Source organism: Delphinapterus leucas, chromosome 12, assembly GCF_059928025.1.
Source record: "Delphinapterus leucas isolate spDelLeu-1000000601 "Yukka" chromosome 12, BTC_Dleu_Yukka2, whole genome shotgun sequence".
In the NCBI taxonomy this organism is placed as follows: domain Eukaryota; kingdom Metazoa; phylum Chordata; class Mammalia; order Artiodactyla; family Monodontidae; genus Delphinapterus; species Delphinapterus leucas.
The window spans coordinates 11,477,735-11,621,913 of NC_143140.1; the positions used below are offsets into that span (position 1 = coordinate 11,477,735).

General features: G+C 36.0%; 1 pseudogene; it reads right to left on the reverse strand.

Moving 5' to 3' along the window:
• Window positions 1–11,221: 11,221 nt before the first annotated feature.
• On the reverse strand, window positions 11,222–104,474 carry LOC111183291 (ras-related C3 botulinum toxin substrate 1 pseudogene; annotated as a pseudogene).
• Between the last annotated feature and the right edge of the window lie 39,705 nt (window positions 104,475–144,179).

Consider the following 144,179-nt stretch of genomic DNA (forward strand, 5'->3'; position numbering starts at 1 on the left):
CTGGCTATTGTAAATAGAGCTGCAATGTACATTGTGGTACATGACTCTTTTTGAATTATGGTTTTCTAAAGGTATATTCCCAGTACTAGGATTTCTGGGTCATTTAGTAGTTCTATTTTTTTTTTTTTTTTTTTTTTGCGGTACATGGGCCTCTCACTGTTGTGGCCTCTCCTGTTGCAGAGCACACGCTCCAGATGCGCAGGCTCAGCGGCCATGGCTTACGGGCTCAGCCACTCTGTGGCATGTGGGATCTTCCCAGACAGGGGCACGAACCCGCGTCCCTTGCATCGGCAGGCGGACTCTCAACCACTGCGCCACCAGGGAAGCCCTGGTAGTTCTATTTTTAGTTTTCTAAGGAACCCCCATATTGTTCTCCATAGGGGCTGTATCAATTTACATTCCCACCAACAGTGTATGAGGGTACCATTTCCTCCACACCCGCCAACATTTATTGTTCGTAAATTTTTTGATGATGGCCATTCTGACTGGTGTGAGATAATATCACATTGTAGTTTTTATTTGCATTTCTTTAATGATTAATGATGTTGAGCATTTTTTCATGTGTTCGTTGGCAATCTGTATATCTTCTTTGGAGAAATGTTTTGTTTATGTCTTCTGTCCATTGTTGGATTGGGTTGTTTTTTTTTTTGATATTGAGCTGCATGTGCTGCTTATAAATTTTGGAGATAAATCCTTTGTCAGTTGTTTCATTTGTAAATATTTTCTCCCATTTTGAGGGTTGTTTTTTCATCTTGTTTATGGTTTCCTTTGTTGTGCAAAAGATTTGAAGTTTCATTAGGTCCCATTTGTTTATTTTTGTTTTTATTATTTCTATTTCTCTAGGAGGTGGGTCAAAAAGAATCTTGCTGTGATTTATGTCATAGAGTGTTCTGACTAAGTTTTCCTCTAATAGTTTGATAGTGTCTGGCCTTACATTTAGGTCTTTAATCCATTTGGAGTTTATTTTTGTGTATGGTGTTAGGGAATGTTCGAACTTCATTCTTTTACATGTAGCTTTCCAGTTTTCCCAGCACCACTTATTGAAGAGACTGTCTTTTCTTCATAGTATATTCTTGCCTCCTTGATAAAAGATAAGGTGACCATATGTGAATGTCTTTAACTCTGGACTTTCTATCCCGTTCCATTGATCTATATTTCTGTTTTTGTGCCAGTACCATATTCTCTTGATTACTGTTACTTTGTAGTATAGTCTGAAGTCTGGGAGACAGATTACTCCACTTCCGTTTTTCTTGCTCAAGATTGCTTTGGCTCTTCAGGGTATTTTATGTTTCCATAAAAATTGTGTATTTTTGTTCTAGTTCTGTGAAACATGCCAGTGGTATTTTGATAGGGATTACGCTGAATATTTAGATTGCTTTGGGTAGTAGAGTCATTTTCACAACTTTGATTCTTCCAATCCAAGAACATGGTATATCTGTCCATCTATTTGCATCATCTTTAATTTCTTTCATCAGTGTCTTATAATTTTCTGAATACAGGTCTTTTGTCTCCTTAGGTAAGTTTATTCCTAGGTATATTATTCTTTTTGTTGCAATGGTAAATGGGAGGGTTTTCTTAATTTCACTTTCAGATTTCTCATCATTAGTGTATAGAATGCAAGATATTTCTGTGCATTAATTTTGTATCCTGCTACTTTAGCAAATTCATTGATTACCTCTAGTAGTTTTATGGTAGCATCTTTAGGATTCTTTATGTATAGTATCATGTCATCTGCAAACAGTGACAGCTTTACTTCTTCTTTTCTGATTTGGATTCCTTTTATTTCTTTTTCTTCTCTGGTTGCTGTGCCTAAACTTCCAAAACTATGTTGAATAATAGTGGTGAGAGTGGGCAACCTTGTTTTGTTCCTGATCTTGGAGGAAATGGTTTCAGTTTTTCACCATTGAGTACGATGTTGGCTGTGGGTTTGTCATATATTGCCTTTATTATGTTGAGGTAAGTTCCCTCTATGCCTACTTTCCAGAGGGTTTTTAGCATAAATGGGTGTTGAATTTTGTTGAAAGCTTTCTCTGCATCTACTGAGAAGATCATATGGTTTTTCTCCTTCGATTTGTTAATATAGTGTATCACACTGATTGATTTGTGCATGTTGAAGAATCCTTGCATTCCTGGGATAAATCCAAACTGATAATGGTGTATGATGCTTTTAATGTGCTGTTGGATTCTGTTTGCTAGTATTTTGTTGAGGATTTTTGCATGTATGTTCATCAGGGATATTGGCCTGTAGTTTTCTTTCTTTGTGACAATTTTTTCTGGTTTTGGTATCAAGGTGATGATGGCCTCGTAGAATGAGTTTGGAAGTGTTCATCCCTCTGCTATATTTTGGAAGAGTTTGAGAAGGATAATTGTTAGTTCTTCTCTAAATGTTTGATAGAATTCACCTGTGAAGCCATCTGGTCCTGGGCTTTTGCTTGTTGGAAGATTTTTAATCACAGCTTCAATTTCAGTGCTTCTGATTGGTCTGTTCATATTTTCTACTTTTTCCTGGTTCAGTCTTGGAAGGTTGTACATTTCTAAGAATTTGTCCGTTTCTTCCAGATTGTCCATTTTATTGGCATATAGTTGCTTGTCGTAATCTCTCATGGTCCTTTGTATTTCTGCAGTGTCAGTTGTTACTTCTCCTTTTTCATTTCTAATTCTATTGATTTGAGTCTTCTCCCTTTTTTTTCTTGATCAGTCTGACTAATGGTTTATCAATTATGTTTATCTCTCAAATAACCAGCTTTTATTTTATTGATCTTTGCTACTGTTTCCTTCATTTCTTTTTCATTTATTTCTGATCTAATCTTTATGATTTCTTTTCTTTTGCTAACTGTGGATTTTTTTTGTTCTTCTTTCTCTAATTGCTTTAGATGTAAGATTAGTTTGTTTATTTGAGATATTGCTTGTTTCTTAAGGTAGATGTATTGCTATAAACTTCCCTCTTAGAACTGCTTTTGCTACATCCCATAGGTTTTGGGTCATCATGTTTCCATTGTCATTTGTTGCTAGGTATTTTTTTATTTCCTCTTTGATGTCTTCAATGATCTCTTGGTTATTAAGTGGTGAATTGTTTTGCCTCCATTTATTTGTCGTTTTTACAGATTTTTTCCTGTAATTGGTATCTCGTCTCATAATGTTGTCGTCCAAAAAGATATTTGATATGATTTCAATTTTCTTAAGTTTACCAAGGCTTGATCTGTGACCCAAGATATGATCTATCCTGGAGAATGTTCCATGGCACTTGAGCAGAAAGTGTATTCTTTTGTTTTTGTATGGAATGTCCTTTAAATATCAATTAAATACATCTTGTTTAATGTATCATTTAAAGGTTGTGTTTCTTTATTTATTGTCATTTTGGATGATCTGTCCATTGGTGAAAGTGGGGTGTTAAACTCCCCTACTCTGATTGTGTTACTCTTGATTTCCCCCTTTCTGGCTGTTATTATTTGCCTTATGTATTGAGATGCTCCTATGTTGGGTGCATAAATATTTACAATTGTTATATCTTCTTCTTGGATCGATCCCTTGATCATTATGTAGTGTTTTTTTTTTTTGTCTCTTTTAATAGCCTTTGTTTTAAAGTCTACTTTGTGTGATATGAGTATTGCTATTACAGATTTCTTTTGATTTCCATTTGCAGAGAATATCTTTTTCTATCCCCTCACTTTCATTCTGTATGTGTCCCTAGGTTTGAAGTGGTTCTCTTGTAGACAGCACATATACGGGTCTCGGTTTTGTATCCATTCAGCCAGTCCATGTCTTTTGGTTAGAGCATTTACATTTAAGGTAATTATCAATATGTAAATTCGTATTACCATTTTCTTAATTGTTTTGGGTTTGTTATTGTAGGTCTTTTCCTTCTCTTGTGTTTCCTGACTAGAGAAGACCCTTTAGCATTTTTTGTAATGCTGGTTTGGTGGTGTTGAATTCTCTTAGCTTTTCCTTGTCTGGAAAGGTTTTAATTTCTCCATCCAATCTGAATGAGACCATTGATGGATAGAATAATCTTGGTTGTAGGTTTTTCCCTTTCATTGCTTTAAATATGTCCTGCCACTCCCTTCTGGCTTGCAGAGTTTCTGCTGAAAGAGCAGCTGTTAACCTTATGGGGTTTCCCTTGTATGTTTTTTGTTGCTTTTCCCTTGGTGCTTTTAATACTTTTTCTTTGTACTTAATTTTTGATAGTTTGATTAATATGTGTCTTGGCGTGTTTCACCTTGTATTTATCCTGTATGGGACTCTCTGTGCTTCCTGGACTTGATTAACTATTTCCTTACCCATATTAGGGAAGTTTTCAACTATAATCTCTTCAAATATTTTCTCAGTCCCTTTCTTTTTCTCTTCTGCTTTTGGGACCCCTGTAATTCGAATGTTGGTTCATTAAATATTGTCCCAGAAGTCTCTGAGACTATCTGCAATTCTTTTCATTCTTTTTTCTTTATTCTGCTCTGCAGTAGTTATTTCCACTATTTTGTCTTCCAGCTCACTTATCCATTCTTCTGCATCAGTTATTCTGTGATTTATCCCTTCTAGAGAATTTTTAATTGCACTTATTGTGTTGTTCATCTCTGTTTGTTTGCTCTTTAGGTCTTCTAGGTCCTTTGTAAAGTTTCTTGTATTTTTTCCATTCTATTTCCAAGCTGTTGGATCATCTTTACTATCATTATTCTGAATTCTTTTTCAGGTAGACTGCCTATTTCTTCTTCATTTATTAGGTATGGTGTTTTTACCTTGCTCCTTCATTTGCTGTGTGTTTCTTTTTCTTTTCATTTTGCTTAACTTACTGTGTTTGGGGTCTTCTTTTTGCAGGCTGCACGTTTGTAGTTCTCCTTGTTTTTGGTGTCTGCCTACAATGGCTAAGGTTGGTTCAGTGAGTTGTGTAGGCTTCCTGGTGGACGGCACTAGTGTCTGTGTTCTGGTGGATGAGGCTAGATCTTGTTTTTCTGGTGAGCAGGTCCACATCTGGTGGTGTTTTTTGGGGTGTCTATGACCTTACTATAATTTTAGACAGTCTCTCTGCTAATGGGTGAGGTTGTGTTCCTGTTTTGCAAGTTGTTTGGCATAGGGAGTCCAGCACTGTAGCTTGCTGGTCATTGAGTGGAGTGGGGTCTAGTCGTTGAGGTGGAGATCACTGTGAAATTTTTGCTATTTGATATTACATGGTGCTGGGAGATCTCTGGTGGACCAACGTCCTGATCTTGGCTCTCCCACCACAGAGGCACAGCCCTGATGCCTGGCTGGAGCTCCAACAGCCTTTCATCCACACAGCTGAGAATAAAATGGAGAAAGAATGAAAGAAAGAAAGAAAGAAAGAGAGAAAGAAAGAAAGAAAAAGGTAAAATAAAATAAAGTAAGGGGCTTCCCTGGTGGCGCAGTGGTTGAGAGTCCTCCTGCTGATGCAGGGGACATGGATTCATGCCCCAGTCCAGGAAGATCCCACATGCCACGGAGTGGCTAGGCCTGTGAGCCATGGCCACCAATCCTGCGTTTCCAGAGCCTGTGCTCCACAACAGGAGAGATCACAACAGAGAGAGGCCCACGTACCACAAAAAAATAGATAAAGAAAATAAAGTAAGAAAGTTATTAAAATAAAAAACAAAAAATAATTATTAAAAAAAATTTCTTAAGTAATTAAAAGAAAGAAAGAAGAGACAACAAAACCAAAAAACAAATCCACCAATGGTAACAAGCACTGAAAACTATACTAAAAACAAACAAAAACACACTCAAAGAATGGACAGACAGAACCCTAAGCCAAATGGTGAAAGCAAAGCTATACAGACAAAATCACTCACAGAAGCTTATGAATACACATTCACAAAAAGAGAAAAAGGGGAAAAAAAAATATATATCATTGCTCCCAAAGTCCACCTCTTCAATTTGGGATGATTCATTGTCTATTCAGATATTCCACTGATGCAGGGTACATCAAGCTGACTGTGGAGATTTAATCCGGTGCTCCTGAGGCTGCTGTGAGAGATTTCCCTTTCTCTTCTTTTTTCGCACAGCTCCTTCAAGTCAGCTTTGGATTTGGACCCGCCTCTGCCTGTAGGTGTCCTGAGGGCATCTGTTCTTCACTCAGAAAGGACGGGAATAAAGGAGCAGCTGCTTTGGGAGTTTAGGCTCACTCAGGCCAGGTGGAGGGAGGTGTATGGAATGCAGGTCAAGCCCGTGACGGCAGAGGCTGGTGTGAAGTTGCACCAGCCTGAGGCATGCTGTGTGTTCTACTGGGGAAGTTGTCCCTGGATCATGGGACCCTGGCAGTGGCAGGCTGCACAGGCTCCCAGGAGGGGAGGGTTGGATAGTGACCTGTGCTTGCACACAGGCTTCTTGGTGGTGATAGCAGCAGCCTTAGTGTCTCATGCCTGTCTCTGGGGTCTGTGCTGATAGCCACAGCTCACACCCATCTCTGGAGCTCCTTTAAGCAGAGCTCTTAATCCCCTCTCCAGCACACCATGAAACAAAGAGGCAAGAAAATGTATCTTGCCTCTTCGGCAGTTCCAAACTTTATCCTGGACTCCCTCCTGGCTAACCGTGGTGCACTAGTCCCCTTCAGACTGTGTTCATGCAGCCATCCAGAGTCCTCTCCCTGGGATCTGACCTCCAAAGTCCGAGCCTCAGCTCCCATCTCCACTCATCCTGGCGTGTGAGCAGACAAGCCTCTCAGGCTGGTGAGTGCTGGTCGGCACCAATCCTCCATGTGTGAATCTCTCCACTTTGCTCTCTGCACCCCTCTTTCTGTGCTCTCCACCATGGCTTCAAAGCTTCCCCCTTCTGCCACCCACAGTCTCTGCCCATGAAGGGGCTTTGTAGTGTGTGGAAACCTTTCCTCCTTCACAGCTCCCTTCCACTTGTGCAGATTCCATCCATATTCTTACATCTCTGTTTTTTCTTTTTTATTTTGCCCTACCCAGGTACGTGGGGAGTTTCTTGCATTTTGGGAGGTCTGAGGTATTCTGCCAGTGTTCAGTAGGCGTCCTGTAGGAGTTGTTCCACATGTAGCTCTATTTTTGATGTATTTGTGGGGAGGAAGATGATCTCCACGTCTTACTCTTCCACTATCTTGAAGCTCATTGAAACACAGGTTTTAAATGACACATTAAACAAGATGTACTTAATTGGTATTTATAGGATATTCCATTGAAAACCAAAAGAATACACTTTCTTCTCAAGTGTTCATGGAACATTTTCCAGGATAGATCATATTTTGGGTCACAAATCAAGTCTTGGTAAATTTAAGAAAATTGATATCATTACAAGTATCTTTTCCAACCACAATGCTATGAGAGTAGATGTCAATTACAGGAAAAACACTGTAAAAAATACAAACACATGGAGGTTAAACAATACACTACTAAATAACCAAGAAATCACCTGAGAAATAAAAAAAAAATACCTAGAAACAAATGGCAATGAAAACACAATGACCCAAAACTATGGGATGCAGCAAAAGCAGTTCTAAGAGGAATGTTTATAGCAATACAATCCTATCTCAAGAAAAAAGAAACATCTCAAATAAACAACCTAACCTTATACCTAAAGCAATTAGAGAAAGAACAAAAAAATCCTAAAGTTACAGCAAGGAAATAAATCATAAATATCAGATCAGAAATAAATGAAAAACAAAAATGAAAGAAAGAACAGCAAAAATCAAAAAAACTAAAAACTGGTTCTTCTAGAAGATAAACAAAATTAATAAACCATTAGCCATAAATGAAAAAAGGGAGAAGGTTCAAATCAACAAAATTAGAAATGTAACAGAAGTAACAACTGACACTGCCGGAATACAAGCTATCATGAGAGACTACTACAAGCTACTACATGCCAGTAAAATGGACAACCTGGTAGAAATGGACAAATTCTTAGAAAAACACAACCTTCTGAGACTGAACCAGAAAGAAACATAAAATATAAATAGACCAATCACAAGCAATGAAATTGAAACTATGATTAAAAATCTTCCAACACACAAAAACCCAGGACCAGATGGCTTCACAGGCGAATTCTATCAAACATTTAGAGAAGAGCTAACACCCATCCTTCTCAAACTCTTCCAAAATATAGCAGAGGGAAGAACACTCCAAAACTCATTCTATGAGGCCACCATCACCCTGACACCAAAACCAGACAAAGTTGTCACAAAAAAGGAAAACTGCCAGCCAATATCACTGATGAACATAGATGTAGAAATCCTCAAGAAAATACTAGCAAACAGAATCCAACAGCACATTAAAAGGATCATACACCATGACCAAGTGGGATTTATCCTAGGGGTGCAAGGATTCTTCAACATATGCAAATCAATCAATGTGACACAACATATTAACAAACTGCAGGATAAAAAAACATGGGATCATCACAATAGATGCAGAAAAAGCTTTCAAAAAAATTTAACACCAATTTGTGAAAAAACTCTCCACAAAGTAAACATAGAGGCAACCTACCTCAATATAATAAAGGCCATATATGACAAACCCACAGCAAGCATCATAATGGTGAAAAACTGAAAAAATTTCTTCTTATTCAGGAACAAGGTAAGGTTGTCCACTCTAACCACTGTTATTCAACATAGTTTTGGAACTTTTAGCCACAGCAATCAGAGATGAAAAAGAAATAAAAGGAATCTAAATCTGTAAAGAAGAAGTAAAAGAGTTAGTGTTTGCAGATGATATGAGTCTATACATAGAGAATCCTAAAGATGTTGCCAGAAATCTAGTAGAGCTAATCAATGAATTTGGTAAAGTAGCAGGAAACAAAATTAATGCACAGAAATCTCTGGCATTCCTATATGCTAATGAGGAAAAATCTGAAAAAGAAATTAAAGAAACACTCCCATTTACCACTGCAACAAAAATAATAAAATACCTAGGAAGAAACCTACCTAAGGAGAAAAAATACCTGTATGCAGAAAATCATAAGACACTGATGAAAGAAATTAAAGATGATACAAATAGATGGAGAGATGTACCATGTTCTTGGATTGGAAGAATCCACATTGTGAAAATGACTATACTACACAAAGCAATCTATAGATCCTGTGCAATCCCTATCAAACTACCACTGGCATTTTGCACAGAACTAGAACAAAAAAAATTCACAATCTGTATGGAAACACAAAATATCCTGAATAGCCAAAGCAATCTTGAGAAAGAAAAATGGAACTGGAGGAATCAGGCTCCCTGACTTCAGACTATACTACAAAGGTACAGTAATCAAGGCAGTATGGTATTGGGACAAGAACAGAAATATAGATCAGTGGAACAGGATAGAAAACCCAGAGATAAACCCATTCACATATGGTCACCTTAACTTTGATTAAGGAGGCAAAAATATACAATGGGGAAAAGACAGCCTGTTCAATAAGTGGTGCTTGGAAAATTGGGCAGCTACATGTAAAAGAATGAAATTAGAACACTCCTTAACACCATAAACAAAAATAAACTTAAAATGGATTAAAGACCTAAATGTAAATCCAGACATTATCAAACTCTTAGAGAAAAATATAGGTAGAACTCTCTATGATATAAATCACAGCAAGATCCTTTTTGACCCACCTCCTAGAGAAATGGAAATAAAAACAAAAATAAGCAAATGGGACCTAATGAAACTTAAAAGTTTTCGCACAACAAAGGAAACCATAAACAAGACAAAAAGACAACCCCCAGAATGAGAGAAACTATTTTCAAATGAAGCAACTGACAAAGGATTAATCTCCAAAGTATACAAGCAGCTCATGCAGCTCAATGTCAAACAAACAAACAACTCAATCCAAAAATGGGAAGAGGACCTACATAGACATTTCTCCAAAGAAGATATACAGATTGCTAACAAACTCATGAATGGATGATCAACATCACTAATCATTAGAGAAATGCAAATCGAAACTACAATGAGGTATCTCCTCACAGCAGTTGGAATGGCCATCATCAAAATATCTACAAAAATAAATGCTAGAAAGTGTTTGGAGGAAAGGGAACCCTCTTGCACTGTTTGTGAGTGTAAATTGATGCAGTCACTACAGAGAAAAGTATGGAAGTTCCTTAAAAAACTAAATATAGAACTACCATATGATCCAGCAATACCACTACTGTGTACAAACCTTGAGAAAACCATAATTCAAAAAGTGTCATGTACCACAATGTTCATTGTAGCACTATTTACAGTAGCCAGGACATGGAAACAAAGTATGTGTCCATCGACAGATGAATGGATAAAGAAGATGTGGCACATATATACAATGGAATATTACTCAGCCATCAAATGAAATGAAATTGAGTTGTTTGTTGTGAGATGGATGGATCTAGAGTCTGTCATACAAAGTGCAGGGAGTCAGAAAGAGAAAAACAAATACCGTATGCTAACACATATATATGGGATCTTAAAAAAAACATAGTTCTGAAGAACCTAGGCACAGGACAGGAATAAAGACGCAGATGTAGAAAATTGACTTGAGGGCATGGGGAGTTGGAAGGGTAAGCTGGGATGAAGTGAGTGAGTAGCATTGACATTTACGCACTACCAAATGTAAAATAGATAGCTAGTGGGAAGCAGCCACATAGCACATGGAGATCAGCTCAGTGCTTTGTGATCACCTAGAGGGGCAGGATAGGGAGTGTGGGAGGGAGACTTCAGAAGGAGGGGATATGGGGCATGTGTATACATAGAGCTGAGTTGTTTCACTTTATTTTACAGCAGAAACTAACCCAACATTGTAAAGCAATTGTACTGCAATAAAGATGTTAAAAAAAGTGCAACACCCCACAAAAAAAAGTTTAGCATAAAACAAAATTTAACTCGGTGCATATGTGTAATATGTGTGAATTCTATGATACATATCTATACTTACTCTGTGTACCTGTGCTGATTTTACTTGTACTCTCTCTACCTCATACTTTCTTTCCACCATTTTCATAATCCCATTTATATTTATTCACAAGACACCAGTGAGGAAAATTTGTAGGATTATATTTCTTTTTTTCCCCCTTCTAATGATAATTTTATAATATCCAGTCAATATAGGCAACCTCTGATATATTGGTGGTTTGGTTCTAGACCACTACAATAAAGCAAATATCACAATAAGGTGAGTCATCCAATTTTTTTGTTTCCCAGTGTATATAAATGTTATATTTACCTTATCCTGTAGTCTATTAAGTGTACAATAGCTTTATGGCTCAAAAATATAGACACCTTAATTCAGGAATTTTTATTGCTAAAAATTTTAACCATCATCTAAGCCTTTGGCAAGTTGTGATTGTTTTGCTGGTGGAATGTGTTGCTTCAGTGTTGATGGCTGCTGACTGACCAGGGTGGTGAACCTTGCTGAAGGTTGGGGCGGCTGCAGCAATTCCTTAAAATAGGAAAATGATGAAGTTTGCCTCATGTATTGACTCTCTTTTATGAACGATTTCTCTCTAGCATGTAATGCTGTTTGATAACATTTTATCAGCAGTAAAACTTCTTTCAGAGCTGGAGTCAGTCTTCTGAAAACCTGCCACTGCTTTATCAACTAAGTTTATGCAATATTCTGAATCCTTTGCTGTCATTTCAACAATCTTCATAGCATCTTTACTACAAGCAGATTTCATCTCAAGAAACCAGCTTCTTTTCTCATCCATAGGAAGCAACTCCTCATCCATTCAAGTTTATCATGAGATTGCAGCAATTCAGTCCCATCTGCAGGCTCCACTTCTAATTCTAGTTCTCTTGCTATTTCCACCACATCTGCAGTTACTTTCCCCACTGAAGTCTTGAATCCCTCAAAGTCATCCATGGGGGTTGAAATCAACTTCTTCCAAACTCCTGTTAATGTTGATATTTGGACCCCTTCCCATGAATCACAAATGGTCTAAATGTCATCTAGAATGGTGAATCCTTTCCAGAGGTGTAATGTAGCCTTACAAAATATATTTCTTAAGTAATAAGACTTGAAATTATTCCTTGATCTATCCATAGGCTACAAAATGGATATTGTGTTAGCAGGCAAAAAAAACCATGAATCTTGTTGTCCATCTCCATCAGAGCTCTTGGGTGACCAGGTGCATTGTCAATGAGCAGTAAGATTTTGAAAGGAAACTTTTTTCTGAGCAGGTAGGTCTCAACAGTGAGCTTAAAATATACAATAGACCATGTTGTAGAAAGATGTGCTGTCATCCAGGCTTTGTTATTCCATTTATAAAGCACAGACAGAGTCAATTTAGCATAATTCTCAAGGCCCTAGGATTTTCAGAATAGTGAATGAGCACTGGCTTCAACTTGAAGTCACCAGCTTCATTAGCTCCTAACAAGAGAGCCAGCCCATCTTTGAAGATTTGAAGCCTGATACTGACTTCTCCTCTCTAGCTATGAAAGTCCTAAATGGCATCATCTTCCAGCATAAGCTTGTTTTTTCACATTGAAAATCTGTTGTTCAGTGTAGCCACCTTCATGAACTATCTTAGCTAGATCTTCTGGATAACTTGCTGCAGCTTCTACATCAGCACTCGCTGCTTCACCTTGCACTTTGAAGTTGCAGAGATGGCTTCTTTCCTTAAACGTCAAGAACCAACCTCTGTTAGCCTCAAATTTTCCTTTTGCAAGTTACTCACCTCTCTCAGCCTTCATAGAATTGAAGAGAGTTAGGGCCTTCCTCTGGATTAGGCTTTGGCTTAAGGGAAAATTTTGGCTGGTTTGATCTTCTCTCCAGACCACTAAAACCTTCTGCATATCAGCAATAAGGATGTTTTGCATTCTTATCATGTGTCTGTTCCCAGGAGTAGCACTTTTAATAGAATTCAAGGAATTTTCCTTTTCATTCACCAGTTGGCTAACTGTTGATACAAGAGGTCTAGCTTTGGGCTTTTCACAGCTTTTGACAAGCCTTCCTCACTAAGCTTAACCTTTTCTAGCTTTTGATTTAAAAGGACAGCCATGAAATTCTTCCTTTCTCTTGAACACTTAGAGGCCATAGTAGGGTTACTAATTGGCCTAATTTCAGTGTTGTTGTGTCTCGGAATGTGGAGGCCTGAGGAGAGGGAGAGAGATGGGGGCACAGCCAGTGGATGATGCACAACATTTATCTATTAAGTTCTGACATCTTATACGGGCACAGTTCATGGCGCTCCAAAACAATTACAATAGCAACATCAAAGATCACTGATCACAGATTACCATAACAAATACAATAATGAAAAAGCTTGAACAATTGTGAAAATTACCAAAGTGTGAGACAGAGACACAAAATGAGCAAATGCTGTTGGAAAAATGGTGCTGATAGGCTTGCTCCACTCAGTGTTGCCACAAACCTTCAGTTTGTAAAAAAGCACATATCTAGGAAGTGCAGTAAAGCAAGTGCAGTGAAAGAAGGTCTGCCTGTTTGCTAGTCAGAAGGAACAGTGCTGCAAGGTGAGGGTGAAGAGAAATGCACAGGAAGATTATGACAAAGCTCCATGGTGTTGGAAAGGAATCTGGATTGTGTTCAGAATGTGATATGAGGTCCTTTGAGACCTTTGAATCAAGTGAGTCACATGCTCCAAATTATCTCTAAGAAGATTTCTGTGTTAAATTTTTGGTATTATCAGCTAAGGCAATAAATTAGAAGTGTTAGGTTAAACTGTATGATGCGAGCATATATTTTATGAAAGCAAGCTTCCCAGGGTCATTTGTTCTTAGGGCATGTTTTGCAAAGGCAGCACTGGATTGGGAATCAAGACATCTATTATACATAGAATGGATAAACAACAAGGTCCTACTGTTGCACAGGGAACTATATATTCAATATGCTGTGATAAACCATAATGGAAAACAATAGGAAAAAGAATGTATATATATATATATATATATATATATATATATATGTGTGTGTGTGTGTGTTTCAGGTATGCCTATTTATATATTTAAATCAAAGACATGTAGAGATATCTGTGTATTCTGAGAAAGGCTTGAAAAAGACTGTTATAAATGCTACTCTTGAGGTAAAGAAAGCTAGGAGGTAAATGTGGGGAAGGATTGCTGAATTACCTAAGGCATCATCTGGAGATTAGTGCAACAATCTTAGAGAGAATTTGACTTAATTGGGAGCCAACATCATGCATTTTATCCAAGACTGAGCATGAAAATGAGTAACAAGGCCAGCGTTCAGCAAAGCATGGGAGGTGAAATTAAAGAATTGGAGATTTTATACAGGAAAGAGAGAATGTTGCCATGAAATCTCTTTTACAAAGTGTCTGGCATCTGAAATGAAGTAGGTAAATGCTCCTTGTAAAAGCCAGACTGGCCTTAAAAAAATTTACCCATGAAACATGAATTGTGATAACTCAATATTTTCAGTAATTCTAATAAATTACAATAGATGAACTTAAGATTTTTTAAAAGAAACCACTTTTCCTTCTTTAAAGTTAATGATTTCTAAAATATTCAGGTGTTGAAAGTCTTGTTTGTTTTCTTCACTGATATTTACCATCTTCCATCTTCCCTAAAGTTTATGTATTGTTAATGTTTGATTGGCAGAAAAATATTTCTCACAGTTTTTTGTCTTAATCTGTTGACTGGAAAAACAAACCTTACTGCCATCTTGGATATATGTTTGAATTCTTTTTTTAACTAACACAACATAAACTAGCATAAGCCAATGTCATAAGGTACATAAATGTAGCTCAGATACAATGCTCAGTCTCTTTGTTTTTCACTAATCACATGCTTATAATAGCAGAGACAGTGCTTCCTAATGTACATAAAAGGCTTTAAAACTATTTTCATTATCCTCATCTTTATCATCATGCGCTATTTTCAAACTTGAAGATTTATCTATTGACTGTGTTTTGCACTTGTTGAAATGCAAAAAGTTTTGAGAGGTAATTTTTTTCTAGGAAAAATTAAAATACTCTTTGTTTATTGACCCACACTGTTACATCTTGTCTCCTCTATGGCAAAAAGAGAGGTGTCTGACCTCCCTCTGGAACAAATTAAACCAATTTACCCCTATAGAACTTATTCCCAGTTTACAAGCTCATTAGAAATGTGCTCTAAGCAAATTAAGGGGATGGCAACTCCTTACTTTTGTGCCTATTTTACACATGGCACTAAATTAGATGTTTGAAAACCTTTAGTGAGTTTCATCTGGTGCACTCAAAAAATTATATCAGAGGTAGATTAGCGGAATGATTGTTACCTTTAATGACTTCCTACTGGAGCCCATATAGTACAGTGGAAAGAATACAGGAATTACAAAACCTAAGTTTTGCTTCTCACTCCACTATTTTTGAGATATATGTGACTAGAAAAGTGTTCAGTAAAAAAGTGTTCATTAAAAAAAAATAATGTATTAGGTAGCTGTTACTTGATAGGTACCATGCTTAGTACTGGAGATACAAGGATGAGCAAGAGACCCCAGCCCCTTACCCCTAGATCCCCTCACTACCTCCAGGGAGGGGCTCAAGTAAACAACATATCATAAACCAGGGCACAAAGTGTGTAATATGAATACACAGAACTTGTAACTCAGTACCGTACCTATTTTATTAACCATTTTATCTCCAACACTGTGGCTGGCATTTATAAGGCATTTAATAAGTAATTTTGGATAAATGAATCAGAAAATGTATCTCACACTTATATCTCATCAGAATTAATGAATGAGTGATAACTTCTGCTTGAAGGAAATCTGATGATAAATCAGGTAAAGAAGAGAAGGCTTTCTAGGAAAAAAAACAATATGGGCAAATTCATGGAAACCTGAGACATGAACATGTGTTGGGTATTAGGGAAAGAATAAAATCATGTTACAAGACCATATAATCCTCAGCAACAAATGGTAGAATGGAGCTGGAAAACGAAAGTTAGAACCAGATGGTGAATAATTTTATATTTCACAGTAAGTACATCTTATTTCATTAGAGCTTAAAATACATGCTATTTTAACTTATTCCTGTCTTCACCTCAAGACGAGAGTAACTTGAAGTGCTTTGCATGGGTTAGGTTATGGGTATAAAGTGAGAGATTTTATTTAAATACAAAGACATTATTTTCTTTGAATATTAGAGAATAAAATAACTGGGGTCTTAAATATACAAAAGAGGGGCAAAAATTGCATAGGAGTATAGGATCAGAGTTTTATTGCACTATTCTCTTTTTACTTGATAAATATAAAATAGTTTATATTTATTATTATGAGACCATGTTGCCTCATCTTTATTGTTTTCATTTTTGCTATAATTATGTGTTTGTATGATTGAAAGAAAGGACAAGTATAATGTTTCCCCCAATAATGCACTGTGTCAAGGTTTAATTTGTTAATTCACGTTTCTGATTATTCTAATTTCTGGTTATAGTGTATCAGCGTTTTGCGGTGAACCACTTCAGTCTTTGGTGGCATGGGTTCTTATTTACCCATATATATATATATATATATATATATATATGTATATCATATATACATATATGATATGTATGTCATATATATATGATATATCATGTAAGGCATTGGATAGAGATATTGTCTTTAGGCGAAACAAAATAAAAGTTGAAATGTAAATATTTTGAAATGGATTTCAGAGTATAGAAAGTTAATCTAGTTGATTTTGAACCCCACTAACTTTTATGGTCCTCAGTTATGTAGATTAGGCTAAAGTTTCAAGACAATTGTTCACTGATATCCTCTTGTTCCCTGTGGAGCAGATGTCTGTGCCATACAAAACACTAATACTCAACAGCAAGACTGTCAAATTTGTGATGACATCATAGCATGACGATTTTAAGATACCACTCATGATATGCAATATTTATTACTATTGCAGACCTCATAGTGTAGTGCTTGAAATTATATGTTTCAATCAATCCCAACGGGATTTGACATCTAGATAGGTTGTTTAGTATCTAAGTGAGTTGGGGTCAGTTTTTTTTTTACTATATCTAAGTCTCATGTTCTCTTTCTGCAATGTTAAGATAGCAATGCCTACTCAAAGCATATTATATATTAAATAACACACGTGCAAAAGTTTTATGGCACACAGTAAGTGCTTAGTAAAGCATGGCTATTAGAACACTACAGTGTTAAACTGTTATAATCTCCTAAGAGATTTCCATTTATCAAAATGCATTTTATGGTAACCATTTGTAAAATGTAATTTTTATTGAAGACTCCTAGGACTTCAGATAGTGTTATACTCCTTGTATGTATTTCAAAGAGAGGTTGATTATACACATATATTTTTTCAACACCCGTTAGAGAAGCTATTATAAATATAGATGGTTATGCATCCCCCAAATCACAAAAAATTCTGTGAGAGAAGAGTCCTATAGTTAGTAATTTTATTAAATGACATATAAAATCTCACCCTGCAGAATAACATGTTTTGATGATCTCAGAATTCTTACTATAAATAAACTTTTTTAAGCCAAAATTTCTCAAAATTATTTGTCCAATAAACTTTCTCCCCTATTCTATGTTGTGTGTGTGTGTGTTTGTGTGTGTGTGTGTGAAAAGAGTTATAGTTATTATCCTATTATGGAAATGCTAAAAACATATCCTGCTTTCTTACTCCACACCTACCAGGTTTTCTCATGACATCAGAATACAATCCAAAGTCTCCCCCATGGTTTACAGAGAACCACATGATCGAGCTCCTGGTCTCTCTTTATCTTCTCCTTGATTTTCTTCAAGTTCACTCCACTACAACCACATAGAATGCTTCTGCCTCAAAGCTTTTCCCTCACTGTTATCAATGTCTAAACTGCATTTTCCTCAGATGATTGCAGTTTTATTCAGATCTCTCCTCAGGATTCATTTTATCATCGTATTTATAATAACGCTCATGTGAAGTTCCCTTGTCTTCTGCCTCATTTATTTTTCTTTATAATATTCATCACACACTACCTGGAAATACATCCAATATCTATTTCATTATTTTCTGCCTCCTACCAAAATCAGAAATACAACTTTCATGAGAACAATCACTCACAGCTACCTTGTTCATTGTTATATTCATCAGTATCTAAAATGTGACTAACACATAGTAGAACTGAAACATTTATGAAATATTTGACACTCAGCTGGTCAAAATTTATAATTTAATGAAAAGTTACACCTCAAACAACTAAATACATGGTTTAAAGGGATTTAAATGAAATCAGTTTGGAGTTACCTATACTTTAACTTCTCTATGAATTAAGTGAGATACAGATAACTTAGTACTCATAATATTAAATTTGAGGTGGTTAAAATCTAGCTTTTTATAACTCACCTAATGAGAGAGATGAAACTGAGTAAAGGGAGGGAATTTATGTCTTGGTTCATTCCTAATAGAGCAAAATGTCAGAAAAATGATGCAAAGAGTACTAGAGACACTACACATCACAAACGCATTTTTGTTTAAAGGGTTCAAAGAGGATTTTGATATTAATAAGTGGAAATTAAATCTAAATTATTTGTATTTGTATCTCTTCTCTTACTGACAGTATTTGTTTTGGTAATTAGTACAACTACCCAGCTCTAAATTGCTCTTATTCCCATCCCAGATAACTCTCTTATTAAGAAAAGCAAAGTTACAGAACATAACATACTCTAAACTCTTGTTGAAACAAATCAGATTTTTTTTTCCTTTCCCACATATTACACTACCTTTGATGTAACTGCTGTTAAGTTGAAGTTTCAAATGCTAGCTCTACACATCGGATGAATCTAGGAATTTAAACAGTTATAGCAAAATGACATGTTCTTATAAAATCCAGAATATGCAATCTGTTACCCTCTATTCACTCAAAGTATAAGTTTTACAACTGTGTTATTGCCACCAACTGAAGTTGATTTAAGAGACATGATTTTTTTTTTAAGGCATGACTTCCATAATAATTGATGCAAGAGAGACCCCTAGCAGTGTCTACACATGCTGAGCTCTTAAATCAAGGATACTGGCTCCATTCCCAACTAAAGGTTGTATCTACATTGATTAATCTTTTTTGCCACTAAGGAAAGGAAATATTACACAAGGGGAACTCACCCTGACTTTTCCAAATTTTCATGAAATGATATAATGTTTGTAAAAATATAGGAGTCGTGCTTCACTTATTCACCCCACACTGCCCAGCCAACCCAAATGGAAGGAGTCTTAGGTAGCAATAAAGCACAGTGTGGATGTTAAGATGAAATAATAGTTGGCTGGGAACCACAATCCTGAAAACCAAAATCCCTCACCATTTGCCTACTCCTGCCACAGATTCACAAAAGTGATATGCAGAGAAAGTGTACAAGACAAAAATCCCCCTGTTTTTTAGAATTAAACATGATATACTAATCTTGATAACAAACCTTGAGTAGTCACTGCATGCAAATGGCAAAGATAGGTTGAATGGTCTCTGGATGTCCTGAATCTGGACTCTAGATTGACACAAGAAAGACAGAGAAAACAACGCCAAGAAAAAATATATCAAGGAGAAAGAAAGCACTGAGGTACACATCAGACCCAGTCAGATGTATACCCAGAACTACCCCAGGGTGAGGTTTCTTCCCAAATAGTAAAGAGCAGCCTGGGACCTTCTTACCATACTGTCCAAGGGGATGGTGCAGAGGTATGACAAAAAGAGATGGGAAAATTACAGATTTCTATAGAATGGGTGGCCCAGTGTTTCCCATTCACCGGAACTGGCCTATATTTCCAACAAAGGACAAAAGGTAGAAGAAACCTTACATTCTCCCTAGAAAATAAATCACCCCTTTTGTTCCTTATTTTTAACCCACTGGGCTTAAAAGTTAAACTGTGTTCAATCAGGAACACAGGTTTATCTGTAAAGGAAGGAGCTCATCTGAGTCGACTGTCAGAAGGGTCTTACCCAAAACTTCCTGGGTTGTTTTTTCTCTGCTCTCATTGACCTAAAACACATCCTCACCCAGAACAATAGCATATGCATTTCAGCCACAGAGACCTCTGAAATGGAACATGGGAGGAGACAATAATTGAATTTACTTCAGTAACACACAAGTTATAGAATGAATTTTTATCTTCTATCTTCCGTCTTGATTTATGCCAAGGTATATGTCTATCCCTTCTCCTTCTGTAAGGGTTACACACATACATGTGTATAGAGGTAATATATGCCATGCAGCAGAAGGATGTGCTTCAGATTTGTCTCTACCCCATAAAATCTGACACTGGGAACCTCTCACATTTTCAAGTGAATTTATTGATTCTACAGCAAAATCAGAGCACAGCCCCTTTCCCTCCCCCACCACTGAGTTACCCCAGCTCCAGTTTTCTCATGTGATCCTCTTAGAGGCAAGAAGAGACCTAAGAATATAACAACATCAGCTCTCCATGAAAAAAAAAAATTAGAACAATAAAACAAAATTTCAAAATTATATGTGATAACAGCTGCTTATAATCCAAGCTCCAATTTCTTCTTAAAATAGAATTTTCCAGCAAATCAATGTATCTAGAACTAATAATTCAATTTAAAATCATACAAGAGAATTTGCCAAGTATCAAGCTCTATTAATAATTTTAAGAAATAAGGCATCAGAACTAAGAAGGGAGAGATCTGGGTTGTCCCAAGTGGCTCCCTGGATCCTTGCTTTCCACATCAGATAGCTTACCACCAACAGCACAAAGAGTTAAGTTATGAAACATCTATATCCTACAACACAGAGAGTTGTACATCTTATGTGACATTCTGCAATAAATTGTTTGCTTACTTAAACAATCCTAATCCACGGACATTAAGATCCTTGCATAGATAATGACCAGTATCACTAATCTACTTATCCTTTCAATTATCATGTTTACAGTTGATTACATACTCACCTGCCTTATTTTTCCCTCTAATGTTCCCTCATCCACCAATCATGGAGGAAATAGAACACAAGCCAGCTGTTATAACTTTTTCCTGACTGGTCTACCATCTGACCTTAATCAATATCCCCTTATCACAGGTTTAAAAGATATTCTACAATATTTTTGGCAATAATTTATCCAAAAGGATATGTCTACTAATTTCCAGATGGCCATCAGGATCTGAGCCAAGCAATGGGAATAGGTGTTCTCTTTATTAAGCATGGCATTTATGATCATATCACTCCACAGATCATCTGATATTCTTTGACCAGCTCATTTATTCTTTTTCTACCACCACTATTCACAGTTATTTGATCCTATTTATATGTGTTGATGGAGACACTTATTTTCATCCGTAATTTTCTATGGCCAAGTTCACATTACCCAATTGATCAATTTCCATAGATACTTAATAAAATGGGAGCTTCAAATAAGCTGCTATTAAGTTTCCCCAAATATTTTCTTATCCTATGGTTAATCATTGACACAGTCACTTTTTATTTAATTCTGTCAGTGTACTTAAAAACCCTTGATTCACTGTATAACAGAGGCAGAGAGATTAATGTTGGACAAATCACAGTTTAGTTAAAAGTGCAATGCTATTTCTGCCCAATAGTCAGGACATTTTCTCATGCATCATACATTCCCGGTGGCCAGAAAGTTCATTATTCAAGAAATTTAGGATTTCAACTGGTTTGTGAACATAACATATATCACATATCATACTACAAATTTTCGTAGATGCTGGCTTTCCAAAGTTATATACAGTGTACAAGATGAGGAAGTTCTACTTCACCCTATATAGTTTTATCTATGTGTCAATGTGTTAAACTAATAATGACATTAAACTGGTGTGTCTCTCCAGTCATCAAAATGGTAGTTATCTACACATATAGCATTCCAGCATCTTAGGAAGAAATATTCCACCAAGGTGTTGGATGGAGAGTAGTATTGTTACTCTCCTAACACAGGTCTGTCCAATACCATCTAACCCACTGCACTAGATCAGTAGACTTACCATCCAGAAGCATCTGCTTACAAAAGTTTACAGCTACTTGGGAATCTGTCCTCAACCCAAGTAATCCTTTTCATTCAATAGTATCTAAAATTAGTAACATGCCCCCTGATCATTAAACCTAAGAACCCATGCCAGTAATGATTCAACAGACATCTGCTGGCATTTATCTCTACTTTTAGAGATAATGTGTGTTTAACAGAATGAATTCAACATTCAACAGTCGCCTGAATTCAGTCTCTGAATTTAGCTACATGGACAGTCTTTTGGGTAATCAGTGCCCTTATTTGCTTTAATTTGGCACGTGAATATAAATCTTTCAGGTAGCAAAAGAAACATAACTAGTCTTTAATTTTTCTTTTACTCTCATCTCTCCCTTTTTTTCTTCAAAGGTTTAACCCTGCCTTATCTAATACACTTACCGCATGTGGCAATTTAGCACTAGAAATGGAACTATTCCAAACAGAGATACACTGTAAGAGTAAAGTATGCTCCTGATTGCAAAGTGTTGGTACAATAGATTAATGTAAGATAGGTTATTAATAATTTTTATGTTGATCACATGGCAGAATAATAGTTTGACTATAATGGGTTGAATAAATCATATTATCAAAATTAATTTCACTTTTAAACATTTTTTTAAATGTGGCTACTAGAACATTTCAGTTTACAAATATGACTTGTACTTGTGGCTCACATAATATTTCTATTGGATAGTGCTGGTCTAGATTTTACCAGAGCTGCTACCAACAGCAAATAAATATAATTTTGGACTATATTTCCTTCTGCCTTGTATGTGTTATCAATCTACTTAGCCTGTTCACCCCAGTAGATGTCTATTTGCTCCAAATTTCTTTGGTAAGACTTGTCTCCAATAGTTTGCCTTAAATCTTTCACTAGTCTATACTGAGAATGAGTAGTAACCCTCAAGTGTTTTATTCTCACCGTATTTTTCCATGCCTTCATTTTTCTTGCTAAAATATTTAGTTTCTTTGGACTAAAGGGCAATCCTGAACAGAGCAGCCAGTCTGAGTGGACACAAATACATCAGATTGTCCAATCAGATTACCACAAATCACGGATTTTATGCAGTATCAAGCTTTGCTCAAGAGACAAAGGTGAAGAAGGCAGAGGTCTCAGACTCCTCCTGACGTGTGACATCCAAGGTTCTTTTATTTTACTTTGGACATGTGTCGTCTGGCCTAGAGTAATAGCTGAGGTTTCTAATGTGCTTTATTAGTCATCTCATACAGAAGGGGGTATTTAATTTATGAAATATCACCCTTTAGGTCCCAATGATATATAGTTTATGCAATATTCTCCAAAGAGCTATGTTTTGTTAAGTCTATATATTCTAATTGTGTTTACCATGTGCAATCCTAAACCAAAGACTTGATATTAAGAGTATTCCATAAGCAAGAACTATTCTCATCACAAAGATCCAGTTACTATGTTTAGAAAGAGTTTAGACTGTGTCACCACCTTTTGTTCTTTCTCTGAAGGGAATTTCTCTGGCAATTAGGGAACGAAGGATTATAGGCCAGCTGTTTTAATTTTTTTTCCTCCACGAGAACTAGCTATAAATAATGAATAAAACTAATATTATTTATGAATGATGATAGGGATTATAAGAGCAAAAAAACAAGGTTACTTGCTTAAGGTCTGCTACCCGGTGGTATCCATAGTTCAGCATATTTAAACCCATATTTATCTTAGACCCAGTTTCTGCTAATATGCTAATAGTCTCTCCAGGATAAAGAAATCTACCATCTATTCAAACCACCTTCCTTCTATGAGATTGGAATCTGAAACACAACTGCACAATTACAGAATTTGGAATATACTTGCTGTCTAGTCTCATTATTTTTCCCTTCCTTAGTTTTCATGCACACATATGTACACACACACAAACACACACACACACACATATATATATATGTGTATACATATATATATATATGTGTATACATATATATATATATGTTAGAGCCATTAAGACATATATATAGTAGAATATGTACATATATCAGATGTATATGTATTTTTTTAATTTCCTTTTTTTTTATTCTGTACCTTTGTCCTTGTTTTTGCAACCCCAGGTTAAACTAAACATGAGCTTTGCCTTGAGGCTATTTCCAATTTTGCAAGTTACTCACATTTATAACAGTAAACTCTCCATGCAAACTTCATTTCCCCCAATTCCAATTACCTACTATTTCTCAGTATTTCTCTACCCCAGCAGTGTCTCAAACTGTCTTTTTCATCCTGTACTGAAATTTATGTTCCTTAGGCCTTTAAATCCTCCCTCCATGGAGACTTATCCTCGGTACCGACAGTGGCCTAAGCCTAAGCCTTGTAATCATCTTTAAATGATCTGAAAGTAGTTGCTAGTCTTGCTGATGTTTCTAAGCCTGTTCTCTCAGGTTCTCAATACATGCCCGGTCAAATGATCCTTGTCTGATTAATGAAAAAGAGAAAGCACAGGATCATCTACCAAAGCAAATGACCCCAATGCTGGAGGAGCCATTAAGTGCACACAGAACTGATGGGTGGAGGGTAAATGAGAGCAAATCGGTTCAGAGTGATTGCTGCACAGGGCTGGACATCTTGACCTCTGAACTGGGAATGTTCTTGTAACCTAGTAGTTTATTAAGAGTAATCAGATGAGTAGTGAGTCCCTGAGACCTGCTCAAGTTCTCTAAGGGCAAAGGAAGAGGCTCCCACTCAACAAGCTTTTAAATGGGAAATGGGAGATCACATCAAAAGGAGTTTGTCCAACAAGCTGGTTTTAATGCTAACGGTATATATATATATATATATATGTGTGTGTGTGTGTGTGTGTTTCCTGAAAGAGACCTTATTAATGTACAATAAAGCAAAACAATACAATAAAACAAGTATTCTGTGTATCAATCATCTGTATATACTGGTTTAAATGTTGCCCTCATGCTAACAAAAATCTTTAGAAAGTCTTATAGACATACGTAATGAGAATACCATTTCCCTCTTCCTGCCCAGTGAGAACACATTACATATAATTGGTTGTCGGTTGACATATTTACCAAGCATATTTTTTAGTTTAGTGTTAATTAGTCCATTTCATAGAAGGAGAAAGTGAAGCATAATGTGAATAAACTGTTTATCTATAATACTTCAAAAGTAATAGGCATAAACTCAAGAAACCCAAATTTTAGGCCATAATCCTAATGAGTAGATAAAGATGAAGCAGCATGAGCCTGGAACCCCTGGGCATCCAGCACATTGGCTGTATGCTAATTTCACTCTCAGAGCCATTTCCAGAAGCTAAAATGTAGCTGGACTGGGAAATATTTGTGCTGTGCTCCCACAAGCCTGGTATATCCAAGATTTCTAGACATCTGGAGACAGAAGAATCAGACCCAGGAGGAATTTCTGCAAATCCCAGTAAATGGTAAGTCCTGTTTTATAATGTAAAGGTTATCAAAACAGGTAGCTAATCTCTAGTGTCCCTTTTCTGCCTTCATGCTATTCATTTTACAAAAGCCCACACAAGTGTTAGAGAATATAATATATGTGATCCCTAAACACATTATTATTTTTTATTAACAATTGATATTTGTATAGAGTGCCAAACTATATGCTTTACAAAACACATCTGTGCTTGACTATCCCAGTAAAATTTTTCCATAGGGCATAGTTTATTCTTCACATTTCCTATAGAAGGAGCTAGACAGAGAGGAGTTTTTTGACTTGGGACAAAATACTTTCATTCATATAATAAATAGTTACTGCTCAATCCTTAAATACAAAAAAAAAAAAAAAAGGAAAAGGAGATCCAAGACAAAAAAATAGACTTTCCTTCTCATCAAGTAGTCACAATAAATATCCAAACACCTACTATAAAAGACTAATGTAAGTGCCAAAGGGAGAGCCCAACAAAACAGAATGGAACTCAGAGGATAATGTGGGGACCTAGGAAAGGCTTCTTAGGGAAGGAGACTTCAAGAGAATGCAGAATTTTACAGAGAAGCAGAGAATAAGGAAAGTCAAAACACTTCATGCAGAGAGTCTCACTCTCCACTCTCAAAAGCAGTAAGCTCAACTTATGTACCTAGAAGGACAGATATTCTGATGCCATGAGAATTTAGATCTCCTGGATTAACTCCTGTCTTTTTCTACAAGTTCAAGCTGTTTCTGGGCCTATGGATATTTTCTCCAAACTGGGAGCTATCAAGAGTTGAAAAAGAATTAAGCTCAGTCCCCTGGAGTTCAATTAGGGTCCCCCAGGGTGTGCTTGGAAGAGAGTCTTGGAAAAGTCTCAACACTGAGATTCAATCGGGAGGCACACCACTGGGCCTGGAGGATTACACCCCAGTGTCACCTGTCAATCAATTTTCATCTCCTAGGAGCTGACTGCAGAGGTAGAAAGTAATTGGGTGCCCATAGGGGGCCATCTTTGGAAACTGCAGTGTTGATAAGCACGTAAATACTTGATAGTAATAAGGAGAAAAGACAGTCAGACCACAGGGAAAACCAGAACTGAGAATCCCTGAGTAGGATGAAAAACTCTACTATCCATATGTGTACTGTATGAAAACTGTTGATATTTACTTTTCAATTCTAGTTTTACTTTTTATTTTACAAAAAATGATCTGAAGCAATATGAGAAATAGTTACAATTACTTAAATCTCAGATGAGATACATGTATATTTGTTATGTTGCTCTCTGTACTTTTATATACGACTGAAATATTTCATAATAGAAAACTAAAGAAGAAAGATACTCAAAATATAAGTAAACTCTAAAACTTGTTTTCAAAAAAAAATATTCTTCTCCCTCCCCATATCTCTTTAGCCTTGCCAACATATACTTTACAGAATCATCACTGCATAAGAAAATAAATTTAGAAATTTTGCTCTTTAGAATAAATATTTCAATTGGCATTTTTTTCTATTTGTGAAAGTCATTTCCTATTGTTTTTAAAGCTTTGACTTTTTTATGATTTTTATAAAAATCATGAAAAAAGAAAAACTGTACAACTGCCTATCTCTTTTTCAGAATTAAGTTCAATTCAAAGCTAACCTTGACTCTATTTTGTGCAAGAAATAGAATATACTTTGGCAAAATAGTAAGAGTTGAAACAGTTCAGTCTTTTTTTATTTCTGCAATATTATAAAATGTGCTAATAGAACTGAAATTGAGCATTTCATGGTGCTGGTCTTTTCCATCAAAAGAAATAAATTTTACTTTTTTGTACAGTGAACTGGTGTTTTCCTTCTTTTTTTTTTTTTTTTTTGTCCTTCTCACTTTCTTCAACATTCACGTAAATAATATTAATTTTTATCATGTTTTTGTTTGATCACTTGGATGTAATTTAGGAGTGGCTTAAGATTTTATCTGAAAATGTACCCTTTATCTTAGAGCCATGAAATGTAAAATTAAATATATATATATATATATATATATATATGTTGGATTCAATTCAAATGACTATATAATTGAAATATTGATGAGAATGGAATAGTTTACTATTCAATATAGTCTCTTTTTAAAGCCAAATTTTTCATTATTTTAATTTTGAAATCAAATGATTCTTTAGCCATAGGGAAATATATTTTTCTTCAACAAATAAGTAATAATTTTTGCCACAAATTCAATTTCCTTCTACTAGTCTAAGCATTAATATAAACAAGATGAATCAAATTTTCCTAGAACAAAACAATTTTTCTATGTGGTTAATTTCTTACAATACATCAGGTAGGAATTTCATTTAGTTGACATTCAAGAGATACTCAGAAACAGAGGTTTAACTGTATTAAAATAGGAGTTATTTCTCATAAACAAAAAAAAACTAAAAGTAGCAGACTCTTTAAGCTCTGCCTGTTCATGGTCTGACTTTCATTCTCATTATCTCAAGAAGGCTGCCAGATATCTGGACATCATATCTTTGTTTCAAGCTAGATGAAAAAGAATAAAGGTTTAAAAGATGTGTGTAAGACGCAACATTACCTTTTAAAAAGCCACCCCAGAATCCCATCCAACTGCTTCTATTTACATCTCATGATTCAGAATTGTTTCACTTAACTGTAGATAATCATAAGGAAAACTGGGAAATGTATTCTTTTTAGCTAAGCACATTGCCATCCTTAATGCAATCAGGTTATATTAGTAAGTAAGAAGAGGTGAATGTGTATTGGATAGATAATTAATCTATGTTTTTCTTTTTTTTCCTACATGTATTATAACTGTCCTTAAATTTCTAATTCAGGGCTGATTTATACAATGTGAGAAGAATGCTACGCCAAAAGGACACTCAGAAAGAATAAAATTAAGTACTTATGTAATATCTTATGAGCTGTATTGTGGGAGCAAAATCATTAAGACCTTGAAATTTGGGTCAGACTAACCTGGGCCTTATTTCTAACATTATCACTTATAAACTGTGTAATCTTGACAGGTTTTGTAACATGTCATCTCAATTTCTTCCTCTGCAATACATGATAATTTGGTTACCATATAAGGTTTTATAAGCATTCTATAAGTTAAACCATGGAAGATGCCAGCACAGTGCCTGGCATAGAAAAAGCACTAAATACAGCATAGCTATTCTATAACAATATGATTAAGAAATTTCAAATTATACCTGAGTTATGTGAAAATATAGGAATGGTACCCTCCTGGAAAGATAAATTCCTAGGAAATTTACAGAAATATTCGCATATTATTTTTCTTCTATAATTCCACAAGTTCTGTGGATTTGTATAAGACATTCTGTTAAAATGATAAAGTGTTCTTTATCTAATAGTTGTAAATTGCATCTGTGTGAAATATTTTTTTAACTGGGAATTTTAGCTACTTTGAATATTAACAATGAGTTTAAAAATGAAGTGAAGGTTTGAGTACTTTAATACCTTCTGATCTACTTTAAATTGGGACAAAATAAAAATATAATTCACAGTTTCTCTCTCCTTGCAATAGAAGCAGGTTGCAACATGTATATATGATACAACCAATTTTTGTTTAACACTTAAATGGAGCATAAGTACTGAAGGACACCCACACATGCCCTTATGGAGTATGCAAGATGTAAAGAATGTGTCCAGAATACGCAAGGGAGAGGGATTCTGCAATCTCTTCTTACCAAATCCCTTCTTGACCCTGGAACACCTTTCTGTCATCACTTTTAAAAGGCCACAGGAAAGTTTCCATTTCAATATTGTCATGGGCTCACAGTATCTAAGGAGATTCCATTCTACCAAGGGTAAGAGTGGACTACAGAAATATATTTTCCTTGTTTTGTTTTCATATATTGAACTCAGCATTACTGAAAATGAGACATTCAGGAATGAAAATTAGGGGTCTGCCCTTGTCACTGACCTTGGGCAAATAACTAAAAAGTATCTGTATCTCAAGACCTCACATGTGGGAATAACAGTGTGTCAAATTTCTGACTCAGAAAGTTACTGTGGCCATAAAGAAGAAAATTAAAATATTTTTTATTTGGACATCCCATAGCATTCAGTGTCACTTTGAGTGCCATTAGTGTTTGAATGTCATTAGCAAGACAAGAATTATAATTATAAACAAAAGAAAAAAAAAGCCAAGTGGTGTGGGGTGGTGACAGGGAGAATGAGTAGTTTTTTGCACAGAAAAATACAGAATCGTTCCATGTGATATAAAAAATAGAAAATTCGAAGTTTTTATGCCTATAATATGCGTTTCAAGTTCTAATTTTCATAGCATATTAACACGTATATGTGTTGTTTTCATTTTAAGCACTTTTCCTGGTGAAAAAAACTCATTCCAGAAGTTAAGAACTTGACTTTTCCTTTCTGTAAATCAAAGTTGCATATATTTATGTTATCATAAAAAAGGTATTAAACTGGTAAATGGGTTTTACTGGAGTTTTTTACACATCATTGAAGAACAAGACCAGTATTTCAGGGCATTTATTTGCAAAAGCACACTTGCAGAGACTTTCTGTTGAATGTGATAAATTTCAGATGCACGAACTTTACAGTGGAAGCCCTGATACTTCTGCCTGTTCGTGAAACAAACATTTTTTATAAATGTCACAGTTATTTCTACGGTAAACACTGTTCTTTATTCCTTTACTGACAAAATAATTCTTATCTATCCCAAAACAGAGAGATTCTTAAAGTTACTTTAGAATCTGCCATGTCCTTGTTTCCTTATAAGCCATAGTTGGATAAGCTGTGTTTTAAAATTATGTGTTTGTAAATTTGTTTACATTTCATTAAGCCAGTAATTGATCCTCCCTCTTAAACGGTGTCAGTGCTTTCCCTTTTCAGGCGATAGAGCCTTTCTGCTCGTCTGTTGATCCTAAAATGTTATCACAGCTCTCACCTCAACATTGCTGCCCCTTTCTTTTACTTTACATTCTATTTTAAATTTTAAAAATCCTAATTTTACCTTTCATAATCCTAAATGGTCCTGCCCCCTCCTTGGAAAGATCTGCCTTCTCTCTCTCTATCAGGCTGTTGGGTTCTAACTCATCATCACCCGTCCACCCTTCCTGTGCTGTGGAGCTTCACTCTTATGGATCCTGGAGTCAGCTGCTACCCCAACAGGAGGTTTCTGACTTTACCAGGAGAGATTGTCTCCAGATGCATCTGTCTTAGGAGACTTCTAACCCTCGTACCTAACTGTTCAGTAGGATGGCAGTTGTTTATGTACTTAGACTAGACTATGATTTTGTATCTTTCTGTTTCTTAAATAATTTTCAAAAACAGTGCTATCCTCTGAATGGGGTAAATTCATCTATTTTGAATGATTTGTATAGTTAATTGCAAAATAATTTCAGGGTTTCCCTGGTGGCTCAGTGGTTAAGAATCCGCCTGCCACTGCAGGGGACACGGGTTCGAGCCCTGGTCTGGGAAGATCCCATATGCTGTGGAGCAACAAAGCCCATGTGCCACAACTACTGATCCTGTGCTCTAGAGCCTGCGAGCCACAACTACTGAGCCCACAAGCCACAACTACTGAAGCCTGCACACCTAGAGCCCCTGTTCCACAACAAGAGAAGCCATCGCAGTGAGAAGTCCGCACACCACAACAAAGAGTAACCCCCGCTCGCCACAACTAGAGAAAGACCCGCGTGCAACAATGGAGACCCAACGCAGCCAGAAACAATAAATAAATAAAATAAAATAATAAAATAAATAAATAGAAAAATAATTTCAAATCAATTGAAAGAAAAACTTAACGACAAACACTGGCATTAAAAGAGTTAATTAGTGTAGCTATATCATATATTATGGGCAAAGGATCCTTGAGGATATGGACTACTTCTTCTCATGGGAGAGATAAATATAGATGAACTATGACAAACCTGATTAATCTTAAGCAGTTACACATTGATCATAATAAGGAAATATTCACTGTGAAACAGTGGCTATAGGTGATAACACTGTATTGTATAACTGAAATTTGCTAAGAGAGCACAACTTAAATGTTCTCACGAAAAACAAACAAACAACAAAAAAAACCAGATAAATATATGAGATGAGTGATGTGTTAATTAACTGGATGGGAAGAATCTTTTCATAATATATACATACATTGAATCACCACGATGCACACTTTTTTTTTAATGGGCCTGTGGATGTGGCAGTTTGATGTCAGTCTTGGGAGTGGACATTGTGAACAAAGCTCGAATCTGGAGGAATCCTTGGGTAAGCCAAAGCGAAGCCCTCTTCTCGCTTAACCCTTATTATGTGCTCACTTTGTGACAGTGGGTTTCCCATGTGCAGAATTCAAAAGTATATGTCCAAGAATCAATTATTTTGGAGGAGACGGAACATTAAAACATCACACAAATATTGGCCCCAAAAGTCTGGTGACCTGCATGATAGTCAGAGAGGATGGTGGGACGACACTCAGGTGTTCAGGACCCAGTCCTACAAAGCCCTGGTTTTCAGACATGACTTCACATTGGAACTAGCAGAGGTGCATTTAAAAATACTGGTATCCAACCCCCATGCCGGTTCATGTAAAGCCGAATCTGTGCAGAATCTATTTTAAGTTCTTTTCTTAAATTTTGAAGTGTAGTTAATTTACAATGTTTTGTTATGATGTACACTTTAAATATTCTACCAATTTATTTATCAGGTATACACAAAAAAAGCTGAAAAAATCTTTAGACATTTAAAATTCTCAATTAATTTGCCTTTTAAAATTAAACTACTTCTACCTGTTTCAAATAACTTACAACTTTTCCCAAAGTTCATTTCATAGTATATTTTATTTCTCTACCTGTGGCTTAGAAGTTAGAAAAGGCTGGAGGTATGATTATGCATATGCAAAACAACCCAAAGATAAAAATGGAGCTTTGTTTATACAAAAACAAGCCAAAGATCAAAATATTAATGTATCAGGAGAAAAAAACATGTCAGAGCTAACCGAGGTCATCAAATGTAAAACATGATAAAATCAAGAATTGCTTATTACCTGTCAAATAATAAATCTCTGTAAGAAAAGCTTCAGTTCAATTGTAAAGAATATTGAAAGATTCCAGGGAATCAGTAAAAAGACTGTCAGAGAGCCAAAGCCCAGCACAGGACAATCACTGCCTCTAAATTGTAGTAACATTTAAAATAAGAGATATAAATATTTCAGCCAGATCCTTATTCTTATGGCTGTGTGCATGTTAAAGGGCATTGAATAACAATTTAGTTTCAATCATTTACATGCATCTCAAAAATTATTCAAAAAAACTATGCATGCCAGAAAAAAAAGAGATTTCTACTACTCTAATCTTAATTGAAATATCATATTTATGGGAAGAGTATAAAAGTTTATTTCAGAGAAAATTTTAAATTGTTTAAAATGGTCCAGGAGATAAGACACAGGACAGCTGTGACAGTCTCACATCTGGCTTTGAAGGTTCTCTTGATATTAACATCAACTTCTTCCAAAAGTTCAATCTTAGAATAAATTTAAATGAACATGGATCGTGATCTTAGTTCATAGTGAGAGAAGGCCATGACCTCAGAAATTAATATGACCTAACTCTAAGGCAAGGGACTGACAGAGCAGGTGCAGTAGGGACAGACAGACATGCTTTGTGCCTAAAGCTTTAGGGTGTCCAGATACCTAAGATCTTTTTCTCAGTGTAAATGTGGGAAGCCTGGGGGTATAGAAAGCCTGCATGACAAAGGGGATCTTTCTACAGCAAGTTTGTTCTATCCTGGCCTTGCCCACAAGAGGCAGCACAGTGTAACATTTTGCACCTCAATACGTGGTCAGCAAGCAGCAGTTGGATCATAACCGAGCTCACTAAAAATGCACAGTGTCAGCCTCCAACCCTGACCTAGTCAATTAGGATCCCCTTGTCAACAACATCTGGGGTGATGTGTTTCAGGAACACTGGGATAGTGATTAGAGCATGCTTTGTGGAGCCCAGCTAGCTGGATTCAAGCAGCTTTTCTACCTGCTTGATTGACAGGTGACCTAGCCAGTTACTTAACATTTCTGTGCTTTGTTTTCCTTGTCTAAAAATTGGAGAAAATAGGACCGGTCTCTGGGATCAGTGTGTAGACTAAAGGAGTTAATTCATGCAATGCTCTTAGCTCGGACCTGGGGTGGAATAAATGTATGAAAGTCTTTGTTGTTACTATTCTTATCCCTGTTCAAATTGTGAGTGCATGTTCCTTTACTTTAGGAAGACTAGAAGAGGAATTGGAGTAACGAGGGTTTGGAGGATGTTATGAGGTGAAAATGAATGAGCAGGAGTCTGTACTCACTTCCTGCTTTGTGATTTGGAGCACTGATGTGTAATTTCTTATATCACTGACTCAGATGAACAACATCCTCCCACCTTTACCAAACGTCTCAATCATCCTTTATTCTTATCAATTAAGATGATGAAACCACATTAGGTTAAATTTTGAAGAAAAAAAAAAGAAACATCCATAATTGTATAACAGTAGCCATTATTTTATTTTATTGTTGTACTTACAGTCAGGAACAAATTTAAAAGTAATTTTCTTAATGCCATGAGTAAATGTTGAGACTACTCATTTACCAACTGAAAGCCATGCTCACCCACATCAGAATATATCATTGCCAAAATAATGGGTGTTACTTCTGAATGGTCCAAAGTCCATTGGATGCAGTGAATGTATTTTCACAACTTTGAGTTCACAGGATGTTTAGTTGTAGATGAAAAAGCAAAGATACTAATGAAAAGCTTTAATTACATGTTAGGGTATTTGAATTCTCATAGCTCTGCTTGTGCTGTTTGGTTATTTTGGATACTATTCTCTGAATTCTAACATATTGAGTCATTCGCCTAGTAAATAGTTTTAAAAAGCAGTACAAACATTTCCAGAAATATCGTATATGATTTTAGTTCTGAGTATTTGAAACTAATTTTACACACAGGGTATTAAAGAATATACACACTTTGATTTGTCTACTTGAGTCCTACATTAATTGAGCTCAGTGTCCTTGGGACATATTTATCAGCTTTAATAGAGCAGAGTAATGGAGTAATATGTTGAATATAGATTCGGTGTTTCATACTCTCTATTTTTTGTTTTTGATTTCATTTTGTTTTGTTTTGGCTTTATTTTATTTTTCTGGTACCAACAAAAAATATCCTTTACTTCCAAATGTACTTCACATAAGTTTCAATTATATACACAAATATTTACATCTTATTTCACTGTAATTCACTTATAATTTTATCCAAAATTTTATGGTTCACTCTAATAAAGAAAATGCTTTCATTTCCACTAATAATGAATAAAAAATAAGAAGAGTCATCCCCATGTGGATTTTCATAAGTACAACTTGTTCAGAAAAAAGGTATCAATAAATGTGACTATAGTGAACCAAAGCTCTTTGAAAAATAGTGCAAATCATTTGACAAATGAAAAAGACGGCTGGAGTCACCCATCCTTACAAAAGTTTAGATTGGGTTGAATTCTGTAGTAAAATAAATTCAAATATTGTTTGCACTCATAAATGCAAAAATGATGAAAATGTAGAGAAAGAAATAAAAAAAAAACTGTGGTAAGAGCATTCTTGAACAATTTGGCCTGATTCCGTTTTAATAGGCTACTTAGAACAAATGTGCATTAAAACAACAAAACAGTAAGTGTAAGAAGTGTGAAGATTAAAATGGAAAAGTTTAAAAATGATTGAAATATGACTTTTTTCAAGAAATATAAAAAGGAAACACTGTAACTACTGAATGTGTCAAAAAATATGACTAAAAATATGAATGCAGTTGCATATCATGTGATGTGAATCCAGCCTTCAGAGAAAATCACCAACATGTTTGACTTTGGGACAATGAAGAGGGAAGTGTTTTGAATTATTTGTGGATTCACAGAGAGAGCCTTTTTTTCCTCCTTTCATTGAACAGAGATATAAGTTAAAATGAAATCTGAGGAGGACCACTCAGAAATATATGTAGACAATGTCATTGTGAAGATTCTTTATTGATGACACTTTAGTATAAGATGACTATGTCTCCATGTTACTAGGACCATTTTTAGAGACAGCCATTGACTATAATATTTGTTAAAACATGCTTTCCATGTTGCTTATATATAGATATCTAAAGAAAGAACATCTTTAAGATAAAAAACTGAACTGTGAAGGCAAATAATTTGTTAAAACTGAAAATGAGTATTCGGTGATGTTAATGATCACTGCATGTTTTTATATAATATACTGTCACCTTCTCTCAAATTAAGGGAATTACACATGTAAACAAGCTACCCAAAAAATGCATTATAACTGCCTTTAAGATAAAAATAGTTTGTATTAAAGTTGAATTGCCTACAGTTCTCATTAATGTCTGTATTGAGCTGTAAAGCTTGGTTTTTAACTCTATTTTCAGCCAGCTGCCTGGCTAGCTCAGTTGGTAAAGCATGAGACTCTTAAATCTATTTTCTATGAGCTTAAAGCCTTAGGAAATTCGATATATTCATAAATAAATTTATGCAAAGGTAAAAACGTGTTCAACAGCTAAATTTTTACATGCATAATCATTTTGTACTGACTTCATATGTAATTATATATTTTAAAAATAATTATTCTTATTTGTTTTAAAATTATATAATTATGACTAGTTAATAACATGATTTAATAATATAAGATTTAAAAAAATAGGATGTATTTGTATTACCACCTCTGAAATTGCACTTATTTATAGATTCTATATGTAGGAGCTCAGGAATTAATTCACAAATTGGTTAGAACATAAAACGGGTACTTAAGGTTATTAATAATACTTTTACTACTTTAGCCATTTTAAAACCTGAATTCAATTGATTATGTACAGATCTAGTCAGAAGATCGAGTTAGATTTCTCACATTGGCTGGCACTGCAGTTTAGTATATTAAAGAGAAATATTACACTACAGTAACAGCCAGTAGCTAACATTTTAGTAAAGTCCCAAAGGAAGTTAAAGAAGCATACAAGCAAGTGTGTAGGAACAGAGCATCTCAGGTAAAAGAAATAGCATGTTTCAAAGGTCCTGAGGAAGGAGCTTGCCCCTCCCATTGCAGGATGGCACGGCTGTGTGGAGGGAGATCATCAAGTGGACTTGACCCCTGTTTGACCCTAGAGCTGGACACGGGCAGTTTGGAGGCTCCCCACCCACTCCTCTGTCCTTGGAATGTGCATTCCACTTGCCTTCCCTGCTCTCAGAACCTCCCAAGGATGCAGCCTTAAGAGGATAATGTGTAGCTGAGACCATCTAGACCATGTGGGAACTGACCCCTGTTGAGGTCCCTATGTAAACTTCTAAGATTCTGGCAGCCTCGTATGCAAGTTCCCTTGCTTATTAAACCTGTCACTTACCAACCTGGAGTGGCCTGCCTCTTTCTTGGTCTCCCGTTGTCCTTCGCATACTGAGGACTGCTTTGGATTTCACCCAGGGACTTAGGAGGAGGTTTGTGAACCAACAGGCTGGAGTGGAGGGGGTAAAGAAATGGATGGAAAGGAATGAGGCCAGAGATGTGACAAGGGACTCCATCACTCTGAGGACTTTGGCTCCTACCTGTGTGATATGGGAGGCCACGTGTTAGACTTGCACTCTTGTTTCATCCCTGAGGGGAGAATAAATTAGATTACAGGGGCATAAGAATGGAGGCGGAAAGACCAAGTCATTAGACAAGATTGCAATAATGCAAGACATGGCCACTGCTGGTCCTGAGTGTAAGGGTTAGACGTGGTAAGACAAGGTCAGATTCTGGATATGGTTTAAAAGTAATGCCAAGAAAATGTACTAAAGGACTGGGTGTGTCGAGTTCATTATGTTTATGAAACAATGCTTTTAATACTGCAGATCGACTCATTTGAGGTCTACCTTTCCTGACATGGATTCTCATGCAAACTGGCTTTTGCTGCTCTTCTGCTAAAGTGACATGATCGTTACGATTCAATAACTGAGAAAAGCAGCTGCAGTTTCATGTGACAGCTGCCTTCCAAATAAGAAATGTGAAGATTATCCACAGCAGGGTTATAACAATAAGCAGAAGAAAATTAGACAAAGTAAATTGAAAACTTGTACGTATGGAGGATAACTTTAAAACATTATTGTTAACAAGGCGCCTAATTTTCTATACTTTCTCTTCCTTTAGCCATTCTAGTTAATATTACTGTGAATTCTATTCTAGCCTTCCACTAGAATCCCTCCATGTTCCTTCTGGGAAAGACATAAAGATATTTATTTCTTGAATTTACAAACTTAATGAGCTTCCTCTTTTTTATGGATTATACCTGCTTTTACCTATTAGACAAATCTATTTTAAAATCTCTCTCCCATCATTTTCTCTCATAAAATGGTCCATTGAAAAACCTTTATTCATTCATACTTGAAGATATCGTTTTACTATCGAGTTTGTTTGATATTTAATAAATTTTATACAATATGTTAAAATTTATGCAATATTTCCTAATGGCCCTAATTGAACTAGATATTGCTAAGGTTCCTTCTACATTTATTTAATGACTTCATGGCATCAAGTGCCTAAATTTTAATTCTCTATCACCACTTGATTAAAATCAAAGGCAGGGCAGAATTGAATAGATAATAATAATATCTGTTGAATACATCTGGTCAGATTACGGAATACCAGGCTTTAGCAAGTCACTCTGTCACAGAGAACATTTCTGAGTCTTCTAAAGCTAAATGTTGATCCACTCAGAAATGCAACACTGTCTTGTGTCCTGACCGTCTCATGGACACCCACTGGCCCTTCTTCATTCCAGTAGTCCTTGTACCCATCACATCTCTTAGCCCTGTGCTCATTTAGCTATCTTGTGTGCTCCTCATACGTCATTCCTGAATTCCCTTTGTCTTGTGTGCACCTGCCTTAGAGCAGCTGTTCAATGAATGTTTGTTAAATCAGGAGGGCAGCAGGGCACCCTGCAGTGCACGCAGGGAGGATCAACTCACGTATTGACAATTTTCCCATCTTACCTCTGTCCAGCTTTGGACGTTCCTAGCGTTCAGCTGCCTCTTGTGATTTTCCTCTTACTAATGCTTAATTCTAAACAATCTGGAGTACTTTGTGGGGTCACATGATCGGCATAGCCTCTTGGGGGATCCAGAAAAGAAAGCAATTAGGGCACCCATGTGTATGCAATGCATATTCAATATTTTTTTTTAATGTGTGAAAAAGGAATTTTACTGTTTATCATTGAAAGCTCATTCCAACACCTAAATAATCTGAACCCCTGAAGAGAACATTTGGCACTTTGAAAGGCGTGCAAATCCTAAAACACATACAAAGATTTTATACAAAGAAAGACCTAAGAAAGGCAGGCAATCTCCTTTGGGGCCAGAACGTCTCTTGAAAACAAGCATCTGGTCAGTCTCTACAGGTGGATTTACTTCTGAAACACAACTTTAAATAATTAAGGTTACCAAGGAAAATATATTCAAAAGCAAAAATCCATTCTATCTTATAGTTGCTTGTGTCATAATAATCAGGTCAGCATTTCAAGTGTGTGCGTGTGAGACAGACAGACAGACTGAGAGAGAGAGAGAGAGACAGAGAGAGAGGAGAGAGAGAGAGAAATCACTGAAGACCTTGTCAAAAGAATTTGAGAGCCACATTTCAAATTCTACCTTCTCTTGTCATCAAACTTGATGGGATAATAGTGACAGGATTTATTTATTTGTCTTTTAATGTTCATGTTTATTTGAGTCTCTTTAATTAGACATCCTCTCTGCTTTTGCACTTTTTAGTCAATACAGCATCAGTAGGACTCGAGTCAGTAAACGATATGCTGAGATGTCTCCATGCCTGAGAGAACTGTAACCTGCTTCCTGGTAACGGGGCTAATTTACATTCCTCAGCGATCGATATAAGTCAGAAAAGGGAGCGAGATAATGGAAAGTGGAAATGAGAATAATGCAGAAAACTGAAGAGAAAGGGAAAAAAATAATCTGAAGGAGTTGGAGGGGGAAGAATCACAGATTTAAGGCGAAACAATGGATGAACATACAGGCCTCTATGCCTGTATCTGAGTGTCTGGGTCATTTTTCAATCTACTATATCGACTGGCAAAGTAGGTACATCATAAAGGAGAAATTTAGGGAAGAGTCAGAGACAAAAATAATTAGTTCACACAATGTTACTGAATCTGGAATTGGAATTCTGGGTGAGTAAGCAACATTATGTCTACATTGACGTTGCTAATCCTGAAAATGTGTGGTTCTAATTTGTGGTTTTGAAATCATAACGAATCACTTCTTTTAAAGGGGTACTGTGTTTTTAAATCACCTAGATCAATAAAAGACATTTAGAAATATATAATCCCTTGATCCTGATTTTACTTGGCTTCTACAGATTCTGGAATCAGCATTCTGTTAGGACCAGAACACTTCCTTTTAAAAGGGAACAAATGTACATGATTATCTATGGGTCGGCTCACTTTCCCCTCACTCTGTTAACAATATGATCAGCTAAGACATGAATTTACCATAATTCTACCATTTTGATTTCTTATTTTAGGGAAACATTTCCTAATAGCAGATGGAAAGACCTTGTGCAGAATTACTGTGGGGGAAAAACATCTAGTTTTCTGTCCTTTCTGGACTGTACAAAAGTATTTGAAAACATACAGGGCTTCAATACTATCATAGGAAGCTCAAATTGCTTTGATTTAAAATGTCATCATCAAGAAAAAGTCAAAATTCATAATCCATGGGGCCAATGCACATACAGGCTAATCACATTCAGTACTTTTGAGGTCAGGATTCATATCTGAGTCTGAATCAATATTCATATTCCTTCTTGGCTCTTGGTAGATGCAAAATGTTTTCTGCAAAAGGAAGAGCTTCTATTACTTTTATTAAATAGTAGTTTGTTGGCTGTACTTTCCTTGGATTTAAAAAAGTTAGGGTAGGAATGGCTATGCTTATAGTTTTCATAGTTTTCAAGAAGTGCTTTTGAGAAATGATATTTTAACTTTTGGGGATTCTATGACTTAAAAGTAATAGTATTTTGACTCATTTCTAGCTGCTTCTTCCTTAGAGATCTAAAAGTGCTGAAGTATACTATCTCAACAATCTTCATAACCATCCCATCAGGTCCGAATAGATTTCTATTTGATAAATCTTCAAAAAACCTGCTTCAGATAAAACATCCTTATTGTTCTCCAAAGTATCAAAGAATTCAATCCTCAACCCATTTCCTTTATGAGAATGAGAGCACATGAATCACTTTTTCTAAATCTAAGTTCAGAAATAGAGCTTCTTCCTTAGCTTACATGGATGTTTTTTTCCCTCCCAAGGAATAATCATCACAGGATCCTAAGGCAGCCAGGGTAAATTATACAGGGGACAGTCCAGCCAGTTTCACCGTAGTCTCCACCAACTCACTCATCAGTTGTCTTAACCTCTTTAAAAAGCACACTGTTTTGGGCTTCCCTGGTGGCGCAGTGTTTGAGAGTCCGCTTGCCGATGCAGCGGACATGGGCTCGTGCCCCAATCCGGGAAGATCCCACATGCCGCGGAGAGGCTGGGCCCGTGAGCCATGGCCGCTGAGCCTGCGTATCTGGAGCCTGTGCTCCACAACGGGAGAGGCCACAATACTGAGAGGCCTGCGTACCGCAAAGAAAAACAAGTACACTGTTTTGCCAGTAAAAGGAGAGAATACAGAGAAGGGGAGCAGTGTCAGAGAATGATTTTTCTTTCACCCTCTGAGGCTAAACATAATTTTCAGCTGAGATAATTTTAGAAACATTAACATTTCAATGCATAAAAAAAAGTAATTCCAAGAAGCCTATTAGAAAACTCATTCTCTTTCTATTGTGCATCAGGCAATAAAGTATATTAGTTTAATTGTTTATGAAAAGCCTCTCCAGTTGTGTCTTGTTGGAAAGCATGCACTTATTTACATATTATTTATGTTGCCTTAATATTCACAGCTGTCACCTCAGTCACCCCGTGGCATATAAAATAGCTGGTCCTTGTAAGACACACTCGGCTTAGCCACTGCTGTCTCCAAGTTCACGTAAAGAAAATAAGACGACCCCACAAATAAGTGAAAGCCAGTGAGTTGAGTGACAAATCTGTATTTCACAAACTAGCACAGTTCAAATGCCACTTTGAAAACAGACTTACTTTTCAAAACATAAAGTGAAAATTTACTTTTCATTCTTTCTTTAAAAAACCCTTAAGTAGGGGCTTCCCTGGTGGCGCAGTGGTTGAGAGTCCGCCTGCCGATGCAGAGGACACAGGTTCATGTCCCGGTCCAGAAGGATCCCACATGCTGCGGAACGGCTAGGCCCGTGAGCCATGGCCGCTGGGCCTGTGCCTCCGGAGCCTGTGCTCCGCAACGGGAGAGGCCACAACAGTGAGAGGCCTGCGTACCGCAAAAAAAACCCCAAAACACCAAAACAAAACAAACAAAAAAACCTTAAGTATAACAAAAAAAATGGTAGATTATATAATTATTGTGAACTTGTAGCAAAAAATGTTGGATTCTTTAGATTTTGCTGTTATATTTTAAATTCCAGGGAGAACAAATACTGTGCCCCTCCCTCCAATGTTGTTTTTAGTCTCTTAGTAAAAATTTGATTATTCATCAGCCAAATGGTCTTACCTGTCAAAGAATCTTGTGTCCTCATTTGTTCTTCCTCTTACTTTACCCCTCAGGAAAGGTTTATAGCAAAAAGAAAAAAGTCAGGCCTTTGAGAGTTATTCTATCCTATTGCTTATGGCTGAATTTTCGTCATATTTAGTTTTTGTTCCTGTGGCTTAAACTTCTACTCCCTGCCCTCGTTTTCCAATTTCCATCCACTCCCATAATAACAGATCTTTGTTGTTCAAAGTAAGACAGTATCTTTTTGATCGATTCATTAAAGCAATCGTTTTATTTCTGACATCAGCAATCCATATTTGGACCTCAGGATATGTCCTTTACCCCATAGAAATTGTGCTCACAACCCTAAAGTAAATCATTTGGAAGAACATACCTGGGAATTATACCAGATATGCTTTTCAGCACATATATTTTCTTTTGAGTTTACTTATGTAATGCAAGAGCAGAAACAAATTGAGTGAGCCTCCTTAACAGAGACTCTGAAAGCTCTGTCTTGCTATCATTGAAGACAAGAGCTGTCAGGAAGCAAACTCCAAAAAGATGCATGCTGCTTTCTGCTCCGTGATGTAAGTAAAACAATCTTTGACAGAGGGACCGATATCAAACCACAGAACAGCCAGCACAGAGTGGGGAAGCAATTAATTTCTCAGATGCTAATTCAATGTCACAAAGAAGGAAGGAAAACAATAAAGCTACAGCAGTCTTGTAAACATTATGTAGACCATGAATTAATAAGGAGTAACAAAAAGGACAAGAAGAAATATGCTTTCAGTTCACCTCATGCTAAATTTGATTGGAAAGAGCATAGCACTGCAAAATTGCTTTTGTTTTTATTATTTTTTTTATCTTCACAATGGAAGGAAAATTTGGTATTTCTACCTTACCATTCGAGTCAATCATTCATCTTCTCAGCCAATATGCTGAGATAAAAAGTTTATTGCAGGAATAGAGATTGTTTGAGATTCATATTTCCTTATAAGATCAATCAGTAGCTATTTGAATGCTTCTATTTCAACAATATGAAAAAAGAGGGAAGTTAAATCACAAAGTAAGTCCACTGTGATGTACCCCAGAAGGCAGTGATTTGGGTATAGAGAGAATCATTGTTCAAGTAAGACCACCTTCACAGCACAGACAAGCACCATGTGGCTGGTTTGAAATTTGCCACCTCTTTCCTCCCAAGTTCCTGTGACCACCCACATTTTAGGGGGTTATCCAGGTAACTTCACATTTTGGCTTGATTTTAAAGCCGGAAGCAACTTATGTGCTCCATTTTCATATTCCAAAGTAGAGGTTTAAATTGTCTTAAGGGAAGAGCAGTTCAGTCTAAAAAGAAGAGGTCATCAAGTCCTTTGGAATCAAATCACCTGCTCAGCCTCTCCAAGTGTTTCCAGGTTTCAATCCAGCTGCTGTACTAGCTTCCATTGCTTCCAAGACCACTAAGAGAGAAGTTAGAGTTAAGCTTGTGAGGATAATTAGAATTATTGCCTCCAGAATTAATAAACCAAACTTTGCTGTCTCCTGAGTCAGCAGAGGTTGAAGACAGATAAAGGACCATTTGAAAGAGGGCAAAATATGCTGTCCAAGCAAATATTCTAGTTGCTGAAAGCAGGGAAAGTCTCTTCAGCTCACACAAATTGAATTTACATCCCAACATTGATCAGTTCTTTCTTCTCTTTCCCAAGTTATTACTAATGTTTCCTGTAAAAATAGGTTGAGGCACCTGAGATTCAAGCTGTTCCATACGTATGTCTCATGAACATAATAACAATTAAGGGAATAGCAGAGGCAGGAATGTGTATTCATTCTTTAGGGCCATAATCAGCTTACAATTTATCATTCGATTAGTCTTTCTGAGATCTATATGCTGTGATAACATTCATTTAAAAAACTAGTTAAATCAAACTGGAAGCCAATCAGATCATTCAGAGAGCCGCAAAATATCCTGAAATTTTGTACTTAACTTACCCAATAATTTCTCTAGTAATTTTGTACAGATGCTGGGAGCTTCCTATTGGAATACAGGAGGTGACTAATGAATTTGCTACAGGTACCATTCTCAATGCCTCTTTGGCTAATGAAGTAAAAATGTCATGGTTTATGTACTCTAGGCTATGGGTGTGAGGAGATAGTACACTATTAAATCATTTCAAATCTGAAAAACAATTTTCTGCAGAATGTTCCTAAATACATGTAGTGTGTTAATGTTTAGGTTGTCTTAACACTCTCTTCAATTATACAATTGCATAGTCAAGCTGGGATTGGCTTCAAAGTTCTAAGGCTGTTTTCTGAAGCATGCAAATAAAAACCTATAAGAATCTCTAATTGGAGTGAAAGACTTAATGAGAGCTAATATTGACTATCATAAGGAAGGAAATTTATTTTCATATCCTTTATCTAAACCATAAGTTCATAAAGTGGAAGAAAATACAAAACCTACCATAATATAATGTGTTGATGTCTAACTGTTTCAGTTGTCTTAACAGGACAGATCACATAGGGCTGACAGTTAATTTTAACATTATCTAGAAGAACATAACATTATTACTTGATCTTGTTTTAGTGTCCTATTAGTGCACACCTTAGGCAACTAAAATGCATCAGTCCTAGCTTCATGCATCATCACACAGCAAAGGTGTTTATTAGCAGACCGTTAAAATACCCACGTCATGTTTATCTTAAGAATTTATTTGCAATATATGTGTGCTTGGCTCTGACAAGTAGTCACTCTGAAAAGAGCCATTAATCAAGTGATCATAAATGATCAGAATGCTGCTAGAAGAAATATAATAGGTGAAAGCATGTTTCATCAAATGTTATATCTGCTCTTGATCTATTTATTTCTTCTAATACCTCTAGGCTCATTATTTTGACTGTATGTCTCCATAATCAACTTGAATTTAATGAACATCCTAGATACTTATTCCTACCAATAGCTGATGCTTAATTAATGTCTTTTAAAATACCTTATTGCTATAGTTATAAGTTAATAATTTTGCTTTTTATTCTTTGATAACTTTATAGTATAAAACGATGTTATTCTAATACAAATGGCTATTATATGAATTAGAATGACATCATAGATTAAATAACCTAACACTGTTAAAACATACAGAAAGTTTAAAATGATATGATTTATGATTAGCCTTTGTCTATTGTTAAATATATTGACTCAATACCATTTATAAAAGGATACCTTAATTTTCTTTCATTGATGAATGTTTTTCTTTCTTTTTCTCTCTATTTTCAAATAACTCCTTTGTATAAAAATGTGGAATTTATATCACAATTCAAGGAAGGACTCTTGGTGGTATTGATGGATAATAGTTGTATATGTATTGTATATTGATTTTAGCATATGCAAAATATCAACTAAATAGCAGTTATTTTGGTAATATGGTATATAATGGAGTGTCCTCCCTAAGAATTAATTCAATTTAAAAGTAAGTAAACTAATATAATGTCACTCTTTAACCATCTAAATGTCTCTGTTTTCCAGACTATATATTCATTTCCCTTATTAATGTTGAGCCTAAAATGTTGAAATAATGCATCCATGTAAATATATTATTTTTTGAAACTCTCACCATGAAACAAAATATATGAAGCCAAGAGGATACATTCACACTATAGTTACTTTCTTAATTAAACATGCATAATTTAATCATTTATTTATTTAATATTTTATTAAAAAAGCATATTTTGAGAATGTTCTAGGAACTGTGCTTAGGGCACTGAAGTAATAAATAAAACATTTTTTACACGATTAATTTAAATAATTTGAGGAGACTGTAGACAGAAATACATCATTATAATACAGTAAAAATAAGTGAAGAATAGAGATACATAAAAAATACAAAATAAGCATAGAAACTCCAATACTTAAGTCTGTACCAAATGTTAGTCTGGGTCCTCTGAGAAGCAAATACTGAGACAGTGCAAGAGATTTAGTGGGGGAAATGCTAGGGAAGGGAAATGATAAGGGACACAGAAAAGGCTGAGACGTCTTCAGAATGTCATTTTGCTCCTCCCAGGAGAAGACCTGAATGGTGCGCTTCCATTGCTACCAGGGGACACAACTTACCACACTCGAGTTCAGGATCATCTACCCCATGCTTCTCCAGGACCTCCCTCCCTGAGAGGAAACTAGAAGAGGGATGCTGGTGGGATGAACCACAGTCCCACATGCATTCAATCTCAAACCAAACTCCTTCTCTCCTTCCTCCACAATCCTTTCCACATGACCCTCACACTCAGGTATCAAGGACTAGAAGTTCCTCATGGCAAACTTTCATTTCTGAGAGGTCAAAACCCTTGGTTATCATAACCTTATCAGGTCAGGGTTGCTGTGTGTGTCTGTTCACAGGTGCAACAAGGAGAGCAAATAGCGGAAGATACCCAAGGGGATCACCTAGGTTCCAAACATGTTTATCGCCATCCTGTTGTGAAATTCAGTCCTGTCTTCTCCTAAAGATCAGAATCGACAAGGTTGTTATAGGACAACTCCTCTTCTTGCCTCTGGGCGCCTAGAAACAAAGGTTCCAAAGTGCCCTGGCAGCATAGTCATGCAAGGTAAAATGTGACTTACTGTGTCCTCTGGCAAGAGTGTAACTGTGGGACCAGGACTTCAGGGATGGGAGCACAAATCCTGCAGTGAGTCATTGAAAGTGACTACAGTGTTATCACCTCTACTTCTCCCTTGATTACCAGATCCACATATCCTTCCTCCTGAGGACACTGGATCATCCAGAAGTCTCTCAATTCATGTGTATACTGCATACTGAAGGGTGGTGTTCATCCTTTCAGAGTGTTGCTTCTCAACTGGCACTTCAGCTGTCCTATAAAAGGCTTTCCTATAATTCCATAAGACTGGCTGCTTCAGCATGATGGGGTGTACAACATAACCAGTGGATCCCATGATTGTCATTTCTCTCCTGAAATTCCTTCACTGTGAAGTTAGCCCCCGGTCCAATGTTATGATGTGTGGAGCCTATGCCTGTGGACCATGCCCTCTGGATATCAGTTATGGCTGAAGTTCAGTAGGAAAGGCAGTTCTATACCTAGAATAGGTATCTATCCTTAGGAGGACAAACTGAGGACCCTTCCAGGATAGAAAGAGTTCAGTATAGTTGACTCACCACCAAATGTCTGATTGGTCTTCTTTTTAGCAGATCTTAGTATTGATCTCTGTTGCAGTGAAGCTGTATCAACCTTGGTAAGTGAGAGTTCATGCTGTTGGGCTGATACTAGGCTTCATCTCTGACACTTTGACTTCTCTGCTTATGCACCAGTTTTGGGGTGATTAATGGTGAAAATTGACTAATGTCAACTGATCCAGCCTTTTTGTCTATTTGCCTGTTTAATGTGTCCTTCATGGTGAATACTTCTGGAGAGGCATTAACATGCAGAACAAAAATCTTCATGTTTTATATATATTCATGTTTATGCCTCTCCCTCAGACCTCTTTGTTGTTGAACTTTCAGCCTTTTTTTTTTTCTTACAAACCCCTAACTAGATGGCCAGCCCATTAGCCAACACCTAAGAATATATGTCTATATTGTTGCCTCAGACTGATTTTTCTTCCACACAGAATGGATGACCTGTGCCCCAGAAAGCAGGTCTATTTGGGAAGAATTTTCCTCTCCACTCACTTTTCAAGGCCACCCCTGAACATTGCTATGATGCAACCATCACATTCACTTTGGTTTGCACTGGAACCATATCCAAGCTCAGACGTTTTTCTCCTCCTACAGCTGTCCATGTGGGATCTCCTCTATGGCCAAGGTGTGAACTTAGGGAACGGTGTTGATGCATCAGTTGTGGAGCTTGCCATAAGCTGCATACTATATATGTTTACTTCCACTGACATTTCCCATGCCTTGTGGTTTGCCAGATTATATGGTCTAAGCAACAGAGCATCTCGTACTTCTGCCTATAACTTCTGCAAAGCCCTTTCTCCTTCAGATGTCACTAAAAGATGACCAACTTCCGTGATACCCACTATATGGGCTGGAGCAATATTCCTAGGTGTGAAATATATTGGCTCCAGAATCCAAAGGATTGACTGGTTCATGGAATCCAAAGCACAGATTCTATGCTTCTGTCTACGTGATAGGAGCCTAAACTAAATCTGTGTCAGTTAGAATTCTCCAGAGAAAAAGAACCAATAAGGTATGAGATGTATTAAAAGGAATTTGTTACCATGATTATGGAGACTGAGAAATCCTTTAATCTGCCATCTGCAAGCTGGAGGCTCAGGGAAACAAGTGGCGTAGTTCAAAGGTCAGAGAGCCAGGGAGCCAGTGGTGTAGATGACAATCCATGTCTGGAGGCCTGAGAACCAGGACCTCTAAGGGAAGATGATTGATGTCCCAGCTCAAGCAGTCAGGTAGAGCACTAATTGAAACTTCTTCTGTCTTTTTATTCTTTTCAGGCCTTCAACAGATCATGGATGTCCACTCACATCGGAAAGGACGATCTGTTTTACCCAGTTCACCATTTCAAATGCTAATGTCTTTCAGACACTTACAAACACACTCAGGAATAATGTCTAAACAGGTATCTGGATATCCCTTGTCCTAGTCAACTTGACACATAAAATTTACCATTGGAGTCACCATTTCCTCCAGATTTCAAAGAGTCACCACCCTAGCAGTACATTTGTCCCATCCTCTGGGGACTTTTCCAGAATGTCAAATATCACATGCTAAGAAAGTACCCCCAAATCAATAAATTCTGACATCCAGTTTTATATTCAGGTCCCCTTGATCAAGCTATCTCAACATCCAATCCCAGTGATAGTCTCCTGTCTACTGCTTGTACATGCTACCAAATTCTTACAACCATTCCATTGTATAATATCTTTTAATATCCCCAGTCATGTTGCACAGAGATTTAACCCTGGTTTTCTGCCTAATGATCAAGAAAGGAGTTTTGACTAGCTCTTGAAGTGATGGGGGAGACACCAGTTTCTTGCTGAGCTTCTGTAGTATCTTTCATACAGCAGACATACCAACCCTTACCAGGAAAACCTGGGTTCACCTCTGCAAGCCCAGAAGATTCGTGAGGGTCTGCAAACCAACATGCTCAGAGGCATCCAACTACATGACTCGTTCCAAGTTTTCGGGCCCCAGGTTGTTCATTCTACGCCATTGGCCTTTGCATTTCCTGAACATTCAAACATCCCTTTAGCTTCACAAATCTATTACATTTTTACCACGCTGCTCAGCCTTAACTCTTCTCTTGCAAGAGACAAGTTTTGCTTTGTAAGCTGCCAAAAGACAACTTCTTACTCCTACAAGTTGCCATTAATTGCCTGTTAATGGCCCTCAGTTTTCATTATCCCCCACCAGGTGGTTAATATAACTTAGTAATCAGCTAACTCCACTATCTTTGTAGGCTTTGTTGATACTATTTCCTTTCCAATGCCCAAATGATCACATCTACAAAAGCATTTCTCCCTGCAAGAACATTTTCCAAGGTACCACTAATAAAATGTATAGCCACTGGGACCTTAATTTAGGCAAGAGATTCTTCTGCCCCGCCTACCAAGCAGGATGGTGTTCTCTTTGCTCATTGAGTGATAGTTGAGCTGGTCTCATTTTGTCACTTGTGTTAGTCTGGGTCCTCCCCAAAGCTGATGCCAAGACAGGATTAGATGTGCAGGGTCTCTATTGGGGGAAATTTTCCTCTAGTGATGGAAAATGGAGAGGAATCTAGAGGAACTGAGCAAGCCATTAAACTCTGATACAAGTCTGATCACTGTCAAGGGGAGAGGAAAGGAAGAAAGAAGACTCATAGTCTGTAGTGCAGTTCTAAAATTGTTTTGGCAAGGCTGAGTCTTCAAGCCAAAGTGGCCCCTCAGAGGAGCCCCAAGACTTACCGAAGTTGACCTAACTTAGTATGCTTTCTAACTCTGTTACTGGCTGGGAGCAACCACTGAGAAGCATAACCTCAACAGGAATGTGGTGTGGTGATGGATTTCAGATTGGAGCAGCTGGGGCTGTCCAGCTGCTCCAGTCTGTAGATTGGAGCTCCAATCTGCTCCATTATGCGCCCCCACAAGGAGATCTGAGAGGTGTATGTTCATGGTTGACTCACATTTCTACCACTTACGTAGAGACATTGTTTAATAATGACACAGAATATATTTCTTTTTGTTTAATAAAGTTTTCTGAAACTGTATTTGTCTACGGACACAGCCATTGTTAAGTCTGTTGAGTTACTGAACATGACTAAAGTAGATAGCACTTATAGTGGCACTGATTATGGAATAATATGGGATGCATAATGAGGGGAGGAAAAACCAATGATAAAAATTTGATTCCTGAGCTTAGAGATGAAAGTGGAAGATCTGTACATAAATGAAGCACCAAATAATGTGAATGGAGAGTACATTTTGCTAATAAAGTCACTGACCTTTCTAAGTGCAGTGTTTCTCCTTCATTCATCAGATTATGAGCTCCAAGATAAAAGTTTAAAAAGAGCAAAACCATTATGCATATTATAGTAACAGGTTACCTAACATCTAACTTGAGTCATCTCTAGCTATCTTAGTAAACAAAGTAAGTCATAGCTCACTAGAAAGTTTATATTTTCCAAAATTAGCCCTATTTTAATCTGAGAAAAAATTTAGTATTTCAATGCTATAACCAAAGAGTTTCTGTGTGATTCATGTTGATAAAAAAATAAAGTTTGCGTTAAACTTATTTCATCTGCAAATAGGAGACAGAGTGTGTCTTGCATGAAATCCATTTTCAACTATATGTCCTATCAAACCCTGCCAAACACTAACATTTTGCCCACATAGAATTTTTTTTGGAATGAATGCTAAAGAGCCAATGAGTCCATCTGGCATGTTGGGAAAAAAATAAAAATAAATAGATGCCTCTATACTAGATATTGAATAAATAAGCACATATTTGGTTAAGAACTCAGGTATCTCTTAAAATATGTCAAAATTGACTTTCACAAATTAATGCCAACTTCATTTCAGTTACCTGAATTTTAGTGAAAATTGCTGTTTCTATGACAATAATATATTCTAGTAGTGGTATTAAGAGGATGTGGCTTTGTTCTACATCTAGGCTCAATATATCTGCTGTTTTGTAAGGACGATAACTTTGCTCCCTCATAAACTGTTTAAATAATGAATGAGATATATATCATTCATGTGATTTGTTTGTTTATTTCAACAGTCTGCCGCAGAAAGCCTATGACCACAGAGAACCTAGGAATGGATAAATACAGGTCATTACTGTCACAGGGAAAATGAAATCTGGATGTTGTATATTAAGCGTCTGTATGATATTTTGATGCCATGCATATAAAACCTCAGTGGTCATTTGAGATCACTACTACAGGGTCACTACCAGGAAGGTCACCTCTCTCTACTGCTATTGATAAGTATAAAATGTATTGTATGTTTACTACAAGTTTGTCTTTACCATTGTAGAAGGAAATGAACTGGGTTACATTACAATAATGTACAGTCAGAAAATACAAAATTTAAAGCAAACACTAAATTTTTCTAGTTCTCAGATACAACTCTATAATAATAGCAGGACTGATTGTGTTTCCTTAGCAGAAAAAATGTTTCTGTGTCTTAAATTATTCTACAACTGTAGCATGAAAAATATTCAAAGGTGAAGTAAAAGTTCAATTGTAAGATTAAAAAATATCAATATGAGATTTTTGTGGATTAAATTAGAATTATAGCTATATCAATCAATGTATATGTAAATAAATATAAGTATGATTATATATACATGTCCACATAATTTTGTTTTTAAAAATTACATTTTTACAGTAAAATTCCCCCTGGCCTGAAAACTGACAGACAGGCTTTCAGTTTATATGAAAAATGCATTTTTAAATTATATATAAAAAATAAAACATTCATTGGAAAAGAATTGAAAATATTTTATAAATTTGTAATTTTAGACTGCTTTCTTCTAATTCATTTTGAGGGTGATTCAACATCTTAACATCTTGGTTCAGAATGTGGTTTCTCTGTAGGCAAGTTTGAAAGGAGTGTAAAGACAATTATTCAGGGAATGAAAATAAACTTGTTAAAAATGAAAGTGGTTTTATTATTTCAAATTATCCAGAGTGGATACATAAATTAGTTGAATTACTTAGGAAATTGTTCAACACTTCACTTTGCATGTGTAGATACAACCTGAATAATATCATAATAAGGATATTTAAATGTCATACCATGCAAATATATGTGCCTGCCTACAGAGAAACTTTAAGGGGAATAAAATTACACAATAGTATTTAAAAAAATGAGTGAGTCAAGTGAAAATAAAATAGTATATATGTCTTCAATTTTAATACACCTTGTTAGTTACAAATTAATTTATCAAAGTTTAAACTTTTTTGTAGCCCAAAATATAACAAAATGAATACACCCAAGTAATGACAAATGAATATGTTTTATTTATTTATTTTTTTTAAATTTTTGGCTGTGTTGGGTCTTCGTTTCTGTGCAAGGGCTTTCTCTAGTTGCGGCAAGCTGGGGCCACTCTACATCACGGTGCACAGGCCTCTCACTATCGCGGCCTCTCTTGTTGCAGAGCACAGGCTCCAGACGTGCAGGCTCAATAGTTGTGCCTCACGGGCCCATTTGCTCTGTGGCATGTGGGATCCTCCCAGACCAGGGCTCGAATCCATGTCCCCTGATTTGGCAGGCAGACTCTCAACCACTGCACCACCAGGGAAGCCCCTGAATATGTTTTTAACATTATAGAAAATTGCAAGACTAACAGGCTCCATCTATGTATTAGAGTTTTGTTCTAAATGTAATTTTAGAATTTACTTTTTGTGACTTTAAAAGCATTTCCTTATACCCACATTTTAAAAAGAAGATTCACCATTTTTCCCAGTCAACTCTATTTCCCTTCAGGCTGCAGACCCACCATTGCCATCTCTTCTTAAATTATGGGGGTATACAAGGGAGAAAAGACAAGCACTGTGTTTGAGTACCTCCTCTGTGTGTTACTCATTTGTAAAATTAAAGAAGGCTGTGTTTCCTTTATTTGTGAATATTAGATTATGTATGGAGAAGTAGTTTTAAACTATATTGTCCTTTAAAAATAATATTAAGAGAACAATAAAAATATTATTAAGAGTATATTATTAATAATAAGATTATTAAGAGAACAATACAGAACACAACCTCACTGTTCATTGCAGTGGATAAAGAAGATATGGTACCTACTATACACAATGGAATATTACTCAGCCATAAAAAAGAATGAAATAATGGCACTTGCAGCAACATGGATGGATCTAGAGATTATCATACTAAGTGAAGTAAGTCAGACAGAGAATGATAAATATCATATGATATCACTTACATGTGGAATCTAAAAAAATGATACAAATGGACTTATTCACAAAACAGAAACAGACTCACAGCCTTCAAAAACAAGCTTATGGTTATCAAAGGGGAAAGATGGGGGGCAGGGATAAATTAGGAGCTTGGGATTAACATATACACATTACTATATATAAAATAGATAATCAACAAGGACCTACAGCATAGCACAGGGAACTTTATTCAATATTCTGTAAAAACCTAAATGGGAAAAAATTCTGGAAAAGAATGGATATATGTATATATATAACTGAACCACTTTGCTGTACCTCTAAAACTAACACAACATTGTAAGTCAACTATACCTCAATATAAAATAAAAATTAAATTAAAAAAATTAAAAAATTAATAATAAAGAATATAGAACAAATATTTGAAAACAGTAACTGCTCAAGAAATGTAAAAACATAAAAATATATTTAATTTCCTATAGTTTTATATTCAAATATTTTTATTGAAGTCTATAGGAATTAAATAATGCAATATAATTCTAAAAACATCCAGCTGTTGATAAAACATATAGTCTTATAAGGTCACTGAAGAATAATTACTAGTTGTTTTGTTTATTTTTCTTTACCTATAAATAAATAAGGAATACTGTCATGTTGCTAGAAATACAATCTAACAAAGAGTGGAAAGAAGAAACCAGAGATATATTTCCATGATAATGGGCAGCAAACGTTCGATCCACCAAATTATCATTGATCATGTACTAAGAGTGCCAGTGGTATTCTGTACAATGATAAAGAAACCCTGAGGAAAGTCATGTACTTGAATAGAAATAGGGTTTGCTTTTAGGACTTCAGGCCAAATATTATCAAGCCCTTTGATCCCTTGTGCTTTGTCCCTGTGTCTTCCTCATGCTTATCCAGGGGTCTCCTCAGTCAGTACAGGTTCAGTTCACATGATTCTGGCATCTTTGGGTGTGAATAAACACATATTTATGAGACTTCTAAGTAAAGTGTCATAGTGGGCACACACTGAGACAAGATATATAGTCTTGGGGATATAAACAAAGAAAAAATAAAAGAAAAAAATAAGTAAAAGTAAAGAAGTGGTTCAGAAGTGATGTCATTATCTGGTGTACCAAGAGGGCCTTAATGTTCCCCTCAGCTTTGTTAGACTTTAGACAGTTTTCCTCCTGACTATAGGCCCAGATCTTTCTTAGAAGGTTTGCTTTAGAAAGCTTGCAATTGAAAGTTTATTCTCTGACCCTTTGAGATGTATATATTCTACAACCCAGGAATGTCTTTTCCAAGGACCTGGGAGCCACCCCTTTGAAATGTCATCATCCAGAAAGATGGTGCCCTATTTCCCAGGCTCTGTGAGATGTTAGGATCCTAACTTAGATAAGCATCAATGGACAAACACAGACAGCCTAATCACATTGACCAGCCTTCCCCCATTATCTTCTAATATTTTTCCACTAGCTCACAGGGCACTTAAAATCTCTTGAGCCTTTTGTTTCAGAGCAGTTGAGTTCATTCCTTCTCCCCTATTTCAATAGTCTTAAATAAAGTCTTTTGTGCCTTTTTAACTGGCCTGGTGTAATTTTCTTAAGCATCAGGTAAAGATTGCTATAAAAACAACCGCCTCCTCTTCCTCTGTCTCTCAGTCAAAGAAAAAAGTTTAAATCAGTTAAATAAAACTGAGGATAAGGAGAGAACATAGGCAACATTCCTGGATCTCACCAAATTCAGTGTAACTCAGCAATCTCTTGTAGGTAGAGAATTGTTGAGAAACGAAGTACTGAATTTAATGCTCTTTTTTCTTTGTATATGCATATATACTTAAATAACCAAAACAAACAACACCCTAGTGGGTGAGTGGGAAGAATAAAATTTGCGGTAGTTCATTAAAGGTTTAAGAGATAGCATTCAGTGCCTGATGGCTGACTTTTAAGTAGTTTTTAAATACTCACTTGAAGCGATGCATACAGATGTTCCCTGCATTTAATTGTTTAGTACATAGTCTACCACTGAGACAAGTTTTCCAATGTTAATAACTTCAATTCAAAACTGCAAAAAACATCCTGTCCTCTTTCCTGGAAATGTTATATGCTAAAAAAAAAAAAAAAAGCTTCTAAGAAGATAAAAAAGATAAAGTGAGATATACAGTATGAAATGTGTTTTAAAAAGGGATACTAGGGGAAATAACAAATGAGAATGGATAAAGTTTTGATTATAAATAGATTTTTTTTCCTATGCTGTTTGTAGGAAATTTGAAATATATAGAAATTTCTAAAGAAAACAAATTTATCATTGGCATTTTAATTCAACACAGATATTATACAATTATGGTGTACCTTGTCTTATGTTAAACTTTGAGAAATTCTGCGGTGAATGGTTATAGATTTATGATCCTTGCCATCCGGGGGCTTGCATAGCACAGGCAATAACCAGATTAATATATACAATGCAAAATGATAATTGCAATTTATCTAGGTAGGCTTCCTTGGGAACATAAATCTCAAATTCTTATAAAATAAGTAGCAATTAAAGATATAGAAAGGGAACAAAGTAAAAATATTTCTGAAAATTTAGTTGCATTCTGTTTTTCTATTTTTGAGTTATATTACATAACTCATATAAAGTGTGCACCAAAGTAATGCACATGTACTTCAATATATGCCAGAAAAATGACAAATCCCATCATTATGCAAAATCTAGAGTAAACAAAAATATCTAACATAGTCAAATTAAATGGGAATAATTCATATGTTATTCAGAAGTACAAGAAATAAAACTTTCTTAACTTTCTGTAGCTTCATCTTTCTCTGATGTCTCCCTGCTTTTTTTAGTGGGGATAATGAAACCAGATGGAAAGTTGATAAAATTTTTAATTAAATAAGTCTCTTCTCATTTAAACATTCCTATAAGAGGCAAATATTAACTCAATTCACAATTTAAATCTCTAAGAAGATAGTTTTATTTTCACTTACAAGTAATTTCTCCCTTCCTCTTTCACTCAGAGCTAGATACTGGGTGTAGGGGGAAGATTATATAATGTCATGATGTTTAGGGGAAGTCCTATGGTATGCATGTTGTGTTTGGGTTCTCAGTGGCCTCCACTGACATATTCTTAATTCAATCAGACCACCGAGTCCAATGCCTGTTTCTGCTGAGATGTAATAGATCCCATCTGTTCTCTAAAGGCATCACACTTGCATCTGCTGATGTAATGTGTGATCTCTGCCATAGCCTCCCAATTTGAAATACTTAAATTCTTTCAATCCTTTTTCATAACCAAACGTCTTCAGGTTCACCAGTTATTTTATTTATTTATTTATGTATTTATTATTATTATTTTTTTTTTTGCGGTATGCGGGCCTTTCACTGTGTGGCCTCTCCCGTTGCAGAGCACAGGCTCTGGATGTGCAGGCTCAGCAGCCATGGCTCACGGGCCCAGCCGCTCCACGGCATGTGGGATCTTCCTGGACCAGAGCATGAACCCGTGTCCCCTGCATCGGCAGGTGGACTCTCAACCACTGTGCCACCAGGGAAGCCTCACCAGTTATTTTAGCACTTGTGTGTTGTGTCACTCCAGTGAGGCATAAAAGGCCTGTCTCAACCCCACCATGTACAACTAAACTGTAAAAAATCAAAATCCTCATCTCAGTTCCATATAATTAGAATCTTTCCTCTGCTAATGCTGTTTGACTAACCCCACATTGTTGGAAAAGAGAAAAATGAATGATGTAGAAGAATAAAAGGAAGTAGACTGGCAGGATTTTGTGCAGATTAATGGTCAAGTGGCCAAGAGAGGAATGATTCTCAGCTTTCTGGCTTATGAAAGTGAATGTTTTAGAATGACTGTCACTGAAATTATTAAGAACAGAGCAGTAGTAAGTTTAGGGAGAAACACAATGATTTTAATTTGAGCTTTTTTGACATAGCTCAGCTAAAATATATGCAAGTGGAAAAACTTATATTGAGAAAAATTCCAACCCTCAGTAAGAAGGAATGGAGAGGATTATCTTCAACTTGATATAGAACAATTTTCAAAAAAACAAAAACAAAAACCCTACAGCCAATATCTTATAGAATAGTGAAAAATGGGTACTTTGCCCCTAACATCAGGAACAACACAAGGATGTTTTCTCTCATCATTGCTATTCAACACCATACTGGAATTTCTAATAAATAAAATAAGACAAGATAAGAAAATGGAAGATATACATACTAGAAATAAGTAAATAAAACTACCTCTATTCACAGATGACATAATTGTCTGCATTACAACTCTTTCAAAAGCATCAATAACAACAACAACAAATTTTGTAACAAATATGTGAGTATAACAAGGTTACAAGATTGTGGGTTATGCACAAAAGTCTATTACTTTCCTACAACAGCAATGAACAACTAGCGTTTTAATTTAGAAAACAATACCATCTCCAATAACACTTCAAAAATGAAACACTTAGGTATAAATCTAGGAAACAATGTATGTTTCAATTTACAGGCAAAAATCTAAAGAACCCTGATTTTAAAAAAAATCAAGGAAAATCTAAAAATCTGAGATATTTTGTGTTCGTGAATTAAGACTCAAGATTGTGAAGATGTCAATATGTCACAGCATAATCTACAGGCTCAATGCAATCACAATCAGAATCCTAGCAAGCAATCTTGTAAATATTGACAAACTGATTGTAAATTTTGTATAAAAAGTCAAAAGCCCTAGAAAAGTCAAGAAAATAATCAAGAGTAACAAAGCTGAAGGACTCATGCTACTTGATTTCCAGGCTTATCTTTACGACAGAGTGCTATTAATGAAAGAATAGATCAATTGAACAGAATAGAAAGGCAAAAATAGACACACACAAATATTGTCAACCAATTTTGAAAAAGGAGCAAAGGTAATTCAATGCAGAAAAGACAGTCTCTTCAAAAAATTGTACTGGAACAATTGAATTTCTATGTGCAAAAATGAAAAAAACAAAGACCTAGACACAGATCTTACATTTTACAAAAACTTAACTCAAAATGGATTATAGAACTAAACATAAAATTTAAAACTATAAAAATTTTTGAAAGAAACAGGAGGAAATCTACATGGCCTTGGGTTTGATTATAATTTTTTTTAATACGACATTAACAGCACAACCCATGAAAGAAAGCAAATGATAAATTAGATTTAATTAAGACTAAAATGTTCTGCTTCTAGAAAGACACTGTTAAAAGAATATGACAAGCCACCAACTGGGAGAAAATATTTACAAATATTTATCTAATAAATGGCATGTAACCAAAATACTCAAAGAACTCTTAAAGCTCGCAAATAAGAACATAAACAACCCAATTTAAAATGGGCAAGATACCTAAACAGAAACTACATAAAGAAGATATACAAATGGAAATAAGCATGTGAAAAGATCTTCAACACAATTTGTCAATTAAGATAGCAAATTAAAATAACACTGAGAAATTAGCACATACCAATTAGATGGATAAAATGAAAAAAGATGAAAAAAGAGAGGGAGAGAGAGAGAGAGAGATTGAGAGAAGAAAATCCTGACAGTAGCAATTGTTGGCAAGAATGCAGAGCAACTAAAACTCTGATTTATTGTTGGTGGGAATGAAAATTAGTTGTCATTTTGGAAGATAGTTTGGCAATTTCTTACAAAACTAAACATATTCTGATGATATGATTCAGCAGTCATGCTCTGAAATATTTACCTAACTGATTAAAAACATGTACACACAGAAGCCTGCACGTGAATGTTTATAAAACTTTATTCATAATCACCAAAAAAAGGAAGCAACAATATGTCATTCAGTAGGTGAATGGGTAAACAATCTATGGTACATATAAACAATTGAATACTATTCAGCAATAAAAACAAATGGGCGGAACTTTCCTGGTGGAGCAGTGGTTGAGAATCCACCTGCCAATACAGGGGACATGGGTTCGAGTCCTGGTCCAGGAAGATCCCACATGCCGTGGAGCAACTAAGCCTGTGCACCACAACTACTGAAGCCTGCGTGCCTAGAGCCCATGCTCTGCAACAAGAGAAGCCACCGCAATGAGAACATGTGCACCACATATTGCACCCACGCTAGCTGCAACTAGAGAAAGCCCTGGTGCAGCAATGAAGACCCAAAGCAGCCCAAAACAAACAAACAAATAAATAAATAAATAATAGGTGGAGGAAAGAACACCTTCAAAGAAATAAATAATACTTCAAAGAAATAAATGATACTTAGAAATAAATGATACTCAGAAATAAATGGTACCACAGACTGAAAGTTTGTGAGCCCTCCCCAAATTCATATGCTGGAACATATCCTCCTACAGTAATATTAGGAGTTGGGGCTTTTAGAATGTGATTAGATCATGAGGGCAGAGCCCTCATGACTGGGATTTTTTCCCTTAGGAAAGAGAGCCCAGAGAGCTCCCTTGCCCCTTTTACCATGCAAGGACAATGCAACCTGGAAAAAGGCCCTCACCAAAACCTAACCATGCTGGCACCCTGATCTTGATCTTTAAGCCTTCAGAACTGTGAGAAATAAATTTCTGTTGTTTATCACCCTTTAGCAATCTACTGAATGGGCTTAGACACAAGAGAAAGGTATAACATCAGTAAAGTCAATGGAAGAAAATAAGGCAACCAAATAGGATGTGGAAGAAATGTAGTAGAGAATCAGAAATGAGATTTCTGAAGTTTGACAAATAAAGCACCAACCATAATAAATACTCTGAAATGCCAACCAGATCCACTTCTTCCCCAGGAATGGAAGATTACTCTCCCAACTTCTGGTAGCATTGATCAAAGATGGTCCTCATACGTCAGTCCTCTTTGGAAATTTTCATAATACAGAGCAAATTTCATGGGGATTTTCAAATCAAAACTGACAAGACAAAGTATAAAATAAATTAAACTGGATCAGTATGAGGGATGCTTTGATAAACAACAATATTTCACAGATTAAGGCTCTGATTTTTATTAACAGGTAAGAGAATTTATTTGTTATTTATTACTAGTTTCACAGATTGGCTTCCTCCAAGAAGCAGACTCTGAGATAAAGTTAGTGAGCAGGTAGGTCATTAAGGATTTTTCTTGGGATGGACACCTACCTGTGGGAAAGGGAAAGAAGCAGGAGTAAGCAGAAGGAAAAGTTGAGCTACACTTCTGTCCCAGTGAAGGTCTCAGCCATCTCACAGGAAGTTTTGATGCTGAGATGGTCCATCAGAGCTGACCTGAATTAGGGAGAAGCAACAGGGCACTTATACTTCTTCATGATCAGTAGTTTTTGGTTACGGGTTGCCACTGGTAGGAGTTGTGACTTTGGTTTTGGCCGTTTCTTCAACCAAAGCCATTCCTAAGGAATGGCTTTTTTTAAGTGGTATTTATAATTTTGCCAATCTACAGACTGCTACTGTAAATGACAGTTCATAATTGCTGACCTTAGTTTTCACTAGAAATTAAGGTTTCTAAGAGTTGATAATTCTAAATAAAATATGTAATTAAATCTACTAAAATTATTCAGGAATACATGCTTGTATGCAAAGAAAAAGAAAGTATAAAGAAATGAAATCATTTTGTTAAGGCAAAAGGAAATATTTTTGTCCCAAAGAGAAGTTAAGAAGAGAGAGAAAAAAATGAAAGCATAGAACAAAATAGGAAGGTAAAAAAGGGAAGTTATAGGGCTTCTCTGGTGGCGCAGTGGTTGAGAGTCAGCTTGCCGATGCAGGGGAGACGGGTTCGTGCCCTGGTCCGGGAAGATCCCACATGCCGCGGAGTGGCTGGGCCCGTGAGCCACGGCCACTGAGCCTGCACGCCCAGAGCCTGTGCTCAGCAATGGGAGAGGCTACAACAGTGAGAGGCCCTTTAATTGAGTAAGTGAATTCGAATATTAAAGATAAGATGGCACAAAACCTTAATTTGGTTTTCTCTCTGTTAAGAGGACAAAGTTTTCTTGGAATATTGATCTGCTTTTGATAACAGATTGCAATTTTTTTTTAACCTTTTAAGTAATCTGTTATATCTTTCTGCATCTGCCTTTGAAACCTTTGGTCACTTTGCTTGGGTGGATAACTAAGTGTTGTTTCACAGTGAGTGACTGACCTATGATCCTATTTGACCAAGTGCTTTAAATCCTTTGGATATTTTGACAAACTTCTCAAAAATCAAATTCTAAATGAACATTTTTTTACCTCTAGCTGATTTTGAAGTTTTCCAGAGGGATCCTGAAAACCTCAAAAGATTTGTTTTCTCCCATTATCAAAGAAAGATATTCAAATAATTTAATATTTTTGGTTAAATTACATGAGAAGTGTGAAAAGACTGGTGATAAACTTTCTTAGGTTATATTGTATTAAATGTCATTAACATAAATGCCCTAGAAATTACGTGAAATTTCTAAAATTTAAATTTCTCCTGGTATAATGTCATCAGTCATAATTTTGGTTATAATTTTAGTGTTGCATGTAACAGAAACAACCAAGTTTCTTTGTCGATTACATTGTAATCATGTCTTTTGCTGTATCTTTTTGTTTGTTTTGTTTTGTTTTGTTTTTGCGGTATGTGGGCCTCTCACTGTTGTGGCCTCTCCTGTTGCAGAGCACAGGCTCTGGACGTGCAGGCTCAATGGCCATGGCTCACAGGCCCAGCCACTCCATGGCATGTGGGGTCCTCCCGGACTGGGGCACAAACCCATGTCCCATGCATCGGCAGGCGGACTCCCAACCACTGCGCCACCAGTGAAGCCCTTACTGTGCCTTTTTAAGTCTTTAGTCATTCATAGACAGTTATATTTCTTATTCTGATACTTTTTCAGAAATGCTTCATCTTCAAGAAGATTCATAGAAAAGACTTTTTGACAAGTACAGATTTCTGAGAACTTTCAAATCATGCCACTAAACTGAGTAAGAAATTAAAGAATTCTAATGGAAAAGCTGATGGCTTCATAAACTGCTTACAAAAGATCAAGATCAACAAGAATTAGTTACAAAGAACTGAGTGAACTGATGAATATGTCTAAATATTTTACAACTTTTCGTCTTAAATATTACTGGCTTTAAGCTTTGTTTTTCAGATATAAGAAAACCTTTCCCCTTAAGCTAATTATCACTTACAGCAATTTGGTAAATTATACCTTTGTAAGCAGAATTGAAACAATTATTTTTCACTCTACTTGATCTCTCCAGAAATTGGAAGCTCTTAGGTTCTCAGTAACCTTACAAGGTAAATAAGGAAGGATGACTCCTGGAAGGTGCAGGAACATCTCAAGATATTTGGGGTACCTCAAGAAGTGAGGAACCCATCCAAATCTGTAGATACTGAAGGCAGAATCTGAGGGCAAGTCTTTGGCCTTGCTTTCCTGGCCTTGAGACACCTTTTCAAGTTCAATCTGAGACTTCTTATGAAAATTTCCAGCAAAGCCAACTTAAAAGACCTTGTATGAACAATTACACTTATGTAAATAATCAAGTCAAGTTTATTGAAACCAGAGTTATTTTGCAAACAAATTAGTCTTAATTTGACTATATTTGGTAGAAATTAGGGTAATTTTAAAGGGAAAAAAATGTTTACATAGATCTTAATTTCTAGTGTTGTTAATTATCTTTGAAGTTTGATATTTACTGTCTAAGACTCACTTCCTTGATGGCTTCTGGTTGCTATGTTACATTATCACAAAAGTTTAATTGAATTATTAAAAGGATATTCTAAATTTGCTTCTGAAGCTTATCACAGTAATCTATCTTTGGATGAAGATCAGATGTCACAGGACCTGCAACCAAGAGTTTTTATTCATACTGGAAAAGACATCATTTAAAGGACATTCTCCAACCTACATTCTCCAACCTAGATGGAAGAACACTTATTAGAGGATAAACTATACCCACCCCAGGATATGAAGATGACATCAGAAGTAGACAGCTATACCAAAATGCTGGACCTGAACTGTGTGAATATTTACAGATTTTTACTTGATTTCTTGGGCTTTTTCACATAAATCAAATGATTTTCCTATTATGGGTGTAAATCCTATGCAGAGTTTAAAAATTAATCCAATAGTTAGATTTATGGCCAATTACCTATGTCCAGTACTTCTGTGTTACCTTGGTGGATTTCTCCTCTCCAAGGCTCTGACTGGCTGGCCCTTGGGAAAGTTATTCTAGAAGAAAAAGTTATAGTTCGGTTTGGGCCACTATTGATATTACTAGATGGGACACTCTCACTTGGTTGGTCAAAAATACTTGTTCTGACCATCTCCATAAATATGAATTATCTTTAAACGTTACTCAAGTTCAGTCCCAGAAGTATCAATCAGGTACAGGTGGTTCTGGCTATACATGGTGATCAGCGAAAAGATAATCAAAGGCTACCCTATTATCAAGAACAACCTTGGTCAGCGTCCAAAGATTTTTCCTTGGAGCTAATGTCTTAGCAAGGAAATCTGCAATATCTTCATGAGTTAAGGAGAGATCGTAGTCCCATTTACATTTATTCTTAAGGTGGGAAGTAGGGCCCTGCCAAAGGAAACAAACCCCAAATCATAAGCCTCTGAATAGGTCCTTTCTACAACTGTTAGAGTCACAGTTAGATAATCTAAGAGGCATTGCCCCATTATGCACTAGCCATCTAGGCATTCGTGGACCCAAGGAGAATGATAACCACCACAGACAAAGATAAATCTTGTCAGGGCACAGTTACCCATTCAGGCCAGGAGTCAGTCAGGATTTCAGTTCATGTGGGAAGAGAATCTTCTACCCTGAAGAGTCATCTTAAGCAGTCGAAATGACCCGCCACACACAAACACCTTAGCAGTGGCTTGGGAGATACGTTTGTAGGCCAATGTCAGAGTAAAAGAAAGAAAAAGAAGAAAGTGTTTCACATTTGGTTAAAGTGTGAAGTCTTGATCCTTTGTCTTGGGCAGAAGCAGTATACTTTGATGTCAGCTACTTCCCTTCCCTGTCAATTTGATTCAGAGGGCTCCAGCATCTGTACAGAATGAGCATTTATCAGGTGGAGCCTTCCTTACCTGTGACATGCGTATTCCAGGCTCAATATCTTCCAGCTTTCATCAGTGTCAGCGTTCAGGAACAATTTGTAGGGGCTCAAGGGCAGCCTTTGTTCATGGTAACTCAAAATCAGAAGGGCAGGAGAGGACTTCCCTAGTGGTCCAGTTGTTAAGACTCCATGCTTACAATGCAGAGGGCATGGGTTCGATCCCTGGTCCCCCTGGTTGAGGAAGTTCCACATGCTACGAGGTGTGGCCAAAATAAATAAATAAATAAAATAAAGGAAGGGCAGGAGAAAATAAAAAATGTTTGTTTGGTGAGTTGTAGCCAAATATTGATGGAAACTAAAAGAATTCAGTATCCAGACCAGTTTACAGGTACATAAGAAAACCTCAAAGGCAATTAACAGGACTAAAAACTAATATTGACAAAGATGCAAATATAATTTTTTTTCTCTACAGTTACCCCCATTTTTTACCAAAGAAAATCACAGTGAAACTAATTTGTTTGTGTTAAACTTGACCTGATTACTTATATATGAATGAAGCAAGAATAGTAATTGACCATGTAATTTCATTTTTAAGACTGCTTTGTTGAAACTTTTCTTAAAGAGTCTCAGACTTTCTCTTCAATGCCGTTTTAACCAAAGTCTTGGTAATATAGTGAATGCTTCCAAATGTCTCCTGTTAGATGAAGCACGAAAATAAAAATACTAAGAGTTTCTGAATTCTGGAGGGAACATCTAAGAGAAGAAATGTTTTAACGTTGTTCACAATGGCATATCTTAACAAATTTGAGGGCTTAAGAGAAAAATTTATTTAAATATGGGGAAAAAATGATTAAAGGACCAGCAATATTTTAAACACAAAGTCATGAAAACATCCTCATCAGTTCATCCAGTCCTATGTATTAATTTTTGTTCTCCTTGAATCCAGTTTTTGTTTTTGTTAAGGTTTTTGTTAAGGTCTAATATGGTTTGTCCAGTGAAGTGGGTGCCTTGATCACCAGAGATCACCAGGTATACCCCAAGTGGGAAGCACATTTTCTAACAGTTTCTTTACCACTGTGAGTGCATCAGCATTGTGAGAGGGGAAGGTTTCAAATCATTTGGAAAACACACACAATAACAAGAACATATTGATAACCCATACTAAGTGGTAGTTCAGTGAATCCAGATGGAGGTGTTCAAACGTTCAAAGGGAGGAGGTCTGAGGCCTCTAGGAACAAAAAATAGTTTTTCTTAAATGTACTATGGTGGGTTAATTTGTTCAAAAACTGAGAAAATGGGGTTTGCTAGGGAGCCAGCAGTAACCCAGCAGCTGTCTTGTGTTTCCCATAGCTGTGACTATTTGTTTAATTTACAGCTATTGTTTATACATCTACATTTCTTTGATTCGCGAGCACACTGTTGCCATGTTATAAGAGCATCAGGATGACAAAAGTTAGCAACAAGTGTCATTTTCTGCAGAAGCAGACTTGACTTTATACACATGTGCCACAGTCCTTATAGATTCTGTTGCTGCTGTTTTTGCAGGAAAGCCAGCTCGGGCATTTTCCGGATGCTCAGGTTTAGTCCTTTTATTGTGAGCCTCAATTTTGACAAAAGAAATTTCAGAAGGTAAAAGAATAGCATTAAGAAGATCATTTACTTGCTGCTTTTTTAAAATTGTGGTCCCAGAGGACATCATACAATATTTTAAGATAATAACTAGAATCATGAGTGGTAACATTGTTATCAAACTCAGGTTTAGCTGCTCACCACTCAAAAGCCAGTACTCAAGAGGCAAATGTTGGTAGAAAGGAAAGTTGTTTTAATCAGAAAGCTGTCAGCTGGGGGAGAAGGTGAACTCATATCCCCAAAAACTAACTCAAGATTCTGCTCAGCCATGAAAATTTTTAAAGGGAAAAGGAGGAAGTAATCTGAGGTAATCATTGAGGCAGAGGTTAGGTTCTGCATCCCTTTCCATTGTGTGCAGGCTGGTTGACTCCTCATGACCTTTCTTTAGACATTATCTTGCCCATGTGGTCTGCCTGCAGGATTGCCAAGGGGACTGCTATGTGTAGAGAGCTACGCAGTCTTTAATTACTTAATTCTTCATTCCTACTTCTTTTAATCTAGGGAAAGAATCAATAGTTTAGACGAGGTATTGTGTGCATTTAGTAGAGCATAAGTCAAGAGTTAGGTTAAATGTTACTTAGTGATCTAATTTTTATAATTAAGATGTAGGGGGACAGAAATGGACAGACAGGAAAGGGGCAAAAGAGCTACTTACAACATTATACCAGGACATATCAGATTTCTAATAATTTCACACAATTTCTAGAATATTTGTGTTAATAACATATATCTACACAAATATAATCAAAGGTTTAGCATCACTTATTTGACAATGCTTTCCATCTAATTTAACATATCAAATAAGCCAAAGTTAGTTTAATAGTTCTCTTCTGTTTTTTAAGGAGAGAGAACAAATATTTTGAAATGTTCCAAGGGACCTCTGGAAAATTTCAAAGTTAGCTTGTAGTCAAAAGAATTCATTTAGAATTTGATTTTAGGAAGTTTGTCAAAAATATTTTTTAAGTCTTAAAACTTAAAACTCTTAAAACACAATAGGATCACAGATCATTATGAAATGTAATACTTCATTATCTATTAGCAAAACTTAGCTCTTTTAATATTAAGAGGTTTTGTTCTACTTACATAATCAAAGACCTGAGTAAGATAACATAAAACACACAAAAACATTTTTCGTAAAAATAGAATCTTTGCTTTCTAGGCAGGCTACTTAAAAGGTAAAGAAAAACCTTTATGTAATTAGAGCAGACTAAGAAAAATTTATCCTTTTAGTAAATAAAAGGTAATTAAGTTCTAGTTTTACATAAATGCATATTGATATTAAAGATAAATTTTTAAAACTCTTATAACAATCCCATTTTAGCCAGCTCAATTATACAAGGTAAAATTCTCTTTTTTTTTTTCTCTATGTCTCTTTCTTTCCACATACATTTAGTTTGACCTTCATTTTCTTCCTTCCCTTTCTGAATAACCAGAAGCTCTAGTTTAGGTAAAATCACTCTCATTTCCTTTAACAATAATGTATCTTCATTCCTCATAATTATTCTTAGCCAGAAACATATCCTATTTTTCTTCAGTTATATATACTAGAATTTTTAATCCTTAGAAACCCTAATTTCTAGTGAAAAATAAGAAATAATGAGTATTCTTTACATTAGCATTCTGAAGATTGGCAAACTTGTAAAACATGTACATTTTCATAGAAAATTTCTCAGCATGGCACTAAATAGGCCCAAATATTTTTCCTCTATAATAAGAAATCAAGAGTAGTAAGGACTATGTTCAGTAATTAATATTTCACTATTTTACCTTATCCTATTTGGAAATGGCCTAGATGCGAAATAAAGAATGTCACTCACCAACTTGCTCTACAGGGATTAGATCTCTTGCCACTGCAGTTGCTGACCTTCAACACCCCTGGAAAGGAGTTCAGGGTGGAAATTAGGAATAAGGTATTCTGTGCTCCGGGAAAAACCAGCAGAACAGACCTTCAGATACTTAGATATTTTTAGAAGAAAAGTTTTAAACCCAAATTCTTGCATCTTCTCATACCTAGAACAGCACTAAAATCATTAACACAGACATCTGCTTCTTGTGACTAGCAGAAACCTTCTACCAAGATGTGTGTTTGATTTCAGGTACCCCCGTCACCAAAATCATGTATATACTGACCTCCTGCTCTACCTCTTTGGAGCAGTTCCTCAGAGCTGTCTGAGAGGCTGTCTCCTGGGCAACAGTCCTCAGTAATTCCCCAAATAAAACTTAACTCACAGCTCTTATGTTGGACATGTTTTGTTTGTTTGTTTGTTTCAGTCTATAAGATATTTAATAAACTTCTATCATTGAATTTAATTTAGCATGACTCTAAAGTTTCAAGTTACCAAAATGATTTTGGAAGTTTTTTTTAAGGGCACATACCATAAAATATAATTTTTGATAAAAAGTTTATATCTGTAAAGTCTTATCCTACTTACATCTATCTAAATTATTTGCTCCCAGCAACTATGTTTAGAGTACCCACAAAATCTTGAGACATTAGACAAAGTCAGCCATCATTCTAAGTTATTTTTGCTGACAAATTTTCTAACAGAGATAAGATGAACTTATTAGTTAGAATAAAAGTTTTTAATTTGCATTATATTCAGTGTTGATAACTTTAAATACATGTCTGTTTGAATTAAACCAGCAAACTTTAACTTTTATTTACTGAAGATTGTCTCAGACCACATGAAATTTAAAAGGATTTTGATTAGTTTCTGTTAATGCCCCATCCTCACAAGAACTTGCCTTCAAACCAGCTAAATAGGACTCTTTTCAAAATTAATTTTAGCAATATCATTCCGAGGTAGGAAAGCATCACTTACCTTACACACACACACACACACACACACACACACACACACAACATATAGACTGTTGTAAATAGAGACTTTATATTTACTAATACTTTGGGAAAAGATTTGTAAGATTTCTCATTAGCCCAATTTTCAAATACCTCCTTTCCTTTCTTTCTTTTTTTTTTTTTCTTTTCCTTGTCTGATGAGAAACTTCTCCCTAAAATTTGTTTTCCAAAGAATGGCTCTTAAGTCCTAGAGAAGGTGTGAGTAGGAAATGTACACAAATCACAAAGGCAGAGATTAAGTGCAGGACAATTCTGTTTCCAATGTCCTGACCTTTTCAAGCATTTTGAGAGGAATAGTTGAGGTTTGGGGGATTGGCAGGAAAAAAATAAATTAAAAAGCAAAGGAACTCTGAACTTCTAGAGCCATATCTTTGGCCCTGCATAGATTTACAATAAAAAGACAGTTGTTTCCAGGTTCCCAAATAATTGGGTTGTAGCTTTTGCTTAAGTACATTTTATATCTTTAATTTTTTATTAGCCATTTGCAATGATCCTTTCAATGAAGCTATTTTGGAATTTCAAAAACTTTTAGAGGCTTCTGCATACAAGTTAAAATAGACATTCCATTCTGTTTGATTTTGGAGTCTTTGCTTTTAAGTGCACTTTTAAAATGATCTTATCTATTGGGAATTTCCTTATAATGGCCATTTTAATTTTAGGTTGTTTTTAGTAAAATCTTGCCATCTAAGATACCTGCAGCTTCTGGGACAATAATGGTTAAACATAAAATAAGCAGGTGTGCAGGAAGGTGGCACACTCAAGTCTTGGGATATAAAGGATTCTGTTTCTTTTATCTAGGCCTTTGATTTTTCTCAGAGCCAAAGTAACACTTAAGCTCTTTGGCTTCCAAGATATGCTTTTAGCAATCGCCTTTACCTCATGTGCACATCAACAGAAACCAGCAGTAACTGAGGAGATAGAACTGTGAACACTAGAAGTAATCGAAGAACCAGGGATGGGGGACAGGATTGAACAAACAGGCACCCAAGACTGGGGACTGCAGACTGATTCCAAACAAATGGATAATGGCAGCTGCCACCAGCAGTTCCCAACCAAGGATGTGGGGACAAAACCAAGGGCAGGGGTTTAGACTTAACTGCAAACTGTCCAATAGGAGGCCCTGTAAGCACCATCAGCAATTCCCAACAGGGACTAAATCAGCAGACTCCAGTACATGGAGATTGCAGACTGAGACTGGGAAAGGATTAAACCAGTGTGCCCTACCCACAGTGAGGCCAAACAGACCAAAACACTGGAGTTCGGAGCAGTTTATTGCAGGACTAAGCAAGGAGAATGGGGGACTCTTGCAAAATTAGTGCTTCTCTATGTGTGGGAAGATGCAAGAGTCTGGGCTCATTGAAATCATTCCTTTGACATGTACCTCAGTTATCTGGGGCTTGTATCCTGTGTTTTCTCATCCTGAGTCTCCTCAGGGTACATTTTTTGGGGGTGGCTGCAGGGACTGAGGGCTTGATGGTGGTCATCCTATTTCCATCTTGAGTTCCCTCAGGGCTCACCTGGGGAGGGTGTACTGTGATGGCTTGATGGCTGCAACATCCTTTGTTTACTAATATGGCAGGCAATATTTTTCATACACACCTTCAATAAATCAAATTAATTTTATTTCACTCGGATTTAATAAAAAGTACTTTGGGTGGTATCCTTTATGGCTTTCTAAATATTAGAAACATTTTTTAGATAGATAATTTTGTACCTACTATGTTGTTTTGGTAATCAGATTTTTAAACAACTGAACTCTGAGATTCAGTGTGATGTGCTTATTATTTTAATATTTTTTAATTTATTTATTTAATTAATTAAATTTTTTTGACTGTGTCGGGTCTTTTTTGCTGCGCATGGGCTTTCTCTAGTTGTAGCAAGTGGGGACTACTCTTCATTGCAGTGCACAGGCTTCTCATTGCAGTGGCTTCTCTTGTTGCAGAGCATGGGCTCTAGCTGCACAGGCTTCAGTAGTTGTGGTATGTGGGATCAGTAGTTGTGGCTTGTGAGCTCTAGAGCACAGGCTCAGTACTTGTGGTGCACGGGCTTAGTTACTCTGTGGCTTGTGGGATCTTCCTGGACCAGGGCTTGAACCCACTTCCTCCGCACAGGCAAGTGGACTCCTAACCACTGCACCACCAGGGAAGCCCCTATTTTAATTTTTAATGAAGAAAATATATAGCTCTATAATTATATTTCAGGTAGAGCTCCTCCTGATAAGATTGTAGATATAATGGAGATGAGTTCTAGTGAAAATATCACATGTGAGCCTTGTTAATCAACAAGAAAAAGTAAAACATTTCAGTTATGGAGCCCAAAATAGACCTGCTGTCCATGAAAAGTCATGCAGTCTAGACTCTGGAATTCTCACCTGGAATTGCAACCATTATTTGAGCTTTCTCCTACTTTGCAATTAGTGATAGACAAACTTACAAAGCTGGAGAAGCTGAGTTTGGCTTAGTTGACCATGTGAAAAATTGGATATTCGCTAGTTGCCACTCTGAATTATCCTGACATCTGAAGTGTTTGTTCAAACCAAAATTCTTTTCAAGCAGGTTCAGAAACCTTTATTTACCAGATAAATGAGATCTTCTTTTCCCCTTGTTTTTATTGTCCTTTAGCATATGTCTTTTGGATGCTACCATTTCTCATAATCAGGGGGTTGAGAAGAAAAGAGAATCAGTGAACCTGTTATTATATGACAGTGCTAAAGGCTACCTTCTCTGTTTTTTACAGAGACATTCCTGTCGATATTTTTAACTAAGATTGTGCACATCTGCCATGAGAAAAACTTTGAGTGAAACGTCTTATGTCATAAAGAAATTGGCTTCAGCAAAGTTATTTTTATTGTTTCTATAGAATCTCACTAATATTCTAAGGTCTGTGAGGACAGAGATACTCTCTTTATTTGTTGTTGTTTTTTTTTTTTGAATATTATCATTTACTCATGTATCCCTGATGTTGAAAACTTGGTCACTGTGCACCGATGCCAAATTGAATCTTGGAGACAGAGTTTTGGGTGAAGTAGAAAAGAATTGCTTTATTTCTTTGCCAGGCAAAGGGGGACACAGTGGGCTTGCACCCTCAAAAACTGTGTGTCCCTACCTAGGGGATTTGGTGAGGAGTTTTCCAGCAATGGTTCAAGGGTGGGGTTACTGATAAGGATCAGGGTGTGTGCAGGGCCTGCACTCCTTCAATCTGGACTCAGGTGGTCTCCTGATGAGCTTATGTGGTTCTAGAGGTTATTAAACTGTGACCTTCTCTCTGGAATGAAGAATGCTTCATCAAGTAGTTAACATCTTCCATTTGTTGGGGGTTTTAATTCTGCAGAAGAGCTTAAAGATTTTGTGAAGTGCATCCCTTGAGGTGGAACCAGGACCCTGCCCCAAGGCTGCACTACTGTTTATTGACTGCTCCTCCCTTGCCTCTGTATCCCCTCCCTTCCCTGGATTAACAACTGTTTGAACCTGCCCTTCGGAACTCAGGGAAGGTCATGGAGGCTGAAGCCTACTTCCTACAAACAAGAAACAGGAGACACAGAAAGGCTTCCATGCCTAGGAGTCCCACAGTGCTGTTCAGTTTCATCTGCAGTGCTTTGCAGTGATATATAGTAGATGCTCAATACATATGTATGACTGAATGAATATATGTCTTATTTATATTTATTTTTAAAATTTGAGTTCTGCTTCAGAATTAAATTCAGATTTCACTCTCTTTATTCAGACCCTTTTATGAGAAAGGTAATTTTTAGGTACAGTCACATACGTTTACTCTTTAGGTCTCCCAAATATACTGTATAAGGGAGGGAAAAATTTCTCTACAACTTTCTACGTCCTTCTGGCTGGTCTAAATTGACTTGAGATAGATTAACAGGAGAAAATCAAATAAAAGTTTAATACCATGTATACATGGGAGAGACCCAGAAAACACGAGGAACTCACCAAAATGGCAAAAGCTCTCACATTAAATACCATCTTTAGTTAAAAACAAAAGAGGTTGAGGGTGAGGAGAGTCAGGTATGGGAGGTGACTAGGAAAATCAGAGTAAACAAGGATAAGGTTGTTATGCAGATTTGTCATTGCTTTTTCCATTGTTAAGAGGAATTTTGTCATCCTCCTCTTCCTGGTATAGAGGGAGACACCCTTACAAATAGAGATTTCCCTTACAAATGCAAATTTTTCTTACAAAGGGTAACTGCTGCTTGGTATTCAGAATTTTTCCTATATCTGCTCTTAGAAAATAATCAGCTTAAAATAATTAAAATGCCAGATATATTTGGGGGTGGCATATTTTGCTCCCCTACATCTACAAGGAAGGATAATTTTCAGTTTAAGATTAAAAAATATGAAGCAAAACTATACTATGTGATGAACTCAAGTAGCCATAATCAGGATACAAACCCAGGTTTTTAAAATCATAATCAAACCATAATGTCTTCTATAAGGAAGATAGAAAGTTTAGAACAGGCACAGATCATTATTTTACTTAATTCTATTGTGGACTGAAAACAAATGCACAATCTAAAAGCTGAGAATTATGTTCTATTGAACAGACTTTCTGAGGACTTAAGCCCAGAAGGTGGCTTCTCACATCACTCTGAGGGACTGCTCCAAAAAGATAAGGGGGGAGCCAGGACATACAGGAATTTTTGCAACAAAGGCCAGGTAGTTGGAACATCAAAAGATTACTGTTAATGTTACCAAACTTATTCTTGTGCCTGACGCAGTGAGGCCAAACAAAACAAAATGTCAGAGTTTGGAGTAGAAGAAGGTTTATTGCAGAGCCAAGCAAGGAGAACAGGTGACTCATGTTCAAATATCCCAGACTGCCCAGTGGTTTTCAGGGAGTATTTAAAGGCAAAATTTGGGGTGAGGGCTGCAGAGTGTGTAACTTTCTTCTGATTGGCTGGTGGTGAGGTAATAGGGCAGTGCTCCAGCAATCTTGTGCTCAGCCTGAAGTTACCATCCTCCACCTGGGTGGGGGCCTTAGTTCCTGAAGAAGAGCTCAAAGATATTGTTATGTATACCTCTTGAGGAGGAACCAGGGCCCTGTCCCAAGGCTGCACTGTTGTTTCTTGACTGTTCCTCCCTTGTTTCTTCATTCCATCCCTTCTCTGATTAGCACCTGTTTGAACCTGCCCTTTGGGACTCAGAGAAGATCAAGGAGGCTGAATGAAGCCTACTTCCTACAGACACAAAAATGGGAGACACAGAAAAGCTCTTTTGTCCAGGAGGACCCCACAGGGTCCTGCTCAGTTTCATTAATGAAAGAAAAGCAGACATCTCAAGTTAAGGAATTTAGTGCTTCTCTGTATATGGGAAAATGCAAGAGTCTGGGCTCATTGAAATCGTTCATTTGATATGCACGCACCTTAATTATCTAGAGCCAAAATCCTATTTTTTTCCATCCTGAATCCCCTGAGGGTGCACAATCTGAGAGGCTACAGTGGCTGATGGTGTGATGGCCACAACATCCTTTGTTTCAATACAATCATCATACTTCCTCTACATTATTAAGGAAGTAATGAAGTAGTGATGCCAAAAGCTCAGCTCCTATGTACACTGGTGCTGAATTGAATCTCAGAGACAGAGTTTTGGGTGGAGAAGAGAAGGATAGCATTATTGCATTGCCAGGCAAAGGGGGACACAGAGGGCTCCTGCCTCAGAAAACTATATGTCCCTTTCTTTCCTTCTGCTAACTTTGGGGTTTTTTTGTTCTTTGTTCTCTAATTGCTTTAGGTTCAAAGTTAGGTTGTTTATTCGAGATGTTTCCTGTTTCTTAAGGTAGGATTGCATTGCTATAAACTTCCCTCTTAGAACTGATTTTGCTGCATCCCATAGGTTTTGGGTCATTGTGTCTCCATTGTCATTTGTTTCTAGGTATTTTTTGATTTCCTCTTTGATTTCTTCAGGGATCACTTTGTTATTATGTAGTGTATTCTTTAGCCTCCATGTGTTTGTATTTTTACAGATCTTTTCCTGTAATTGATATCTAGTCTCATAGCGTAGTGGTCGGAAAAGATACTTGATACAATTTCAATTTTCTTAAATTTACCAAGGCTTCATTTGTGACCCAAGATATGATCTATCCTGGAGAATGTTCCATGAGCACTTGAGAAAAATGTGTATTCTGTTGTTTTTGGATGGAATGTCCTATAAATATCAATTAAGTCCATCTTGTTTAATGTATCATTTAAAGCTTGTGTTTCCTTATTTATTTTCATTTTGGATGATATGTCCATTGGTGAGAGTGAGGTGTTAAAGTCCCCTATTATGAATGTGTTACTGCCGATTTCCCCTTTTATGGCTGTTAGTATTTGCCTTATGTATTGAGGTACTCCTATGTTGGGTTCATAAATATTTACAATTGTTATATCTTCTTCTGGGATTGATCCCTTGATCATTATGTAGTGTCCTCCTTTGTCTCTTCTAATAAATAGTCTTTATTTTTAAGTCTAATTTTTCTGATATGAGAATTGCTACTCCAGCTTTCTTTTGTTTTCCATTTGCATGGAATATCTTTTTCCATCCCCTTACTTTCAGTCTGTATGTGTCTCTAGGTCTGAAATGGACAGACCACTGTAGACAGCATATATATGGGTCTTGTTTCTGTATCCATTCAGCCAATCTGTGTCTTCTGGTGGGAACATTTAGTCCATTTACATTTAAGGTAATTATTGATATGTATGTTCCTATTCCCATTTTCTTAATTGTTTTGGGTTCATTATTGTAGGTCTTTTCCTTCTCTTGTGTTTCTTGCCTAGAGAAGTTCCTTTAGCATTTGTTGTAAAGCTGGTTTGGTGGTGCTGAACCCTCTCAGCTTTTGTTTGTCTGTAAAGGTTTTAATTTCTCCATCAAATCTGAATGAGATCCTTGCTGGGTAGAGTAATCTTCGTTGCAGGTATTTCTCCTTCATCACTTTAAATATGTCCTGCCAGTCCCTTCTGTCTTGTAGAGTTTCTGCTGAAAGATCAGCTGTTAACCTTATGGGGATTCCCTTGTGTGCTATTTGTTGTTTTTCCCTTGCTGCTTTTAATAGGTTTTCTTTGTATTTAATTTTTGACAGTTTGATTAATATGCGTCTTGGCATGTTTCTCCTTGGATTTATCCTGTATGGTACTGTCTGTGCTTCCTGGACTTGATTAACTATTTCCTTTCCCATATTAGGGAAGTTATCAACTATAATCTCTTCAAATATTTTCTCAACCCCTTTCTTTTTCTCTTCTTCTTCTGGAACCCCTATAATTCGAATGTTGGTGTGTTTTATGTTGTCCCAGAGGTCTCTGCGACTGTCCTCAGTTCTTTTCATTCTTTCTTCTTTATTCTGCTCTGCAGTGGTTATTTCCACTATTTTATCTTCCAGGTCACTTATCCGTTCTTCTGCCTCAGTTATTCTTCTATTGATCCCATCTAGAGTATGTTTAATTTCATTTATTGTGTTGTTCATCATTGCTTGTTTCATCTTTAGTTCTTCTAGGTCCTTTCTAAATGTTTCTTGCATTTTGTCTGTTCTATTTCCAAGATTTTGGATCATCTTTACTATCATTATTCTGAATTCTTTTTCAGGTAGACTGCCTATTTCCTCTTCATTTTTTAGGTCTTGTGGGTTTTTACCTTGCTCCTTCAACTGCTGTGTGTTTTCCTGTCTACTCATTTTGCTTATCTTACTGTGTTTGGGGTCTCCTTTTTGCAGGCTTCATGTTCATAGTTCCCATTGTTTTTGGTGTCTGTCCCCAGAGGCTATGGTTGGTTCAGTGGGTTGTGTAGGCTTCCTGGTAGAGGGGACTAGTGCCTGTGTTCCGGTGGATGAGGCTGGATCTTGTCTTTCTGGTGGGCAAATCCATGTCTGTTGGTGTGTTTTGGGTGTCTGTGGACTTACTATATTTTTAGGCAGCCTCTCTGCTAATGGGTGGGGTTGTGTTCCTGTCTTGCTAGTTGTTTGGCATAGGGTGTCCAGCACTTTAGCTTGCTGGTCGTTGAGTGAAACTGGCTTCTGGTGTTGATATGGCGATCTCTGGGAGATTTTTTGCTGTTTGATATTATGTGGAGCTGGGAGGTCTCTTGTGGACCAGTGTCCTGAAGTTGGCTCTCCCACCTCAGAGGCACAGCACTGACTCCTGGCTGCAGCACCAAGAGCTTTTCATCCACACCGGTCAGTATAAAAGGGAGAAAAAGTAGAAAGAAAGAATTAGTAGAAGTAGAAAGAAAGAAAAAAGAAAAAAAGAAAGAAAGAAAGAAAGGAGGGAGGGAGGGAGAGAGGGAGGGAGGGAGGGAGGAAGGAAGGAAGGAAGGAGGGAAGGAAGGAAAACAAGAAAGAAAGAAAGAAGGTAAAGTAAAATTTAAAAAAGTAAGATAAAATAAAATAAAGTTATTAAAATAAAAAATAATTATTAAGAAAAAAAAAAAAACAGACATATGGAACCCTAGGACGAATGGTGGAAGCAAAGCTATACAGACAAAATCTTACACAGAAGCATACACATACACACTCACAAAAAGAGGAAAAGGGGAAAAAATCATAAATCTTGCTCTCAAAGTCCACCTCCTCAATTTGGGATGATTCGTTGTCTATTCATGTATTCCACAGATGCAGGTACATCAAGTTGATTGTGGAGCTTTAATCTGCTGCTTCTGAGGCTGCTGGGAGAGATTTCCCTTTCTCTTCTTTGTTCTCACAGCTCCCGGAGCTCAGCTTTGGATTTGGCCCTGCCTCTGTGTGTAGGTCGCCGGAGGGCCTCCGTCCTTCGCTCAGACAGGATGGGGTTAAAGGAGCCGCTGATTCTGGGACTCTGGCTCACTGAGGCCGGGGGGAGGGAGGGGTACAGAGTGTGGGGCAAGCCTGTGGCAGCAGAGGCTGGCGTGACGTTGCACCAGCCTGAGGTGCGCTGTGCGTTCTCCCGGGGAAGTTGTCCCTGGATCCTTGGACCCTGGTGGTGGCGGGCTGCACAGGCTTCCAGGAGGGGAGGTGTGGATAGTGACCTGTGCTCGCACACAGGCTTCTTGGTGGTGGCAGCAGCTGCCTTAGTGTCTCACGCCCGTCTCTGGGGTCCGTGCTTTTAGCCGCGGCTCACGCCCATCTCTGGAGCTCCTTTAAGCAGCGATCTTAATCCCCTCTCCTCCCGCACCAGGAAACAAAGGGGGAAGAAAAAGTCTCTTGCCTCTTCACCAGGTCCAGACTTTTCCCCAGACTCCCTCCCGGCTAGCCGTGGTGCACTAACCCCCAGCAAGCTGTGTTCACGACGCCAACCGCAGTCCTCTCCCAGCGCTCCGACCGAAGCCCGAGCCTCAGCTCCCAGCCCCCGCCCACCCCGGCAGGTGAGCAGACAAGCCTCTCGGGCTGGTGAGTGCCGGTTGGCACCGATTGTGCAGGAATCTCTCCACTTTGCCCCCCACACCCCTGTTGCTGTGCTCTCCTCCATGGCTCCGAAGCTTTCCCCCTCTACCACCTGCAGTCTCCGCCCTCAAAGGGGCTTCTTAGTGTGTGTGGAAACCTTTCCTCCTTCACAGCTCCCTTCCACTTGTGCAGGTCCTGCACCTATCCTTTTGTCTCTGTTTATTCTTTTGCCCTACCCAGGTACATGGGGAGTTTCTTGCCTTTTGGGAGGTCTGAGGTCTTCTGTCAGTGTTCAGTAGGTGTTCTGTAGGAGTTGTTCTACATGTAGAAGTATTTCTGATGTATCTGTGGGGAGGAAGGTGATCTCCACGTCTTACTCTTCCGCCATCTTCTTCATTTATTTCTGAACTGATCTTTATGATTTATTTCCTTCTGCTAACTTTGGGTTTTCTTTTTGTTCTTCTTTCTCTAATTGCTTTAAGTGTAAGGTTAGGTTGTTTATCTGAGATTTTTCTTGTTTTTTGAGGTAGGATTGTATTGTTATAAACTTCCCTCTTAAAACTGATTTTGCTGCATCCCATAGGTTTTGGGTCGTCGTGTTTTCATTGTCATTTGTTTCTAGGTAATTTTTGCTTTCCTCTTTGACTTCTTCAGTGATCTCTTGGTTATTTAGTAGTGTATTGTTTAGCCTCTACGTGTTTGTATCTTTTACAGTTTTTTTCCCCTATAATTGATATCTAGTCTCATAGCATTGTATTTAGAAAAGATACTTGATACAATTTCAATTTTCTTAAATTTACCAAGGCTTTATTTGTGACCCAAGATATGTTCTATCTTGGAGAATATTCCGTGAGCATTTGAGAAGAAAGCACATTCTTTTGTTTCTTGATGGAATGTTCTATAAATATCAGTTAAATCCATCTTATTTAATGTGTCATTTAAAACTTGTGTTTCCTTATTTATTTTCATTTTGGTTGATCTGTCCATTTGTGAAAGTGGGGTGTTAAAGTCCCCTACTACAATTGTGTTACTGTCCATTTCCCCTTTTATGGCTGTTAGCATTTGCCTTATGTATTGAGGTGCTCCTATGTTGGGTGCATAAATATTTACGATTTTATATCTTTTTCTTGGATTGATCTCTTGATCATTATGTAGTGTCTTTCTTTGTCTCTTGTAGTAATCTTTATTTTAAAGTTATTTTCTCTGATATGAGAATTGCTACTCTATCTTTCTTTCGATTTCCATTTGCATGGAATGTCTTACTGCATCCCATCACTTTGCTCTCAGTATCTGATAAAGAGCAAAACCTGGGTATTCTAACTTGGTACCAAGACCTGAGGGTCTGTGCTTGCATGCCAACTTATGAGCAGGAGAAAGGGACCAAAGTATTTTCTTTTCACACCTTGAATCATATTTCTTTCAGGGATGCAAGAAGACCCAACATGTATGAAGTTTACTTCAACATCTGGAACTGCAAAACTATATTTCTTCACTTAACCAATGAATCCTCATTGACCAGAGCCAATGTAAAATGATTCTACAATATGGTAAACAAAGTAGACATGGTTCCTGACTTGTAGTTTTCAGTCCAGGCTGGGAGACATCTAATAAGCAGATGAATGAACACCAAAATACCTAGTGACAACTTAGGAAAACAAGTGAGAAGAAGGTTAGGAGAGAATGAATGGGCTGGGGACATACTTTAGCTTGGATGGTCATAAAGAAAATCTGAGAGAGAGACATTGAAGTTCATACCTAGGATGGGAAGAGGAAACAATGGTCACAATGTCAGGGAAGATGCTCCATAAAAGAGGCTAGTCTTCACAAGGTCCTGGAGAAGAAGGAGTTGGCCTAGTGAAGAATCTGTTTGACTGCAGCAAGTGAGGGAGAGTGAAGGTGATGTGAGAAAAGATCAGAGAGTAGGTAAGGTAAACTCCTGAGGGGGTTTTGGAGGAAATGCAAATCAATGGAGATTTATTCTAAATTCAATGGAAAGTAATGGACAGTTTTTAAGCACAACCTTCATTAAAAACACACGAGGTTCTAATTAAAATTCACAAGAATTGTGAGTAGTCAATGTGGAACTTGAGGAGTGATGATAGAAGTGGAAGAGACTTTAGAAAGTATATTTTGATCCCAAGACTTAGTGAAGTACCTTTCAGTATGTATTAAATGAATATGTGATGAATGAGGTAAAGGAAGGAAGGAAGGAAGGAAAGGGAAGGGAAGGGAGAAGGGAGGGAGGGAGGGAGGGAGGGAGGGAGGGAAGGAATAAAAAATAAGAGTTATTTCTAACCACAGACAGGAAAGAAAAGCTTTAACATAAAAGTTAAATTCACACAGAGGTAAAGCAATAAGGCAATATATCCTGAGCTATTCACTATTGCAGGAGAGGAATGCAAAAGAGAGAATAAATGTAAATGTAGGCAAAGAAAATCCTGTGTTTGTAAAAGAGATTGAACAGCAGATAGAATATTCATGTCTTGGCTTCAATATGTAATATACATTTGATATTAATGGGAAGTTATTTAACATCATTGAATATTAGTTTCATCATTTATTAAATAGGATTGATAATAGTACCTACTTCACTGGGTTTATCTGAATAATAATGGATAATAGTATTTGTAAAGTGGTTAATGTAGTGGTAAACACAAAGATTATCATAAAAATAATGAGGATAATAATAGATGTGATAGAAAGTGAAACTATCCCTTATTTTTCTATTTAAAGAGATATTCTTTTCACACAAATAATGTTTAGATTGTGTCCTTATGGCATAAAAATTCTAGTCATAATACTAATGCACCTCCTTTTATAGCCTTCTGCTTTGGTTCCTGCACTCATTCAACAAATATTTACCAGACATTTAATAAATGCCAGATACTATGTTGGAAGTATCCTGTCTTTAAGATGCTTGCAACTTGGAAAAGAACCTTATACATGAATAGCTGTTGCAACACTTTTCTACAAAGGACAAATCAATGGCATTATGACTATCATGAAGGAACTGAATGGAGAGGGGAGAATTAGCAAAAAAGTTAAGGTCTATGTAGTGAAATGTCAGAGGTCTTAAAGCAACATTCATGTTTTTCTTTTAGTCTAAGAGAGAGGATTTAAGAAGTGAAGTGATACCATCACATTTGTTATAACTTCGGCTCTGGGGGGTTGCAGGTGGTACTAGAATTCTAGGTGATAGAGTGAGATACTGATGCTTGGAACTGGAGTGGTGGCCACGGGGACAGACAAAAGTTAGAGCATCCAGGTGAGGGAGAGGGAGGGTCACAGTTTTTTCCTGAGCAACCAAGAGGATAAAACGTGCAGAGAAAACAGGTTAAATGCGTGCATGCTTAAATGTGTTGTTTAAGGTGCCTGAGAGTAATCCAGGTGGATGTATCAAGTTTAACACATCAGGAGGATGTCCAAGTAGCAAATATAATTTAGTGAGATCTCAGCAGAAAAAAATAAAAAGGAAGTTGAAGCCATACCTTGGATTAGACTTACCATAAAGGAAATGTAGAATTAAATGAAATTAGGGTTTAGATCTGGCTCCTGAGACCCATCGGTATTTCATATTTTCATAGATAAAGTATTAGAATAGTTGAAACCATAAAAGGACACCCAGAAGAGCTGTAACTGGAATATGAGAAAATGCCAGGGAGCATAAATTCTTGGAAATCCAAATGAAGAAATATTTGTAAGCAGAGATGTGTGGTCCAAAGTGTTAACTGCCACTGAGTAAAAGATAAAGATGTTAATTTGATAGAAATTAGAGAAAAGGAGGGAAAGACGTATTGGAATTTTAGATGGATGAAATAACATGTACAACAGCTTAATGATGTACAAGTTACAACATACTTGGCAGTAAAATAGGACCAGAGGAAAGAAGAGCTGGAAAATGAACTGGGGGTGTGGCCAGGAGCCCATGTGCTACCACAGTGGCTTTTCTACACATCAAATATGATGACACTGTTAAAGTTGGGTTGTGTCACAATCATACTTGTATTTTAGAAAGATTACCCTGATTATTCAGACAGCATTTTGGGAAATTATGTGCAGTGAGAAAGGGTGAATGCTAAGCCCATTTCAGTGAATCAGGTGGGTAGTTAAAACAGCAAAAATAAGTCAAACATGAAAGAAATGGTGAGGAGGGGTCAGAGTGGAACGTTGACACTTCTGGACTTGGTGAATGACTGGTTGAGAGAATGAGGCAAAGGAGGCAGGGCTGTCAAGGTTGAGTCTTGCATCTTTCAGTTGGTTCAGGTGAGGATGGAGCATCACCAAGTCAGCAAGTCAGGAAAGCAGAGAAGAATATTGTCCATTCACTTATTGAGCTGCCACAGTGTTCAAGGTACTGACAATACAACAGTGAATAAAATAGACAAGATTACTAGCCTCATGTTTACATGCCATAGGCAAGAAGAGAAGTGCCATTTTAATTGCCTCATATTGGTAAAATAACATCTCTGCTTTGACTAAATCTCAAAATGAAAGGCTCTTTGGGAGAGATTTTTGAGATTGAGGATTTCTCTTACACAGATGAAAAATTTAACACGCAAATCGTGGAATAATTGCAAGGAAATCAACTTTAAATAAGTTAATAACTGAAAAATGGCAGTTATTATACAACGGAATCACTTTGCTGTACACCTGAAACTAACAAAACATTGTAAATCAACTGTATTTCAATAAAATTATAAACAAATAATGATGAACCAGAAACACTTTAACTTCACCATGACATTCATGAGGCCCTCTCCCCTTGCATTTCACTTTCCTCCTGGTTCTTGATACTTAACTTAGCCTCTCATTTTACTTCTGATTCTGCCCATAGGGCATCACATTGGTATTTGCTTTCTATATTTTATTCTCAGTGTTTTGCTTCCTGCACAGTTTGAATCCGTTTCACCATTCCAGCTCTTGCTATAGTTACAATACCCTAATTCTGCCATTTTAAGGCCAAACCTTAAGAATTCCAAGTTCCACTCTCCTTAATCCTTCACTAAGGATACTTCAGGTAAGTAGTGTCTGTGTAAATCACAGAAGACATTTTCTTCTTAACTCCAGCACTGGTCAAATATTTCTTATCATAGTGGGTTTCATTTGACATTTCTAACTGAATCATGATAAAGAGAATTTGGAAAGAGACAAAAGAGGAGTAGTAAAAATGATTAACAACCAGAGAAATGGGCCCTAGGAGAAAAGGCCAAAGAAACCAGGTTGGTGAGGCCTGAGGACAAGAATGTTGGCACTCAGGGCAGAGAGAGAAGCGCCTTCAACAGTGGTGGGAAATAAGTGTTCTTTCCAGGAAGTACAGTGGGGACAGAATTCATGGCAAAGTGTCTGACCTGAGAAACGATGCCTTGATTTAATGGATTGTGAGGGTTAGATCTCTTCTTTGCAGTTTCTTAGTGAGACTTTGATCTTTTACTCATTAAGGGCATATATCTCAACAGACAATTCTCAATTCTCTCCTGCAATGTGTAAGGAAAGGCAAAGAGAGTTATGGCAAATATTTGGAACCTCTGAGAACACATTAAAAAGGACTTTCACAGCTTAAGTATCCAAAAGTATCCATAATATTTCACTGAATAGATGTGTTTTGGCAACTGGTATGAGCAGAAATATTCTCTCAGTAAAAGAAAAATAATGTTTGACCACTCTTATTTAAGTATCTTGGGCTTCAAATCATCTTGAAGTTATTACTCTGTGACAAAGGCCATAAGCTTCATGACTTTAAAATGTCTCTCATGTGTTCTTAACCTTAGGGAAAAATTCAGTTGGGATCAAATGGCAAAATGTTTGAAAAAGGTAACGAAGGACACCTTAAACCTAAAAATCGTCATTTTTCCTACATAACAATATAAAAAAATATTCAACCTAGTATTTTTCTTGTCTTGACCCTTGGTTTTAAATATGGGAGTTTCATTTATTCAGTGTCTACTTAAAGAAAACATATCAATATACTTGAAATCCCAATCTTAGTGCCACATAGTAAAATACCTGAGCAGCAATTTGTGCACAGAAAAGCATAGAATAATATTAAACATTTTACTTATTGATTTTTGAAATTACATTAGTTCCATACTCTGCATATTCATGATGCATTAGACTTACCACTTAGCGTTGATGTCATTTATGAACACATAATTACAGCTATTTGCAAGTTTTTCTAACGGACCAATTAATATCTATATTTTCTTTACAAAGTATTCCTATGAGGGTATTTTATGAATTTTGCCCTAGGTTATAGAATCAGAGATCACATGAGTATTGAGTGTTCATGTAATTCACTCCATGCTCAAATCCACTTTATGACATTTAAGGTAACAGAACAATACTGAAGGAAACACTGTGCAAAATCAGTTAGTTACAGAAATTCTGCTTGATGTTAGCAGCATCTTCTTCTAGTCCCTCTACCCTTATTACCACCATGTAGCAACACTAGCATTAATCCATTAAGAATGTTAGTCTAGTTGTACAAGAGTCCTGCCACTAAAGAGTTAGAAACAAGTAAGAATCTGTCTCCTTTTAAAGATCTAAAACAAATTCTTATAAAATGTAATTTCATAAAACTCTCCAATGCTTAACAATATCAGATTCAAGAAAAGTTCTCCTCAATATTACAAAGTTCATTTTCTCTTGCATTAACTTAAATGGAAGATGACAACACCTATTGATATTGGTAGATGTATGCTTGGTAGTCATACATATTTTATCCAAGCCACAAAATCCCTGATGTTGTAGTTTCATTTAGTTATGTTTAGTCGGTTTAGTTATGTTTAGTTAAGGTATGAGTTTTCAGCTGGTAAGTGAATGCTCTTGTAAACTCTCAGGTTCTCTGTGTCCTTTGTGAACAGACTTTGAATAAGAGGATAACAAGAAGAAACATAAACGGACACAAATCTACTGAAGAATTATGTATTAAGTGCTTAATATGTAATGATTGTGTTAGTTGATGAGAGTAATACAGTGAAAAAAGTAAAAATACTACTAAGAGCTTAGAAGAGCGTACACATGTTAGGAAAACAAAACATGCGCAAATTAAGCCATCATTTAGTTTCTAACACCAACTGTGTACAAGGCAGTGTGATAGAGAAATCACCTCCGTTATCTCATTGAATCTTTGCAATAACATTTTGGAGTATTTTTAATCGTTGCCATTTTAAAGGTTAACAAGATTAAGACTAACTTTGTAAGATCACAAAACTGATAATTAGCGGATTAGGTTTTTAAGCCCATTTGTGTCAAGTGCCTGGGCTCTCTTTAGAAGACTACACAGTTCTCCCTTGCCAATTAAGCAATAAACGGAAATTACAGAAAAGGAAAGGACCACCCTTCCACTAGTAGATGATTCAACTCATCTTACACATGGGTTTCAGTTCCATATCTGCCTAAGGACAGGATTGTTGCTGGGTGTTCATGAAGTTTCCTTTCATGTCTATAGAATTTAGTAATTCTACAGTCTTGTCCTCACATAGACCAGATTGAGTGACATTTTATTTCTTAAAGAAGCAAGAGCCAAGATGATTCTTGAAGGGTGGGGAGTACTAGGACTGAGTGAGGAAAGGCCATGGTGTTCTTTTGTGATTTGGGGGAGAGAAAGGATCCAAGTTCAGCCACTGAAGGCATGGGACAGAGGCACATATAGCTTGATCGGCATGTACGTGTCAGAGCAGAAGTTAATGCAGTCGGCTAGGTAATGTTCAGTCACACTTAAGAAAGGTTTGTAAGTAAGAATGAGGGGTCCTAAGGCAAACAAAAAATGTGAGTAAGGTGTTTGGCATTCATGTGATCAATAGATATTACAGTCCTCATAGTGAAATGGAGAAGATTTGAGACAATTATTCTTCAGTCAAGTAGAAGGAAGAAGAGGAATCAATATAAGGCCCTTAGATTTCATGTACATAAATTAGTAGTGCCTCAAAGTTATACCTCAGAACTCTGTGCTCTGCATTCTGTTGTACTTGTGTTTTTATGTTTTGCTCAATTTAATAATCGTATATATATATATATATATATATATATATATATATATATAGCATAAAATATAACTAGCCTTCCTCCAAAATTCTGTTTCTGATATTTTTTTTGTCTAAGTTGGGTGCAATCTCTAACCTGTATTTATTGTTCATTTCCCCCCATTGCTGCAGATAACTGCTTAAGTTTTCAACAGTGGCTTTCCCTGTGGAGGCTGCCTTTTCCTCAGCCTTCTTCACACATTTTCAGGTGATTTGTAAACTTAACCCATCCTCACTACTAATGAAAATTCTAACCATTGGTGTATGGTGTATTCACAACTGCCTTCTCTGAATCATGTTTTGTTCTATGTCCCCATTGACAGAGATCCTTGAATAAACAGTTGTGATTGTAACTCTGCTTAATTATGTACCATCTTAACAGCTGTGTCATTTCAAACTGATACATGCTGATGTCATCATAAGAGGCAACTGAGCATTTTCCTATGCCAAGATAAATGGATGTCTTGTATTAACCATAGCTTATATACAATGACCTCACATCTAAATACAGTTGTTTGAGAACAGCTTCGTATTTTAAATTTGACAATTTACAACTTGTATTTCGGAAAAATAGTTGAATGAAATTTTGTATTTTATGTGCACTTAAGAAAAATATTTTAGTAACTACTAAAATATTTGACATGGTATCTCACTTTGCACAAATGAATTTCATTTAGACTATGTTTTTCATTATTTTCCTAGATTTTTCAATTAGGCTTTTAGGGTTCTCAGATAATGACAATAGCATGTCACTCTCAATAAACTACTCTTAAAGCAGATGAGTTCTCTCTTTTCTCTTGAGATACTGAGAGCATAATGCAGAAGGTGTCAGAAATAATTAAAATTAATGACTTTCTATCCAATCAAATAAAATTTATCTTTTGGAATTTTGACATTTTTCTTATGCTGTTGAAGATTCTAATAAGAGCAAATCAATTGTACATCTTCTCAACAGGAGTGGAAAGAACCTTAGATATGGCAGTTTAGAGTAATTAGTTGCTAAAATAATGTAGGGGTTTCAAATCCTTAACAGACCCTGTGTACCAGCTGTTACACAAACAAGGTTAAAGCTTATGGCCCTAGATATTGGCAGTTGGATAATTTTACTAAATGGAAAAAAAATTCTGTCACTTTTATGAGCACAACACTAAATTCCTCTGAAAAGTAATGTTGTTGAGAAGCAAAAAAAAAAAAGTTTTATAATTTAAATTATGTGCTACAGCTATCTACTTGTTGAGGAAATCATACATATGTGTAGCACCTTCAGTCAAAATGATCTAGGTACTTCCAGAGAATGTCACTTCATTGACTAGAATAAGTTTATTATCAATATTTTATTGATTGATATGTTTTCTGAAAATGGTTCTCCGTAACTACAGTTTCCAAATATTTAATTTAGCTATATCATTTACTCATTCATTCAATTCTCAAAAAAATCAGTTGGTATACATAGCAACATTACTTCAAAGCGTATGTGTTGATATGTATTTAATACAGGATAACCATTTCAAGGTTATCAAGATGGTGATTTATTTACCCATTCTCAAGATGCATCACTAATGCCTTACTGTACTGAGAATTTAAAAATTCTTTTAAAATTGAAAAGCTTGCATGTTCATGTAAGTATTCTAAAGCTGTGCCATCACTCTAATTTGATGTTATCCAGCCCTCTACAAGGTCTAAAAATATGCCCTCAGGGAAAAATCTGAATCCTGAGAAGGGGCTACTTTCCAGCAAAAAGTGAAGGCAGCCAAATTGTTCTCTGGTTTTCTGAATTTCATTTCAAATGATCTCAGGTGTCATGTATAGAAATTACTTTTCCAGTTTCAAGGAAAAAAATATTGAGTTTTTTATCAGCATAGAAAGTTGCACCCTGAGTACCCACCACATTTAGACAGAATTTAACATGGAGTCCCTGATTCATTTCCCCCAGATTGGTGGCACTTCTCTAATTAGATACATGTGCTCATCAAACACCGTTAAACTATGTAATCTATGTATATAATTAGTAGAGCCTAGTCAGAGGAATTACCTAGAGAAGGACTTGACAGGATGGGGAATACACTCTTGCAGCTGCTTTCTGAAATCACACCAAGTCTTCATTTTTAAAAATGTTACAATAGTGCGGGTTTGAGCCACTATTACAATACACAGAATTTAAATGATGTCAGTACCATGACTGGTGGTGCTGAGTAACTGAATTTCACTTTCTGGATTTCAGTGTGAAATGATGTAACGTATCATAGCGTTGTGTAAAAAACACTCTCATAAAAATACATTGGTTCGGGCTTCCCTGGTGGCGCAGTGGTTGAGAGTCCGCCTGCCAACGCAGGGGATGCAGGTTCGTGCCCCGGTCCAGGAAGATCCCACATCCCGCGGAGCGGCTGAGCCTGTGAGCCATGGCCGCTGAGCCTGCGCGTTCGGAGCCTGTGCTCTGCAACGGGAGAGGCCACAGCAGTTAGAGGCCCGCGTACCAAAAAACAAAAACAAAAACAACAACAACAACAAAAAAAAACCCTTGGTTCTTCATCACAGCAAGTATTTTAACAATTAGCAATAGGTACACTGCAGAGTTTGGTATCAGACTTGAATTCAATGCCAGCTACTAACTAGTTATGTAACCATAGGAAACATATTCTCTTTTCTTGTTTCATTGGTTGCATAGCAACTATGTCAAAGTGATATAAGGATTACATGACTTAATGCTTTACAGAGATCTAGCACAATGCTGGCCACTTCTGAACCACTCAGCAAATCTTAGCTAGGATTATACATATTTGGTCTTGTTCCTCAAAATTCATTTGCAAGGCTCCTGTTTTCTGGCCTATAATTTTCTATTCATGATACATATGACTTCAAATTTCTGTTACTTTTAGGGCAGCAGGATTTTGTTATCAAATTTGCCACAAGAGTGTTACAATGAAGATAATCAACTCATCTTTTATGCGGGACAGGGATGTACAACATATTAACAACCACAAAAGTTGGTCTAGAATAGTGGTCTGCATACTTTATCTTTAAAGTTCCTTCCTTATAGTGAATATATTCAGTTTGGGGGGTGGGATCATGCAGTCTGTGTCACAACTACGCACATCTGACATTGCAATTCAAGTGTAGCTATAGACAATGTGCCCGTGAAGGAGCGTGGCCATAGTGAGCTTACAGGCAGTCGTCTGCATACCCCTGGGATAGAAATAATCTGAGAAATGGAAAATATATATATATATATTAAAATTAAGTAAAGAATCCACATACATTATAAATTAGATGTTTCCAACAACAGCTACAATAACAAAACAAGATAAAATAGCCCAAATCTTCAATTTTTTTAAAATGACTTTACAACCAATCAGACATTTTTTCAGGAAAATAAAATACATTCTCAGTATTTCAAACAGAAAGGGATTTAATACAGGGAGAAAGAGATTTTGAAAGGGTTTGGGAAGTGAAAGTCAAAGTAAAAGGCCCCTGACTTTCCAATAATCTGGGAAAGACAGAATCATAAAAAATAATCGTTCCTAATCTCAGCTGCCTGCAGCATCTAAGTAGCCTGATTTATAGGGGGATACCTGGGCCAGTGTGCAACCTGTTGTCTGCCCTCTGCTGAAACGCTTGTATTTGCTTAATTCCTTTCTGTTGCCACCTTCCACATTTTAAGAAAAAGCCTTTCATTAGTAGAATCCAAACCAGATATCTGCTGCTGAGAGAATATGGAAAATGCAGTTTCCATGATTCTTACTCCTGATGTACAGAGATGATCTTAGAAGGATAAAAATGTTACGAAGTAGGGACAGGTAATAGCTAGCCCAATATTAATCACAGGGAAAAGGAAGACAACAGGTTTTGAAGGTAACGGATGCTTTGACACTGATAAGATAATGGCTTGAGAATTTGAGGCTGGAACGTGTAAACATTAAAAGTCATTTCAAGTTAGATAATCGTAAAATGAAATTATAGTTGAGAACAATACACTTATTTATTTTTCTGAAAACAAGGAATATGTTTGTCATCACCAAGTGGAACCAAAATACTTTGTTTTGGTATTTAAAATGGCCATGGTTATGAGAAAAAAAAATATATATATATATATATCTTTTTCGTTATGTGGGCCTCTCACTGTTGTGGCCTCTCTCGTTGCGGAGCACAGGCTCCAGACGCGCAGGCTCAGCGGCCATGGCTCACGGGCCCAGCCGCTCTGCGGCTTGTGGGATCTTCCCGGACCGGGGCAGGAACCCGTGTCCCCTGCATCGGCAGGTGGACTCTCAACCACTGCACCACCAGGGAAGCCCAGATAAAAATATTTAAAGGAATTGTTTCATCTTATAGACAAAAAGAGTTTTCCAAAGTTGAAAAAAAAAAAAAAAAAGGTAGATTAAGAGTTCAATAAATTAAAGAGTGTTCAGGGTGGGGAAAGATATGAGGTTAATACTTTATTTGGAGATGATCCCAGAAAGCTAATGTGAGAAAGCTGGAAAAGTGTGTCAGAGGAGAACAAGTAAGCAATACAAGAGTGCATTTTAAATTTCCCTGCTGTGGGCAACAGGGCAGGACTCAGTCAAAGTGTTCTGAAAAGTACAGTGTGCTTTGCAGAACTGTCTGCTTGAAAGACTACATAATCCATCAGTTCCCACCTCCTGCTGGTCTAAGACACTCCCAAGGGCAGTAACTCCAGAATCCCCAGGCTCAAGTGCATTTGGGCCAAGTAGGAGAAGGGCCAGAGGCAGAAAGACCCATGCCTGAGGTGTCATGCTGTGAATTCTGGATAAGCCTGCCTTATCTGACTTGCACAGAGCTGTCCACCCTGGCTACTGTTGAAATCAGAGGTCCACTAAGGAGATTTGTCTCAGAGACATAGAGAGGATTGTACCATTTACCCCTCACACTGCTCAAATTCACTCATGGGAGAATGTTTACTATACATACTAGAGGCAGCCAGTTTCTGGATCTGAAAACTGGTGCAGATCTGAAAATTGACTAAAGAATCACAATTTTGCACTATGGTATCTAACATCAGTTAATTTTTATCAATATGATACATGAGAAGTAATATCTCAGTGTCATTTATATTTTATTTATCTTACTATGAATATAATCTAGAATAAGGGCTAATTTTATATCTGTTCCTATGAATTTTTGTTTGTGGCTTTTACCTGTATTTTAAAATAGACTTTGGATTATTTTTGACAGCACATCATGAGGATTTTGTTGTTTTTTTCTTTTTATGTTGTACAGATTGCCACTTTGTCTATGACCTACATAGCAAATATATTCTCCTAATTTGTCACCTTTCTTTTGACTGTTTATGGTGTTTTTTGACACAATGCAAACACCTAAAAAATATAAGTAAATTTCTCAGCCTCTTTTTTCATTGCATTTGGACTTTGAGGCATAGTTTTCTGAGCTTTCCCAATACATTTAATAGTATTTGTGCACTCGACCCGTCTTGAACTAAGAGTAGTTAAAATCTGTTGTTAATGTATTCTGTCAGTTTCTCACTGTATTTCCTATATCATCTGTTTATAGGGAGCATTCTTCTTCGTTTGGCCCACAGATCTTCAAAATCATTATATCCACAGTAAAATGGGGCTTTCCACATTCTAAAGTTTCTTTCTTTCTCTTTTATTCATTTTGGCCTCAGCTTTATCCTATATGACAATAGGATCACCACCTGTGCTTTTTTTTACTGTCTCCAGTTGCCTGGATGCCTTTACCCACAGAGCAAAATCTCTGGCCTGGATCCCTGTAACAGTATCCTAACTGGTCTTTCATGTGCCACCCTTGGCTCCTACAGTTTGCTTCCAGCACAGCATCAGAAGCATCCTTGTAAAAGGTAAATACAGTGTGTCATTTCTCTGTTCAAAGGTTTGCTATGGCTCCCCCTGTCACTTGGAGTAAAACTCAAATTCCTAACAATGGCTTACAATGTCCTAAGCGCTTTTGACTCCAGTATATGTTGGGCATCTTCTCTTCTCTCCCTCCTCCATCCACACCAGCCATGCTGTCACCTCAGAGTCTTTACACCAGCTATTCCTCCCAGCTGAGATGTCTCTCAAGTATCTAAATGGCTAATGTCCTTGATAACTCAAGTTCTTTGCTGCAGTATGAAATTGGAATCCTTCCCTGGGGACACCAGTTTAGATTACAACATAACCCCCAAGCTCTCTTACCATGCTCTACACTCACTCATTTATTATGTTTATTGTTAGTGTGCCTTTCCCTACCAGAATGGTAGCACCATGAGAACAGGGATCTGGTGTGTCCTAAGAACCTAAGATGATGCCAGCACAGAGTATGGCCTTCATATATTGTTGAACAAAGGTCTTTGTCTTTCTCTCTCTAATCTTGCATCATACAGATACATTCTCTTCAATAGCGCCAGAGAGATCTTTCAAAATATAATCAAACCACCCTATACGCTTTGCTTAAAGCCTTTTTAGTGACTTCTCATCACCTTCAAAATGAAACTTAAACTCCCCTCCCCCCAGGAGCAAGGCTTTCATGCTTTCTTCCCAGATACTCTAATCTTTCACAATTCCCCTCTCACATCCTGAATTTCAGCAGAGATAAATCGCTTACATTTCCCCAGATATGCTATGGTCACATTTCTGTGTCCCTGCCCTTAGGTAGGGTGGCTATATAATTTATCGTCCAAACCAGAGCACTTCTGAGAGTTAAAGGGGATATTATTAATAAGTGTAAAATGAGACCGTCCCTGACAAAGAGGAATGAATGGTCAGTCACTTTATCCTTAGGCTTTCTGCATGAAATACCCTTCCTAATTTCCTTGCCTGATTCTTTCAGAACATCTTTCATGTTTCAGTCACTAATGAAATCCCCAAGTAGGCCTTGTTTTATCCCTGGTCCAGACCATTTCTCCTTCCTTCATACCTGATGATACCAATCACACATTTATCCTCATCACCGTACTTCTCTGGGTGCCCGAGACTGTGAGGGTGCTCACTGAAGCAAGAACCATACTAGTTATGCCTCTATCCCTGGCACTAGGTACACTGTATCCAAATAGTAGTTAACAATCGTATAATATTGCAAGATGGTAAACCTAGGAGTTGAGTTTTGGGCTGTGGAGCCATATTAGTGGGTTTAGATTGTGGCTTTATCAAATACCAGCTGTGTAATCTTAGGCGATTGTGGAGATCAAATGAGGCAGTCCTGAAATGAGAAGTCAAAATAATGTAAGGACTCAGTAAACCTTAAATAGCCCAGCAGTAATTCAATAAAAAAGTCACTGTATGAGGGACTTCCCTGGTGGCTCAATGGTTAAGAATCCGCTTGCTGGGCTTCCCTGGTGGCACAGTGGTTAAGAGTCTGCCTGCCAATGCAGGGGACATGGGTTTGCGCCCTCGTCTGGGAAGATCCCACATGCTGCAGAGCAACGAACAGTAGCCCCCGGCTCGCCGCAACTATAGAAAGCCTGCGCGCAGCAATGAAGACACAAAGCAGGCAAAAATAAATGAATAAACAAATAAATAAATTAAAAAAAAAATCCGCTTGCCAATGCAGGGGGCACGTGTTCAAGCCCTGGTCCTGGAAGATCCCACATGCCGCGGGCAACTAAGCCCATGCGCTGCAACTACTGAGCCTGGGCTCTAGAGCCCGCAAGCCACAACAACTGAGCCTGCTTTCCACAACTACTGAAGCCTGCATGCCTAGAGCCCATGCTCCATAACAAGAGAAGCCACTGTAATGAGAAGCCCCGCACCACAATGAAGAGTAGCCTCCGCTCACTGCAACTAGAGAAGACCTGTGCACAGCAACGCAGACCCAAAACAGCCAACAATAAATAAATTTATAAAAAAAAAATCACTGTATGAATAACTGGCTTACCAAAATAAACATAAATCACACTAATATTATAACTAATATTCTCCCTGGATTCTAAGGTATAAAAATACACATAGCATTTTACTTGATTCCTCCCTCCCAGAAACTCATCAGGAAGAAATAGCGTATATGTCTCATTGTTCTCAACTTAGAATGAGGAAACTTATTCACAGGGTTGAATGAGCTGTCCAGAAATGGGAGTTTCTATGTGACTTAGATGCATCTCACACATATGTCTCCACACTTGACCACGTGCTCTCTCTGCTGAAATTCTTTTCCCCGTCTTCCTGCCAATCTCCACAATGCGTCATATGAGACACCAGGTGGTGTCTCCAGACCTTCTTTGCCAGTTTGCCCCCTGCCTTGTCTAAAGCCCAGTCAGGTGACCTTCCCCTGGGCAACTCAGTCAGGGGATTGATTACTTTGCATCACACTCTGCTGGTCTACCTGCTCACCTCTTTACCTGTCAGGACTACGAACCTCTCCAGGCCAGGAATTCTGTCTTCACAGGATGTGACTTTAGGAACTAAAGTAGGAGCGAACCACCATGCTTGAAATATAGCAGCTGCTCAAAAGTATTCCTCAATCCAAACACAACCCTAAATCTAGTGACTTTCCAATATTCTCAGTGGCTTTTGAAAATCAGCCTTAGAAATTTTTGCTACAAAGAAAAAAAGAGCATGTTGAAACCAAAGCAAACTAGGTTTTAATGAAGAAACATTAATTTGAAAGCTCATACTGACATTTATTACATACTTGTTCTGTACCCAGCACTGTGCTAAGGACACCACATCAGATGATTTTCCATTTCTGACTAACAGTAACCCTATGGGCTAAGTTCTGTTACAACTCCCATTTTACACAGGAAGAAAATGTATTTAGACCGTTCTTCATATTTTGTGTGTTGTGTACCTACAAAACTTTAGATCTAGATAATAGAAAATTTTTTAAAAATGCAGTTCTTTATATATATATCTTATAATTATATCTTATATATTTATCTCAGTAAAGTCAACTGACAATACATTTGGGAGAATATCAGAATGAAATACAAATCCGTGTTACTCCTAGTTTCTTATTTACATAATGAAAAGGTTTATTTTCTACGTAGCACATTACAAAATAAATTCCTCCTCAAATTATTTTATATAGATGGTTCACTCATATAGTTTTGTTCTCCAAACTTATCTTGTAATATACATTTCCATAATAGCTAATATTGAATACACAAATTTTCTTTTCAAAGACATTGCTTTGATCTTTCCATGATTCTTAGCCTACTCTTATAAATAGCTTTATTCTTCTAAGATTTCAAAAACCAAATTTAAGTTTTCCTCTATTTTTACAATATAAAATATCTGAGTTCCTGAAAATAGAAACAGTATTAATAATATATTAATTGGCATTTATTTTCATAGACATTTCAGCGTGGTCCACCTAATACTCTTGGCATGCACAACTTCATGTCTATTTGTAGGATTTTATGAAATGTGGACATGCCTCAGAACACCCTTAACTTGTTTGCCCTCAGCTCATGTGAAATTTGAATCTGCTTACATAAAGCCATATGGGTTGCTGCCAGCAGATACAGAAGGCTGTAGTAATCATCTTTCCTGAGTACCATGACTATTACTATTACAAGAACCAACTTTTCTTGCATTGCAGTGAGTTAAAAAATGCTTCTGGAATTTAATTTGAACTTGACATCTGACTGTTCTTTCTTATATGGATTCAAATTACTTGGAGAGTCTTCCTAGGGCAACAAGTCAGCCTCATAATTTCTTCCTTGGTTTGCTGTGGTTCTCTCTAGGCTTTCCCCGACCCCCCTTCAATACTGTGAATAAGTTTGGGGCTTCCAGGAAAAGGGAAAATTAAATACTAGCATTTCCTATGGCCTCTGTCTCTGTGTCTTTGGTCTCTTAGTTCTTATATTCCAGCAGTTTAATTGTTTAATGATATTTAGAAAGCATAAATTAATTTTGAAAATCCAAAGCATTGTCATGGCTTTATAAATCCTTCAGAAATCCAGGATTAATGTGGTTGCCACTGCTGCTGCAAGAACTTCTGACAATTAGAAAATGAGAAAAACAAAGAGGAAAACAAACCATTTGTTCCAAAACATAAGAGTGAAGACAGGAAATTCGGTTTTGGTGGCTCTTGAATTTTATGTACTGTTGTTTAGGTACAAATTTATTATATATATATATATACATATATATATATATATATATGTTTTAAAACCTACAAGCATCAATTAACTAACATGCTATATGAAATCTCACAAAAGCATAAATACAAATTATGTGAACATTAATTAAATAGATTAAAAACGTGTCATTTTTAATCATTTGAGCACATGTGCATGCCCTTACTTTAGGAAAGACTTAAACCTGTGAAGCTATGTGTGTCTGTGTATGTGTGTGTATAATTAATCTTGATTTGTTATTCTAAAGGTCCATCTCTGGTCATTGTTTAGTAATGAGAAAGTTATGTTGATTATTATTTCTTACTTGGGAGAGGGATCTATTTAAAGGTCCCACCTTCTTATATTTCAGGGAAGAATACTTATAAGAGGATATTTAAATATTTACAAAATGCCAAAGCCCTATAAAATAAAAGTTATTGCATTTCTATTTGACAGTAATAATATTTAAGTCATACTAAAACTGACTTTCTAACTGTGTGTGTGTATGCTGCCAGTTTAACTGCCTTATTTTCACTCTTCTATTAAAGCAACCAATTGTTCAATTCTGTTAACTGGCTTTTAAAATGTCTTTATAAAATTCGACCAGTGGGATTATTGAAATGTTCAATGGCTGAGAAAACTTGGTAAAACAATTTTTGCAGCATCATTATACAGTATGATCTCATATTGCTTAATAAATTCAGTAGATGAAACTTTCAATGCATATTTCTAAAATAATTTTAAGAAACAAAAGAAAGATGGATTTATCTAGCCAGAAAATGGCAACCATAGAGAAAAACATAATGAGGTTTTTTTTTTTTTTATGAGATAGAACCTGCACTTAAAGTGGAGGTTTTGAGTATTTCACTCATTCCACAAATGTTAATTAATTATAATCATATTGTTATCATAGTAAAATATTTATTAATGACCCATAGAATAATTTCTTTAATACAAACTGTCTTAGGTAAAAGACCAATCTATAATTCAGATAAAAGCTGGGACACTATGAGTGAAAGGTGGACTGAAGGAGCCCTGCATTATAGGGGGTTTCCTCATTCCCAGACATAACTGCACAAAACTCTAAAAAGTCAAAATTTTATAATCACATGTGAGTCAATGTTATTGACCTTTGATAAGATCACAGATATTTTCAGTTTTAAATATCAAAAAATGTGTAGTCCAAATATGATACAAAGTAGACTCCCTTTGACTTGATGTGTAATTTTATACACCTCCTTTCTCTCCAGTAAAATATATTAAAATAGTGCATCATTTAAAATATATTATAAGCATCATTTATTTATCCATCTATCAGGAACTAATCATTTTTAATTAAAGTTAAAACATTTTAAGTGTAAACCTGAATAAATTTGTATTATCAAACACACTCAAATTATATACAAGCTTTTATAGAAACTCCCTGTAAAATATTTACTTTTCTGTCACTTATAAGTGAAAACAATGTAGATAATGGACGTATAGAAAGATATCACCTTTCTGAGACACAATATTGAGATCACCTGGCATAAATTTAAAAATATTACAAGTCAATAACTGATTGGCATATATGAAAAAAATATTTCTTAGTGCAATATTTCCTTGACCACACCTAGATGGATTTGTTCCATAAATATAAAATATTTATTTTTGATATTGCTATTATTTTTGATGTTGCTTTTTTCATGAGGAAATCTATAATACTATCACATATAATTTTGCAGGCCTATGAATTTCAAGTTTGTGATGTTGGAAATGGCAAAAGGAAGAGACATCTGGCTAATTTTGATTTGAATTTATATTAAAAAATATTTCTAATTGCATATTTACTGTCATTTTCTGTGAGATAGAACCTCTCAAGTGTCACTGGAGAAAGTAAGCTATATTCTTGGGGGTTTTCAATAGTTTTAAGAAAGAAAAGAAAGGATAAGAGAAGAGAAACGCTTCCATTCTAGGAAAGAGACAGCAGAGGAAAGAAAGGAAGGGCACAGAAAAAGAAAGAATGAGATAACATTCAGGATGTTTCTTCCTTGCCTCAGATCCCAGGTGTATTCAATCTCCTGGGATGCACAGGATTAGAACCTTCTTGAAGCATAAAGTGAATGCTTGAACATGATCATCAACTTTATGTGAAAAAAGGAAACATTTTTATAAATAAAAAAATGTAAAGTAAATCCCATTAGGAAAAAAAAAATCTGACTAATAACCCACATATGAAGTACACAGGAAAAAGTTAAAATGTAGAGAACTCTTCTTCATGGACTAAGATATAGAGAAAGGAACATTAAAAACTCAGTGTGAAATTCTTAATTTCCTTTAAAGATGAATGAAAATGTACACTAGTAGGTGTTGGTGGATTGTTAAGTATTAATTCAATGATTTATTTTAATCTTAATGAAATATTATTTTAAGCCACTTGGATTGGCAATGCTTTTTAAAAGTCAGATAATATTAACATCGGTGAGTAAATATAGCCGTTGAGAATCTCATACACTGCTAGAGGGAGACTAAATTGATACAACTACTTTGGACAATTTTATGTTATTCTGTAAAGCTCAAAATGAACATACTCAAGATATAACACTAGTAGGTATACATTCAAACAATACGATGGTACAAGTGTACCAAAAGCCCTTTAAAAGATATATATTCACAGGTTTTGAAAATAAAAGTTGTTTGTAATGAACCCAAAGATTAAAAAAAGAGATAATTAAGCAATCTACAAATAGTAGAATGAAAAAATCACTTAATGTCAATGTTCATACAAGGGGATTTTATACCATAGTGAATATGAACTATGGCTTTATGCCTTACTATGGATGAAGTTCAAAGTGAAAAATCAAATGTACACCATGTACACAGAGCTCAAAAATAGAAAAGAACCTAGTTTTAAAGTGTTTTATTTATATACACTTTTATGTCCTAATACTCTATTTAAAATTAAGGAAAGGGTAAACACAAAATACAGAATAGTATTTACACTTGTTGGAGGAGGGAAAGGATGATATTGGAGAAGGGTCTACAGGTGTCTTTAACACTCTGTATCTGAAGCTGGATGTTAAGTACAAAGAAGTTCACTTTATATTTTTACCACAAAACATGTTATGTATTTGAATTTGTTTAGTACTTCACAATAAGAACAGACTTTTTAAGAGGAACATATTATTTTTTTTTGATTGGAGTATAATAGCTTTACAATGTTACATTAGTTTTTTTTTTTTTTTTTCAAGTGCAGGCATTGAGGAAGCCCAGCTCAATATCTTTCAGTATTTGTATGTTTTGAGGAATGAAAGGTGTGGTTTCACCAGCCTGGTGGTTGGACCAGGCTGAGTTAGCAGTCAGCCGCTCTGGTGGCTGAAGTTCCTCATCCTAATGGCTCATCCCAATGGTTCAAGGAGCTTTGGGAGGTGCAGACTCCAGGCTCCACTCCAGCCTACTACATCCTGCACTTCAGAGATAGCCCCAGGGCCTGTGTTTCTCAGAAGCTCCCCGAATGATGCATGTCAGCAGTCAGATCTGTAAATTGCTTATTTTTACTACCAAGGTACGGCTTTTACATCTTTAAGTTTTACTTGTATGAATCTGAAATGTGTATAACAGTGTGTTAAATACTACAAAGGATAGTAGGATGAATTTAGAGCAATGCCTTTGTTTGGAAACAAAGGACCCAAAGACAAGTATGAATGTATTCAGGAGTGTTAATGAGTTAGAATAGGATTATTCTTTTTTTTTTTAAGCTTAAACTGTATTATTAACATTTGCCACAGCAATTTCTATTTTTTTTTAGGTCAAGTTGGTATATAACACTACATTAGTTTCAGGTGTACAACGTAATAACCACAATAAGTCTAGTTGCCGTCTGTCACCATACAACTGACCTCCTTCACCCATTTTGCCCACTCTCCAAGCCCATTAACCTCTGATAACCACCAATTTGTTCTCTGTATCTAGGAGTATTGTTTTGTTTTGTTTATTGACTTGTTTGGCTTTTTAGATTCCACCTTTAAATGAAATCATGTGATATTTATCTTTCTCTGACTTACTTCACTTAGCATTATACCCTCAAGTCCCATCTATGTTGTCCCAAATGGCAATATTTCTTTCCTTTTTACGACTGAGTAGTATTCCATTGTGAGATATATATATATATATATATATATATATATATATATATATATATATGTCACATCTTCTTTACCTATTCATCAATCAGTGGGTACTTAGGTTGTTTCCATATCTTGGCTATTGTAAATAATGCTGCAATTAACATAGCTGTGCATATACCTTTGCAAATTAGTATTTTTATTTTCTTTGGAAAAATACCAAGAAGTGGAATTGCTGGATAATTTGGTAGCTCTCTTTCAAATATTTAAGGAATCTCCATACTGTTTTCCATAGTTGATGCAGGAATTTACATTCCCACCAACAGTATATGAGGGTTTCCTATTCTCTACACCTTTGCCAACACTTGTTATTTCTTGTCTTTTGATAATAACCATTCTAACAAGTGTGAGGTGATATTTCATTGTGATTTTGATTTGTTTTTCCCTGATTAGTGATGTTGGACATCTTTTCACATGCCTGTCGGCCATCTGTATGTCTTCTTTGAAAAATGTCTATTTCACACTTCTGCTCAGTTTTTAATAAGTTTTTTTTTTTGCTATTGATTTATTTGTATCTTTACATAATTTGGATATCATCCCCTTATCAGGTATATAATTCACAAATATTTTCCCCCATTAAGCAGGATGGCTTTTCATTTGTTGGTGGTTTGGTTTGTTATGCAGAAGCTTTTTATTTTTATGTAGTCCAACTGGTTTATTTTTGCTTTAGTTGTGTTTGCTTTGGGGGTCAGATCCAAAAGTTCCACATAAACACCAATGTCAAGGAAGTTACTGCCTATTTTCCTTCTAAAAGTTTTATGGTTTCAGGTCTTACATCCAAGTCTTTAATTCATTTTGAGTTAATTTATGCATATAGTGTAAGACAGGGATCCAGTTTCATTCTTTTGCACATGTCTATACAGTTTTTCCAATACCCTTTATTGCAGTATCCATTATCTATCCTTCCCCATTGTATACTCTTGGTTCTTTGTCATAAATTAATTGACCATATATGTGTGGGTTTATTTCTGGACTCTCTATTCTGTTTTGTTGATTTATGTGTCTGTTTTTATGCCAGTATCATACTGTTTTGACTACTGTAGTTTTGTAGTATAGTTTGAAATCAGGGAGCATGATTCCTCCAGCTTTGTTCTTCTTTCTCAAGATTGCTTTGGCTATTCAGCGTCTTTTGTGGTTCCATACAAATTTTACAATTATTTGTCCTAGTTCTGTGAAATATGCCATTGATATTTTGGTATGGATTGCATGAAATCTGTAGATTTCTTTGGCTAGTATGAACATTTTAACAATATTAATTGTAATCTATGAGTACAGAATATCCTTTCATATATCTGTGTCTTATTCAATTTCCTTTATGAGTGTTTTATAGTTTTCAGTATACAGGTCTTCTACCTCCTTGGTTAAAATTATTTCTAGGTATTTTATTCTTTTTGATGAAATTGTAAATGAGATTTTTTTCTTCATTTCTCTTTTGATATTTCATTATTACTATATAGAAATTAAACAGATTTCTGTATGTTTATTTTGTATCCTGCAACTTCATTAAATTCATTTATTAGTTTTAACAGATTTTTGGTGACATCTTTAAGGTTTTCTACATATTGTGTGATGCTATCTGCAAATAGTGAGTTTTTTTTTTCCTTTCCAATTTGGATGGCCTATCTTTCTTTCTTTCTTTCTTTCTTTCTTCCTTCCTTCCTTCCTTCTTTTCTTCCCTCCTTCCCTCTTTTCTTCTTTTTTCCTTCCTTCCTTCTTTTCTTTCTTTCTTCCTTCCTTTCTTTCTCTTTCTTTCTTTCTTTCTTTCTCTCTTTCCTTTCTTTGTTTCTTGTCTAATTTTTGTGGTTAGGATTTCCAATACTATGTTGATTAAAATTGGTGACAGCGGACATTCTTGTTCTGTTTTGTTTTGTTTTTCCCTGATATTAGAGGAAAAACTGTCAGCTTTTCATTGTTAAATATGATATTAGCTATAGTTTTGTCATATATGGCTTTTATTATGTTGAGGTACATTCCTTCTATGCTCACTTTGTTGAGAGTTTTTATCATAAAGGAGATGATCATATGATTTTAATCTTTCATTTTTTTAATGTGGTGTATCACATTGATTGATTTATTGATGTTGAACCATCCTTGTATCCCAGGGTTATATATCTTACTTGATCATGGTATTTTATCCTTTTAGTATATTGTTGGATTCAATCTGCTAATATTTTGTTGAGGATTTCTGCATCTATTTTCATCAGGTATATTGACCTGTAATTTCCTTTTTTGTTGTGTTCTTGTCTGGTTTTGATAACAGGTTAATGCTGGCCTTATAAAAGGAATTTGGAAGTGTTCCCTCCTCTTCAATTTTTTGGTAGAGTTTGAGAAGTATAGCTATTAAATCTTCTTTGAATATTAGTAAACTTCACCAGGGAAGCCATCTGTTCCTGGACTTTCATTTGTTGGGAAGTTTTTGGTTCAATATCCTTACCAGCAATTGGTCTATTTAGATTTTCTACTCTATCATGATTCAGCCTTGGAAGATCATATGTCACTAGGAATCCCTTTCTTTTAAGTTGTCCTATTTGTTGGTGTATGATTGTTCATAGTAGTCTCTTATGATCCTTTGTTTTCCTGTCATGTTTGGTGTATTTTTTTTTTTCTTTCAATTTTGATTTCATTTGAGCCCTTTTTTTTTCCTTGGTGAGTCTCACTAAAGGTTTTTCCAATTTTGTTTGTGTTTCCAATGAACCAATTCTTAGACTCACTGATCTTTTCTATTGTTTTTTTTCAGTCCCTATCTCATTTATTTCTATTTTGATCTTTATTATTTCCTTCCTTCTACTAACTTTGGGTTTTATTTTTTGTTTGTTTGTTTTTTCTAGTTCCTTTAGGTGTAATGTTAGATTGCTTATTTGAGATTTGTCTTATTTCTTGAGGTAAGGCTGTATTACTATAAACTTTCCTCTTAGAACTGCTTTTATTACATGCCATAGATTTTGGAATGTTTTGTTTCTATTTTCATTTGTCTCAAGGTATTTTACAACAGCAGGTTCTCTTCTCTTCTTGATGGAAGGTGGGCACCAGACTGCTGGAAAAGCTTTATCTCACACTCTCTTGAGGACTCATTGTGTGAGGGCAGAGCACCCCAGATTTTACAACAATGATCACCTGGCTATGGCTAAACCCTGGGGGTCATCATGGGAAGCAGCTTCTTCTCCTTAGTTTCTCCATTGCACCTTTATCATCCCTAAGATCAAGCCCTGGATGATGGGAGTGTTGGTATCCTGGGGTTGCACTTCAGGATACCACTTTGCACAAATATCTGTAAATGATGCCAAACTCATAAGACAAAAGCAACTAAGAATACATTTGTTTACAGATAGGATAGGGGACATAATCTGTCATCATATTCTTGTCCAGCTATATCCATAAACCCAGATTCACCAGTTTTCCGTCTGCTATAACTTTTCCAGAATCATTGTCAAAAAGAGTGGGGATGTATTCTCCAGGAAATGCACTGGTTGTGTAACTGATCAGTAGGTAAGTCTTACCTGCAGCTCCAGCCTCCGACCTCCACACACTTCACGGCCTCTCTCAGGGCTGTGGTGGCTGCTGCAGTGCTTGAATGCTGAGATGAGAAGCAGCAGGCCCTGATGCCAGGACCACTGTCCATGCCACCTCCCTCTCCAGCTAACATCAGAAAGCCTAATCTCAGTAGCCACCACCAGTCAAATATGGGTAGAACTGTTCTTTACCTGTGAACAGATAGGTTGCTTATTCAACTAAATAATGAGACTAGCTGTGATCATGGGAGTCACTTAACCTCCCTGACCCTATCTTTCTTCTTATTTAAATTCATGTATTTTGCTCTATCATTTTTATATTCTAAGATAAAAGCCATATGGTTAAGCAACAGAAGTAAATATAAAGTTCATAGGTTATTGTTCATTTAAATTCCTTATCTTTATGTAGTTTATGGATCTAATTATGACTTTCTAATCTACACTCTCAGAATATTTAGTCTTATTTTTGAAGCAAGGTTGTCTAGGAACTGTGTCTTTTTATTTTCTTAAAAATGGCAAATTTTGACTAGGTTATATATTATTCTGAATAACCACAGTAGACTAAAACACATCATTTCACAATTCACCCAAACACCATATCCTTTGTACTGAGGATTGCTGGAGTGGCTTTTCCAAAAGTTTTAGAATTTTCCAGTCATTTCCATAACAGTATATTCAGTGAAGACAAACCACAGCCCAAAGATCAAATCCATTCAGCCATTATTTTTTGTGAATTAAGTTTTATTGGAACTTACCCATGCCCATTAATTTGGGTAATGCCTATGGTTGCCCTACAGTGGCAGAGTTGATTAGTTAAGATGGAATCTATCTGATATACCAAGACCAAAATATATGTGGCCTTCTACAGAAAAATTTTGCTAATCCTGGAATTATCAATGTTCTCATAAACTGATCTGTCAAAAGGTAGTCAGGATTCTCAATCAAATTCTATTACAGTTAATAGTGCATTAAACTAAATAAAAATCAGGTACTTAAGAAAGGAGTCTGCAAAATGCAATATTTATGATACAATGTGTGAATACTCAGCATCATGTGATCTTCTTGGAGCCTACTTAAAAAAGTAAATGTAATTTTATATGTTGAAATACCTAAATGATTAAAAAATGTAATTATCTTTGCTTATTCTTAAATGTTTTGGATTTTTTAATTAGGATCCTTATTAAAAGATGTTGACTGATAATTTCAATGACACAGTAAATAAGTTGAAAATTTTTAATTATTTGAAAAGTTAAGTGATTTTTATTGGTAGTAGAGACATAAAAAGATCAAAATACTTTCTCCTTTACAATAGTATTTAAATTTTTGAACATTTTATTAAATTTAACATGTATATAGAAAAGTGGATGAATCAATAAGGTGAATAAATTTTTACAAACTGAACACACCAATGTGACTAACATCCAGATTAAAAACAATTTTTTTTGTTTCCCAGTGTATATAAAGTTATGTTTACTTTATACTATAGTGTATTAAGTGTGCAATAACATTGTGTCTAAAAAAATCCAATGTACATACCTTAACAAATTCTTTATTGCTAAGAAATAACCATCATCTGAGCATTCAGCAAGTTGTAATGATTTTGCTGGTGGAGCGTCTTGCCTCCATGCTGAGGGCTGTTGATTGATTAGGGTGGTGATTGCTTCAGGTTGAGGTGGCTGTAGCAATTTCTTAAAATAAGACAACAAAGAAGTTTCCTGCATCAATTGACTCTTCACTTGAACACTTAGAGGCCATTGCAGAGTTATTAATTGGTCTGATTTCAATATTGCTCTGTCTCAAGGAATAGGAAGGCCTGAGGATAGAGAGAGAGATGGGGAACCACCAGTTGGTGGAGTAGTCAGAACACACAACATTAATCAATTTAAGTTCACCATTTTATATACATGTGATTCATGGCATTCCCAAACAATTACAATAGTCACATCAAGATCACTGAATCGCAGATCACCATAACAAATATAATAATAATGAAAAGTTTGTAATATTATGAGAATCACCAAAAGGTGACAGGGAGACAAGAAGTGAGCGAATCCTTTTGGATAAATGACCCTGATAGACTTGTTCAATGCAGAACTGCCATAAATCTTTAATTTTTAAAAAAACACAATTCTGCAAAGAGTGACAAGGCACAAATTGCAAGATTTCACATTTATGTGAATGTTCACCCCAACCATTAGTCTACCATATAATCAATGTTTCCATCATGCATATGCAGTGATCTTTATTTTTCCACATAGGACAGAAATAAAAACTAAATTCCCACCAACACTGTAGGAGGGTTGCCTTTTCTCCACATCTTCTCCAGCATTTATTATTTATAGACTTTTTGATGATAAGCATTCTGACTGGTTGAGGTGATACCTCATTGTAGTTTTGATTTTCATTTCTCTAATAATTAGCAATATGGAGCATCTTTTTTATGTGTCTGTTGGTCATCTGTATGTCTTATTTGGAGAAATGTCTATTTAAGTCCTCTGCCCCTTTTTTTTTGATTCGATTGTTTGTTTTTTTTGATATTGAGCTGTATGAGCTGTTTGTATACTTTGGAGATTAATCTCTTGTTACTCAAATTGTTTGCAGGTATTTTCTCCCATTCTGTAGGTTGTCTTTTCATTTTGTTTATGGTTCTTTGCTGTGCAAAAGCTCTTAAGTTTAATTAGGTTGCATCAAATGGGAACTTTTTTAAGAGTACCATTTCAGCATTTCTGAAATGATTGTAGGGAAGTAAACTAGATCTTTATAGTTACTAAAAGAAAGTTTAAATTTTTAAATGTTGCAGAATATTGACCTCCCCATTGCCATCTAATTTCTGGATAATTTGTAAACATATCAAAACACTCAATCAATAGCATTCCAACTATTCACAGATTAAACATTTGAAAAATCAATATCCTCTGTTATGGTTTTTCAGTAACCATAATTAAATTGCTAATTATGTACAAAAGGATGACAAAAGATTAGAAAAAACAAGAAATAAATATGACAATAGATTTTATGAAACATATAATGTAAAGCATATTTAAACTCAAACATGTAAACAATAATCTCTTCATTTTTTGAAATTTTGGGTCATATTGATTCCCTAAAATCAGGGAAAGCACAACAATTGTGTTAAGTGAGATGGAGGAATAAACCCTTCTGGAGGCAACAATTCCCAATACTGGTTGAGTTTTTGTCTTGAGCTGAAGTCATCTTTCTACCTGCCATTCTCTTCAGAGTTCCATGAATTTCTGCTCATAGAAAGACCTTAAAAGGTCACTTTAAACAAGAAACAAAGTAAGAACCAGGGTGAATTTTCAAACTATATAAGAGCTTAATGTTTTTCCTGATAAAGATATTTTGAAACAATCAAAATCTTATTTAAGTATTTTTGAGGTTAAATATTAATTTCCATGGGTTTACTCAGCTATGGTAATTGAAAATATCAAAGCTTTTTAAATTAAGAGGTCCATGACCAAGAAAACTATATCTAGAAATTGTTTAAACAAGATAATATATGAGATAACTAATAGATATTGCAATCATTTTTATGAACTCAACTTGCAAAAATTGAACTAAAGAAGCACAAAGTTAAAGAAACTGGAGAGGGGAGAAGACAAGAGTATTGCTTTATAAGAACTAAGGAGAAAACAAAGAAGCTGGCTGTTCACTACTCATTCAGATTCTCAAAGGATATTGCTGTCATCTGAGACAAAAGAGATAATTCACACCACACATACTTTTAGAGAACTTTCAGCAAAATTCTGCATTGGAGTTACTATCTGGGTCACAGAAACAGGAAATAAATTGAAAGTTCAGAATATTAAGCTGAATGTAATAAAGAGGTTATCACAAATACATGCTGAAAGCAATGATGTCTCAACCTAGAAACTTTATTAAGAAAAAAATAACTACAGAAAATGTCTCCAGATAACTCTTTCCCTGTTTGTTAGCTTGGATCTCTGTGGTGTTACCCTGCCAGGAACTCTGTATGTGTGTGTGTGTGTGTGTGTGTGTGTGCGTGCATACACATGCGTGCATACACGTGTACCTGGGCACAGTACTAACTTATTACATTCATGTGCTAATGCAATTTCATATTATAGAAAATAATGTCTGCCTAAACAAGATCTTTCACACATTTCACTTTATATTTATTATTCTGATTTTTTTTCTTAAATATCTCAGGCCACCCCTTCCCACCCTCTGTGCGGTGAGTTCTTTACGTTTTTCAGTATAACTGCTCTTCTGGTGCTGACACTTACTAAAGTACCTTAAACTAGTGAAAGAGACTAAAGTGACCCATAAAATGGGAATCTTTGATAGATTTAGCTCAAATCAACTTTGGCCTTTGAAATGTACCTTAGGATATGTCTGCTTATATGAATCTTATCTACAGCCAGCAGCTGAATGTCACCTCACTTGATCACACCAGACCAGAATAATCAGAGAGGGTCACATGGTTGCCATGTAAGGGTTCCTGACTTATCAAAATTTCTTTAGGCAGAAGTTCTCTCTTTTACCCCTCGATTTGTTGCAGGTAATATATGACAATATACCAAGTTCTCAAACAGCACTTACAAACATCTGAAGTTGTATCAAGCCCTGAGTATACTAACACAATTTAAATCGACAAATTGTTTTGTTTTGGGAAAGAAAAAGTTTAATCTAATAATATATGAACGTCACTGGCTAGATGCAAATAAAAATCTCAACGTGTTTTTATGCACTGCTTCCTGCACATAACAAAAGCTAACATTAAAAAATATTCTAAGATGAAAGTGCTTGGAAATACGTAAAACAATTAATTAATTGACAAGTAAAAACTATTTTTGAAGCTAAAAATGATAACATGAACATCAGGTTAATTTGCTTAATTTTTCTATTTTAAGCATAATTTATTGTAATAGGGTTTCTGGTGTGTGGTGCTCTTATATTATAATATTTGGTTCTGTACCATATTTTAGATTTTTTAATTAGTAGTCTTTATTTTTTAGAGAAGTTTTACATTTATGAAAAATTGAGCAGAGTACAGAAAGTTCCAATATAATTTCTGACCCTCACACACACATAGTTTCTCCTATTATTAACATTTTGTATTAGTGTAATATATCTGTTATAATTGGTGAGCTGATATTGATACAGTATTATTAACTAAAGTCCATAATTTACATTAGCATTCACTCTTTGTGTTGTACATTCTACTAGTTATAACCAAAGTACAATCATATGTATTTATCATTACAGTATCATACAGAATAGTTTCACTGTCCTAAAAATACCCTGTACTCTGCCAATTCATCCCCACTTCCTTTTCCCCAAGCCCCTGGACTGCTGCCCTTTTTATTGTCTCTCTAGTTTTGCCTTTTCCAACATTCCATACAGTTGAATCAGACAGCATGTATCCTTTGCAGATTGGCTTTTTTCCATTTAGCAATATGCATTTAAGTGTCCTTTGTGACTTTGTGTGGCTTGATACATGGCTCATTTCTTTCTGGTTGAATAATATTCCATTGTATGGATGTACCTCAATTTGTCCACTCAACAATAAAGGACATCTCGGTTGCTTCCAAATTTTGGCAATTATAAATAAAACTGCTATAAACATTTGCGTGCAGGTCTTTGTGTGGGCAGTTGCTTTCAATTCATTAAATACCTGAAGCACAGCTGCTGGATCATATAGATTTAGTTTTTTTAAGACTATGTAAGACTATTTTTAGTTTTGCAAGAAACTGCCAAAGTGCCTTACAAAGTGACCATCTCATTTTGCATTCCCAGCAGCAATGAATGAGAGTTCCTATTGCTCCATATACTTGTCAACATTTGGTATTGCTTGTGTTTTGGATTTTAGCAACTGTAAAAAGTGTTATGGTATCTCCCTGTTTTAATTTGCATTTCCTTAATGACATGTGATGTTGACCATCTTTTCATATGTGTCTCAACCATGTGTATATGTTCTTCGGTGAGATGTCTGTTGAGGTCTTTGGCCCACTTTTTTTTGTGTGTGTGGTATGCAGGACTCACAGCTGTGGCCTCTCCCGTTGCAGAGCACAGGCTCCGGACGCACAGGTTTGGCAGCTATGGCTCACAGGCCTAGCCGCTCCACGGCATGTGGGATCTTCCCGGACTGAAGCACGAACCCGTGTCCCCTGCAGGCGGACTCTCAACAACTGCACCACCAGGGAAGCCCCCTTTGGCCCACTTTTAAATTCAGATGTTTGCTTTCTAATTGTTGAGTTTTAGGAGTTCTTTGTATATTTGGTTTCAGTCCTTCATCAGCTATGTATTTAGCAAATATTGTCTCAGTCTGTGGTCTCACCGTTTTGCATTCTTCTAACAGTGTTTTTACAGAGCAAAAGTTTTAAATTTTATTTAAGTCCAACTTACATCCTTTTTTCTTTCATGGGATGTACTTTTGGTGTTGTATCTAAGAAGACATTGCCAAACCCAAGGTCACCTAAATTTTCCACTATGTTATCTTCTAGGAGTTTTATAGTTTTGTGTTTTACACTTAGGTCTATGACACATTTTGAGTTGATTTTTGTGAAGGATGTAAGGTCTATGTTTAGATTCATTTTTACATGTGAGTATCCACTTGTTCCAACACCGTTTGTTGAAAAGACTCTCCTTTCTTCATTGTGTTGCCTTTGTTCCTTGTCAAAGATCAGTTGACTATATTTATGTGGGTTGGTTTCTGGACTGCCTATTCTGTTGCATTGACTTGTAGCATATTTTAGTTGTTATTATTATTTTTTTTAAATTTCTGGTTCATTGTATAGCACTGTACTATGACAAGCAAAATTTTTATTTTAAAATTATTTATAGAATATTATATGCTTTCTTATATAATTAGTCAGAAATCAAGAACTTCATTTTATTCTTTTTTAATTAAAAACTAATGGGTTTCTTGGGAAAATAATATTTGCTAAACACAAATTGGCTTTATACAAAATCTTGGAATTGTCTAATCCAAGGACATTTCTATAGATTAAGATATTTATTTGCAGGTACATAGACAGTACTATAAAATAATTCAGAATAATGAAAAAAGATTATAATTAGTAGTAATAACAGTAAAGTTTTCAAAATATTATTAGGTAAACAAAATTTTTCTAAGATATTTCTTTTTTAATCCCTTAAGAATGATTTTTAGTCAATGGGTTTTCAACATTTAGAGTCACAGACATTTGATAATAAATAAAAAATCTCTCTTTATATGAAAACATTGAAATTCATTCAAATTCTCTATGAAATTTGAGGAGTTGATGTTTCTTTTGAAACACATCCATGGATCCTAGGATCAGAAACAATCAGACTAAGCACTCATAAAGTATATTCTCAGAATCCAACAAAATATTTGTAAGCATTAAGTGATTTTTCTGGTTTCTGTAGTCAAATAAATTTTGAAAATTTCAAAATTAATAAAATTCAGCAAAGTTGAGGCTTTTCTAAGGTAGTACCTCTCAGATCCTTAAATATACTAAGGTACATCATGGCTATTCAAAGGGGGCATAAAGTACATAGAACTTAAAATTAAATTGAAAATGGAATCATTTTTCTCCCTTTCTTTCTTTCCTCAGAGCATCTTGCAGGAATAGTGTCTCCAGGAATATTCTAGAAAGACTGAACTAGTCTAATGTTCTGTAACGTCTCTGACGAAGGCTTTGTGTAAAATTACATGATGTGCAACCATCTTATTTGTATTTCTTCTTCCTATAGTCCTTTAGCATTTCCAGAACTACTTTAAGTTCTAATGTATATTAGGGCAATGTGGCATTTGAATTTGATAACCAGTGTTCCAGTGTACCCTGGAGCTGGTGATCCTAAGATGAGAGAGAAGATTCCAGTCCTAATGCAATACCACTGAGGTAGCCTAGAGTGTGCCCAATACCTCAAAACATTGACTTTTAGTGTCCTTTCCTTACATCATCAATTCTTATATATGAAAGATAAGCTATCTTATATATGAAATATTTTCCTGATTCCCAAACATGTACCTCTTCCAACAATCCTTGAATAATTGAGGGTGAATTCATTTTTTTCCTGTGCTCTATGGACTTCTGTCATTTCTCTCAAGTTGTCCCTTATGGCATATTTTTTCTGTTCTTCTCCATAATATCAATTTAGAGACAAAATTAAATTTTTATTCATTCAATTGTCCCTTGACCTTATTTCATTCAGCATCAGTGTTTCAGCTCTGAGATTTTGAGCTCCTAGTCAGAAAGTGTCATAACAATTTAGCTTGATTTTTAGAGCAGTGAATATTTTAACACACATATTTAAATAATTTATTATGCAAATTATTTTAAAAATCGATGATGCATGTCATGACATCCCCAAATATTACATGAGCTATTAAACTTATTTAGATATCTTTCAATCACTGTGGCTAGAAATTATGCTAAGATGATTTTTAAGTTCACAGCATAGGCACTTAAGTCTTATTTTAAGACCACTTTTTTGGGGGGGTTACTTTTATATAGGAAATTATTTGGGAAGCTAAGAGGTGGGTCCAGCCTTTTACCTGGTGGTAAAATAAAGAGGTGGGAAGAAAAGTTTGTGAAAGCAGTTTGAGAATATTAGGAGAAATAAAAACCCATTTCTCCTTCCTACTCTGTATTACATCATCAGGAATACATCAATGTAGCTTAACATGTTTATCTTTTAAAATACACGTAATGCCTGAGAGAGAGAGAGAGATTTGTTTTCATGTGTTTAATGTCTGTTCCTGTTGGTTTACCTGCTTATCTCATCCAATAATTGAACATTCCTTGATGTGTCTTTTGAATCTTTGACTATAAATAACTCAATGCATGCACTGAACAAATGTTTCAGTGAATGAATGAATCCCTGCCAGCTAGTTGAAAGGAAGGTTATTTGAGGATATAAATATTGAGGAGTAGGATAATTTTGACTTGGTTGATATGTAGCAATGTGAAGTATGAAGGCACTAAAGCCCTCCCCTACCCCACAATAAAAGCAAGCTATCGCCCTGTCACAGTGGCTTGCACTATTAGCCACTTGGTAAAGCTCAATAAATGTCTTTTAGACTCTGAGTAGACATGGAAATCTCAAGTTGCTCATATTAAGTTAATAAAGATAATTACGGATAGAATAAAATGTAATAGATATGAGGGTCCAAAGGAAACAATGGAAAATTTGTGGGGAGAAGAATTTTAAAAACATAAATTGGTTTTGTTTTAAGAGCTTTTGGAGACTTCTGACAGACTATCATTATGTGAGGGGAGCAGGTGTTTTCGTTGTTTCTCTAGCTCTTGCCTTTAGTCATCTTTCAAACTTCAAAAGTAAATTACTTCACTTAAGGTGTGTAATAAAAACTCCCATTTGAATGACTAAATAATTTGAAAGAAATATATAATTGGGCAGATCTTGAAAGATACATTCTGAAATAGCTCTTAAATTGTACAAAATAATGTCTATAGATGATAAATGCTTTAAAAATGTCTTCAGTATATAAGCAAGTTTCTGGTGATTCCACTAAGACATCTTGTCAGTCCTCTTAATTTCAACATATTCCAAAAAACAGTTGGGAAATTAAATCAGGTAGATGCAAAATCAGTATATGAACACAGATGTAAAGGAGTAAAGTGGTGTCTGTCCAAGAAGTTCATCACTCTAAAATTATTCCTTTGTTGAAATTACTCAGAACACTAAACCATGAGCTATTAAGTATATTCTGTGGGGTGCTATATAAAAGGCATTTTTATGGTAGGGATAATGCTACCCACAACATACCAGTCTATAAATTCCAACCAAGTTAGCAAACTATTATGTGGCTCGGGAAACATGAAGTCATGCTGCAATGAATGAGTTATCTCCTTTTTACACCCTTGCCTCGGAAAGAGCAAGTGTAATATTTGACCATAAGTAAGCAAGTTCAGGATGACGTCATTGAATGAGATGTGCCAGATTTTCTGAGGAATAGAAAGTGTAATGTAACAAGCCAATAAATTCCCTGTAGAGCTTTGTTACATTTTTGTTTTTATAATTTAAGGACAGTTATTTCAATAATTTAAACGTTTGTTGAACCTAGAGCTTTCATTGTGGTAATAATTTTTAAAGCATATAAAATAAGTTTATCGTACCTACATTCAAATGTACCTGGATATTTCGTATAAGCCCTTTTTCTCCTTGTAACATAAATTATAATGTTTTTCTGGTTTGACCACTGGTATTAAACTTAATTACATGGTAAAGATGTATAAAATGGATTCCAGAATTAGCTGAGTAGACATGGAAAACATATCCTTGTCCCAGTGTTTAATTATTTCACAAATAATCGCTAGTATTTAGCCTTTTTTTGTACCTTTTTGAATAGACATTTTGTAAAGATTTTTTTCTTTTTAATTTTTCACTGAACTACATTTTTGTTTTATTTCCTGATTTGGAAAAAAAAAAATGTATTCTTGCAAAGCCTTAAAGCATGAGTTTCCAAAAAGAAAATTCAATCAAAATCTTTGACCATAAGAATCATTAGTAAAAATGGTATAATTTTATATTTAACCCATTTGTAGCCTGTTTTAAGCTTCAAAAAGGAAAAAATAAAGAACCCCCCCCCCGTTTTTTTCTTTTCTTGTTTGTATCTTCTGGCACACCATCTGCTCTTTCCAATGTCCTAGCCTACCGAAAATAGTCCGAGATTTTTTGTGTCACATATTCCACATCTATAACATCAGGCATATAGAAGAAATTTTTTTAACTGTGGTTGAAGGTCAAGAGAAGATTCATGTTCAGTACACCTATAATATAGTATCACTATACATGTAAATGATGGTATCCAAAGGACAAAAGTTTGTCCTTCTCATTGTCACAAACCTGGAACAATGTCCACTAATGTCAAGTATGCTGTGATGTCTCAAAATATCTAGAGACCTTCACCTATGGATTGGCTTCCACATCACATTAAAAACACAAGAAACAGAATCTTATCATTTTAAATATAATTTGTCTATAACATTATTATGTATTTTGACATCACCTCAATACAAGAATTACTTTTGACAAATGTTTGCTTCGTGGCAAAAATTAAATCCAGCCCCAAAGAATGAAGTGTTTCTATCTAAAAGCAATTCAGGTATAGCTTAAACAAAAGCAGTATCAGTGTTTTAAGTAGCTACTTTGACTAATACCTTTTCTAATAAATAAATTCTAATTTGTTTAAAATAAGCCACCTTAAAGATCACTCTTAGAGATTATATTTTGGAATGTAAAATAAAACCAAAGGGAAAAAGACATAGGTTTGGGAAATAAAAAAGGAAGTCTCATAAATATGTGATCAAATAATTTACATAATTCTTTTGAAAAGTGATCTTTTGTAAAGATCTGAGAAGCAACAGAGTCCAGTGGCTGGGAGAGCAGAGTGAGGCCAGGCTACCTGTGTTCGAATGTGGGCTCTGATAGTAACTCTATGACCTTGGACAAGTTACCCAAGCTATGTGCCTCAGTTTCCTGATCTGTTGTACAATGGATGTACTGATAGAACTTATTTTGTTGTCAGAAAGATTAAATAAGTTAATAATTAAAGCATTTATATATGCTCATATAAGAGCAATTCCTAGCATAAGAGTATTTCTTCCTTTTTCTTTTCCATTATAGTTTATTATAAGATATTGAATATAGTTCCCTGTGCTATACAGCAAATTTTTGTTCTTTATATATTTTATATATAGTAGTGTGCATCTGTTAATCCCATACTCCCAATTTATCTCTCCCACCCACTTCTCCTTTGGTTACCATAAGTTTGTTTCCTATGTCTATGAGTCTGTTTCTGTTTTGTAAATAAGTTCTTTTGTACTATTTTTTAGATTCCATATATAACTTATAATATTTGTCCTTCTCTGACTTACTTCACTTAGTATTATAATTTCTAGGTCCATCATAAGGGCAATTCTTAGCATGTATTAAGTACTTAATAAATAAACAAAATAGACTTGAACTCTTGCTCAGGTGGTGATTCTCATAGCCAGATACATAATTTCTCCATCAGTTTGCATGCCTGTTATATGAGGAGATATGATTTGTTGAATCCTATTCCAATTAACCATCTTAAGATTCTTAAAATGTTCATTGAAATGAGATTAGAAAGCAAGGAATCAGGACACAGAAAATAAGGACTGTTTTTTATATGCAAGAACTTCAGAAAGAGAATGAAGCCCATTATTCAAGGAAAAGATATTTCTTACTACTCCTGAGTAAATACAGGAGAACAACCCCTAAAAAGAGAAAATAGATTAGAGCTTTATTTTTAAATTACTAAATGAGAACTATAGCAAGCTCATAGGAAGAAAACTGTATGAATTACCATGAGTCAATGTACACTACTATCCTTTCTGCTAAGCTACACATGTTGAATTTCTAGGTATAACTACATTCAGGAAAATGATCCTTAATATAAATACCTAAGTTACAGCACTGTGTATTTTTTTTTCCTATTAAGACCATTAGGAATTGAGGTAATAATGTCATTTATATTTCTTATTATAACTCTTTTATTTATTATTGGCAATAAACACTAGACACCTGATTTATTATCTCTTATATTAATCCACATATTTGGTTGCAAAATATAAAAGCTAACCCTGGTTAACATAAGCAGAAGAGAAATTCAAAGAATGTATGCTGAGTAACCCATCAAAGTGATGGGGAAGTGAGTAGAGAACAGCTTAGACAACCAGACACTGAAAAATCAGAGCAACAAAGGGTGGTGGAGAAGCAGAATCCTGGATACTCACTGCCCCTGCTACTCAGGGGTCACCATAGACCTTCAGACTCTGGATGGCAGTGCTTGCCACTGCCACAGAGGTAAACTCTGCCTTGCTTCTTGGGATATTTAGAGAAGGTTAGAAGCTGATGGGCCAAATCTAGGTCATGGACCCTGATCTTGTTGTCAAGGGTTATGGAGAACAAGTATCTGAACTTTCCAGCATCCACTGTGCAAGGCAGAACAATATTGTTATTGTATTCCAGAAACATATGTTTAAATGCAGGGTGACTAAAGCCAGTAAATATCCACTACACCTGTCATGTTGAGTTGGACAAAAGAGCATGTATTCTGAAATAGACAGGCTGGGTTTGCATTCCAAATGGGAAATTACTACCTGTGAGGTAGTCCACAGAGTACTAACATCTTAGGGCTGTTATTTTTGCCACATATAGACTCCCATATAAACAATATCGCACACCATATGAAAGTTTGTTGTGAGAATTAAATGAGATAATTTATCTAAAGGTGAAAGATTCAAAGAAATTACGTAATGTGTACTATTTAACACCCCCAATCCACTTCCTTTTGTTTTTACCAGAAAAAAAAAAAAAGGTCTTGATATTGAGAACTCTACACCTGCAACTGGTGTGGAAACTTTCTGTTTTACATAAAGCACATCAAGCTTGTGTGGGTGGATATTCCTTCCTGTTGGATAGAGAACAAAACCTTCAACAGGGAGCAGCTGCAAACACTGGAGAGAGGAAAAGCAGAAAGTGTGGCAAGGCTTAATCATTTAAATCACAGATTAAGTCAACATAATAGTAGAGAAAATGCAGAGTTTTAAAATGTGTGACTACAGTGGCAAAAGCTCACGGGGTCTTTTCATTGGGATCAACAGAGGAAATGAACTAAATGAACACAATTTCATATCTCCTGAGAAAAAATAAAGAAAAGGATTCATAAGTAAGTGGTTTATTTTACACATAAATTTATTAAAAATTTCTATACATGCAAACCCTTATACAACAGAATACAAACATTAACTGCATGAAAAACCAATAATAAGTAATAAAAGCTATTAACTACTAAACTTTCTTGAGATCTCACCATGTACGCATCCAAATCAATCCAATTTATAAAAGACACTTTTCCCCCCATCATTGAAAAACTAAAGTAGAAAACAAAAGCTAAAAGCTTTAAGGAAGGTGATATTTTCCTCAAAGAATACAATAGTGGGCAAGAAAGCAAGGACCATCATACATCACTTTATATAACTGGGAAGTGGATTGAAGACAATCTTTTGAAACTGAGTTTTTCAAATGCCACCGATTCTGATGTACCAAAAATATAGTAAGTTTACTTCTCAGATGGTGCTACCACAGGCTAATACTACTTTAAAGTTTTCAAGTTAATAGTTCAAAGGATCACAAGCTCTTCATCTGTCAACATGAAGTCAAGCTGCATACGGTGATGAATATCTGATACCTTGCTGATATAAAAGTTTCATCTGAGACTCTTTCTCTCTGGTTAATTAATGTGGTAGGGAATGAAGAGGGCTCTGGAGAGAAACCTTCGCTGTGCATTACAGGAGGGGGTCATCTCTACTTCAAATGAATCAGTCCCTCAGTATTTTTAAAATTTTATTTATGAATGTATGAATTTATGTATGTATTAATTCTTTATTTCCTCCTTTTTTCTAGGAATGATATACTACCCTTGCTTACAGGGCAATGTAATTGAGGGTTTCAGGGAAGACAGTCCATTCTGCCACTGTGAAGATATTTTTAAGAGCGAATAGTTATCATTTTCATGCCTGCTATAAGCCAAGAGTAATGGAAGTTCCAAGTGATAGATCATTTTATTTTTCAACTTAAGACAAGGATAGAATGGAGGTTGTTTTTGTTTATGTTGTTTCACAGCTTCAACTGAGGCAAAACTTCAAAATGCTTAGGCTCCTAGAAGATCTGAATTTGTGGCATATTTGCAACACCAGGAGTAATCTTCCTGACAGCATCATCAACCCCACTATTTGGTTGGAATGGAAACATAGAGTACATGTTAAAGGAGAAGTTAAGTGTGCAGTTTTGTCTGTGCCTCTTGCACTCCAAAATTCTGAGCAGAATGCTCAATAAATAGTGCCCAGGACAGGTCTGTAGATTACTTTGTCCTTGAACTAAAACCTCAAAACCAGAGACCTAATGACTCTCAATTTACATTCCAGACTTCATTTTCTTGTATCTGGAAGTCAATGACATGGTTCACCTGACTTTCTACTTCTTTTCTCGACTGCAGACTCAGGCTGTCCAAATAGATTGGAAGAAGACAAACACATGCATCTTGGGCACAGTGTTGGATGTATTTATCACTTCTTAGATACTTAACATATTGAGCAGATATTAACTGAAAATTTATCAGCTAAAATCTTATGTATCTGGAGTGGATAAATCATGGAGTAATTTAACAAAGGTAACATTTATTAACAACATTTTCTATAAACTTTCTATAAACTCTCGTCTTTATTGAAGTTAAACTTCAGAAGGAACAATACTTTCAGTATCATTTTATGAAGCACTATTAACATCGAAGACAAACATCGTAATAGTTGTACTCCAAAAATAATGTAAACAAACCTCACGTATGAAAATAACACATCATGATCCAGATTTATTCTATGAAGCCACATGCAGTTGAATATTTAAAAAATCAATTATTGTAATGTATCATATTATTAGACCTGAGGAAAAAATTACACAATCATATCCAAAATTACTCAGAAACTTTTTGAAAAAAATTTATCAAAACCTTGATTTAAAAATTAAATATACATTTATGGTTATTAAAATAACATGCAAAATATGTATATGTGCTTGTGTACTTAGTCCTAATTTCAGCATATTATATAAGAGAACTTTTTTTTTTTTTATTTGCAGTACGTGGTCCTCTCACTGCTGTGGCCTCTCCCGTTGTGGAGCACAGGCTCCGGACACACAGACTCAGCGGCCATGGCTCACGGGTCTAGCCGCTCCGCGGCATGTGAGATCTTCCCAGACTGGGACACGAACCCGTGTCCCCTGCATCGGCAGGTGGATTCTCAACCATTGCACCACCAGGGAAGCCCTAAGAGAACTTTTAAACTCATTTCCACCAATACCAGCAAAAAGACAAGCTTGACCACTATAGCTAGCATTGTATTGGACATATCTGCAAATGTAATTAAATAAAGCAAATAGAATCATAAAAATTAGAAAAGAAGTAAGATTATTTCTAGGAAAAAAATGTAAGACAGACTTTAAAAATAACAACAAGATAATTTAAAAATAATAGGATATAAAATATTAATAGTTGTCATAAGAACAAATAATAACCAGCTAGATCATATCGTGGATAAAAAGATACCAACTAAATAACACAAAATATTTACAAAATTCTAACACATAAACCTAAAAAGAAATGTAATTACTGAAAAACAACAACAAAAAATAGATTTGAACAAATTGAAAGACATTTATCCTCATGGATAAAACATAATTAATTAAAAACATTTATCCTCATGGATAAAACATAATTAAGCATCCAAAAGCTGCCAATGCTTTCTAAGTTAATTAGAAATTCAATACAATTGCTCTACAAACAAAAGTAAAGTCCTTTACTCAGTAAGTATAAAATGTTATTTAAAAGTTTCTATGGAATAAAAGAATAAAAAAACAAAAATATTCTCAATAAACATTGATCTAAGAAAAACAAAATGTGTGTGTGTGTTTGAGTGGGTGATAAGGAGGTGACAGTGGAGCTAGTGTGCCAGATATTTAAGCATATTAAGTCTCCATAATTAAATGAACATCGTATTGATACATGAATGTGTACACCGAGCAATAAAACTGAATAGAAATTACAGAGATAAACCCATGTATATAATGAAATTCAGTATATGATGAAAATGACGTCTCAAAACTATAGAGAAAAGATACACTTGCTAACAAATTAGATACTTGAAGAAAAAGGATAAAATTAGATTTGTACTTATGGAATATATTCTATATATCCCAATGTAAAAATATTAGTACTCTAAATAGTAAAGAAAAATAAGAAAATAAATAATCTATAAGAGCATTATAGGGCTTCCCTGGTGGGGCAGTTGTTGAGAGTCTGCCTGCCGATGCAGGGAACACGGGTTCGTGCCCCGGTCCGGGAAGATCCCACATGCCGCGGAGTGGCTGGGCCCGTGAGCCATGGCCACTGACCCTGAGCGTCCAGAGCCTGTGCTCTGCAATGGGAGAGGCCACAACAGTGACAGGCCCATGTATCACAAAAAAAAAAAAAATTACTCTAAATAGTGAAGAAAAGTAAGAAAATAAATAATCTATAAGAGCATTATAGTGTTAATAAATAATAGAGGAACGTTTGTTTAAAACCCGAGAGTAGGGAGAACATTCCTTTAATAGTTTTCAGTTTTGTAGGATTGCTGGAACAACCTTATCACAAACTGGGTAGCTTAAAAAATGGAAGTGTATTATCTTTCATTTCTTTCATTTCTGGAGGCTAGAAGTCCAAAATCAAGGTGTTGGAAAGACTGGTTCCTTCTCAGGGCTGCGAAGAACCACCGGCTCCAGGCATCTCTCCTTTGATGGCCATCTTCTCCCTGTGTCTCTTCACATCACCTTCTCTCTAGGTGTGTGTCTGTGCTGAAATTTCCTCTTTTGATAAAGGCACCAATCATACTGGAGTAGGGCCCATCCTAATGACCTCATTTCAACTTGATTACTTCCATAAAGCCTGTCTCCAAACAGGGTCACATTCTGGGGTCCTGTGGCTTCCTACTCTAACATATCTTATTTGGGGGAGTCAATTAAATCTAAAACAATTCCTAAGAGTAACTCAGAAATCCAAAACCATAAAAGAAATACACAATAAAGACTACATAAAACTATAAAAATTCCATGTTTAAATGGTTGTAAAACAGAGAAGAAATTCCATAACAAATAACACATGACAATCAGGAAAATAATCACTAATAAAAGAAAATGGTCCTTAAGAAATGAAAAGAAAAAATACAACATTGGAAAAATAGCCAAGAATATGGTGAGACAGATTACAGAAGAAGAAAAAAAAAAAAAAAAGCTCTTAAGAATATGAGAAGTTAATAGTAACTTTTAAAATGTTCTATCATTTCTCACTTATTAAATTTGTCAAAAGTTTGACAGCGTTCTTCATGGATGAGGTTGTGGAGGGAAAGTTCACTTTTTACCTTGAATGAGCAAAATGAAACAGTCAAAGGGATATGGCAGAATAGATAACCACTCTGTATATCCATTTATCCATTGAGCCAGCAATCCCACTTCTAGAAATCTACCATTGAGCTAGCAATCCCACTTGTAGAAATCTAGCCCCAAAACACAGGGAAAAATATGAAAATCTTTATGCACAAGATTGTTAATTGTCGCATTATTTGTTAGCAAAAGAATGGAAAGAACCCTAATATCCATCAGAAATATATTATAAAAACAAATTTAATTAGAAGAAAATTGTGAATTCTACTGAGTAGTCTTATTAGTGAAAATATGGCAAGAAGCTTCACCCCAGCTGCCAGCCTCCTGCCTCAAGTGTAAGTCCACACCTTAGGTCTTCCCCTAAGCAGAATGACTGCAAAACCAGCACATCACACTGCCTGGAAGCAATCGTGTGAGTGAGTGTTAAAATCACCAGAAGCAAGCCTCAACTGGAACCCATATCAGGAACCCATGGATAAATGCCTCAGTGACTCCATGTTTTAATATCATATTGAGTGAATTCTGTATACTTTTCAGGTGTCCTGCAGAATCCAGCTCCTTTCACCACTGCAGCAACGCTGATAATGACCCTTATTTTGGCTTTTCTTCCTTGCTTATCTCACATTCCCTTTTCCCTCACTCCTGTTCCCTTAGATCACCTCCCAAATAAACTACCAGAACCCAAGTCATTGTCTCAGATTCTGAACTGGAGCTAACCCAAACTAAGGTAATAGGAAAATTTACAATGGAGGGATCAGGCTACGACCAGCTGAATATACTTACCGTATTTACCGTCACTAAATATGAGATAGTCAAATACCAAATATGTGTGATACAATATTCATTTCACAGCAATATCAGTAAGGATTCCTGTCCAATCCACCCCTCCCAAACAAATTACACTTAAGCCTGTAGAACCGCAGTCTGCAACCTTTTTGGCACCAGGGACTGGTTTCGTGGAAGATAGTTTTTCCACAGATGGTGGGGGGGGAATGTGAGAGATGGGAAGCAGAGCAATGGGGAGTGGCAGATGAAGCTTCTCTCGCTTGCGTGCTGCTCACCTCCTGCTGAGCGGCCCTGTTCCTAACAGGGACAGGTACCAGTCTGTGGCCTGGGGGTTGGGGACTCCTGTGTTAGAGCTTATTTGCATATTAGAATAATACAAACAAGACCACAGTGCAAGAAGCCAACAGCTTAATAAGGTGAGACATTCTATAAGACAGCTGGCCTGGCTTCTTCAATGTCATGAAAAAAAGTGAAGACAGATTGCCCTAGATCGAAACAAATTTTAGAGATAACAAAATTCAATGAGTGAATCATTTCGATTCTCATTCAAACAGCCTACAATAAAAAGACATTTTTGAAATAAGGGATGTTTTAGTCTGTTCCAAATGCTATAACAAAATACCACAGACTGGCTAGTTTATAAACAACAGAAACTTATTTCTCACAGTTCTAACAATACAAACAATGGTTCTCTCTTCAAAGAACTTGTATGTGACCAAAATAATAAGAATTTCAAGGAACTATAAGGGTCAATAAATAAATTAAATAAGAAACATTATAAAGAGTAAATAAGGTGGAGCGGGCAGCTGGAAGATTTCATCCAGGCCGACCAAGCAAAGGTACTTGGAGGAGTTATAATTTGTATGAGATATGAGAGGTGATAAAACAATCAGGAGAAAATTTGGTGAGAGAGTATTCAGAAGAGACAACAACTAAAAAGAAAAAGAAAAGTTTCTGAAATGGAAGTAAGTTTAGTCTGTTCTAGAAATATGTTGTCCACTAGAAATAATAGAATATGCAAAATAATAGAAATAATGTGACACATAATTTTAAATTTCCTAGAAGCCACATTTAAAAAGTAAAAATAAAGTGTTAATTACATTATTTAATTTTGCTTTAGTTTATCTACTATATCCAAAATAATAGCATCATGAATATTAGCAATGACAAAATTAATGAGATATTTTACATTAATTTTTATACTGCCTTTGAAATATGGTATGTATTTTACACTTACAGAACAAACGCATTTAGATTAGAATATGGTAAATATGGTATCATGTTTTAAGTGATCAGTAATCATGTGTCACTGGTAGCTACCATACTGGACAATGCAGCTCTAGAGACCATCTCTGAAGGTGCCTAAGGAAGAGAATGGATCAAGGTGAATTTGGAGAGAGAGATAATATACAGATCAAATAGTGCTTTCTAGACAGTGGCAGGAAATTTGGACCATATCCCAACTACAGTAGGAGTCACTGGGGGGTTTTCAGCAGATTGAGATGATGTGATCACTGCTTGTTCTAGTCCAGCTGGGCTGTTATATCAAAGCACCATAGAGTGGGTGGCTTATAAACAACAGAAATTTATCCCCACAGTCTGAAGCTGAAGCCCACGATCATGGTGCCAGCATGGTCAGGTGAGGGCTCTCTTCCCAGTCACAGGCCTCTCATTGTATCCTCACGTGAGGGAAGAGGGTAGGGAGCTCTGTGGGATCACTTGTTAGAAAAGCACTAATCCCATCTGGAGGGCTCCACCCTCATGACCTAGTGACTTCCCAAAGGCCCCACCTACTACAATCAATTTTGAAGGTTAGCATTTTAACATGAATTTTGGAAGGACACAAACATTCAGACCACAGCAGAGAGAAAATTTGAATAATATCTAGACCAGCATTGTGGTTATATAAGAAAACGTTCATGGGCTTTGAAGACATTGAAATGTCCATATGTCTCAAAGATGTATACTGAAGTGCATAGGGTATAGTTCTGTGTCTTGGATTTGTTTCAAAATACTTCAACAAGGTTAAAAACAAACAAGCTAGTAATGAAAGAGTGAGATAGATAAATCAAATATGGCAAAATATTGATCTATCCTGGAACTTGGGTTATGAGGATAAGGAGTTATATTGTTCTCCTTAATTTTACATTCATTTGAAATTTTTTCATAATAAGGTAAATAAATAAATGACGCGCTTGCTTCTGAGAAAGAATAGCCAAGCAGAGATGGGCAGACAACACGAATGGAAAGAAGTCCTACACACCAAGAAGGAAGACCTGCCTTTTCACGTGTACAAGACATGCCAGGAGTGAAGAATAAAAGGAAACTACAGGACTGGTCCAGCAGGAGGGCACCAATACACTGTGAGTCCTCCTAATGGAGGGCCAGAGGTGAAAGCTGTGCTGCAGGGGATTGAAGCTGACAATGTAGAGGAAAAGCAATTTAGAAAATAATAATTCTAATAATTCTAATAAATTAGAATGAGAATGCAGTAGGCTGGTTGGTAGCCAGAGTGAGAGGAAAGGACCAAAGAAACGTCTTTTAAAAAATGATAATAATACCCATTTCATAGTATTTGAAACATTGAGGACTATATTTACCTTTTAAAAATTCCATAAAATATACTAAAATATCTCTATTTTATATATCTGTATATCTACACTCTATATATTTTTATCTATATACTAGCATGTATTTATATACATATATGTATGATTCTATATATAGTATATGTCTAGGCTATAAATACTCTGAGACAAATTTATTTATCTTACCCCTAAATCATTTAACATGTTTTCCATAAAGCAGAGACACATATATGCCTTAGTGAGAAGCACCAAGCTATGAGCTATGAACACCGGAGGTTTAAATCAACCAAGAGACCTTAGGCAAATTAATCTTTTTGAGCAGTTATCTTTTTCACTTATAAAATGGACTGGTAGGTATAGACAAGATATAGATGTAAAGATGTTTTGTCAATTGTACAGAAATTTCCCTGAAATACAGAAAGTATACAAACAACACATAGCATCTAAACTTCATCATTACATTATGGATCAGGTAAGGGTAATAAGAATAATAATAAAAGTAGTGGTAACAGGTACAATATTCTGAGTTACTTTATATAGATATTTTAATTTGCTATCTAATATACTTTATAACAGCTTGATAAGATGGTACTAAGCTACCGATGGACATTAGTACATTATCATGCTCATAGCATAGATACTTATGAAATAACTTACCAAATAACCTTGGTACAGCATCTTGCGCAGATGAGTTTTGGCCATCACTTTATTGGTGAACGTAGAGAACATAAGCTGCATTCACTGAAAGCTGTGCTGAAGATGGTCAGGGTATTGTCCAGGGAAAGCATGTAAATATGTAGGTCTGTATACCTTCAAAGAAACTAGGTCAGACTATTGAGTAATTCTTCCTTTTGAATTTATGATCACCATATTGAGTTTGAGAATTGTAGATAAGCACTTTAGGAGATATTGTTATCACTTATTTATTTTACAAAAACGTAGAACAAAATGTTAATTTCTGAAATGTCACAGTGATGAAATTAACTTAAAATTCTGCTTCTAAGAATTTATTATAGGCAAATAATCATTCTTATACAAACACATAGATGCAAGACAGTGAATGGCTGCATTCTTTACATTGGGGGAAATGTGCAAACATATAAATATCTATTATTATTAATAAGTAATAAGGAACACAAGTTTAAAGATTAGTCCACTTGGGTTCAACTATTGGCTCTGACAATTGCTAGCTAAATGAATTTTGACAATATATGTGATATTTCTGTGCCTCAGAATCCTCATTATAAAATGGGAAATATGTTCTTTATATCATAGGGTTGTTTTGAGTATTTGAAAAGTGTTTGGATAATAGAAAGTATTCAGTAAAGGCAGTCTCTCATTATTGTTCCTTACCACAGAGAGCCGTGACATGGAAATAATGAACACATTAAAAATAAGCTTGTACATGACAACCAAATGCAAGGTGGAACTTCAGATTTGACTTTGGAATGGAAAAAGAGTGTTAGTGAGAAAAACTGGTAAAATCTAAAAAAAGCCTGTTGTTTAGTTAATGGTATTGGTCAACATTAATTCATTAGTATCAATAATTTTACTGTAGCTATACATGATGTTAACATTGAGGAAGTATATGTGGGAATTTTCTGTACTACTTTTGCAAATTTTCAGTAAGACCAATATTAGTTAAAAATAAAAATTTCTTAAAATCTTATAGAAAAATATATAATGGTATGGAAATATGCTCATGATATAGATTTTTAAATTAATTGTGCAGGTTATAGAATATATGTATGATTATGCTGTATTTGTTTAAAAAATAAATCTATGTTTTAAAAAGCCAGAAATAAACAGAACAATAGGTTCACAATAGTTCTCTTGATAGCATGGGAGTGTGAGTGATTGTTTTTTTAATGCCTCATTTTGTCTGCATTTTCTAAGTATTCTACAATATTTTTTCTTTATAATAAGTAAAAAGTGGTGACTAAAAGTAATTATTTTAACTGATGAGATATCCCTTTCATGAATTTAGTAGAATTATTTGGTTTCAAGTTTGTTCCATTCAGATTACATTTGTTTATATGCATAATATTTATTTTTAATATTTTTACTGGAGTAAAATTGCTTTACAGTGGTGAGTTAGTTTCTGCTTTATAACAAAGTGAATCAGCTATACATATACATATGTCCCGATACCTTTTCCCTCTTGCATCTCCATCCCTCCTACCCTCTCTATCCAACCCCTCTAGGTGGTCACAAAGCACTGAGCTGATCTCCCTGTGCTGTGTGGCTGCTTCCCACTAACTATCGATTTTACGTTTGGTAGTGTATACATCATGCCACTATCTCACTTTGTCTACGCTTACCCTTCCTCCTCCACATATACTCAACTCCATTCTCTAATAGGTCTGCATCTTTATTCCCATCTTACCCCTAGGATCTTCATGACCTTTTTTTTTTTTTTTTAGATTCCATATATATGTGTTAGTATACGGTATATGTTTTTCTCTTTCTGACTTACTTCACTCTGTATGAAAGTCTCTAGTTCCATCCACCTCACTACAAAAAACTCAGTTTTGTTCCTTTTTATGGCTGAGAAATATTCCATTGTATATATGTGCCACATCTTCTTTATCCATTCATCTGTTGATGGACACGTCAGTTGCTTCCATGACCTGGATATTGTAAATAGAGCTGCAATGAACATTTTGGTACATGACTCTTTTTGAATTATGGTTTTCTCAGCGTATATGCCCAGTAGTGGATTGCTAGGTCGTATGGTAGTTCTATTTGTTGTTTTTTAAGGAAGTCAATACTGTTCTCCATAGTGGATGTATCAATCTTCATTCCCACCAACAATGCAAGAGGGTTCCCTTTTCTCCACACCCTCTCAAGCATTTATTGTTTGTAGATTTTTGGATGATGGCCATTCTGACTGGTATGAGATGATATTTCATTGCAGTTTTGATTTGATTTCTCTAATGATTAATGATGTTGAGCATTCTTTCATGTGTTTGTTGGCAATCTTCTTTGGAGAAATGTCTATTTAGGTCTTCTGCCCATTTTTTGATTGGGTTGTTTGTTTGTTTAATATTGAGCTGCATGAGCTGCTTGTAATCTTTGGAGATTAATCCTTTGTCAGTTGCTTCATTTTCAAATATTTTCTCCCATTCTGAGGGTTGTCCTTTTGTGTTATTTATGCTTTCCTTTGCTGTGCAAAAGCTTTTAAGTTTCGTTAGGTCTCATTTGTTTACTTTTGTTTTTATTTCCATTTCTCTAGCAGGTGGGTCAAAAAGGATCTTGCTGTGATTTGTGTCAAAGTGTTCTGCTTATATTTCCCGCTAAGAGTTTGACGGTGTCTGGCCTTACATTTAGGTCTTAAATACATTTTGAGTTTATTTTTGTGTATGGTGCTAGGGAGTGTTCTAATTTCATTTTTTTTAACCTGTAGCTGTCCAGTTTTCCCAGCACCACTTATTGCAAAGGCTGTCATTTCTCCACTGTATATTCTTGCCATCTTTATCAAAGACAAGGTGACCATATGTGCGTGGGTTTATCTCTGGGTTCTTTATCCTGTTCCATTGATCTATATTTCTGTTTCTGTGCCAGTATCATGCTGTCTTGATTACTGTAGCTTGGTAGTATAGTCTGAAGTCAGGGAACCTGATTCCTCCAGCTCCATTTTTCTTCCTCAAGACTGCTTTGGCTACTCAGAGTCTTTTGTGTTTCCATACAAATTGTGAAATCTTTTGTTCTAGTTGTATGAAAAATGCCAGTTTTAATTTCATAGGGATTGCATTGATCTGTAGATTGCTTTGAGTAATAGAGGCATTTTCACAATGTTGATTCTTCCAATCCAATAACATGGTATATCTCTCCATCTGTTTGTACCATCTTTAATTTCTTTCATCAGTGTCTTATAATTTTCTGCATATAGGTCTTTTGTCTTCTTAGGTAGGTTTATTCCTAGACATTTTATTCATTTTGCTACAGTGGTAAATGGCAGTGTTTTCTTAATTTCACTTTCAGTTTTTCTATCATTAGTATATAGGAATGCAAGAGATTTCTGTGCATTAATTTTGTATCCTGCTACTTTGCCAAATTCATTGATTAGCTCTAGTAGTTTTCTGGTAGCATCTTTAGGATTTTCTATGTTTAGTATCATGTCATCTGCAAACAGTGACAGCTTTACTTCTTCTTATCTGATTTGGATTCCTTTTATTTCTTTTTCTTCTCTGATTGCTGTGGCTAAAACTTCCAAACTATGTTGAATAATAGTGGTGAGAGTGGGCAACCTTGTCTTGTTCCTGATCTTAGTGGAAATGCTTTCAGTTTTTCACCATTGAGAATGGTGTTGTCTGTGGGTTTGTCATATATGGCCTTTATTATGTTGATGAAAGTTCCCTCTATGCCTACATTCTGGAGTGTTTTTATCATAAAAGGGTGTTGAATTTTGTCGAAAGCTTTCTCTGCATCTATTGAGATGATCACATGTTTTTTCTCCTTCAATTTGTTAATATGGTGTATCATGGTGATTGTTTTGCATATAATGAAGAAGTCTTGCATTCCTGGGATAAACCCCACTTGATCATAATGTATGATCCTTTTAATGTGCTGTTGGATTCTGTTTGCTAGTATTTTGTTGAGGATTTTTGCATCTATGTTCATCAGAGATATTGGCCTGTAGTTTTCTTTCTTTGTGACATCTTTGTCTGCTTTTGGTATCAGAGTGATGATGGCCTCATACAATGAATTTGGGAGTGTTCCTCCCTCTGCTATATCTTGTAAGATTTTGAGAAGGATAGGTGATAGCTCTTCTCTAAATGTTTGAGAGAATTCGCCTGTGAAGCCAACTGGTCCTGGGCTTTTGTTTGTTGGAAGATTTTAAATCGCAGTTTCAGTTTCAGTGCTTGTGACTGGTCTGTTCATATTTTCTATTTCTTCTTTGTTCAGTCTCAGATGATTGTGCATTTCTAAGAATTTGTAAATTTCTTCCAGGTTGTCCATTTAATTGACATGGAGTTGCTTTTGTATTTCTGCAGTGTCAGTTGTAACTTCTCCTTTTTCATTTCTAATTCTATTGATTTGAGTCTTCTCCCTTTTTTTCTTGATGAGTCTGGCTAATGGTTTATCAATTTTGTTTATCATCTCAAAGAACCAGCTTTTAGTTTTATTGATCTTTGCTATCATTTCCTTCATTTCTTTTTCATTTATTTCTCTTCTGATCTTTATGATTTTTTTCCTTCTGCTAACTTTGGGGTTTTTTATTCTTCTTTTTCTAATTGCTTTAGGTATAAGTTTAGGTTGTTTATTTGAGATGTTTCTTGTTTCTTAAGGTAGGATTATATTGCTATAAACTTCCCTCTTAGGACTGCTTTTGCTGTATCCCATAGTATATGGTTCAGTGTGTTTTCATTGTCATTTGGTTCTAGGTATTTTTTGATTTCCTCTTTGATTCTTTCAGTGATCTCTTGGTATTAAGTAGTGTGTTGTTTAGCCTCCATGTGTTTGGATTTCTTACAGAATTTTTCCTGTAATTGATACCTAGTCTCATAGCGTTGTGGTCAGAAGAGATACTTGAAACAATTTCAATTCTCTTAAATTTACCAAGGCTTGATTTGTGACCCAAGATATGATGTATCCTGAAGAATGTTCCATGAGCACGTGAAAAGAATATGTATACTGTTGTTTTTGGATGGAATGTCCTATAAATATCAATTAAGTCCATCTTCTATATTGTATCATTTAAAGCTTGTTTTTCCTTATTTATTTTCATTTTGGATGATCTGTCTATTGGTGAGTGAGGCGTTAAAGTGCCCTACTATGATTGTGTTACTCTTGATTTCCCCTTTTATGGCTGTTAGTATTTGCCTTATGTATTGAGGTGCTCCAATGTTGGGTGCATAAATATTTACAATTGTTATATCTTCTTATTGGATTGATCCCCTGTCATTATGTAGTATCTTTCTTTGTCACTTATAATAGTCTTTGTTTTAAAGTCTATTTTGTCTGATATGAGAATTGCTACTCCAGCTTTCTTTTGATTTCCCTTTGCATGGAATATCTTTTTCCATCACCTCACTTTCATTGTGTATGTGTCCCTAGGTCTGAAGTGAGTCTCTTGTAGACAGCATATATACAGGTCTTGTTTTTGTATCCATTCAGCCAATCTATATCTTTTGGTTGGAGCATTTAATCCATTTACATTTAAGGTAATTATCGATATGTATGTTCCTATTCCCATTTTCTTAATTGTTTTGGGTTTATTTTGTAGGTCTTTTCCTTCTCTTGTGTTTCCTGACTAGAGAAGTTCCTTTAGCATTTGAGGTAAAGCTGGTTTTGTGGTGCTGAATTCTCTTAGCGTTGGCTTCTCTGTAAAGGTTTTAATTTCTGTATCAAATCTGAATGAGATCCCTGCTGGGTAGAGTAATCTTGGTGGTAGGTTTTTCTCCTTCATCACTTTAAATATGTCCTGCCATTCCTTTCTGGCTTGCAGAGTTTCTGCTGAAAGATCAGTTGTTAACCTTACAGGGATTCCCTTATGTGTTATTTGTTGTTTTTCCCTTGCTGCTTTTAATATTGGTTCTTTGTATTTAATTTTTGATAGTTTGATCAATATGTGTCTTGGCGTGTTCCTCCTTGGATTTATCCTGTATGGGACTGTCTGTGCTTCCTGGACTTGATTAACTATTTCCTTTCCCATATTAGGGAAGTTTTCAACTATAATCTCTTCAAATATTTTCACAGTCCCTTTCTTTTTCTCTTCTTCTTCTGGGACCCCTGTAATTCGAATGTTGGTGCGTTTAATGTCCCAGAGGTCTCTGAGACAGGCCTCAATTCTTTTCATTCTTTTTTCTTTATTCTGCTTTGCAGTAGCTATTTCCATTATTTTATCTTCCAGGTCACTTATCCGTTCTTCTGCCTCAGTTATTCTGCTATTGATCCCTTCTACAGAATTTTTAATTTCATTCATTCTGTTGTTCATCACTGTTTCTTTGCTCTTTAGTTCGTCTAGGTCCTTTTTAAATGTTTCTTTTATTTTCTCCATTCTATTTCCAAGATTTTGGATCATCTTTACTCCCATTATTCTGAATTCTTTTTCAGGTAGACTATTTCCTCTTCATTTGCTAGTTCTGGTGGGTTTTTACCTTGCTCCTTCATCTGCTGTGTGTTTCTCTGTCTTCTTATTTTGGTTAACTTACTGTTCTTGGGTCTCCTTTTTTCAGGCTGCAGGTTCGTAGTTCCCATATTTTTTGGTGTCTGCCTCCAGTGGCTAAGGTTGGTTCAGTGGGTTGTGTAGGCTTCCTGGTGGAGGGGACTACTGCCTGTGTTCTGGTGGGTGAGGCTGGTTCTTGTCTTTCTGGTGGGCAGGTCCACGTCTGGTGGTGTGTTTTTGGGTGTCTGTGGTCTTATCATGATTTTAGGTAGCCTCTCTGCTAATGGGTGAGGTTTTGCTCCTGTCTTGCTAGTTGTTTCGCATAGGGTGTCCAGCACTGTAGCTTTCTGGTTGTTGAGTGGAGCTGGGTCTTGGTGTTGAGATGGAGATCTCTGGGAGATTTTTGCCGTTTGATATTACATGGAGCTGGGAGGTCTCTTGTAGACCAGTGTCCTTAACTTGGCTATCCCATTTCAGTGGTACAGCACTGATGCCTGGCTGGAAGACCAAGATCCTGTTCTCCACACAGCCCAGAATAAAAGGGAGGAAAAAGAGAAAGAAAGAAAGAAGAAGATAAAATAAAATAAAGTAAAATAAAATAAAGTTATTAAAATAAAAATAATTATTAAGAAAAAAATTTAAGTAATGAAAAACAAAAATGGACAGACAGAACCCTAGGACAAATGGTAAAAGCAAAGCTATACAGACAAAATCATACACAGAAGCATACACATACACACTTCCAAAAAGAGAAAAAGGGAAATATATATATATATATGTATATGTATATGTATTGTTGCTCCCAAAGTCCACCTCCTCAATTTGAGATGATTCATTGTCTATTCAGGTATTCCACAGATACAGGGTACATCAAGTTGATTGTGGAGATTTAAACAGCTGCTCCTGAGGCTGCTGGGAGAGATTTCCCTTTCTCTTCTTTGTTCTCACAGCTCCCAGGGGCTCATCTTTGGATTTGGCCCTGCCTCTGTGTGTAGATCGCCTGAGGGCATCTGTTCTTTGCTCAGACAGGACGGGGTTAAAGGAGCCGCTGATTTGGGGGCTCTGGCTCACTCAGGCCTGGGGGAGGGAGGGGTACGGATGCAGGGCGAGCCTGAGGCGGCAGAGGCTGGCGTGACGTTGCACCAGCCTGAGGCACGCAGTGCATTCTCCCGGGGAAGTTGTCCCTGAAACACGGGACCCTGGCAGTGGCAGGCTGCACAGGCTCCCTGGAAGCGGGGTGTGGATAGTGACCTGTGCTCGCACACAGGCTTCTCAGTGGCAGCAACAGCAGCCTTAGCATCTCATGGCCGTCTCTGTGGTCCGCGCTAATAGCTGCAGCTCGCTCCCATCTCTGGAGCTCCTTTACGCAGTGCTCTTAATCCTGTCTCCTCACGCACCAGGAAACAAAGAGGGAAGAAAAAGTTTCTTCCCTCTTCGACAGGTCCAGACTTTTTCCAGGACTCCCTCCCGGCTAGCTGTGGCTCACTAGCCCCTTCAGGCTGTGTTCACGCTGCCAACCCCAGTCCTCTCCCTGCGCTCTGACCGAATCCCAAACCTTAGCTCCCAGCCCCGCCCACCCTGGCAGGTGAGCAGACAAGCCTCTCGGGCTGGTGAGTGCCAGTCGGCACCAATCCTCTGTGCGGGAATCTCTCCGCTTTGCCCTCTGCACCCCTGTGGCTGTGCTCTCCTCCGTGGCTCTGAAGCTTTCCCCCTCTGCCACCAGCAGTCTCTGCCCATGAACGGGCTACTAGTGTATGGAAACCTTTTTTCCTTCATGGCTCCCTCCCACTGGTTCAGCTCCCATCCCTATTGTTTTGTCTATGTTTTTTCTTTTGCCCTACCCAGAAGTCTGAGGTCTTCTGCCAGCATTCAGTAGGTGTTCTGTAGGAGTTATTCCACATGTAGATGTATTTATGATTTATTTATGGGGAGGAAGGTGATCTCTCCGTGTCTTACTCTTCCACCGTCTTGAAGCTCCTCTCTATGCATAATATTTTGAACTAAAACTAAAAATTACTGACTATAGTTTTGTCATTTTATTTCAACTCGCATGTTTTATTTTTTTAAAATTGAGTTATTGCTTAAAATGCTGAAAAATTTAAAAACATATGAATGTCTAGACTACATACAAGTTTCAGTGCTCGTTAATGTCTAAGAAATAAAAGAGATCAAGATTCAAGTTATTATTTTAAAATATTGAATATAATTATATAGTTGATTTTGCTCTAAAGTTGAAAGTCTAAATAAGTCCCTTAGTAAAAACAATATACTTTGAAACAGTGATAAGCAATAACATTTTTGTTTTTTTAATATTTTATGATTATTTATTTTGTCTGTGCTGGGTCTTTGTTGCTGCCCACGGGCTTTCTCTCTTTGCAGTAAGCAGGGGCTACTCTTTATTGTGCACGGGCTTCTCATTGTTGTGGGTTCTTTTGTTATGGAGCATGGGCTCTAGGCTTCAGGAGTTTCAGAAAGTGGGCTCAGTTATTGCAGCCTGCAGGCTGTAGAGCGTGGGCTAATTGTTGTGGTTCACGGGCTTAGTTGCCCGTTGCATGTGGGGTCTTACCAGACCAGGGATTGAACCCGTGTACCCTACATTGGCAGGTGGATTCTTAACCGCTGGACCACCAGGGATGTCCAGCAATAACATTTTTATACTACATTTTCTCCTAGAAGAAATTATTCAAAAATTAATAAAATTGATTCCTACTCACAAAGAACTCTAATAAAATATATTTCCATGTAAATGAAGAATTAGAAAAGAGGCAAGTGGTGGTAGGAAATGATTCATTTTCCCAGTGTTGTAGGGTGATCAGAAAGAATTTCACAAGGCTCTTGACAACTGAGTTGAATTTTAAAGTATAGATGAAATTTCTTAAGGAAGACAAATAGAATTGCATTCTAGGCAGAGAGCATTACACCCATAAATTCACAGACACAATGGTGCATGAATAATTTAGGAGTCTTTTCAGCTACAAATAACAGAAAGTCTGACTAACAGAAATTTAAATCATGTGGTAATTCATTGTTTGCATAAAGAAATATAAGCAGTTGTACAGTTGGTTCAGCAACTCCACAAATTTATGGTGTTGGATTAGTATATTTATTGTTGTTTTTGTGTTCCTTTCTTTGTTGTAAGATGGCTACCATAGCCCCAGACACCATATACAATTCTTCCCATGAACCTTTGCCTCTTACTAGGAAATATACATCTTTCACATAAGTCTCAGTAAAGTTTCAATTAAGAGTGTAAGATGTATCAGGAGGATATTGTTATTTTTAGGTTCAAAGGAATTTAGGAATAAAAATAACTTTTTTTCAGCCTCTAACTAATGATAGGGGGAAAGAGAAAGATGTTTGTATCATTTCAGAGAGTCTCCCAACAGTGCATTAAGGAAAATTAAATAAATCAGTACTGCTGGACAATAAACTATGAAGTAGAGAGTATCAGAGGGTGATGTTGGAGGGCTCAATGAATTTCAGTGTTTGAACTTTTCTCAAATGGGGATATCCAAGAAGGAACTTAAAATTATATCATCATATATAAATTTTCAGAGGCACACTGAGATATTAGTGTGAAGAATTAAAACAGAGAAATCAAAGATATTTTAAATAAATGGAGAGCTATTCCATGTTCATGGATAGGAAGACTTAACAATATCATTAACACATCATTCTTCCTAACTTGATCTGTAGATTCAATGCAACCTCAATCAAAATCTCAGCAAATTACTGTCGATACAGTTTATATGGAAAGGCAAAAGATCCAAAATAGCCAACATTATACTAAAGAAGAACAGTCGGAGGACTGACACTACCTGATTCCAAGGCTTACTATAAAGCTACAGTAATTCAGACAGTCAGTGTAGTTACTGGTGAAAGAATAGATCTATGGAACAGAATAGAGAACACAGAAATAGACCTACACAAATATCTCCAACTGATTTTTGACAAGGAAAGGCAATAAAATGGAAAATGATACTTTTCAAAAAATGTTGCTGGAAAAATTGGGCATCCACATGCAAAAATATCTAGACACTGACCATAAGCCTTTCATGATAATTAACTACAAATGGATCATAAAATTTGCTGTAAAATGCAAAACTATGAAACGTCTAGAATATAACGGTTCGGTAACATTGGGTTTGACAATTTTTTTTTAAATCCACCAATAGCAAGATCCATATAAGAAACAATTGATAAATGGAACTTCGCTAAGCTGAAAAACTCTGTTCTATAAAAGACACTGTTGGGCTTCCCTGGTGGCACAGTGGTTGGGAGTCCGCCTGCCAATGCAGGGGACGCGGGTTCGTGCCCCGGTCCGGGAGGATCCCACATGCTGCGGAGTGGCTGGGCCTGTGGGCCATGGCTGCTGGGCCTGTGTGTCCGGAGCCTGTGCTCCACAATAGGGAGAGGCCACAGCAGTGAGAGGCCCGTGTACTGCCAAAAAAAAGACACTGTTAAGGGAATGAAAAGACCAGTCACAAACTTTGAATAAATATTTGGAATATTTGGTATATGTGATAAAGGGCTTGTATCCAAAATATATAAAGAACACTTAAAACTCAAAATAAGGAAACAAACGAAAAGTGGATAGAAGTCTTAACAAATCTCACCAAAGAAGGTATACAGATAGTCGGTGAACATATGAAATGATACTCAATGTCATATCTCATTAGGGAATCGAAAATTAAAACAACAAGGAGATGCTAATACACTGTAATGGCTAATATCCAAAACACTGACAACGTGAAATGCTGATGAGGATGTAGTGTATTCATTGCTGTTGGGAGTGCAAAATTGGACAGCCAATTTGGGAGACAGCTTGGCAGTTTCTTAACAAACTCAACTTACTATTACCACAGGATCTAACAATCACACTCTAGGTATTTACACTAACTAGCTGAAAACTTACATTCAAGTAAAGCCTGCACTCAAGCATTTATAGCAGCTTCAATCATAATACCCAAAACTTGGAAGCAACCAACATGTCCTTCATTGGTGGATGGACAAATAAATAATGATACATCTGTACAATGGAATATTATTCAGTACTATAAAGAAAGAAGCTACCAAGTCACAAAAATACATGGAGGAACCTTAAAATGCACATTGATGAGTCAAAGAAGCCAATCTGAAAAAGCTACATACTGTATGATTTCAACTATATAACATTGTAGAAAAAGAAAAACTATAAAGATAGTAAAAACATCAGTGGTTGCCAGGGGCTGGGAAGGGAGAGAGGGAGGGATGAATAAATAGAGCACAGAGGATTTTTAGGGCAGTGAAAATACTATTAGGATACTGTGATGGAGGATACATGACATTGTGCATTTGTCAAAACCCAAAAAACTTTTCAACACAAAGAGTGAGCACTAATGTAAACTATGGGGTTTAGTTAATAATAATATGTCAGTATTGGTGCATCAATTGTATCAAATATGACACAGTAATGCAAGATGTAACCAACAGAGGAAACAGAACTCTGTACTTATTGCTCAATTTTTTTGTGTGTGTGTGTGAATCTAAACCCCAAAAAACAAAGTTTATTAGTTGAAAAAAACTAGAATGTTGGCAAGATTGAAGGACACGATAGCAGTTGGAAGTACTAATGTAAATCAATAATAAAGTGCAAACTAGGACAAAGGTAATGAAAATGGAAAAAGGGGAATGACTTGAAAGATACTTAAAGGTAGAGTCAATGTCACTTAGGGTTAGATTGGATCATAGGGTTTGGGGACAATGAGGGAAGGAGAAGAAACTAGACTAACTTTCACAAGTTTGAGTTGGGTGCCTAGGTGATGTCAATCATGGTCTGGAATAGCAGATTATTGTGGAGATCAAGTCCTGATTTTATCTTTGACTTCTAGAGTTTTACATGATAGTGACCAATGATAAAGGAGTTGTCCTATAAAAAATAATATGACTGAAAATTTAAAACTTAAAGATGCTGTCTTGTCAAAGGTTTGGAGGTGCTGTGTTTTAAGAATAGACTTTCTCTATTTACTAATGTCTATACTCTGTAAGCCAGTTTTAGAATGGAATGAGAAAAGAAGAATTTAAAACCTGCTTAGACCATGATAATGAGCACAAAAGTTAACGGGGGCTGAATAGAAAGAGTCAGATACTGTGAAAGAGCAAGTACTAAGAATTATTTCCAAATTATTAGGCAATCCATTTTTGCATGACATCTACTGTGGAGGGAAGCTGACTTAGATATGAAAACACTACAAACCCCTTAGCATGAGAGGCTTCAACTGTGTCTCTGAAAATGTTTTGATTTCTTTGTGTAAGTGCTTCTGCATATCATTGCCTCTAACTACACACTTACTCTGAAAACTGAGCTGGTAATTTAGATAGCATATCACAACAAGTGTGGCAAAGCAGGAGAATATTAAATGGATATGCAAATTGACTCATGAATATGAACAGCATCTGAAGTGATAGAGACTGTCATAGAATCATAAAATTAAAAATAGGATTTGATTATAAAGACTCACGTTCTGTAGAATAAATTACAAGTGCCTCACTTTCCTTAGGATTCTTAGTTTCTTGAATGGCAGGCAGCATTCTCCTATGCCATTTTTTTTTTTTGTAAATAAGAAAATGAAGAGTATGCTAAATGCTGATAGAGCTGTCTGAGGTAGAATATAGAGTACTTACTTGGTTTGTAATATCTAATATTAGTGTTAATATCTTTATTAGTAATAATATCTAATATTTTTGATAATCTATGTTTTTTCCCCAAGAACTTTCATAGAAATGTGTCATGGGCTACTTGCATTGTAAGTAGAGCAACTAGTAATCTGTTTATAGAGAAGTAAACTGTGGCTCCGAGAATTTAAGAAAGTTGTTCCAGTCAAAAGCTACATTGAGTTCCAAGTCTGGGGACCAAAATCCAGGACATTTTATATCAGATGGGTTTCTTAGAGTCTGCCAGAGTTGAAACACGTGGCTGTCATTTTGGTTTTGTCTATTTTTGTTTCACTGTATGTGAGGAAATCTCTCTAGTGATCTGGAAGAGGGCAAACCACTTTGGTGTCTTTGCAGTCCCTTCTTTCTGAAGGGGAAGTGTAGGCATCCTTGAGGTATTGAGGAGAGCTGCCTAAGGAGAAGTGAGTAGATCTGAAATCATGGGTTGCAATACTTTTTGGGTGCAGAACATGTCAAAGGAGAAGCAGGTACAGTTTCTAGTACATGCTGTGAGTGAACTCAGTGCCAGCCTCAGCAGAGCATGCTGGAGGTGGTCCATACCAAGCAGGATTTACACAAATAAGTGAAAAGTTTTGTTCTTATGGAAGTGTTTAGTGGCATCAACCTAGGACATCCCTGTCCCTTCACAAAAACAGAATTTACAGCCAGCAAGTGATCTAAGGATCATACCATTCCTTAACTCATTTGAGTTATTTAAAATGATTCATGATTATTTTATGAATTTATGTTATTTCATTATTAAGAAAATTATTTATCCATAATCGCATGTAATTCTAATGTAAATATATGTGAATTCACATATTCTATTTGTTTCTTTTATGCCAGAGTAAACTTAGATTTCTTTCTCAATTTTTAACCATAGAAATGGGTAAGATTTATCTCAAGTAATTTTTGAAATTGTTTTCAATTATCTCAATAAGTTTGTTTCACCAGCCATCTAAGAATTTGACTTTCTGGAGGCTTCTATTTGAGATGAATTGGCTTACCAATGCCTAAGCCTGAAAGATAATACATCAAACCAGACATTTTTTCAAGTTAATGTGGGAAAAAATGACTGCTTCAGCAACGGCAGGCAATCAACTTGACAACTGGCAAACTCCTTTATTCCGTGGTACAAATTCAATAAACATTTACTGAATAAAAAAGGGCCAAGCCCAGGCAGGTAGGTAATAGCAATACAAGGATTCCTGACGTAGTATATGAACACCAATGAAAATATTGACATTCTCTTCAGCAAGTACAGAATTCTTTATTCCAAGTCTCACGGAGAGGACCCATTGATTTATACGGTTGAGTTGAGATACAACTAAACATGAAGAAGATTTGAACATATCCTGTGGCTAAGAGATACTGTAATTATAACAAAAGCAATAAAATCTATTACAGGTGGCCCTAATGATGTCACTGAAACAGCTTTTGCTATTCGTGTTATTAAAGGTAATGCATAGTATTATTCTCCTGTTGTGTTAGATCTCCTTGCAGTGTGTAATGTGTTTACCACCTTATCTACCTCGAAACACACTTTAGCTTTCACACACACTGCCTCTATTTACATTTCTCATTGTCTCCTCACAGCCTAACTTAGAGGCCTCCCTTCTTCTACTAATAGAGCAGCACATAGTTGTGTGTTGTGGAGTCCAGAATTCAACAGCGTAGACCTTACACTTCTAGAGTTGCACCCCTTACCACAAGGCAAAGAAAGGCAGGAGGGTGAGGGTGGAGTGGGAGGATGAAGAAATAAGAAAGACCACCTGGAGCCCATGGCCTCCTTCTAAAACAAATCCCCATAAAGACTCTAGGCAAAACCAATGGATTTCAGGGGCCTCCCATGTATGGGTTATGCTGCTGTGGTTCTGAGAGCTGGCCAAGGAACAGCTGTTTGGGGTAAGGGGAGATGAACAGACCACATCATTGCAGTCACAGGTGACATCAACACAAAGCAGGGGTAGGAAGGATGTAGACAGAAGTAGAGAACAGATGGGCCATGGGCTTGCTCTCCATCCATACACTTACCTCTGGAATGCACAAGAAACTGGTGAAAGTGGATGTTTCTGAGGAGCTAAATCTATTCACACACACAAGAAGTAAAACAGACAGACAAAGGTCCAGATGATTTCAATAGCAAATTGTACCAAAATTTCAAGAAAAACATAAACACTGTCTTATGACTTTCCCAGAAAATAAGAAAGAGCAGATCATTTATTACTTATTGATTGACTTATTAAACCAATTAATCTATTAGAGCTATTTTACCTTGATATTAAACCAAACCATTGAAGGTGTAGAAAAATATTATACGCCATTTTCTTTGTGACAAAAGCAACTAAAAGTAAACTTGAATCAGCCCTATTTTTTAAATTACCACAACCTGATCAAATAGGCAGGTTTCCAAAATTGTTACTATTTGCAAGTCTAGTAAAAGAATAAAGAAGAAAGAGTGAGCATCCATAAATAGAAGGAAGATGAAACATGCAGGAAAAAATGACTGGAGAGGCTTTGTTTTTTTAGAGGAGAGTCAATCAAGGGATGTGGAAATCCATGAAGAATTATATAATGCTAAATTTTATGACATACACTGTTTTATTTTAACTGAGGTGTAACACATAAAATCTTTGAGAAGATTCTTACTATTACTACTGCTAATGCACACACACACACACACACACAATCAACTTGTGTAATTTTACATTAAACATTTAATAAGCAAAAAGAATTGGAAAAAAGAAAGGAAGAAAGGGAGGAAGGGAGGAAAAAGCAAGAGAGGGAAAAAGAGAAAAAAGTGAGGCAGATTGGAAGGAAAGACAAAGTAAAAATGACAGAGACTCAAAGGAAAACATTTTGAATGAATTAATAAAATAGTTTAGCAAGATTGTTGATATATATTAGTATTCAATGGTCAATAGAATCCCTATACAGCAGGAACAATACTTTTGAAAATAAAATTTTAAATTATTTTATTCCCATCCCATCAAAGTAGCAAAGGTTATACCCAATATAAGAAAGGCAAGACTGTTAAGAAAAAAAATATATATTTTGAACAAAATTAATGAGGACACCAATAAAAAACAAAGTAAACATTATAATTAATGGGGAAATGTCCCATGATTTATACAAAAATTCAATGAAATTACAACCAAAATTCCACCTAGGTCTTCAAATAATTTGATAAGTTAATTCTCAATTCATAAGAAAGTATAAGAATGAAGAAGAATCCAGATAATTCTGAAAAAAAACACCAGGGGGAATTTAACCTACAAAATACTAAGCCCTGCAGTTAGGCTACATTCAGTTAAACATTATTAACTAAAACAAACAATCATGGAACTGAAAAGAGGAACATGAATCCAACTCATGTGTATTTAGGAATCTTGGTGTGTAACATTTTTTGGGTTCTTCTGATTGTGTACTCATGCAGCGTTTACACGTGCTTCTCTGTTCTTTGTATATGACAGCTTGATACAGAGGCTTGAAGGAACTCAGGTTCAACCCCTTCTGCAAGACTTCGGGTAGTTTTATGTTCATTTATCAGGAGACATAATATCTGGTTTTATTCTTTTTTGGAGAACAACAAGAGATGCTCAATGTCTGTCTATTCATTGTGGAGAGGGGAGGCAAAATGGTAATATTCTAGCTGTATCTTTTTGCTTTCATCTATTGGTTGGAATAATTTTATGGCATGTTCCTTTTCATCTATATTTCTATAAGATTTAGTTCATATAGGGAAGGTAAGATAAATGCTTAATTCTATTCTTTGACTTTCAATATGATGAATGAGTTCCCTCTCATCTCTCAAAGTAACCAATTAATAATTATGAACCCATAGATTTAAATATATTTGTTACCTTTAGTCTATACTAGAGAAATTTTTATCCATTTTGAAGCTTAAAAGGTCACATCATTGGCAAGCGGGAACCCCTTCAAGTTGACTCCTGTGTCCTTTACTCATGACCCTGTTGACTGTAATAGCTTTATTTTTCTATCTAGTATGTCAAGAAGTTTCTGGCTTATCTTGTACATTTCTGCAACAGACCTGAGTCAACAATTCCTCTGAAAAGACCTAATAATATATTTTGATAGGAAATGATATTGTATGACCACAATTTGGGCTCTATGAATGTTCATTATCCTGGTACTCATTAGTTCTAGAACTTTTCAGTAGACAAATCTGAGGAGATTATATACATATAAAATATATAGATTATAACATATAAAACTCATATATATATATATATATTTTTTTTTTCTAATGAGTTTTAGGCTGATGTTCAAATCCAGGAACATGTAGGTTTTACTTAACCTCTTCTATAATTTACCTCTATCTCCTTTCTGCCACAAAGATTTCCACAGAAAATACCACAGAATTTCCAATGATAGAAGGAATAATGAAAAAGAGAATATCTCTGACTATGCACTTGTTTAATCAGAATTTTTATTTTTTTTATTCCAAGACCATATCTTGGAACAAAAATAAAATACTAGTACCACCACCACCAGTTGCAAAAAATCTTGAAATTTTTTGCATGGGTTGCATTTATTCTAACCCCTTAATTTTTATGTATGTTTGTATACATTACAATAAAGACTATATCTATATTTTTGGGTCATATATCTTTCTCACAATTTCATAACATTACCTCCTCTTTTTATAAACCATTTTACTTACATATTCCATGAGTCTTTACCATATATTTAATGTTCAACACTAGTCCTTATGTTTGTGTCTCTCTACTCATTTTGGTCATCTGAAATTTTCTCTCTAGTAAATTTTTAGAATGATCTCATTGGAACGATATTGCCTGATAATACACAGGGAATATGTTTGACAACAGCTTGTACCATTAATAACTGAATGTTGATTCCAGTTCATTTGCTGCGTAGAAGATAGATAGATGATAGATAGGTAGATAATAGATAGATGATAGATAGATAGATAAAACAAGACAAACTTTCGTTATACAATATCTTTCTGATATGTGATAGAAATTTACATTATTTATTCCATATTCTATTTTGAAATTTTAAAATGCTTGTGAAATTAACTAAATTGATTTCACTATCTACTACTGGGTTAGATTCTGAAAAACACCACATCAAGAAATGAGGTAAATAGGATAACCTTTCTGGACCTGAGAAATCAGGCATACCATGGCAACAAATACTGGTACCCTATCTCTCATCCAATCTACTCCTCTCCCACTGTTCTCTTCCATTCCT